We start from the raw sequence: 103,218 nt of genomic DNA, 5'->3' as shown, positions 1-103,218 counted from the left end.
ATGCTTTGATTCTTTCTCATGTTTTTCGAGATGGTCTTTATTTCCAATGAATGCTTTGATTCTTTCTCATGTTTTGCAAGTGTGTGATGGCACAACATCTTTAGCTTTGCCTACAAGTCCAGGGGATATTGGTCATTTACTTGTTGGTCAATAGACATATCATCTACATGAGAACATAATTCCTTAAAAGCATTTTCCAACATATTGTACATCTGAATTTTAGGTACAAAATGATCAAAAGGCTTTGCTACTTGTGACGGAGATTGAGGGGATACATAAGATGGATTCATCTTGGTAGATTTTGTAGTTGAAATTCTAAATTCATCACATGAGTTTGAAGAGCCTTCAATACTATTACTGGGACACTGAACAGAAGAGCTGACATTGTCCTACAGCAACAACTATGTTAACATACTGAAATGGTCATAAATGAGCTAGTACAGATTACAGTAAAACAGAAGGGGGAAAACTGAATTCCAGATCACCTTCATTAAATTTCCTTCTTTAGACACATTAATAATTTCCTGACCTCCTCATTCACAAAAGATCCAACAAACTCGGTCAAAGCATTCTTTGCAAACAACTAGAGCTCGTTTTCTACATATTCTACAATGCAGTTCATGTCTTTATATTTGGGGCTTATCTGTTTAGATGAATTTCCTCCATCAAGATCCAATGAAGAGATAATTGATGGATGTGCATGATCAACTAATTCCTTTGCCATGACTTCAAAACCAGGTGAGCAATCACCATCATAAGCATCAAATTCTTGCCCGGGTAGTAACTGCGTGACCAAATAAAACACTAAGAAACATTAATATAACTTAATTAAATGAAAAAACTAAAACATGCAAAAGACCTACAGCTTCATGAGGTAACTTTTCAATCTTCTCAGCATGTTCACAATAAGGTATCCTCAACACTGGAGAACCATACCAAATTCTCCTCCTCCTCCAAGAAAAGGAGTATTCTGCCACTGAATCATAGAAGACAGCATTACACATGACTTGCATGCAATAATAAAAAAGCATTCTACAAACAACTGTAAGTTCTAAAGATAGTTAAACACTTGGATGGATCTTATTAGACACGTGAGACTATTAGAGATTAACAGTAATTATGTTTGTAAGCTGATAAGGAATATGTATTAAGGTTTATAGCTTAAACAGTCATGATAGAATTACAACTCTTATATAGAATATGAATAATAAGTGATAACAATGATAAGGTTAGATTAATAAGGAGTCACACAATGTGTAGTGTCCTTATTGATTACTGCTGTTGATATTATAAATACTTGGGGTCCCTGCACTCTCTTCTTACGCAAACAACCCTAAAGCTCAGGCCCCATTCACTGAGATAATTGCATACAGCAGAAGAAGAGTCGCAGAAGATCCTTTGTACCCTTCGACATGTCTCCAATAAGTTAATGGTTATATTGGTTATGTGTTTGTATTATTCCGCTGCCATATGTTATACTTGATTATGATTCTTACATTTGGTATCAGAGTCTTCACATACCAATTAACCCTAAAAAGAAAGCATAAGGAATCCTTTACAGTCGCAGGTTATAGACCAATGATATACTATGCTGGAAGAACATATGTGTACACATGATAGCTAAAGCTATCTGTGATCAGCGTGTTTTTCATTCAGTATACAAATTGGTAATGGCACCAGGGCTCAAATCATCTTCACTGATCATCTAAAAAGGTTCAGTTGCCCATGTTTTGATCTCGAGTGGCATGACACTTCATATTTCAAGTGAGAATCCAGCCACTTCTTGCAGTCCACAAATGATTGTAATTATGGCTACAGAAATTCTTGTTTTGAGTATGAGGGTGTTGTGACCATGGAAGAAAATGCCGATAATATCGGCGAAATATCGCCGATATTATCGGTTTTTCGGGTGATGGATATTCTAAGTGGTATCCGAATGGTTTTCGGCCAAATATCGCGATATTTTGGAAATATCGGCGAAATGTTTTTGAGTATGGTGCAATCGGACTCCGAGGCGACGTCGGAGAAGAACGCCGGAGACGGTGTGCCTATTCCCGGGCTGATTTCGTCCCAAAAACCTTGCAAAAACACGAATTTTAACATCAATTTCACATATAAACTTCAGATTTCACGCATGCATAAACGATTCAACATATGTGAAGTCGGTTTAGGGTTTAGGGTTTCAATGGAATCTCAACTGACGAAGACGAAGACGAACCAGATGATTGAACGTGATCCTTGCTCAGCGGCGCACCGCCAGAGACGACTGAGCCAACTCCGACTTCGCCAGAGCCACGATCAACGACGAAGGGAGAAGAGAGATCGAGAGATCTCTGTGTGTATGTGTGTGTTTGGGAGAAGAGAGATCGGAGATCTCTCTTTGTATGTGGGTGTTTGGGAGAAGAGAGATCGGAGAATGGAGAAGAGAGATCGGAGAATGGAGAAGAGAGATCTCCGATCTCTGTGTGTGTGTGTGTGTTTGGGAGAAGAGAGATCTTCGATCTCTGTAGATGGAGGGTGTGTGCGTGTGTGTGTGTGGAATGAGGGAGAAGTGTGTGTGTGTTATCCGAGAGAAAGAAAAAAATACATTGAGGGTGTGTGTGTGTGTTTGTGGCACACGGTTTGACACATGGTTTTGTATAAAACCATGGTTTTGTGTGTGTGTGTGTTCACGTGTATGGTTATGTGTGTGTGTGTGTGTATGGTTATGTGTGTGTGTGTTATCCGAGAGAGTTTTGGCACATGGTTTTGTATAAAACCATGGTTTTGTGTGTGTGTGTGTGTGTGTGTGTATATGGTTATGTGTGTGTGTGTGTTATCCGAGAGAAAAAGAAAAAAACTTTGAGGATGTGTGTGTGTGGCACACGGTTTTGTATGAAAGAATTGGAAGTGACTTTGCTCAGAAGAACCAAATATTCTGTCAGAGAAGAACCAAAAAATCTGCTTACTTTATCTTCTTCTCCACGTGAAGACCAAATTCTGTCAGAGAAGAACCAAAAATGCAATGTATAAAGTGTAAAATATTGTACTAATTCATTATATATAAATGATTATGGTGTGTTTAGACTTCTTTCATTAATTACTACATATTTTCTACACTCACAATATTTGTCAGCTCGCTATATAATCAACTTGATAATGTTAAATCCATCATGCAATGCATTTCCTTCCAATTTTTTGTGATAAACTAATAGATAATTGACTAAATAAACATCCTGCAAAGTTTCAATAAAAATTTCCAAGTTTTTCTTACAATTTCCGTGGTTTCCATGTAATTTTTATCGATGTCGATATTATCCCGATATTTCCATCGATATTTCCGTGTTTTCGGACTACCGATATTTCCGATATTACCGATATTTTCTTCCTTGGTTGTGACTAAAGAAAATTTTCATATAACTCGTTAATCCAAAGATTTTGAGTCTGTGATATAAAGATTAGGGATTAAAGATTAATACTTTCATTATATATGAATACAGCCATGAACCCAAGCTCCATGAACCTCAACACAATTGAACCTCTCACTGGTGTCAACTATAAGAAGTGGAAACAAGATTTGGAGATACTTTTGGGTGTCATGGATATGGATTTAGCGCTGAGAACGGAAGAACCACCAATGCCAAATGAAGGATGCACGTCAAGCCAAAGATCCAAGCATGAAAAATGGGAGAAATCAAACAGAATATGCCTCATGATAATCAAGAGGTCCATGACTGATGTAGTTCGTGGAGGCTTCCCAGATGCAACTAATGCAAAGCAGTTCATGAAATCGATCGAAGAGAAGTACAAAGAATCTGAAAAGACAGAAACTGGGAACTTGATGAACTCACTGACAACCATCAAATACGATGGTGAAGGGAGTGTCCGTGAATACATTCTCAAGGTTATCGAAATTGCTGGGAAGCTTAGAACACTCGAGGTACCCATTTCTGAAACTTTTTTGGTCCATGTCATCATGAATTCCTTGCCTAGTTCTTATACTCAGTTGAAAGTATCCTATAATGCACTGCAAGCAAAGTGGGATGTCAATGAATTAATATCTATATGTGTGGGTGAGGAAGTGAGGATTAAGAAGGAAAAGGCTGAAAAGGAGAAGGGTGAGTCGGTAAATTTTGTTCAGGGTTATGCAAAGAGTGCCAATAACTATAACTCGGATACTGCCAAAAGGAATTTTGCCAGAAACATTCCTCCCTCTAAAAAGACCTTCAAAGTTAATAACTCATCAGTTTTTAAGTGTTATTTTTGCAAAAAGACAGGCCATATGAAGAGAAATTGTCCTAAATACAAGTCATGGCTTGCTAAACAAGAGGCAAAGAAAGGTAAAAATAAAACTTCAAATGTTTTTGCTTGTTTTGAGTCCAATTTGATTGATACACCTAGCAATGCTTGGTGGCTTGATTCCGGCTCTTCTATTCACGTTACAAATTCATTGCAGGACTGCATAACAAAGAGAACACCAAATAAGGATGAAGTCAAGGTCTCAGTTGGCAATGGAAGAAGAGTTGAAGTCAAGGCACTAGGAACTGTTAGATTAAAATTAGATTTTGGTTTTTGCTTGGAGCTAGAAAATGTGGTCTATGTACCTTCCATGAGAAGGAAATTGGTTTCCGTTTCTAAGTTAGTATTATTAGGATTTTATTTTACTTTAAATAATATTGGCTTCAATGTTTTTTATAAATCTTCTCATATTGGCACTGGTTTTCTATGTGACGGTATGTTTAAATTCAAAACCAATTTGATTGAAAGTGTCTTTAATGTTGAAAAGGAAGTCAAAAATTCGAAAAATTCTTCAAATCTTTGGCATAGGAGACTCGGCCACATATCAAAACAAAGAATGGAACTTTTGGTTAAAAATGACATCTTGCCTCCATTGAATTTCAATGATTTTGATTTTTGCATTGAATGTGTTAAGGGAAAAATGGTTAATAAACGTAAAGAGGGTTCAACTAGGAGTAAGCAGCTCCTAGAAATAATCCATACAGACATTTGTGGTCCATTCCCTACACAAACAATCGAAGGAAATAAATATTTTATCACTTTCATTGACGATTATTCTAGATATTGCTACATATATTTGATCCCAGAAAAATCAAAAGCCTTGGAAGTGTTTAAAATTTATAAAACTGAAGTTGAAAACCAATTGGAAAAGAAAATTAAAATCGTAAGGTCTGATAGAGGTGGAGAATATTATGGCAGATATATACAAAATGGTAGGCATCCAGGACCATTTGCCTTGTTTTTACAAGACAATGGAATAGTGGCTCAATACACCACCCTAGGCACACCCGAGCAGAATGGGGTTGCAGAGAGAAGGAATAGAACCCTAATGGATATGGTAAGAAGCATGATTTGTAGGGTTCACTTGCCTAAATATTTATGGGGAGACGCAGTAAAAACTGCAAATTATTTGTTAAATAGAGTTCCTTCAAAAGCAGTAGAAAACACTCCATTTGAATTATGGACTGGAAGAAGACCGAGCTTGAATCATTTACACGTCTGGGGATGTAAAGCAGAAGCCAAAATTTACAACCCCAGTAGTGTTAAACTTGATCCCAAGACAATTAGTTGTTACTTCATTGGTTATGCCGAGAGATCAAAAGGGTTTAGATTCTACTGTTCTAGCAATCAAGGTCCAAAAATTGTTGAGACACAGAAAGCAATATTTATGGAGTATAATCTGGACGATGATTCTGGGACAAATGATAATGATTTTGTGTTTGACGACGAAAGAGACACTGGCATTAGTATAGAACATGCAAAGACTTCTTATCTCGAGGCACCAACAATGGCAAGTGACTTTTCAAGTCACATGCATAATGACACGGATGCAAGTGAATTTTCAAATCACATGCATAATGACACGTATGCAATTGAATTTCCAATGCACATGCATGATGACACAAATGAAGTTGAAGGGAACATGACTTCTGAGCAAGGAAATAATGTGGGAGCCATACCACCGATTGATAATACTAATGGTGTCAATGAGCCTATGGACACCGAAGCATTAGACATGCAAACACAACAAGGGCAAGAGGGTGGCATAGTTGAAAATCAACCAATGGCTCTGAGGAAATCAACTAGGGTAAGGAAATCAACCACCTTAGCTGATTTTGTGTATATGACTGAAGCTTCAGAGAACGATATAGACTTGTCAGAGTTTGATGATCCCAAAACTTTCAAGGAAGCTATCACTAGTTCAAATTCTAAAAAGTGGTTGGAGGCTATGCACAGTGAGTTAACCTCTATGAAAGAAAATGGAGTGTGGGAGTTGGTTGAACAAACTGATGCAATCAAACCAAATGGTTGCAAGTGGGTATTCAAGACTAAGAGAGACTCAAATGGAAATATAGAAAGACACAAAGCTAGACTCATAGCAAAAGGGTTTACTCAAAGAGAAGGGGTTGATTACAAGGAAACTTTTAGCCCTGTGTCAACCAAAGATGCGTTTAGGGTTGTAATGGCAATAGTAGCTCATTTTGATTTAGCTTTACACCAAATGGACGTTAAAACTGCGTTCTTGAATGGCGATTTGGAGGAAGACATATACATGAAGCAACCAGAAGGTTTTGAAGTGAAAGGAAGGGAGAAATTAGTTTACAAGTTGAAGAAATCAATATACGGTCTCAAGCAAGCATCAAGGCAATGGTACCTAAAATTTCAGAAAGTAATGAAGGAACAAGGATTCACTGAAAATCCTTCAGACACCTGTATCTACCTGAAAGTCAGTGGGAGTAGCTTTATTTTGTTGGTTATCTATGTAGATGATATTCTTCTTGCTACAAATGACACAAGTTTATTGGATGAAATCAAGACTCTCTTGCAGCAAAACTTTGAAATGAAAGATCTTAGGGAGGCCTCATATGTTCTTGGCATTGAAATCAAAAGGGACAGAAAGAAGGGTTTGTTGGGGTTGTCACAAAAAGGGTACATAGAAAAGGTACTTAAAAGATTCAATATGTTTTCATGCGGCACTACCAAGATGCCTATCTCAAAGGGTGACAAGTTAAGTAAAGCTCAGTGTCCCAAGAATGATTTAGAAAGAAAAATCATGGAAGAGAAACCGTATGCTTCTCTTGTTGGCAGCCTTATGTATGCTCAAGTCTGTACAAGGCCTGATTTTGCTTTCACAATCAGTGTACTTGGGAGATTTCAGGCAAATGTAGGTGAAGCTCACTGGAATGCAGCCAAACGAGTATTGAGATACCTTCAGAGAACCAAAGAGCATATGTTAATCTATGGGAGGACATATACTCTTGTTTTGGAAGGGTATAGTGATTCAGATTTTGCTGGATGCATTGATGATCTCAAGTCAACTTCAGGTTTTGTTTTTACCATGGCTGGTGGAGCTGTGAGTTGGAGGACTATGAAACAAGCCACAGTTGCAGCTTCAACCATGGTGGCCGAATATCTTTCTTGCTGTGAAGCAGTGGACCAAGCCATTTGGTTAAAGAACTTCATCACAGGACTGAGAGTGGTAGATTCAATTGCAAGACCAATTCAACTTTTCTGTGATAATAATGCTGCTATATTTTTTACCAAGAATAACAAGAGATCATCGGCAACAAGAAACTTGGATATTAAGTACCTCATTGCTAGAGAAAAGGTTATGGCAAGACTGGTTAAGATCGATTATTTGGAGACTGGGTCTATGATTGCTGATCCACTGAATAAAGCAGTTCCAGTTATGGTTTTCAAGAAACATATAGCAAAGATGGGCGTGCTTTCAGGTTTTGATGCTGTTGTATAGTGGGAGCCGAGTATCGATTTAAAATTTTATTTCGTTTTCAGTTATTAGTCATTATTATTACGCTCAGTTATATATTTAAAGTATTGTCGAGAAACTCTTAACTAATAAAGTTCAAAGCTGTGAGGTTGTTTGAGATTCATTCTTTTAAGTGCACAGTTTAGTTATGAAAGAAAGCAAGTATTTGAAATACTTGATGGATTGACAATTTTGTATAATTGTTCTTAAGATATACAACCAAAAGGTTTTCTTATCGAAAACATCAAGATGAATTGTTATTCAATTCAGAGGAGGACCATGTATCAGGTGTGAAAGAAATGGTACATTTACAGATACACCTGATGCAGCAATTCATTTCTTGTTGGAGTTTAATGTGTTGCTCAGCTCTACACGAGTGACTATGGGGATATTATTTAGAATGATAAGTATGTTACCCTTTAGTTCTTTGTAGATGCTGGTTAATGACCTAGACTTGAACCGTGACTATGTTATACTAATCTCATGGCCAATTAAGAATAGTTTTCATTCCAGATAATCAGAACCATTCCAAGTGTAAGCTCTAGTGGGAGAATGTAAGTTCTAAAGAGAGCTAAACACTTGGATGGATCTTATTAGACACGTGAGACTATTAGAGATTAACAGTAACTATGTTTGTAAGCTGATAAGGAATATGTATTAAGGTTTATAGCTTAAACAGTCATGATAGAATTACAACTCTTATATAGAATATGAATAATAAGTGATAACAGTGATAAGGTTAGATTAATAAGGAGTCACACAATGGGTAGTGTCCTTATTGATTACTGCTGTTGATATTATAAATACTTGGGGTCCCTGCACTCTCTTCTTACGCAAACAACCCTAAAGCTCAGGCCCCATTCACTGAGATAATTGCATACAGCAGAAGAAGAGTCGCAGAAGATCCTTTGTACCCTTCGACATGTCTCCAACAGGTTAGTGGTTATATTGGTTATGTGTTTGTATTATTCCGCTGCCATATGTTATACTTGATTATGATTCTTACAACAACTGCATACGACTCCTAAAAGTTTTCAATGCTTCCAACAGATTTCGTTACATTTTTTTCATGAGTTTTTCATTACATTAGGGTCTCAAATCTTACCATCACCGAATCCTGAAGATATCCATATCGATACCACAAATATAGTTCATAAAGAGTAAGCGGCCCGCGTTTCTGCCCTTCACCATCCACATACAACCAACAAGACTCTTCATTTGGCTGCATACATAGAGAGCAAAAAGAAACAATACTAAGACAGCTATCAAAAGAACACATTTGACCCCAAAAAAAATTCAAAATAACACATATGCTCAACTTTTCGACCCGAAAAAAGAAGAACTATAAGTACCATTGACATGGGCTGATTGGAACCATTAGTATTGCTGTAGTTGTTGGCATGTAAAGAGGAATTGATCTGGGAACCAGGACAAACAACAGCAGGTGCAGGTGCATGTGTGCCGCAGATAGCCAAATCGCCGCCAAAGGTACATTGGTGCGAGTAAGTTGCATGCAAGGTTAAAATTATCGATTCTTACGAAAATATCAAAATCTCAATATACAAATATAACGACTGATATAACGACTGATATTTCGAGAAGATAGATACATATATATAAATAATTGGCCTGTTTTAGAACCAAATATAAACCACCTGTTTAGAATTCTTTTGGTTAAAACTTGTTTAGATTTCTTTAATTTGATGAAACCTCTGCATTATTTCCCAGGAATTCGAAATGGTCTTCAAATTTTTTTTTTGTGAATCTTAACAAAACACTATTGATACCGTTCACTTTTAATGTGAAAGACATTTTTACCTTGAAAAATCATTCATGGTACTATTCACTTACACCTTTATTTTGTCATTTTGATTAAAACTAAAGTTTTTAAGGGTTTTTCGTTAGTTTTCCTTATTCTTTTATTCATGTTTTGTGTTTCTGAAAAGAAATATACTAAGGTGGTAGCAGCCATGGCCGCTATCCTTTGACGCCCAACCACAAATCCTCCCTTGTATTCCGAGGAGCCACGGCCAGCACAGCTTGACGGGGCCGCCGCCTTCCACCTGACTGACACGCCACTATAGATGTATTTAATAAGTCTAGTCCAAATAATTTTATTAGTATGTTAAGGTTGCGCATATGAGTGATATTACGTAAAACTTCAGGGGCTGAGTGTGCGTCATTCACTACATGGGAACACATAGTCATAGATATGAAGGCTTTTTAGTTATTGAATTCACAACGAATTTATATAAAAGTTTACCAAATTTTCGGACGTTGCGTTTTTTGCTAAAAGTATTTTTATAAGTAGAGTTTACCACTCAATTGTTTTATTTCACAGCTGTTTATTTTCATATCATAGAAACAATTTTTTTTAAAGCACTACAACACCAAACGAGCCCTTACTCCTCAGTCTCACCACTCATCTCCTCGAGTGATTTTCCATTTGCTTCAGGCACTAACAGTGTAAACAGCATGCCGAAGAAGTTGATGACGCCAAGCATAATAAGAGAATTCTTCATACCAATACCAGGCGGGTACCCTGCGTCTGTCTCGGCCGGGTTCGTGCTTTGTGCAGCGTATAAGAACCCGAAGGCGCCTACTATAGCTCCGGCCTTTCCTGCTGCAGCTGATATTCCATGACAAGTAGACCTCAACCTTGCTGGGAAGATTTCTGCTGGCACAACGAAGGTAGTGGCATTGGGTCCGAAATTGGAGAAGAAAAACGTAAGGGAGTACAATACCACGAACCCTATTCTGTTCGGTTTCAAAGTCCAGTGATGGTAAGGAATTGCAAGGGCAAACATGAACACTGTCATGAAAAAGAAACCCATTAGTTGGATCGGAAACCTTCCAATACGATCGATGAAGGCCACCGTAAACCAGTACCCTGGAACAAGACTGCACAATGCTATTAGTGTTTGTGCCCTTGCAATTTTATAGAGCTCTTCAATGGCGTTCATGGTTTCTGCTGCTGGAAGCCACCCGATTGCGCTGAATACGTCCTTTTGGAAAAGGTTTTGGCTGTAGTACGCAATGTCAAATAAGAACCAAGTAGTGGTGGTACCAAGGAGGTGAAGCCCATGTCGGCGAGCAAACTCCTTCGTGAACAAGCCAAATGCTTTACTATCTGGATCTTCCATGATTTGAACGTCTTCTGATTCGAGATTAACTTGTAGAACCTTGGACATATCCGATGCGGCTTGTTTTGCGTTATTGGCCACAAGGGCAGTGTACCGAGCTGTCTCAGGCATTTTCATTCGCCAGAAATAAGTAAGAGCAGCAGGGACAGCTCCAAACATCAAAACGATACGCCAAACATAATCTGCTTGAGGAACAAGAGAAGCATTTGGATCGACTGAGTAAGGGGGTGCCTTGTATGCGTGATCAAACGCGCTTGAAACAATTATAGAGACAATCCCAGCTGACAGAATCCCAAATCCCTGCATGGCAAACACAGCAGCTATGAAAGCCCCGCGAGTCTTTTTGTTAGCGTATTCGGACATGATCGTAGCTGAAAGGGGATAGTCGCCACCAATGCCGAAACCAAGCCAAAATCTAAAGAAACAAAGCGTTGCCATAACACCTTCCGGCTTAGACCCAAAAGAGAGCCCCGATGCAATACAGCCCAACACCATCAGAATGAGAGTTATACCATAAACTCTTTTTCGGCCTAACTTGTCACCAAGCCAGCCAAAGCAGAGTTGTCCGGCTAAAGTGCCGCATAGGGCGACACCGTTAACAGCTGCGGACACGTTGGGAGGCAGCGTGCCGGGCTTCTCTGCGCCTTGTTTGGTGTAGTAGATACGACCGAGGAGCTTGGTGACGAAGGAGATGGAGAAGAGATCATAGGCATCTGTGAAAAATCCCATTCCAGCTATGATGATTGCTGTGAAATGGTACCACTGCGTCTTGGCAACATCAAGTGCATTAAGCACTGCAGCTTGTTGATCCCTAGCCATGGATAAATCTTCTAACTGTTGCTAATTAATTACAGAAAATGTCCACTACAAAAAAATAAAATAAAAAGTTAGCAAAGCATTTCTTCAGTCATAAATTGATGTCATGGACCAAAAAGCGAAAAAATATCAACAAAATATCTCAAAAAGTAAAACTCGACAAAGTATCAAGTATCAACAAACTACTGATCAAAGAGAGATTTAAACCTTCGTGAATTTGCAGTGGAGGGTGGGATGTAGAGGCTCTCATGACCATGGATGATCAAGAACAATGGCCATTTATATAATAATTAATAAGTGCGATCGTGAGTCAAAACTTTCATTTGCATCACTACCATAAATAAAAAAAACCGGTTTTTTTTTTTTGTCAAAATGATCTATGAGATTGGCATCTCTCCACTTTGGTTTTTGAAAATGGAAATCGGTAGAAGCGGGTCCTAAGTTTGTTCACCATGAATCATTTTGATCATCCATGAAAAATCTGTCAATATCCTTATTAAATTATCACGTGACCACTTTTTTAAGGGTAAATTTATCAAACCAACATCTTCACTTAACAAGTACATTGACAGATTTTTCACGAAATAATCAAAATGATTTACGACGGACAAACTTAAGATCACTTATATCCATTTTCATTGTCATGAACTAAAATGAGAAGTTATATCAATTTTAAAAATCGACTAAAAAACCTTAAATAATTCTCTATTTGCTGTGTGTGGTCAGTTGAAATAACTTCTCTCCTTTTTTTTTGGGGTACGAGAATAAACACTCTACCAATTTTTTGAATAAAAATATAAATTGACTTTCACTTTCATGTGATCCAAGCCACACTATGGTCCACCACATCAGCATAATTTTATTTCATCTAATGACGTGCAATTATAAAATATTGATGGGTTGAATTTGCGTATGTTTGACCAATTGATCTTTAATTGCTTCCTATGTATCAACTAATTACTAATAAAATAAACACTTGTTACTTAGTACTATGATCTAATGGTAATTATGATATTCATTTTCACTTGTAAGTAAAAAGATTTAGTTTCGATTTTCATCAAAATCGAATTCGAACCACATTATTGTTAACCCATTATGAGGCCAAATCTACTCCATTTTTTTTAGTGTAAATAAAATATTTCGTTCAAAAACAAAAATAGAATAAACACTTGATACTTGTAAGGGAGCTCAGCACTCAAGCAGTTTTGAGCATGTATATGTGCACTCGAGGTTGTGTGTGTGAATACGCCTCCCCTCAACATCATATGTATTAGAATAAAAAAATGAAATAATCACTCAAAATTCTGGCAGGTGTAATTTTGTCGTGCAAAAAACGAACACTAGTAGGTGGTTCGAAGCCAATAAAATTTAGTCAATCCACATACAATCAAATGTAGATTTTTTCCTTTTTTAAAAAAAATTAGGAATATGATTGTTCGAACTTAAAGTAGAATCGCAATTGGAAGCCAAATTCTCATAGGTTTGGTATTACTTGTAACGCAAGAAAGTCCATCATGACTAGAATAAGGTACAAAGCGAAGAGATAAAGACACAATCAATCACAATTTATTCAAATTCAAATGCACAAATGAGGATCAAAAGCATGAAACCAACTAGATTTGGTTGATTTGATTCTCACAAGAAAATTTGCGGCCTGTCTATTGATCGAGTTTAGCCTGAATTAGCAGTAGAAGTTGCTCCCGCTCCGGACTTACCTCAAGGAAAGACATGATAGTATCAAAATATATATTCTCATTCTTATTTCATCAAGATATAACGTCAAAGAATACTATCACGATCAATTAGAAATACTTCGCGTATAGTATCAAAGTATATATTCTCTAAACATTGGGACGATTTCCCTTAGACCATAGAACCATACACAATATGCCAGGTGTGTATCTCACTTCGCCAGACTTGACACACATCCTTATGTTGTCAGATTGTCAATTTGCACGATAATATAACCATTTTATGTTGCTTTAAAAATATAATATTGAAGATTTTCATAGAGTATATCGTGATAGATTTTGTCAGCTGATTACCACTGATTCCAAAAGTTTAAGCTGTCAAGGTGTTAACTAAAACCTACATTCCAAACCAGTAATAAGCAAAATCATAGAGTCTAACAATTAGATATAAAATGAATAATCATAAGCATAATTGAAGGATAATATACCAGGGATATACCCTTGTGGGATTACAGGTGTAAGCATGCAACATCATCATTTCTTTAGATATATAGTTTCAAACATTCAAGCAACATAACAGACGGACTAAAGAAACACCCCAAAAAATATAAACAATTCACCAGTGCATAAGGTATAAACTTACAAATATGCCATAAATGTCAATTTCTCATCATTTCATTCTCACACGTTCGGATTCCTGGAAAGCAAGAGTTTGAATATGTAAAAAACAATTGACGATATCAATCCAAGATTTAGAGCAAGTCTACTGGAAAAGGCAAGGGCTAGGGGCTAGAGGCTTTAGTATTGATTTGGTACTGATGTGTTTTTATAAAAAGTGGATATAAAAAAAAACTGAGCTCAAAAAAGTATTTGGTAAACACTTAAAAACAGCTTATTTTCACAGTTTTGGGTGGAAAAAAACTGAAAACGTGAAGCAGCAAAAATGAACTTATTCTCACAACACAGCAGAATCAGTTTTTTTTCAAAGCACAGCAATACCAAACCATCCCTAGATTTGGTCTCTCAAAATGTCATTATTCATGAAATCCAGCCCTCTCAGATTTGTTGTTCTAATGGTATTAGAGGCTAGGGGCTAAAATGTGTTAGGTGACTAGTTTTCATTGGCTACCGGTTTCTTCCTAAGTTGACTCTTCAAGAGCATTGGGCAAGAGCCGAGGCTAAACTGGCCCCTCAAAGAGCCCTGGGCAAGTTTAGCCTAGGCTTCATATGTCGCATTAGAAATTGAATTTTGTCATTTGGAGCTAAATAACACTTTTCGTAGGCTAGTTTGCATGCATTAAATATAAGGAAAACTAATGAAACGGGCTTGAAAACTTCGAGTTTTAATGATAGGGACAAAATAAAGGATAAAATGAATAGTACCAGGTTTGACTTTTTAGTGTAAAAATATGGTTTTTCGTTAAAGTGAACAGTACCGCGAGCTTTTCGTTAAAACTCCCAGTATACTCTTAAAGGCGTGACTGAATGAGATGACTCTAACTAATTCTTTAATGAAATATATAACGACACATATTTGAGAACATACAGTTAAGGTGTTAACCTAGAGAACTGAAATCAACTAAAATATAACCTTCAAACTTGTCTAACTTGAACACCTCCTCCCCTTTAAATTTTATTTTTACTCATATAAAACAAGAAAACATCCAACTCCATGCTGTAGTCAAAAGGAACATCTTCTGAGTGGCTTCCGTTTGGGTGAGAACCGTCCAGGCAGGATGTGGTAGAATATTAAATAACTAGACACATGTTCAGCTGTGGCTTTCGCTTGTTGCTTTCAGATTCCATTTTTCTGAGGTTTTAACGTTCTATAGTTGTTAAGTAGTGAAGATTTTCAATGCTTAAATTAAATATAACTCTTCTGCTTCCTTAATCATCTAATTTGTAATATAAAAATGGTTTTTTGAAACCTTGGACATATGGATCATCTTTCCCTACTTCCACAATTCTAAATAAAGATCTCATTCAACGTGCTATACACAGGCACACAGCTATATATCTACACCTATATATATAAGCGTTTTAATCACGCATTCTTTCTTTTGCTTTTTTCTTGACACTGAAGATCTGGGAACTATTTGCTAAACGTACAATTTTCAAAGGGATGAAAATGAGTTTTGGTCACCGGAATGCAGTTGTAGAACATTGAATTGAGTTGTCGGAACTAGGACTCTAGGAATGCCATCCACCCTTTCAAAAGCTACCCCTGAGACCTTGTTTCCCTAAACCCTTTGCCATCCCCTATCATGAAAATAGTAATTTAAGACTTGAATTCCATGAAAGAGCGTACCAGTTACCAATGGTCAAGGTTCCCTCGTATTCTGTGGCCTAGTTATGCACATGCTACCCTCACCTGCAAGTAGATAGCCTTGTCAATACAGGCTTAGGGCACCACCATACAAAAGCAAACTAATATGCATTATAAGATCATATATCAAGCAAGCAAATCAGTTATCTTTTAACTCAAATGATGTTCACCTTTATTTCTGCTGCTTCTTCAAGACCCTTTGGATATGTTTGGACAACGGATTTGAGCTAAACATAGCTAGAAATGGGCTGCAAAAAGTTATACGGAGAGATTTGAAATGAGTAGATACCATGCATTAAGATGCAAATGGCTACTGGATAGGGTTTTACAAATGTCTTTGCAATGGCCATGTAGTACATTTCATACTTCTCCATCTAATCTTTTGTTGTCCATCTCTAACTATATTTAGCCTATATCCTTAGGTACTGGCAAATCCCTCGCGTAAACACAACCTTTCAGTTCTGACCCAAAAGACACTCAGGTTATTGGCGCTTTCCAGATTAGGCAGGCAACTCAACCCTATAGAGAATTCTTCAAATGCAGTCATGACAAATTTAATACTGCAAGTACCAAAATTTAAATGTAGAAGCTACTGGTACTCGTACCGAACAATGTGATATGTGACAAAGTTAGAAGTAAATAAGAGTAGACGAAGATCCAGTTGAAATTCAAGGCGACGAATTCCATCTGCCAAACTGAATGGCAAAGACAGATATGCAATATGACATGTCAGACAGAATCCACTAATCCATCATCACAGATTCACAATAATGCAAGAAATCAATAAGGAGCTGCTGAAAGTCCACATTCTGAATCACAGAGTAACTGGTATGTAGTTTATGAATAGCTTGGACGTGCTGTACAAACGTATGAATACAATACTTAACATGTATGAGATTCTGCTACGGTAAAGAGTACTGTAGAGAGGCTGGACACCACTGTATGAGGAAAGTGAAAGAAATGACAATGTGGTCATGCAAGGAGAAAAAACAAAGAGATCTTTGCAATGCAAAGTGAACACAAACATTATTCCACCCCATTCCACTTCAGAACCAAACACCATAGTTTTTTCCTCCAAAACAATTAGAGTGAACTGCGTTGTTACTCGCAGCAGAGAAGGTAACCTCATAGCATGAAGAAAACCTTCAATTCCTACAAATCTAGCATCAGGTGCTCCTTAACATAACGAAAGAGCTTAATAAGTGTTTTAATCTTCATATATTGTAAGTACAGCGTACTCTAAGGGTTTACATTAAACCCTGTGAGTGTAATATTGTATAAACTAACTTTTCTTATGAAGCGCACCATTTTTTTTTTCTTGGCGGTCCAGTTTGGACTTCCTTTCACAAGCTTGCACTAACTAATAACAGCAGGAAAATCATATGAGCACTTATTTCTCATGATCTGTAGCTCTTTTCATATTTATGGAAAAATAAATTTAGTTTATTGAACAGGAGCGGTAGGTCTCGGGTTCGAGCCTTGGGAGCAGCCTCTCCATAAATGGGGGTAAGGCTAGCCGACGTTCACCTCTCCCAGACCCTGCGTAAAGCGGGAGCCTTGTGCACTGGGTACGAACAGGAATTAATTAGAGAGTTGAAACAATAAATAAGTACCGTTGTAAGGGCGTACTTCTTTCTTTTGATCAGAAAGTCTTCAAATGTTTTCTAATAGATTCATTCATCCACGAATATAAAAGATGGAAGAAATGCCTCTTCATTACATACTCCATCAACTGTCACAAGGACTGATATGTGTGTGTGCACGTGCTTGCATTTGTTTCTTTTGATTTGAACAATAGACCAAAAAAGAAAAGGTCTGTAGGAATTGTTGGATCGCCGGGCCCGTCCCACTCTAACAACACCGATACTGTCCCCACTTAACCACCTGCACAATCCTCAGGTGTGGGGTTTTATCACAAAAGGCCTCGGCATTAGTTAGAGTGGGGTAATACTATTTAAACTTCTTTAGTTTTCTTCACCCCACCGATGTGGGACAGTTTAACACTCCCCCTCACGTGTAACCTCATTTAGTGGTTCACACGTGGAGATCCACATCAGTAATTGAAACTCAGAGGTCGGCTCACGTTGGGCCCACTTGTTTTCAATTGGAACTCAGCGGTCGTTTCTATATTAAGAGTTTAGACTTGTTTCCTTCCGGGTGGTGACAAGCTCATTGGCTTGCACACAAGCTCGTTGGCTTGCACGGGCCCGCAACCGTGGGCTCTGATACCATGTTGGAATTGTTGGATCGTCGGGCCCGTCCCACTCTAACAACACCGATACTGTCCCCACTTAACCACCTGCACAATCCTCAGGTGTGGGATTTTATCACAAAAGACCTCGGTATTAGTTAGAGTGGGGTAATACTATTTAAACTTCTTTAATTTTCTTCACCCCACCGATGTGGGACAGTTTAACATCCTTTCACTCCTCTGTTGAATATATTAGATTTAACACCAATACAAGCACGGCTTTGTGTATCCTGTCAAAAGCCACACAGCACCATTAACTGCAAATTGGTGGCATCAGGGAGATCAGGCCAACATCAAGCTGGTGTTTAAACCAACGAATTTATATTTCAGCCATTGGCAACCAAGTGAATTTGCTCCAGCAAAATATGAATGGAGATCACACATCCTGGATATCAACATTTCCATGATACACACTCGCAATTTGAGGTACTTGGTGGAGATATCTGGTCACAAAACTCTTCAAGAACTTCTTTTCCACACCCACATAGGTGTGTCTCTCACTTATCTGTGAATTTGCTGTGAATTTGGATTTAATAGAATTTTAATGGACTGTTTAAAGGTCAACTCCAATCTACGGCCTAAAATCTACCAATCCCCTTCTATTCTCCTCCCAATCTATTCTAACTCAAGTTTTAAATTTAACCTAAAATTTAAAACTTAAAAAAAAATAAAAACCCAGATTTAGGCCAAAGATTAGTGGTGGAGTCCCCACCCACATAGGTGTGTCTCTCACTTATCTGCCAATAAAATTGAGCTCAATGGCTTTTTTGGTTGATCAACGACTCACATTCAAATGAACTATTGATTTAGTTGATCCTGCTCCCGTACTCCTAATGGCTGAGGAGTGCGGAGACAGAATCGTTGGGAAAGCATGTTTCATGAGTTTCATGTGTCGATTTAGTTATTTTTTCAATGTTTATTGGAATTTAATATTTTTGGGTTAAAATGTTCATAAAATTAATTTAAGGCCAGAAGGGTTGGAACAGAAAAACTGCTTCTGGGTTAAAACCTAAATTTTATGGGCTAAAAATTTTAGGTTTTAGGCAAAGGATTGGAGATGGTCTAAGTGACACATTTTAAAGAATTTTAACGGACATTATAATTTTGTATGGGTTTTGCAAGATTTATAATTAAATTAAATAATTAACCATTACCGTCAGGTATGATGAATTTCATTCATTTTTCTGTCAAATACTGGACGACTTTAACCTTAAGAGAATCACGTGTGGCCACGTGATTGAAAAAGTAGATAAAATTTTATCGAATATGACGATAAGGGTTAATTGGTGATTTCAAACAGTTCGAATAATATTTCAAGAAATCAAATGACATTTTACTCTTACACTATGTTTGAATGAGAGAAATAAATTTAGAATTTGGATAAAAGTCTGAATTTATAAATTGATATGCACCAATTTTCTTGTCTGAATTCATAAATATAAAAATTTAAAATTTTCACGTGAAAAAAAAAAACTTGAAATTTGAGTAAAAATCAGAATTTATGAAGGAGGGAGAGATTCTTTACCTATAATACCGGCTGGAGGCTGGTGGAAATGTAAACATTTTAAAATAGGGGTACAGCTGCAAAAACGAAGAATCCGATGGCAAAGTCGCCAATTCAGATTTTTATTACTGTTATTAGGGTTTGTAGAGGGTTTAAGGTTCAAAGCGAAGACACCCTCCCTCCTTCCTTTCTCTCTCAGATTACTCATGGCGAAGAACGGCTCCGAATACGAACCCACATTCACAGACGACGACGACGAAGAATCCGAAGAGCTCCAAGAGTGGAACGATTGGAATGCAGAACCAGAAGAAGAAGACGAAGAAGAAGAAGAGGGCTCAGACTTGCTGTGCTTGTTCTGCGACACCAGGTACAGCTCGTGCGACGACCTCTTCGACCACTGCACTTCGACCCACCGTTTCGACTTTCAGGCCGTTCGGAGAGCGCTGGGTCTGAATTTCTACGGCTCCTTCAAGCTCATTAACTTCGTTCGCTCTCAGGTCAGTCATTGGGCTGACAGACAAACAAAGGGAATGATTTTTTTTTTTTTTGTTTTTGAGATAGAATGCAGTAATTGGATTGGATTAGCGTTGTTTGAGTGGTTCTTTCACATTCGGTTTTGATTTGTTTGAGTAAGCGAAACTTGAAGAATTCGCTTTTACCGGGTAGTATCTTCTGCTGCAAATTGCAGGCTGCAATGCTAAGAAGTCGGAAATGGAAGTTTGTTTATTTAATGTGAAATTTTATTTATTGTTTTGGTTGGTTTTAGGATACAAATGATAAATTGGTTAAAAAGAGTAATCCTTGAATCCTTACGCTGGGCATAACACGAAATGCCCAAGTCAAATTGTTGTAGTTGTCTGCATTTGTATTGATGTATGAAATGCATTGTTAGTCCTTTAAAAAGTTTATTCATTTTTCCTTCGTTTGTTGGTATTAGGTGCGTGCTTTTTGTTTTTTCAGTTGTTGGGAATTTGAATGTTGATGTGCAGAGCAAAGTGTTTTCATCATCCTGTAATTTTGGAGTTTTTATTTTTATTTTTATTTTTTGTATTTTCTGCTGATTCCATTTGTTTCCAGGTTGCTGAAAACAGATGTTGGAGTTGCGGGCTGACCTGTCATTCCAACCAAGATCTACAGAATCATTTACATGAAACAGTCAATTTCAAAGACATTACACCTGGATGGGATAGTGACGAGTATCTAAAACCTTTCTTGCAAGATGATTCGGTCTTGTATAGCTTTGGTGAAGATGAAGAAGGTGAAGATGACTATGCTGCAGCAGTTGACAAGGACGAACTTATGAGTGATTTGAGGCAGTTTGAAGAGATCTGCATAGATCATGATATTCATGTGCCAAAGATTGCTATTGATTATGATACCTCTAATGAAAGTGGGAAAAATGTTGCTTCATCATCCAATAGCCACTTGAATAATGTGAATTCTCCTGGAAAGGTGGCCATCAATGGTTTGGATTCAGGAGAACATGTTGGGTCAGCTGATAGAAAGAAAAAAGAACAGCTTTTAAGAGCGTATATTCCAAATCATGGTTCAAAGGATATCAAGAATGTTAACAATGACTACTTTGGCGCTTACAGTTCATTTGGCATTCACAGAGAGATGCTCAGTGATAAGGTATTAAGTTAATCTGTATTACCTGGCAGAAGAAAATTTGAAATGAAAAAGTCTGTTTCTGTTTGTATTTTAGTTTGATTTGGACTCATATATTGTCATTTATGCAGGTAAGAATGGATGCTTATGGACAAGCTATTTTAAAGAACCCCTCTCTCTTGAAGAGTGCAGTGGTGATGGATGTAGGTTGTGGCACAGGTATACTAAGGTGAGATGACATGCTAGTTGCTTTCTTATGGAAGTAACAATTAGTTGGTGGTTTCTGATTCTGTACTTCATAATGGATTTAATCTCGGTCAAAATGCCTGTTTTGTCACAAGGGCTGTTACGTATTATCTCTGTGCTTCTTTGTTCTATCGAGGTGATAATGCTTTCTTGGTTTGACGGCATTACCCAAGAGTCTTGTTAACTACAGGATTGCTTGTTGCATTTTAACACTAGTAATGACTAGAAACTTAGACCTCTGATATGATCAGTTGAAGATGTGCTCTAGGAAAACTTTAACTTGGAATAATAACTACTTGAATCATCTCCTTGGGAAATATTTGAACAGTGAGGAAAAAGAAAAAGGAGAAAAGAAGCGAAAATCTTTGAAAAGTACAAGTTTTACGACTCTGTTAATAACATGTGTGATTGTCTTTGCAGGAAACTGTTTTGTATGGTATGAGTTTACAATAATGAAAATGGGTTGCAAAACCCTGTATTTGTGTTGGCTCTTGTAGCTGATATTGAGATTCTTTAAATCTTCCCAGTGTCCAATCTAAAGTGCGTCTCTAGAGACAAATTCTACGAAATGTTTTTGCATTTTCTCTAGAAATGTTTACAAATACTTTAGTTTCAGTTTAAATATTTAAGGTTGTTGAGTATGTAAAAAGATGCTAGTGACTATATTTTATCTATCAATTCAACATTAATGTGGGCAAGAGATTTACGAGTTTCTTGCATAGAATTCATAACTCGTGCTGAAGAACAATACAACAGTTTCTCAAATAGCCAGTCTCTATATATTAATTTCAGGCAATGAATGTCTGAAGTGTGATCATGTTGATTATTATCAATGTTCCATTACAAACAACTTATTGCTCCTCTAACTTAATCTTGTTTTCCCCTAATAGTCTCTTTGCAGCCCAAGCAGGTGCTTCAAAGGTAATTGCAATTGAAGCCAGTGAGAAAATGGCTTCCGTGGCAACTCGGGTAAATTTTCCCTGTTTTTTAATTGGATTTCTTCATGTCCTGACAGAGTTTGTTGCGAGTACTTAATTGGTTTTTTAATCGCAGATCGCAAAAGATAATGGTCTTTTGTCTAGTAAGAGCCCTGGTGAAAGTACTAACCATGGCACTGGGGTAGTAGAAGTGGTTCAAGGTATGGTTGAGGAGCTTGATAAATCCATACTAATTGAACCTCATAGTGTTGATGTATTACTGAGTGAATGGATGGGGTACTGCCTACTTTATGAGGCAATGCTCAGTTCAGTGCTTTATGCACGGGATCGGTGGTTAAAACCTGGAGGTGCCATGCTTCCTGATACAGCAACTATTGTGAGTTCTTTCTCTAGCCTCTTATCTCTTCAATTCTTCACATACCTCTCCATATGTTGTTCTTAGGGTTACTTTGTTCTTTTGTTTTTTCCATTCAAATTTCCCTTTTTTCTTAGTTTGTTGCAGGATTTGGAAAAGGAGCCACCAGTCTTCCATTTTGGGAAAATGTGTATGGTTTCAACATGTCTTCTGTTGGCAAGGAGCTTGTTGAAGGTGCAGCACAAATCCCTATTGTAGATACGGTGGATGGTCATGGTTTAGTGACCAATGCTGCTGTTCTCCAGGTTGGTGTTATGCAAGTGTTATATTTCTATGTGCATACGCAATGTATCAGGTCTTCAATTGGTCTTTGTTTTACACATGACTTTGTGATGGATCAGTCGCTCTCTGTGTGCTCCTTGATGCTCAATTTTATCTTTCTTGTCTTGTTGTCTATATTCATCTTTCAAAAGTCATGCCTTTTGAATGCGATAAAACATTTTTTTGCTAATGGCATCAAGGTCTCAGTGCCCATCGACTGGTTTGCATTCTTAGTTTTTGTATTAAATTTGTATACATGGTTCAGTAACAAATCAGTTATTATCTCTTGTGACGTCCTTAATAGGTCTATAAATGAAGAAATAGGATGCAGAATATGGCAGTTGCTAGGACCAAAGTGTGATAAACGTAGATCAAAATTTAGGTATACAAGAATTAGGCTCAACATAATAACGTTAAGGGGGGAAAATCATCCTAATAATTTAGTTTAAGTATATAATGTTATAATTTATATATAACATTTATAATAATTATATAATGGTTAGATGCGACTATGAGATAGAGGCTTGCAAAATGGGTAGAGGAAGACCTAGGAAGATGTCTTTGTACTTGTGAATTTTTGGAACATTATATGATGTACCAGGTCCAAAACTGAATAAGCGTACCAGTGACTCTTATTTGGTGGACAATGAATTTCCTTTTATTTTGTTTCGCAGAGCTTTGACTTGGTGACAATGAAGCCTGATGAAGTCGATTTTACTGCAAGTGTTGAGTTGGAACCAAACTTCAGCAGTGCAGCTAGCAGCTTAACTGATTTGGAATCTGAAACAACCTGGTGTTTTGGAGTTGTCTTGTGGTTTGAGACTGGTTTTACCAGCAGGTTCTGCAAAGAAACGCCGGCTGTTTTGTCAACATCCCCATATACTCCCAAAACGCACTGGCAGCAAACAATTTTGACATTTAAGGAACCAATTGCTGTGACATCAGGAAAATCTAACGTGGACGGATCAGCAGCAGTTGGCACTGAAGCTTGTCCGGCTGCAAGGATTCATCTGCGAATAAGCATTGCTCGTGCTTCCCATCATCGTGACATTGACATTTCCTTGGAAACTGCTGGAGTTGATCCTCATGGTCGGAAGCGTAATTGGCCTGTTCAAATTTTTAATCTTGGTTAGGCTAATGATCAAAATTTGGAATCCTGATTGCCCCTACTGCTCAACATCTCAACATTGACATTTTCCGAGAGACTGCTGGAGTTGATCTCGATTGTCCGAACCACAATTTGGCCTGTGTAACTTTAGTCGACATTGGTATAACGATTCAGATCTAAGATCGGCTGATTTAAAGCGGTCTAGTTTTGTACCGTCTGTGTTGTTTCACTTCTATTTGGGTTCTGAAGAATTTTCTAGTTTGTGTTTATTTCCTTGCGGAGTTTATTCCTAAAAAAAAATATTCTTTTTGAATTTCAACAGCCTAAAATCGCAAAAATTGAAACCACGTGGACCAAAATGAAACTCCACCCAAACTGCGTGGACTAAAATCAAATTCTTTAACTAATAAAATTGAGACATTTTTTTATTATTCAGGGTCGAAGTCGAATTTAAGTTTATTTTAATTGCAATTTAGGAAAATGAAACAGAAATAGTTTGGGTCCCACCATTTAACGACCCCCCAGATTCTCAATGAAGTCAAACCGATCCACAGACCCTAAAAAAAGTAAGCTAATCCGACGGCCAGGATCAACTCACCGCAGATTTTCCCTCTACAACGCACTCACGGAAAATATCTGGTGGGCGCGCAATAACACGTGACAGTTTGTAAGGCAGTGCGTTTTGTCACTTACGTGGGGCCCAATCAACTGCCCGATACTTTCCGTCTTCAAAACAGCGCCTAATATATAACAGACCACCGTACTTTTTCACAACTCCACCTCTAATCTAACCAGGTACTTTCTCTCTCGATTTTTTATTTAATTTTTTTGCTTAATTTGCGTTATTTAATTTTGGGTTTAATTTGGATTATATTTGTTGGGTTATTTGGAGTGGTGTAGGTGGGAATTGCAGAGGAAGATCTGATGTACTTGCTGGTGGATCTCAACTATACACAAGATCATGATGGCCCTTGAACAAACAGGTTCCTGTTTTTTTTTTTTTTTTTTTTTTGATGCGAAATTCGTTTAAAGTTTACATTTTTATACTAAATTTGATCTCACAGTTACTGCTTCAATTCTCAGTGTGAACTTTGTGCTTGTCGAATTTTGTTTTCGGTGGCCATTTTTGTTGCAATTAATTGTTTTTGTGGTGGGTTTTAGTTTTTAGTTTTTTGTGTTTGGGAGCAGTTTGTTTGGCGTTGTATGATTTAATCTAGGTTGATATGATGCAATTGGTTAAAGTAGGAGTCTTTTGATGATGTGGTATAATATTCTGGCTCGTTGGGAGTGTTTAGATGATTGTAGCCTCTAAATTTAAAAGGAAACAAATGTCGTAGCGTATTGTCTCTGTGATGATTGTAGTTTTGAGTTGAGATGCCAATGCTGTGATTTTTTTTTTCTTTTTGAAATTCAGAGAACAATGAAACTTTCATCTTGTTCTCTTTTTTGTTGACAAAGTTATATCTAAAAATCTAATTTGCGGAGTGCATGAATCAAACTTGGGTCCAAGAGACAGACTCACTGCCTTGACCGCTGGCCTACCAACATCTTCTTCATCTTATCTAAATATAAAATGACCGAAAGAAGCTTTCAGGCGTAGGTTTCTTCAGTTTTATTGGTAATTGTACAGTTCAGTTGCCTATATCTATATGTAAGTCCAATGTGGGGGAGAATTTTTTGGGATCAAGGTTCCATCGTAGCTGTAATTTCGTAGAGAGAAACCTGCCATTTAGTATTTTGGTACCAACTAGTATTTTGGTATTTTAGTGTATTAGATTCTCTTTTTAAATAATGAGGGTTAGTTTAACCGATGACTCTGCAAAGTGGCGAGGAACTTCGTTGACCCCTCGAAGGTCCTGTACAATGCGTAACCGAACTGATTTCTTGTGCAAATATGTCGAAATTTTTGTGGCAAGATTTCTGATGACTAAATTATGACTACAATCAGTCAGTGGTCATTAGAAAAAGTAGATGATATGCTCCAATGTAAGTTAACCATGGTCCTGTCCTGCATGCTGCAATGAAGAGTAAATATAACCAATGGGCAAACTGGAACTTTACTGTTTTTCCTCTAGGATTAGCAGACAGTGAGGGTTAGATGGAGAAACATACTAAAGCCTATGAAATTGGTGGTAAAAATTCCATGAACAGGAGGGGCTATGTAGAGAATTCTGTTGAAAGCATCTTAATGTTAGTATGTTTCACATTCACAATGATTATTTACTTTGACGTCAGTCCAGTTAGTCAGTTACACTACCTTAAATTATATATAATATTCGAGCACGGAGAAGGTCAACATGGAGAGATATTTTGCTCATAGGAAGATTTTCTCTTTGCCAAACTATCTGGCATGTTATATTTTGAGTGTCAATTTGAACCATTAATCAATTGGAATCTTGTTTAAATGGGCAGCTCAAATTGGCATTCGGGTAACATCTTATGCCGTATATTTGCAAGAGAATATTACTATACATATCATTTCAATCGTGCTACCCTGCCAATAATTACAGGCTAGACATTGTAAGGAGCATTTGTATTCACCTTTAGGATGTGCCACTGCTTTGCTTTTAACCCACTTAGCAGTGACTCAGGCCTGGCCTTAGAAAATTTTGATTCCTGTTTCACATTCTCCCATGTTTGGGCTAGGACTTTCCTCTTAGTCCTTTTCAACCCTGTTTAAGTGAAGGTTTAGTAATCCCAGATACCGTGGAAGTGTATAACGAGATACCCTTTGAGTTAGAGCAAACATTGCTTCTTCTCCTTATTGAACAGCGGTATATTGATCGGCCTATAGATTTATGGGGAGAGGGAAGGTTTAGCTTCAATCATGTCACTGCTTACTATTAATTTAACAAGCAAAAAGGAAATGGATGCAAATTGATCTTTAATATTTTCTTTTGTTTTGAAAAATTCAGGAACTGCGATTTAGGGATTTAGAGAAACCTTGGAATATAGTGCCCCGAGAAGTCCCACTTCCAATATGATCGCTCCAATGGATTGCTTTCTGCCCTGCCCTCAGGTGTGGGTACCCTCCACCATGCAGTACTAATAATTGAAAAAAGAAGACAAACAGAAATGAATTTAGTTGATGCTAAAACTAGTTTTCTTTTTTTTATTTGTTCTTTTTCAATTAAGAGATACTTGGAAAATAGTTGCCTGGGAAGTCCCAATCCCCCTTTTCCCAGTCTCTGTAGCAAAGTAGCTCTTCCCACGACCTAATTCCTTCCGTGGCAGTGTACCTGGCCAGAAAATTCAGTACTGAGTCTAGTTGTAACATAGGAAACAATAAATAACAAAAAAGAAAAGATAGGTATCCTGAGAGATGCACTTTTATTTCTGTTTCCTGCCTCTGTTTTTCTTGTCTGTTTTCCAGACATAGAAAGTTGATGGAGGTTTCACAAAGCCTACTTGTTCTCCTCTGCACTGAACTCATGTAGTTTACTTTCATCCTGTTTGGTAATGATATCAGAAAAAGTTGTTTTCCAGTCTAGCAGCTTCACTCGTTACAGTTTGATCGAAAATTAAAAGGTAGATGAGTTTGAGGCAGTGTGATATAACTGGATCTGTGTTCTAAACTTCTAATTGAATATGTGACCTTTGAAAAGGATTCTGAACTCAGTTGACTAGGTTTCTCCTGATTCTGAAAGATTGGACATTGTGTTCTTGGACATTGATGATGATTGGTGACCGATTAACCGATTGCATCTTAAACACATGAATTTCAGTTTCTCTTTTCCTCGGAGCTGTACATTGTTTCTACTACATAAGTACACTAAAAATGTTGAACACATCTATAAAGTTATCGATGCTTTAATTTCGGTGGAATACTGCATGTTGTTCTGCATACACTTTAAACTCGCCTACTCTTTGTTGTTTGATGTGTTGGTTTTTGCTGGTTATCCAATGACACGATACTTGTGTTTCGTCTCATTTTATTTCTTTCCTGTTGCAGAAGATATGGAAAGGACCTGCGAGGCTTCCTTAAAATGCCTCCACAAGGGATTCCCATACAACCTCCAGTGTAATGGGAGTCCCATTGAAGGATTTCCAAATCTTAAAGATGCAATTAGTAATCATCCAGTTGGGGATGTTCCTGAATCAGACCGTCCATTGGGCAGCGAATTTCTTGAACCTCCAACTGAATGTCACAACAAACCTAACTACCATCATGATTTTGGATACTGGTCAACCTTCCATTATGACTCCCAAAAGGTGCAACAGTGCCAGATGAATGCTTTTGAGAGCCAGTTTTATCCCTTTCCCATGGAAAATCGATTTCATTATGCTCCATTCAATATGTTTGCTCAAAGCTACCCGAATGACTTCCAGTTCCAAGACTTTCAGTATTTTGTGGTAATAGACTTTGAGGCTACCTGCGATAAGGATAGAAATCCCCATCCTCAAGAGATAATCGAGTTTCCATCTGTGATAGTGAGTAGCATGACAGGCCAACTGGAAGCATGTTTTCAGACTTATGTGAGACCAACATGCAACCAAGTCTTAAGTGATTTCTGCAAGGATCTGACAGGAATCCAGCAAATTCAGGTTTGTCCTGAACTTAGCCTGCCTTTATTTATCCATAGGAACAAAATATTGTGAAGACTTCTTAGTGACTGTATTTAGTGACATTATTGTGATTGTCTAACATGATACGGTCTGGTGAAACATCTTATGGGTCCATCGTATGTTTTACGTCAATGTTATGTTTGCAACTGTTAAAGATGGGAATCTTGGATGAGTAATTTGTGGATTTTCATTGGCTCAATTAGTATTGTCAACTATAAAGTTGTCAATAAAAGTTCCACCTATGCTTAGCAGAAATTTTTTGTCCTTAGTATCCACCCACCTCCCTTGGGGAGTTAATTTCATAAGCTATAATCCTGCTCCCGTTCTCTATACATTTTATATGCTATTGGCACAGCATGACTTTGCTATTCAGTGTAGAATCTGTAGATCAATTCTGGAAGAATTTGGATAGTGATAAATTGCTGATTACTTTGAATCCTATGGTCACTATGAAGATAAATTTTATACACAATCACCTTGGGCTGAATTAGGTCATGTACTATATACGTGGTGGACTATATAGTTCATGATAGAATATATGATAGTTCTCATTGTGGTCGCATGGAAGATTTGATGCGACAATGATTGAAAACATGCACCCTAAAGCTGCAGTGTATTGCTCACACGTGTCTATAGATACTCTTAGCAGTGGACTGAAATGGAGTAACTGGCATAGAGAGTAGGTTGAGTTTGCGATTGATGCTATGAGCACTGTTCTACAAAATGAGTTATGAAAGTGAATTTTGTGGAGGAGCTATTTTCCAGTTTTGTTGGTCAAGAAAAAAAATGGTTATGAAAGTGAAGTTGTATGAAACTATGGCCTTGTTTGGTGCAAAGGATTGGTTTGGAATGGATAAGCCACTATTTCAAGGTCTGCTGAAAGAAGAAATGAAAATTTTGTGGCTAACTTGGAGGTAGGAGAAAGTTTACTTTAGAAGAGAAGTTATCCATTCCTATCCTCCCCAAAATGAGAGGATTCGAAGGGAGAAGTTTTCTTCTTGGGTAGTCCTCTTCTAATCCCCTCAAAATGAAAAATCATTATCTTCTACCTTCAAAATACATTGAATTTGGACGGTTATCCATTCCAATCCAATCCTCTATACCAAACGAGGTCTTTATATTTTAATTTGTAGTTGATGTTGTAATGGCATGCTTTGTGCGTACTTCTTAACTTAGAATCATCCAAGTCTCTAGATTCACCACATTCTTTGAGTACTGTATGTTATGTGATGGAATTTGCAACTTTTTGTTGTGATATTGTGTTACCAGTGTTTCTCTTCTTTCTTTACCGTGATCCGCTAAATTCATTGATGATGAATATGGGTATTGGTAGGTGGATAGAGGAGTTACCTTAAGCGAGGCCCTTTTAAGACATGACAAATGGCTTGAGAAGAAGGGAATAAAAAACACCAACTTTGCTGTTGTGACATGGTCAAACTGGGACTGTCGGGTCATGTTGGAATCTGAGTGCCGATTCAAGAAAATTCGAAAGCCTCCGTATTTTAACCGGTAAGAAATGCAGATCAAAGAAACTAGTGTTCATTGGAATTATTTCTGTAGTGAATATAAGAAAACTTTGTCAATAATTTTTTGGTGTTTAATATATACGGAAAAGACATGAGAATATTTCTCATATTTTCATGTTGATTTTCTCTTGATAGATGGATCAACTTAAAGGTCCCTTTCCTTGAGGTTTTCGGTGGTGCTAGGTGCAACCTGAAGGAGGCAGTTCAAATGGCAGGCTTGGCATGGCAGGGCCGTGCTCACTGTGGCCTGGATGATGCCAAAAACACCGCTCGCCTACTTTCGCTTCTCATGTGCAGGGGCTTCAAATTTGCCATTACAAACTCATTGGTGTGGCAGACTGCTGACCGTCCTTTGACAATGAAACAATCCCCAGAGCACATGTCACCACCACATCACCCTCTGAAACTGAAGGAGATGGGTGCTCCAGTATTCCATTATCATCACCCATTCTGTTTCTGCGGGGTGAAGAGCAGCAAAGGTATGGTCCGGAAGCCAGGGCCAAGGCAAGGGAGCTTCTTCTTTGGCTGCGGAAACTGGACCGCCACTAGAGGCGCCCGTTGCCATTACTTCGAGTGGGCTTCTGCATAATCGAAAGTAAGAAAGAACTTCCTGATCTTTCGAGATCGTATCCTAAGCTTATTCAAAATTTCTTCTGTATAAAAAGAACCAAAAAGGGGAAAAAAAGAGAGAGGGCGGAAGTAGGGATTGTCTCCGAGAGGAAGCGAAATACGGCGCTTTTAGCCGGCTGGTGAGGTTTCTGATTCACCTTGAAGAATAGATATAAATAGTTGGCTCAAACTGCTTAAAATTATGTTTCTGCCAAATATTTAAGTACACTCTAAAAAGGGAAGAAGTTCAACCTGTAAAGATGACTTTGATGTTGACAGACAGAACAATTTGGGGAGTGAATTTGGGTAGTGACTTTAGGATGATGATGCTTCTGCATGCATGCCTGAGAGGTCAAAAAGGCATGCCAAATTATCTTTAAATAAACTTGTGAAATAGGGGGAGACTTATGGTTTTCTTAATGCAAATTTCTATGGGCATCTCAGTAGAGTTGATGTGCCCAGTTTGCTTGCTCTTCTTATTTCGTTGCGGTTTTTCGATTGCTGGTTGTGTATTCTGGAAACAAACCATCCCCAGACACTTCGTAACTATTGAAAACGCTTACATGAGTGGAGTATGCGTGTTTTGATCAAAGATAATGGTCCTTTTTTTGCACCCGTCATCTACTTGTGAGACGAGACATTTTTTTCTTGGACAAATTGAAACATTTTTGCCCAGGCAACAAAATAAGTTAATTGAACGGGAGTAGGGTTTTATGAAAGCCCTTCACGAGCATGACAAAGTTATGTGAAAGATTTGTAAAACGCTTTTTAAATAGGGATTTGTGAATCTCTTGCGTATGCCTTTGTAATGGTCGTGGAGGAGATTTTTTAATCCCCCCTATCTAGCATGTCGTCGTACGTTCCTTACTAACTTGGTTTCAACGTCATGAGATTTGAAAGGAATTTTTCTTTTTTAATCCAGTGATTTTTATCTCTACACGTCAACCGGGGAAATGGGTGCATCACCATGGGCGACTCAAGATGTTTTGGTTTATTTCTAAACTATTGAGTTTGAAGCGTTTATTTCTAAATTGAAACTTTTTCAAGGCTAGAAAATTTAGAAATCAACAAAAAGAATACTATAAAGAAGTCCAAATAATTACAAGATGGTACGATAACGTCTCTGCAGTTATAACAGGACTTGTAGTTCTACTGAGAGTCTGAGGCCGAGGGCATTTAACCCTTCACTTGCATATAACTCATTGGGGACGATAAAACAAAGTCATGTTCGAATTCCACAACACCCTCATTACGCCAACTTTGTTTCTGCCTCCTCAAATGAAACGCCCGTGGCCATAGATTGGTGCGGAAGCCTCGTTGCCCTTCTAGCTTTAAGCTCTTTAACATGCACGACATACGGCCTCAGCTCTTCTAAGTTCCTACCGTACCATTGGCCACGCACCTGAAACACATTTCCTATTCCGAGCTCCACTCCATTTGCACCTACCAGCACAACAAAGTCACCTTGCTTGCACTGTGCAAATTCTGCAGGACAACCGGCAACTGCTTCTGGCCACGTTATTCTCAGCTACTGCTGCCATAGCAGTTCTCAACATGTTTTAAGGATCGCTCCTGGCATTTAGTTGGGTGGAAGCATCTCTACCAGGACTATCGGGGGAGATGTTGGACCTTTGCCCCCGCCCACCTTGCTTGTCTGGTGAAGCATTGTCAGCCACTGGTGTTGCACGAACATCCTTAGCTGTGTGGGCTAGCCTGGCTTTTCGATTGTTTAACCTGCGGAGACACAAAACATTGATGTTTTAAGCCATTAGGATACTGAAAGTAGTTTTAAGCAATGCCTAGGAGAAACAAATACAGGAAAAATGGGGATGGTTTACCAATTTTTTAGCTGTGCACATGTAACCTCGGAACCCTGGATAACACAATGGTACATTTCTTAGTGAAAAGAAGTTCGGTATTGTTGTTGAATATAGCGAATAAATTCAACATACGTTATTTACAATGTTTGAAGTTTGAAGAATCAACTTACTTGATAACGTAATTTCTCAGCTCATGATTGTATCGAGGCTGCATTTCGCTGCATATCAGGTTCATCCAATAGGGCTCTCTCAACAAGTTCCACCTGCATATCATTCATTATTGTTCGTTTGCGTTTTCTCCGCTGCTTTTCGTCAGAAGGAAGAGTTTCAACCTTTTCATCCTCTGGGGTTCCCCCATATCCACCTTCTTTTATGTGTGCACTCGACTTTGGTTATTCACTGTTTTCCATCTGATCACCAGCATTTTTTCCTCTTGCTGAGCTTGTGTCTGAACCACTTGTTTCAACATTATGAGCATCTCTTTCGTACACCCTAAAACATCTAGAGATGCATTCCCAGATAAACCTTTGCCCTCCCTGACATCAACTTGGTCCACATCTTGAAAACCAGAATTCTCAGACATTTCCTCTAGGTTAGCACTTCTGTTATTAAGATTAGAACGTTGTTTACTCAATAACGGCGGCGCACATCCTCCAGTACTCTGACCCTCCTACCAGGAATCAAACTTTACTCTCAGGTCACGATGTTGAGAAATAACTACATCACTGTTAGCAAACTCCAATGGCCAATGTATTATCTTAAAATATTGAATTCAGCATGCAACAGTGACTATTTATGTATATTTCAAAGATGCTAATCAGTTTGTCTCCCCATTGCTACGAGTCTCATGTTTAAGTTTATTGTGTTCTTGGAGCTTGTCATACCAAAGTACACATTGACTCCTTGTGTTTCTTTGTCTGCCAGCATCATTATTTGAAAATATTTAAAGACATATTGATGTTGAGTTTATTTTGGCAATACATCAAGTAAATATTGAAATCTTTGGTACACAAGGCATAGAAAAGAACCAAATTGAGGCGGTACCCCGCTCATGGCACAATCACTTGAATAGAAGTCATTTTACACAAAAGACGATAATTTTGGCACGCCGAGTAGGATACTGTGTTTCATGCCAAAGCACTGAAAGAAGGAAAGAAAAAGAGAGAGCAGAGGAATGACATTCACAAACTCTGTATTGCTCCTGGTGAGTACCAGAAAGTTGATCAAGGCTTCTCTAGCCTATCTCATCAACTCAGTAACTCTAAAAGCCCCAATGACAGACCAGGAAATGGCCGTTCCCTTTGAAATATCAAGAGAGTTACAGGCCAAAAATAAGCAAGTGGAAGGCACTTTGTTACCCCTGACCAACTGCCAAGAGTGGCAAGTTCAGAGGTCAAGAGACATTAACCAAGCTCAAGAGGTTGTTGGAGGAGGAGTACGAATGACCAAAAATGGTCCATAGTGCCTCGATAGCTGTAGGAGTAAGGGACATTTGCAACTCAAGTGGCTGGATAGTTGGACAGACTATGTTACATGAATACCGAAAATTACATGACACAATATTCGGAATACAAATAACTTTCAAAAGACTTTAACCACCAGGACAATCCACCACTTGCAATACACTTTGATAGTTAAATGTATTATATATTATAAAAACGACAAGCGGAAATTCAACAAGTAGGTGTTCCTCCCTCTCCCCCCCGGAAAAAAAAAAAAAAAACCCCAACCCCCCAAAACACCCAAAAAAAAAAAAAACCTGGCTTTATCTCCCTGCAACTCCCCTTCTATGTCCTTCTGTTATTTTCATAGCCGTTATCTTTCTTTGCTTCGGCCTTTTTTGAGCTTTTGTCCCACCTTATCCATGTGCTCATCTCAAATTTGGGCTTTTATGCCCCTCTTCTATTCAGATGTCGTTTCATGTTGCAAGTCTTCAACCATCAACCTCTGCTACATGGCCCATCGGGTGTCTCCCCTCGGTGGAGTACTTTCGTGTTGTGCGGCCTTTAAAGTGCTTTTGTATTGTTTGATAGGATTATGGGAGCACTCACAGTGCAGATTTCATTCATCTAGTTGGTTTGTCTTCTTGGATGGTGGCGCAACTGATTCGGTGGAGGTTGTCATCTTTCTCCAAAATTTGGGTTTTTTTTATTGTTATGGGATGGCTCTTTTGGGGCCAATCTATTGTATTTTTGCTAGGCTTGTAGTGGTTTTGAACTACCTTTTGGGCTTTCTTCACTTTGTGTTAGTAAGCAATGTAGTTTGGAATAATTTGGTCATGTGCGTAGAGAAAGTAGTCTACCTAGTAGTTGATAGCTAAATTTTGTGATCTTGATTGTTTTTGACTGTTTGGTGTGAGTTTAAAGAGTAAGGCTACTATTACAATCCGACAATCAAACCTTATGTGTAGCTTCACTCGCCAAAATAGAAAAAAACGATATTAAATACAAAAACATTAAAATACATTCTTTGGCCCTTATGGTCAAAACTCTTGTTCGCATAAGCCTTCCATTCTATTTTTAAGCCCCAGTAGCTCATAGGAGCAAGTTTGCGACTTAGATTAAAAACATTCATCTTTTTCTTCTGTAAGAACTTTTGCAAATAGTAATTACTACATTGACTTCAGGGTGTATCTCCAAAAGTCAAATTTTGCTAAAAAAAAATAAATAAAACTCAAAGAATACAGATTTGAAATATCAGTTACGTGTTCTGGAAGTAACGAGTGAGTATTGGAGCATCCAGTATGGATATATCATATATACAAGTTTCTAAAAGATGCTAGACGCTGGTCAGGTAGCAGGTTGGGGTTGAGTGCCTAGGAGGCTAGGCTGGTGTCTAGACGGATTTAAGTAAATTTATTATATATTTATATAAGAAGATGCGACTACGGGACAAAGGTTTATGGCCTAAGAGGTAGAGGAAGACCTAGAAAAACTTTGGAAGAGACTCTAAGAAAAGACTTTGAGTACTTGAATCTAACGGATGACATGACACAGAACCGAGCGCAATGGCGTTCTATGATTCATATAGCCAACCCCACTTAATGGGAAAAGGCTTTGTTGTTGTATTATATATTCATATAAATAAATGTATTTTTATACTTAAAAAGAACACATAATTGTGTTAGGATATATAAATTACAAAATAAAATGCAATTGATTTTTAAGTTTTAGAACATATTAAAAACAAACATATAATTAGTGTTTATCCAAGTATCTTACAAGTCTATTACATTTTTTTGAAAAACCCAAATACAAAATGAGAGTTTTCGCCAGGGCATGCGCCTAGATGGGTTTAGGTGAGTTAGGTAGGTGCCTAGACAGTCTGCCTAAACAGGTCTCAGCGCATTTTCTTAATTTTCAAACGCCTAGAGACTAATTGTGGTGGTAGTTAGTGCTTAGCGCCTAGACGGAAATTTTTAGAACAATGCATATACATATATGAACGTACTCACGTCCACAAGAATTCACATTCAACAGAAAAATGGCAATACAATTACTTGAAACTAGAAAGGTGAAAGAAGACGAAAGGAAACAAAAATTTTATTAGAATTAGCAACTTTCCTACCTAGCATACATCATCAGCACATGGAAAAGGAAAGGAGCCTGCGGCGGCCATTCTACATAACTCCGGCCGCTCATTCAGAGCCCCGTGTCATAAACGGAAAATTGTATAGAATAACTACGGAGAATCAAGGACTAGATTTACATACAGGAAAACTATACAGCCGTTGGATCAAGAGTCAGGTTGCTCAGTTTTCACTGGAGCACTGGATGAGGTTGCACAACTCCCATTTTGAAGGTACAGGCTGTTGGCCACCATCGAATCGCTGACCAGGCCTACATCAACGCTGTCGAAGTTGAGAGTACCTCTGAGCTTTCGGGTACTGAAAAAGGAAATTAATGCATCAGAGGAACCATTTATTCAGTAACAGTTTTACCTTTGGTTATTTCATCCACAAACTAAAAGCATACCCGTTCAAGCGGTTGTTGATGGCAGTGAGATCTTTCGAAGGGCTCTGATAAGCATGAGTACTCTCCCCAACACAAGCATAATAGCTTTTTGAGCTATGTGAGATCAAAGCATCCATCTGTGAACGGTTCGGAATCAGATTCACAGTTCAGGACGCGGAATCAAGGATTTTCTTTGCAGAAATTTAATTAAACATAATGCAAATGCATAGAGAGAATGTTACTACATTATCATGATCCCAAGAAGAACTTGAAGACTAGCCAAAGGATAGACATGATAGTATCTTCGGCTAACAAAACAACACATATTTGCCTTGAGTTAAACGATTGGCTACCATGTCACATAGAACCATTAGCTCAGTAAAGCAACATGGTCCATGAAGTACGTATATAGTATCCTGGATCTCTTGAAATTAAGTATGTTGACCTTATATTGAATACTTGGAAGATAGACACGCCCTCTAATGAAAACATATATGAGACTACACTTTCACTGAGATGCAGATAGTTGACAACTTGACGTACATCTGATATCTCAACTCAAATTATTTCTTTCACTACTAGGCTCAATTTGTATAAAAATGGTATGACAATGAAAAAATGGAATTAAAAAATATTGACATGATTTCATTTGCATCAATCTCTATATTGCATTCTGAAGTGGAAAAACGAAACTGAACAATCCTTGGTCTTGGCCAAATTGCGAGTCCTAAGACTTAAGCCAGATGCTCATAAAGTGTGATCAAAGTGAGAATTCAGGTATACACTATATAGCAAAATCCTAAGAAACACAGAACACTTTGAGCCAATAACAACATAATAGACTTTCCCCATAATAAATTCATATCATCACTTTGTGTATCTCCTGGACTTATTGTGTTAAGGCCAGGGCTTTGAGGTTTCATAAACGAAAAGAAGCAAGAGACCAACAAATCAAATGTTCACCAAAAAAAGGGCATAATAGAACCGCAAAGTTGACCCATCAAAGACTTGAGATTCAAGATTCCAGTAATATAAAATAGTTATGTTAAATAAGTTGCAGATTAAAACATATTGAAGTTACTGTAACTTTGCGTTGAACATGAAAGATGACCTCTTTTATTCTAAGAGGCGACATCTGTGAAAAAGAAAAATGGAACTGCCACAACTCTGGAAAACCAAACAAGTACCTTAGATGATCGCAATGGAGAGACATAAACATTGTGCGCTGCAGAAACTTTCTTTGGTGACATATCAGGAAGACTTGGAAAAGTAGATACTTTAGGTGATCCAGGGCATGGAGCTAATTGGCCAGTAAAACAAGATGAGCTTATTAGGGAATGCTAAAAATGATTCTCCCCAAAGAAAAAGGAAATACATTTAGGCAGTTACACATACCATCATTATTATTGTTAACTTCAGGAACCATGTTAGCTCTTGTAGTTGTTGTAACAGCAGGTCCAAGCTCAACTAGCAGGGTCTTCACAGAAGGTATGAATATTTCATTGTAAAAAGTTATGATATCCACGTGTTCCTGTGCGGGCCTCTGCAACCAAAATATAAGAAAGGTTAGGATTTATCAAGAAAAACTAGCAGTCAAGAGTAAATATTAGGTGCAGTACCCCATTACGGCGTGCTGAAGGCCATTCAACAAACACGCTTCGAAAAACTTGAGGTTTACATTGTGGTTGCTTTCTGTAGTTGTATATGATTTCCCTAAATGTTAGATTTAGTTGAGAAATCTGCAACCAGAAAACAGTATTGAGTAAGAAAAGAAGAAAAATATTTCACAGCATTGCATAAAACTGCAAAAGTAATATCACACCTTTGAAACTCCATAAAAACAACAAAGGATAATCTGGTCGATATGGCGGTTAAAAAAGAGAGATGTCCGCTGAACAAGTATTTGTTGAAAGAGACGATAAACATTCTCTCTTATCTGCTGAGACAGTTGCATTCTTTCAACCATACCATTGATTCTGACAGCTGCCAGCTTGATTATCTAAATAAAGAAATTTACGGTTAAGCAAAGGATAAATCCTAATAAGGCACAGCTATGAGGTCATGTGGCTAAACATACCAAATAAACAGTTATTAGTATAAACTACAGTCTACAACACAAATCCTCTCCAATCAAAAAGATTTTTCTACGACTATTTACGGGAAAAATATATTGAGAACTAAATTCTTGGACTGCCTCACACCTTGCTAAAGAAAATACTAATTCCAGTTTCTGCACATGTTTCCCCTCCACCTCCTGGGTTTGGTCGAGTTGGACTGCACACATGAATTTCAGAAGTATATTACAATAAGAGAACAAATGAGGCAGTAAGTTGCTACAAGAAATTAGATTTATTAGTTCCTGGGACTGGTGACTGATACCTGGCAAATGCAGATTGTAAAGGAGGCGGTGGCAGCTTTGACTTAAGGTTACTTAACGCCAGAGGACGATCCTTCACAGGAGATGTAAAGGAATTCCGCTCCAGCAATATACTCCTATAATCTGTGCAGGATCTCTTTGGAGACCTGATATCTCCATTCTGGCCTGAAAAACAACAATGAAAAGATCAAATCACCACTTCAGCACATTACTGTATAATCTACCACCAAGTGGATAGAAATCCATTTCCATGTACTTGTAAGACCCACATAAAACTGAAGGACCAAACTACAACTTCATATTCGAGAAGTTATATATATATATATATATATATAGTGTGTGTGTGTGTGTGTGAATAAATACCTGGTGAAGTCTCATGCTTCTGTAAAGAAGGTACTGGAGGCAACCCTCCACAAGGGAAGTTAATATTCATGGCAATTGCATCCAAAGATGGCATGGGCTCTGCTAATAACCCAAGACGATTTATTTCTGCTGAGAGGGCAGGTCTTGCAACAGTTAAAGAATTATACATCGAGGAACCCTTCTCCCATACCATGCTCTCCAAAAGTCGTTCTTCCAATGAATTCAGATGTCTTCTTAATTCTCTTGGGAGAGATTCCTCATGTCTAATGAAACTCTCTATCACCTTGCTAAGATCAAAAGCGGTAATACCCGTCCTCACTAATACTGCTGGAAACAACATTGTGACAGTCTTATGTGTTGCCAGGACTAACTCTCCAGAGCAGGCTAACATGCATCTGTGGAACCTCTCATTGGTTAATAAGGAGGTCAAATTAGTTGCATGCAGTACTTGAGCCTCTGCCCTACACATTGCCTCCAAAACTCTATAATAAAGTTTGAGTGCTTCCAATCTTCGTTGCTCTGACCAGATGTTGTCCATGAGGTTAGCACCTTGCAGGCTGCCACTTACACATCGCTCTCCCAATGCACTACTTGGAAATATGGCCTCCAATATAATTTGTGCCCTACGTATCACATCAGTAGTAACATCCCTATCACACGATGCCAGGAACCCCTCCAGCTCAGCTGAGGGTTGTGACGGAAGCGGAGAAATAAAGGTCCGAAGCCACTTTGCAGTTGTCATTGCAGTACTCACAGGTGTAGCCACCATCGTTGAATTAGCACCACCACTGACATGAGATGCAGGGGAGCGATGGGGAGAGAGTGGACTTGTAATTGTCTTTGTTGGGGAGGCCATGGAATCAAATTTCCTCTTAACACAATAGAATATATGAAACTATCAACCAACTCCTCTACACAAAAATGTAGGCAATGGGGGAAAAATAAAAGAAAAGAATTTAAAATACCACAAGTATGGTCCTGAATAGTGGAATTTATTAAAAACATACCTTCACACCGGCTACACTCATGGATCCTCCTGAAAAGCTCCATGAACCAAGTAAGCTATCGTCCTCATTGATGAAGACTCTCTCATCAACTTCTCCCTTATTCCTAATTGCATCATCGTAATCTTTTTCTAGAATCTCTAAACTGGACAACAAAGATGGTTCCTCCATAAGACCTTCAAAGTACGTCAAACCATCTGCATTCACAGGATCATATCTCAGAATTATGAAAATTTCAAACAAAACATCTTTTGAGTTTTGAATCAAATCATTGTATATAGCAGAAACTTTTCATACAAACCTGGATCCATATTCTCTAGATTTTCCGTTTTATAATCAGACGCCAAAACGGGCTTCTTCTTCAAAATTTCTGCTATTAAACCGTTAGCCATTTCCATTGTTTTTCTCAACTCATCTTCTGAGGTGTTATAAGTGTTGCAGAGGCATGCAAGCAGGTCCACACCCTTGTTGCCTTTCCTTGCTGAATAAGACACTAATCAAATCAGCTCCGATAAAATGCCAAAATGAAAGAAGAAGATAGGGGAAACAAATGGGCGAAATTATCAAAAGCAGACGAAAGTTTCAAAAATTGAATATCCCTCCTTGAAAATGAAAGGGAAATTATTATATGCAAAGTGGTGAAAATATTACCAAAGCGTGTTGAATCATGGATGCTGAACTTTCTGAAGCGAACAGGGACATGAATTATTAAAATTCCCTGTACCAAGGAAACTCAGCAAGTAAGAAAAACAACATGTTCAAGTAGGAAGCCAAAATGGAGATATGTATATGGGTAGGAATGTTACATAATACATATACACAATTTTTTCACACTTCCTCTAGGAACCTATTTCTTGTTTACTGTAAAACGGAAATCCATTCATTTCATATTATGTTGGATATTTCAAGTAACTGATTGCCATCCTAGAATCACAAACTAGCATAAGTAATACAGAAATGCAACTGACCAATATTGCAACCAAGCCGTTTGTGCAAGTCACCAGGTCTTTAAATCGGCTGAATACGTGTACACGAAGGGCCAAAAACAGCAACCATCCAAAACGATGATACTCTGACACATAACCAGTTCCACTGACAACAGTTGACTGCTTGTCGGCAGTTGTATCACTTGTCAAGAATAACTCCCGATATGCACGTTTGTAGTACCTTGTAGCATTAAATTGTTAGAATAGGACTCTACTAGCTTAAAACCTCTCAAATAAATCAATACAATAAAGCATATTTGTTACACATACTATGAAACATCCAGCATAACTTCCACATAAAATGGTGCAGTACCAAATATTGTCCCTTGGAATCCAATGGACTTGATTATGAATCGCATATCATCTCAATGTGATTAATAATCTAGCTAGTCTGAACTAAAATGGTAATCAAACTAAGGAAAGTTTTCAGTCATATAATGTTATTTTTCTACTAAAGGTCAGTGCGAATCATGAAAAAAAAGAAAGAAAAGGATTTCCAGACTGCATAGTTCTACAATGCCCTTGTAACATTTAGATGTGAGAGCAGGGAAAGCCACCCATGTAGGTGCTTAGTGATTTCAGTTCTACAATGCCCTCACACGTTTATACTATACAATCACCAATGGGGTGTTTAATGATGTACAACAGGTTTCAGCCATGTAGTCAACTATCCTAAAGATACATTAGAAACACTGCTTTGGCATATTTTTCTTTAACACAAGTATAGTATTTCACAACATAACATCACCAGGTGTTATTTTAACATAATAAAGAAGAAGGATTTTCAATACATGATAAGGATAAGATACAACAAATTATGGCTATTAAGTAAACCTCTTCTCTTTCTTTTTGTAATCAACGTTATTAATCTATTCCAAGCCATAGCACCCCTGTGACCCAATCCCATTACATTTTCCTACGTCAAGCCACTACCATCAATTTCAAAATCTGGCATCACCAGACATGCACCACTGTTTACTTAGTTTCATCCTAACTATAGATAAGCTCACACATGATAAGGCAACCTTTTAAGTGAAAGAGAAAAAATTCTAAAACCATCAGATGAGATTAATATCAGGCATAATGGCGCAAAAGAAAGAAACTCACTTGCTTAACGAGCTCAAGTACACAAAATTTGCCTGCAGCTCTTTTGCCTGGAAAATTAAGAACTCAAATCATGAGCACCGGATCGAGTAACTCCAAGAAAACAGAACGCTGAAAGACATAAAAACACGGCTAATTTCAAGCATAGACAATCTCTGGAAAATTAATACCTCAAGTTTGTTTTCCCAATCTACACCATAAATATTACTTAAAATTGAACCAGCTTTAACAACAAACTGAGGAAGCTCCTTGAAAAAATCTACAATGCTGTAAAACACCCCCAAAAAGAAGAAAAAAAATTAGATGACAAGAATTCATGAGCAGCTAATTATAAGCTAAAGGAAAGAAAGCAGAATGGGAAACAACGTACTTCAGCTTTGCAGCTCTCAAAATTTGGAAGAGAGAAAATCCATTATCATCAGAACTCTTCTGTGAATTATCCGAATTCTTGTCATTCAATGTTTTTACAGAGTACAAAACAAAGGCAAACCAGAATCGTTCTGCTTCTTCAGGCTGTACATAGAAATGCTTTTAAGTTTAGCCAAATCCAGATTAAAGCAAGTGTTCCAGCAAAAGGATCCTAAAAGATATCACCTCAGACCTTATTTCAACATAACATTATTAATATGACTATAAAATGGAGAAACAATAATACATACTGTTCCGTTGCCAATAGCTGACGCATTTGATATCAACAGATGTTTGGTCTCTTTGAACAGCTTTGCAGCTTCCGCGTAAGAGCTCTCGTCCAATGACAATACATTCTGTAATCAGAACCATGTAAATCCAGAGAAACTAAAATTAAGAAACGGCAACATAAACAAAACAAAAATTCAAAAAGTAAATAGAAGTACAGTTTACAAACTAAACTTTACAAACAAAATAACATTTACAATAAGAAAGAACAAAACGATAAATTCGATCACAGTCCAAATGGAGCAAAAAGTGGCAACCTTGCACAAATCAGTAAATCGATCTTGGACGGGACCAGAATCGCTGCTCTCGGAATTTGAATTGTTGGAAGCTGAAACTTCAGGCTTAGTATCTTCCATCTTCACCATAGCAGGTGGACTCATCTAAACCCTAGCTGAACCAAACCAAATCAAAATTACCAAAATTAACTCCAACCGTTAATTTCTAATAATCATACCTCAAAAGTTTAAATAAAACAAAATCGAAGGGTTTTACATGGATTTGCGAATGCAAGAATTTGAATTTCCAAAAACCCACTACTGCAAAAACCCCAAAATCCAGAGATTTATACCCAAAAAATAACGAAAATTTCCAAAATCCAGAACTCAAATTCTCACTATACGTTTACCAACTGCTATAATTGATCTCCTCAGTTACTCGAGCTAATTTTCGCTCCAAAAATCAATGAATTTACTTCGCAGAACAGTGAATTAAGCTTAAAAAAAATATAATTAGTAAATAATTTTGAAAAACAAATAGTCACCAACCATCGACAAGCACAAAAAGCGTGACAAAAAAGAAAAAGAAAACCCAAAACTTGCAGCTTTAAAGAAAATTAAAGTAAGAAAAAAGCATACGAATTTTCATTTGGAGGCGAAACCCGCAGAGATCTACCTATCTGATCTCTTAGTCGGAGCTCTCGGAGAGCAGCAGATCTGCCAATGTTACCCAAAACGACGGCGTTCTCTGACGCCGAAGCTCTCTCTCTCTCTCTTCTTCTTCTCTCTTTCTGTGATTGTGGAACCCTATCTCTCTCTCTCCTCCTCCTCTTCCCTTCTCTCTCTAAATTTGTTTGGTTTGAGGCCTCTTTTTGGGCGCGCGGGAAAAAAAACATAGCATCCATCGTGACTCCCATACATACATACATCCGTGGCCAATGGCAATGGGACACGCCATCAGGTTAGGTGTTTTTTACCGCCAAAATTTCTCGCCGTTACGACTGACGAGATTCGCTGGGCGAAATGTCATGATTCGCTTTTCGGCCGTTACGGCCTGAGTGACGGAAGGGTAGTACTGTTTGGGGGTATTTTAGTCCCGTCGTCCATCTCGGTAAATGCGAAGCGGCCCACGGCCCAAATGTGGGGACTGCGGGGCCCACTTTGTTTATGTCTTTGTTTTCGACCTCTGAATGTCGTTTCCTGCTCTTTTGGGCCCACACAACAGCCGCATTGGCCTTTTTTTACTTTTGCTCGCCCCTGCCGCCACCGTCTAACTTTTTTCCTTTTAGTTTAGGACACATCCGTTTTATTTCTCAGATATTTTTTTTAAATTTGTTAAATTAAATGAATTCAAAAAATATTATTAACAAAAAATAACAATAATGTATAAGATATAATAAATTAGTACATCTTTAGAGCATTTTTCAATTGGCTATAGAGTGAAAACCTACCCTATGAACTTGAAAACTTAGACGGAAGCTATAAATTTTAAATTGATATTATTTAATTTCTTCTTGATTTAGAAAGATAGAAACTTAGGAACTTAGAAATTCTGTGTGAAAAAAAAAAAATTATTTGAAGGTTATTGCGAATAGAGTTATTTTCTTTCTCGGTGGTCTCCGCCACTGCCAAATTGGATTAAGATTAACGTCGATGCTTTCTTTTGTTCAAATTCAAAGTGTGGGGGTATCAGTGTGGTTTTTCGTGATGAAGCCGGTAGCTATGCTAGAGGTTTCGTTTGCAAAAAATTCCTCATGCGATCGACCCCTATAGTGTGGAGATTCTAGCAGCTCGTGCAGGCTTGCACCAGGCTGCACAACGATATTGGAGGCTATTCGTTCTGGAGAGCGATGCCTTACAAGTGGTCTAAGCACTGCAAAGTCCCCATTGTGGCATTTCTGCTACTGGTTTATTAATTAGGGATGCTTTACACAAAGGTGTAAAGTGTCATTTTAACTACGATATCTTCATTTTCTCTTTATTTTAATTTTTTTTCGTCTGAACTTTTGGCATTTTTTTTACTGTATGTCTAGACAACGTGCTGAGACTGACTTATTTATCGACTCAACTGGTGCAGGTGGCTAACTGTAGACTATGAAGTAAGATTTCAGAGAGATACTGTTATGATGAGCTTACGTTAGTAATTCGTAGTCATTGAATGGTACTCCGGAATGAGTTTGTATGTTGCTCCTCTACGACTATGAGAGTGGTAACCCCTTCTGAACTTGTTCCTAATACTTAAGTGGTTTGTATATGATCTTCTTTCAACGCTACTGTCATCTTGAAATTAAGGTAGATAGTGCTAATAAGAGAGTGAGGATTCGAACTTGGACCTCTTTCAACCTTGGAAGAGAAGTACTACTTGACCGAGAGCTAGTTGATATTATTCAGATGTACAAAAGATGGTGCTTTCATTTTTAACATTTGACAGCTGAGAAACGAATATACGTGCAATAGTGGTATACTCTTCATTATATCTCCTTAATGTAGTTTTCATATCAATTTTGGTCCCTTTTGGCTGCAATTTGATGCCTAGAATTGGTTTGAATTGAATAACGCAGTAGATTCAAGGCATGTTGCATGTAGGAACGTAGGTCAGCTTCCAAATTCTTTCCGAGTTGAAAGCAAAAGATGCATTAATAAAATTCGGGAGCTGGGTGTTATTTCTTATTTCAACATATCTTGAATCTAGTGAGTAGTTAGCCAATATCAATCCCAAGCACCAGAGTGACACACCAGTTGAGTTAATTCTAAGAAGCTAAAATAATAGGGTTTGATGAACCTTATTAGAATCAGTTTTCTTAATGTCTTAGATCACTCATCAGTTTTCTTAATGTCATGGATCAGTCTTTCAAACATTGTACTAAAAACATTTCGAGCATTGCTCTAAAAATTTCCACCTAGGCGCTAGGTGGCTGACAACCACTTCGATTAATTATTAAAAGTTTGAAAATTAAGAAAAGACGTATAGACATAGGCACCTGCCTAACCCACCTAGATATGAAAAACGAAAAGCATGCCAGTTGGCATCCATTGAATTGCTGTGAGAAAAAGGAGGCTTTAAAGATTTGATATGGAACAGAATTGTGAGAAAACACGTGAAGGTAAAGCTTGGAGCATTCTTTTCTGTGCCTCTTTACTTCTGAAGGACTCTAAACACTGCCTTTTCGTAATTGAAACCAGATTTACATTTCTTTCTTGTTCTATGGCAGGTATAAATGTTGGAGGACCTCTAAACCATGCTAAGCCTATTGATTTTACACTTAGATGCTGCAAGTTTCTGCAACCTGGATATTTGCAACTCTTCGGATGACCGTCCTTCATCGCTAGATGTCAGCTGAACACTGTATCGCTTGCTTTGTTTTATGAAGAACCCAGATTTTCACAATTTCATGTGGAACAGAAACTTGAGAAAGAAAACAGAAAACGAAGGGCACGGGAGGGTGACACTACAAGATTCTCCAATCCGATCAGTCGTTAGAGTGAAGTTTTGTAGAGGAATGCAGAACGGTCATCCCATTGAACTACCTGTGTAAGAATGCATAGTCCGGTCCAGGTTCTGCCTGTTACAGTGGAGGTTATACTCTCATAAAACTGCGACACTTTTTACCAGCTCGATCAAAGGCTTGGGCTCGTTTGGTGCTTAGGATTCAAGCTCGATTGGTGCTTAAGATTCAAACGAATTGGACGACTCATAAAACAAACTTCACCCTTTTAATCCTACCAATTTGAACGGGGATCGAAGGGGATATGTTTCTTTAACGAGGGAGAGAGGCAGGGCGGGATTCTATATTGCCAAACTCAAACTCGGTAGTCTAGGAACGAAAATTCTTTAGTGCACCAGTTGTATGTAAGAATCCAGAGAATTAATCGAGTAGATCTGAGCCACTTAAAAGACAAGAAGAGATCATTTTCACTATATTTTTCTAGCATTTTGAATTAATCAAATGCGGGAGGAGTGCAGAAGGAGAAATTGAAAGCGTGAAAATCGCTATCCGTTGCACAAATCTCATGCAGAAAAAAAATTAAAATTATTCACTTTCAGTCTCTTGTAGTTTTGGGACGTTTGAATATAATACCAGAACCATGGCAATCTGAAAGAGACGAGGAATGTGAACAAACCTGTAAAGTCCCAAACCTTTGCATTATATTCCCATTCCGAAGAGTATATATATGAACACTTACGCGATAATGATAAACATGGACAGGCAGGATCCTTCCAGAAAAGCCACACACAAAACCCACTGCCCAGTTGCATAAACCCAAGGGTCCCAACCCGGTTGCAGAGTTGAGAACTAAATGGTCGCAAAATTTGGGAAGAAAGCCAACTCTTTTTACCAACAAAAATTTTGATGACCTAAATCATCGTGCTTCTTCTAACTAAAGAGTTTTTGAGTTCCTTTCCGCCACACACCTTTGACAGGCAATCCTCCAGCCGAGTTACTGCTTCCATTTAATCCTTCATCACCGGCATCTGGCTGAGAATCAGAATTTCCGAGATCTAAAAGTGCTGCAGCATCACCCAAGCGGACTCTATGAAATTTGGAAGTTTTCTTCCGCTGCTTACTCCCTCCACCGCCATCCACTAAATTCGGATTAGATTCACTAGCAGCTGGCAGGGAATCCTTTTGGCCCCTCAGTTGTACTAGAGGTTGACTGCGAGAATTTAACTCCTCCTGGTGCTCATTTGCAAACTGCTTTGATTTTCCTTTGGCACCACGGTATCCGTCCTTTGTCAACACCTCCACAGCTTCTTCCATAGGCCTGTAGTCTGATTGAAGTTCCCGTACAGAACTAATAATGCTATCCGATAGCGTGTTCTTAGAATTACTGTTTTCAGCCTCTGATATCTTCCCCTTCCCTTTCTTAGAATTATTACCATCTTTCAATTTAGCACTGTCCTGAGACCATCCGTTGCGGGTACCGGTATTGTAGGCATCAATCAGCTCTTTCTGCTTCTGCGAATCAGGGCAGAGTCTAGCCAAATCAAGGACCAGATGAAGCAAGCCAAACTGCCGCACAAAATCTAGATAAATTCCCGTGTCAACCAAACCCTGACGATACTGTCCAGATATATCTTTAAAAATAGTGTATTTTTCCTCATCAAATTCAAGACCAGCTCGAATCTTTTCCACCAAGGACTTGTTAGCAGTTTGAACATCCTCCACTTTCAATAAAGGCTGGGTAGTTGAGGGCAACTTACGCACTTGTACTGCAGAAACTGGAGGAAAATCAGAATTGGAATGATGAACAGATCCATTTTCGACCAAATTAGGAGCTGACGTAGAGTGGCTGATCCTACCAGGCTTGGGGTTGCTTGAATCCCTCGAAGCACCATATGATAATAATCCAGGTACCGTTGCCTGTCTAGTCTCGACATGAGCTGCAGAACTTGCATAACTCGACGGTCTCACACCATTACCAAAGGCATTCTGTCTAGTCTCAACTTGAGCCTGAGAGGCATAACTAGATGGTCTGGGTCCATTACCAAAGCCCATATTGTTCTGACCAGAAACAAGAGTTGACACGGATGAAACATTTGTTGCAGGCCAAGCCTGAGCTGAATGAGTAGGCTGTACTACAGGCCCACGCGTTGCTGCTGGCCAATCCTGTTCAGAACTACTAACAGCCACAGGCCCACGCGTTGCTGCTGGCCAAGCCTTTCCAGAGCTATTAACAGCCACCTTATGGTTTTGCCGGCGGAGATGCGATGCCATGGTGTTGCTAGGCAAACCATCTGAATCTTGTTTGGGGTTTGAACTGTTGCCAGGTGCCGTTGAGAGGGGAGGAAAGAAAGATTCTTCCAAACGCCCATTCCTAGAAATGGGCCCCACAGCTTGACGGTACCTTGAAGATGTTTCAGCATCTGTTGTACTTAATGATTCAAATGAATCAGTGATTGGATCAATATCGCCAGTATCCCCAATATCTGGAGGCACTTGCACACTGGAGGATGAAGGGTCATCGTATGTTCTATCAGCATGAGCAGTCTCCAAACTTGCTTGAATAGCCATAGAAAGTTGATTTTCAGAAGAATCAGGACGAAATGTCCGACCTCTTCCACCTCTTCCGCCTCTTCCACGTCGATGATCTTGTTCACTACTCCGTTGATATCTGAAGCTGGTTGGTATCTGTTACAGATATACGAGGAAAATTAATTCTATTGCATAAAACTGAATTACAACAAAAATGAGAGGAGAAGAACCCAACCTCGATGCACAAAGGAAATTGCAGAGAACAAAAAAAAATAGTACACTTACCTGCAGAGCAGCATTACGCTTAGAACGAGACATGCGACCTCCATGTTCAAGTGTATTATGCCTCTGAAAAATAAAAAGAAAGGGAAGTCAAGAATTAAATACTACAAGGGCAGGAACACAGAAATTTCTCACATTTTATTAAAGTCACCTTCATTTCCGCCTCAGATTGGAAGACAACAAACTTTTTGCTGAGGCACGACTCATCTTCACATAGGAAATGACCTTGGCGGAAGTGCATCTGTGACATACAATGAAATAGCATTCAAAACACATAAAAGACAACAGGAAGAAAGAGAATACAAAATAAATACAACACTAATAACTCACCTCCAGGTCATCATAATTCTTATAATATTCATATTGCCCAGGATTCTGCCTGCATTGAACAGCACAAAATCTCATATGAGCATAAACATTTTAAAATTACAATCAAAACAAAGCACTCTTGAAGTGAAAGACGGTCGGTTACCTTTGGCATATATGACAAGTATAGTGATCAGTAGTCATGTGGGAGTACAGCTCATTATCCCCATAAAATGGGGTTCTGCAAAATTCACACATAGGATGTCCCATGAAGCCACCTCTTTCACTCTCACTTCCATCCACTTCAGAATCACCTGTATTTATATGCCGATTCAATTGTGCTCTCGTATATAGCTTTTGTTCACATATGAACACCTGCATAACATTAATAGATAAATAAAATAAAAAATCAAATAAAAATGATAGTACCTAAGAAGACAAAGAAGATAATAGAGAGAAAGCGCTGCTTGAAATGTACATATACGATAAATATCAAGTCTCAGTATAATGGATTTTACCTTCCTCCCTTCCAAACATAAAGAGCACATCCACAACCTATGTTGGTGGTATAAATGATTCTTCAGATGATCAAGATTCCGAATCCTCCCGCGACGCTTGGGGCCATCGTTTGATTGCTCGTCCATCTTGTCACATTCGCTGCATGAAAGCTTGCACATTGCCTTGATCATCTTGTAGTGGTCCAAATCATCAAAAAATGCTTGAGTGTCCTCGTGGTACCAATACGATCCCACGCGACCCTCCCTTACATCATTTGGCAAGACTGAGAAATCATTAATCATCCTTGTATAATCTCCTAAAGCCTGAAAAGATAGAAAAAGGCACACCACATAAGGAAACCAGAAGCAGAAAAGAATCAAGAAAGTGTGAAAACGTTAATGGATCCAAGTTATAATAAATTACAACGGAGCAGGCACTGAATAATGTATCTGCTGAATTATATAAAGCTAGAATCTTTTCACAATAAACAGATACATGGACAATTGAACAAAAAATTCAAAAAGCGTCCAAGGGCGAATGCATGCCACTTAAACTTACGTGAAAAACACTCATAGAATAAAACACTTATAATGCAGTCGAGAAGCTCACTACATTGAAAGGCAAGAGAACCCAATATAGACCACAACGATAAGTCACTAGATACCATGAGAATTCAACCCGAACAAGCGAATCGAATGCAACAGCCCAGAAAAACATAACATTCAATCTCTTACAAGAAAGGACGCATCTTCCCAGCTGCTAAGCTTATCAAAGATTCCTTCTCAAAGAAAATTCACTTATCAAAACGACGTAAACACACAATTATGATTGGAAGTTTCAGCACAAAATCCTAAGCTAAAAGCAATAATCTTTTAACTCAAGATAAAAGGAAAATCCAGTACCTTGGTGATAAAAACGACGTCCGACTCGGTCTTGCAGATGCAGCATCGGCGATCGTTGCAGATGAAGCGGAGACGAACGACGCAGGTGGAGCAGACTTCGCGATGTCCACAGGCACCGTATGCGACCCATTCGAGAGGATCGGCACACACCGCACAGCTATCGTCCATGGCTATCGTTCAAGCTCTGGTCGTACCTCTGGGATCGGGGAGCAGAAACCCTAATTCGGAGGTTGGTTGAAGGCGGAGGAGGGTTAGGGGATCTAGGGTTTTTAGACAATTGATTGGAATTGGAATTTGGGAATGTTGTGAAATTGAAGGGGGAAGGAAGAATTGAGTCGGTGGAGGATGAATTTGTACTGGGATGACAGAAAGGAAGAGAATTTGCAAAGGTTTTTGTTGAAGGCGGATGTTTATCCAACTCCACGAGAAGATGAGAAGTCCAGCGGCAGCCTCCTCAAAAAGAACGGGGGCAAATCCGTAATAAAGTAGGAATTCTCTACGACATAGTAAAAATAATTGTTTCAATTTCTTTCCCACTTTTATTCAGAGACTCGGACAGAAGCATCTAAAAGACGCGATACTACGCGCTGGTCTAATACTTCAAAAAGAACCGGAATGGTGGGTTAAAACTTAAATTACTTTTCAAAATTTTCTCTCAAACCCAACCCAAGGAGAAATTTTGAACTAAATGCTAAATGTTAAACTAAGGTCAAATTCCTCCCAAAATTTAGCCAAGAAATCGGAATTTAAAATTTTTAATATTTATCGGAATTTAACTTTTTAAAGACTAAAATGTTCATAAAATTAATTTACGATAGCCTACATATTTTTTTTTTAATTTAATTAAAAAATAGCCTAAGTTCATTATTTAATAATCACAAGCTAAAATTTTAAGTCAGAACGGTTTGAGCATAAAAGCTGTTTTTGGGTTAAAAGCTAAATTTTCCAGGCTAAAATATTTAACTTTTAGCCTAACCATTGGAGATGGTCTAAGCAACTAAGCACGATGTAAGCATGAATTTAGGTAAATTTATTATATATTGTATAAATAAGTGTATGTTTATATTTAAAAAATACGTAATTGTATTGGGATACATAAATTGAAAACTAGAACGACATACAGATTAGAAAGTACTAGAACATAATAAAAACATGGGGAACCAGAATATAATGGGTGTTCATCCAAATATTCAACAAGTCTCTTCTAATTTATCAAAAAAATATAATTTACAAAATAAGAGTGATCTCTTTTTTGTCTGAGTGAGAGTATGCAACCTAAGTGGTTGCTAAGACGAGTGCTTAAGTAAATACAGGCGCTCTTCTTTAATTTTCAAATGCCTATAATTAACCGTTGTGGCCAATCGCCTATAGTCAGAATTTTTAGATATGAGTGATCATTCATAACGAATAAATGTAAATACATTCAGAAAAATGTATTTGGTGACTTCAAAACTAATTTTGTTACCTCATTTTACTTTTAATGTACTATTATATCAGAAATGAGCAAAAAAGTGTGCTTTCACTTTAAAATTTGTAGTTGTGGATGTAAATTTCTGTGATGTAGAACTGATAAAAAATTTCAAAAAAAAAAAAAATTAAAGATCCATTGACTATGCTGCATTTGCTAGACGGCATTTTGATGCCTAAGTCAGACACACATTAAGGGGGGTGTATTCAATTAGGATTCTTAGAGAGTTTCAGGGAATTTAAATCTATAGAATTTGAGAAAGTTTGAGAGAAAACAAAAATGAATTCCTAGAGATTTTGAGTGAATTAATTATAACTTCCAGAGAATTCACATGAATTGTGAGAGAATTCTTTACATGAATTGTGAGAGAATTTTTTACATGGGGTTAGAGAATTGAAGAGAATTTGATCAACAATTTCCTTCTCTTTAGAAGCCAAATTTTCATCCTACTAATACCAAATTGCAATACCAAGTTCATATGCAATGTTTTCAACTAGCTATCAAAATGAAAGAGGAACCGATCGATTAGTGTCAAAATAAACTAGTTATCAAAGTTTTTTAAAAAAACCCAACAATTTTATATAAACATAACTACTCAAAGCAAAAAGATTTATCTAGCGTTCAACCATGTTTGAATACTCTCCAGGTTATATTGCTGCTCTCCAGGTGTTTGCATACTCCAATCTGTAAAAACAATTAATTCTCTATTTCTCATCTTTGAATGCTATCATTCACAGCATCTGTCCACATATTTGTAGCTATGCCAGCTCTCCATGCATTAGAAATCTGTCGTTGTTGCTCTTGAGTTTGATTACCTAGTTCATCATCATTATCTTCATCTTCAGATTCATCATCTTCTGGTTCGATTGGAAATTCATCAGAACAACACTCCTTGCGAAGAAAGTTGTGCAACCCTGCACAAGCTAACACTAACTCTGCTTGTGTTTTAATTGGAAATGGAGGTGCAAACTTAAAAATTGTGAAACGAGATTTAAATACACCAAATATCCTCTCCACTACGTTTCTCAAGAAAGCATGTCGAAGATTAAATAATTCATTCGCATTTACGGGGTCACGACCGTTACCAACAAAATCTTGGAGATGATATCAAATACCTCGAAATAGAGCTAAAAAGGACTATAAAAGCATAACATGATAATAGAGATTACAAGTATAAATGACTATAAAAAGGATTGGGACAACAGATTGACATATTATTAATAGTGATTATGCAACAAGTATAATGACTATAACAACAAACGAGCAGGTCGTTTTTTCCCTTTGTTTCTTCGCTTCAATTAGGGTTTTAAACCTGCTTGGTTTCTGTAGTTAGATTTTTGTTTTATTAACCCTAACATAGAAAGACTTGGCACTGGAAGACTTGGCAGTGGACTAACTATATTATATAAATTTCCACTAATCTAGAAAGAACAACATAAAAATATTCAATTTTCCTTAGCATGACATGGATGATAAAATATTCAGGGTAAATTTTCCTCATGCCTAACCAAAAAATAACCAAAAAAAAATAAAAAAATTGGAGACTGGACAAGTAAGCTTTGAATTTATATTTGTCTGTTGGTTCGGTTTCTGCATATCCCAGATTTGTAAGATATCTAAGGCATATGGGAATTTTCATTGGCCGTAGTTGTTTGGTAAAAGAAACAAATTCGCAGCCTTCACAACAAGGACAAATGGAAGCAGACGAATAATGGGAAGAAGTTGCAGAGATTGTACCTTCGCTCGAACGGAGACTAGAGAGGAGAGAGCAGCACACTCAAAATCTCTCAAAGTTTCTAGGGTTGAGGTGAGATTTGCCAAGCTCTTTGGTATTTATACATATCACCTTGAAATCCTCCAAAATCCACCAAATCACAAATCCGTTAAAATCCAATTCCTTTTTCAATACACCTAAACTTTTAGAGACTTTCAAAAAGTTATGATTGAATACACCTAAATTTATAGGGAATTGTAAGAAGTCTTTAAGAATCTCAATTGAATACACCAAGATTTTTATAAAATCTTTTAAATTCTTAATTGAATACCCCGAAATTATTAATTCCCTGAAACTCTATGAGGATCCTAATTGAATACACCCCCTAAGAGAAATTGAGTCCACAGCTACTGCACACGTAACCGTGCGAACAACAATATCTGCAAGACTGCAAGTCAATGCAATCGAAGTCACTAGAATCTCAACATATTTGCAAAAAATGGCTGCAGCTTTGGTCGCCGGAGAGGCTTCTCTCTCTGCTTCCATCCAGGAGCTCTGCAAATGGATTGATTCGCGCGAAATCAGGGACATGTTTGGGCCAAAGAAGCTTGACAAGTCACTCCCGAAGAAATTCAAGCTGACGTTGTTAACCCTTGATGCAGTGCTCGATGATGCACACCAGAAGGAGTTTGAGATCCCCTCCGTCGGAAATTGGCTTGATGAATTGAGAGAAGCGGTCTATGATGTGGGGGTCCTACTGTATGAGGTCGATGCTGAAGCTTTCCGGCTAAAGATGGCAGCAGAAGATCAGTCCGTTGTAACTCAGGTGTGGAACTTCCTCTCTTTGCCTTTCAGTCGTTTTTACCAACGCATGAATGATCAGATAAAGGAGTTATATCATAGATTAAAATTCCTTGCAAACGAAAAGGATGTTCTTGGTCTCCGAAAGGGTGTTCGGAAGGTTTCACAAAGGCCAACAACTTGTTTGGTGAAATCTTCTTTAGTTGGTAGAGATGGTGATAAAGAAGAGTTGACAAGACTGTTGATCTCTGATGCTGAGAGCAGGAATAATGTTTCTGTCATTACTATAGTAGGAATGGCCGGGATTGGTAAGACAACACTTGCTAAACTCGTTTACAACGATGAAAGAGTGAAAGAGCATTTTGATATTCAAGCTTGGGTTGGCGTTTCTGAAGATTGTGATGCTGTTAGGGTCACTAAAACCCTGCTCGAGTCAATCACTTCGACTGTTTGTGACATTAACGATCTAAATTTTGTTAAGGTCCAACTATTGGAAATTTTTGTTCAGGTCCAACTAAAACACCAAGTGAGGGGAAAGAGATTCTTATTTGTGTTGGACGACCTCTGGAATGTGAACTATCATAATTGGAATCTCCTGCAAGTTCCTTTTCTCCACGCGGCAGGGGGAAGTAAGGTCATGATAACAACGCGGAGTGAAACAGTTGCTTAAATCGTGCGCAATGTACCTACACACTATTTAGAGCCGCTGTCCGATGAAGATTGTTGGTCGTTGATTTTAAAACATGCTTTGGGAGACAGTAACATCGTTGAACATTCAAACATTCGAGAAACTGATAGGGAAACTGCAATACGTAAGTGCAATGGGTTGCCTTTAATTGCACGAGCATTAGGGGGTCTCTTACGAGGCACAACTTCTGGTTCTGAGGAATGGCATCACATATTACATACCAATATTTGGGAGCTACCCTCCATTGCTCGCATTCTCCCAGTTTGTTTACTACAACAATTAAGGCAGAAGGGGAGAGAATCACATCAAAAACGCCACTCTGCTAGGACAGAGGTACTCCAACTACATAAGCGCCCTTCATCACATATAGTCAATGTTTTAAAAGACGCGCCCCGAGGCGCCCCTAGACGGCTTTGGAGGCGGGGCGGGAGTGATAACGCCTCTGCCCAGTGGGAGTGGGAGAAAACTCGCCGAGGCGTGGTCGAGGCGAGACTAGGCGGCTGAGGCGCGCCTAAAGGCGGTTGGAGGGCGTTCCCAGATCCATCCCCGACCCAAAATCGAAGTCGAATGCTCTGTTTTCAAGCTCTGCCATCTGGGTTTAGGGTTGCAGGTGTGCGGCGTCTTCACGAGGAAGACGACCGCGGAGAAGGAGGGTTTTTTTTTTGTTTTTTAAAGACTTGGTCCAAAACGACGTCGTTTTGGCCAAGTCTTTAATTTTTTTTAAATGACTTGGCCCAAAATGACGTCGTTTTGGCCAAGTCTGTTACTCTTATATCTAAAACCCTGCTGTTTCCTCTGTTTTTCTCACCTCTTTCCTCTGTTTTTCTCAGCAATTCCCTATTATTTAAAGTCCCGTAAGGCTTCGCCTCACGCCTAGGCTGGGCTATCCCTCGGACGCCTCGCCCATGCCTCACGCTTTTAATACATTGCATATAGTTAACCAATACTTTTGTTTTGCTACATGCTACAGTTTTCGCTCTTTCAATTTGAACCATGTTTCAGTTTCTGAACAACAGTTTCTACTTTAGCACTCAAAGCAATACCTATACGGTTGTTGAGTAACGATTACGATTGAGTCCAAAACCGCATTTCCTTCAAATTTAGGCGTTGATCAAGTGGAACCACATGTTAGTCATTCTGCTAGCGGTTTTAGAATTTTCTTCAGTTAACCTTTGATGTAACCAACATGCGATGTTTCCGTCAAACTATGTGGAGAAAATCCGATTTTGGTTGCAATTTCATCAATTAACAATATAGTATTCAATTTGACGGATAAAAATACAGTTTAGCCTTTTCGTTTGCATTATTGGTAAGTCTCTGAAGTTTTAATTGAACTCATTACTAATTTGTTATGCAGGCAAATTCAGCAGAGTGAATCTTTTTAGTCACTAGCCTTTGCATGGAGATTTTATCAGCTGCTTTTGATCAGGCTTCGTCCCCAAGAAGGCCGGGGTATGCGCTGTTTGGAATGCTATTGGCTATTGCAGCTCTACTCACTTGCATATGTGAGCTGATTTACAAGGGTAGGAAAAATAATGTGGTTTGGAGGAAGAGGGGATGTTACATGCTTTTTGGTTCTGTCATTGAACCTTTTGGTTTAGTCGGAGGCATCACTCTGTGTGTTTGCTCGATAGTTCAATACGTTTGTTACATCCGGCGCACTGATAATCCTATCAAACTGTCCCTTTTGCCTACCATCTTTCTCATATGTTTGATTGCTACAAGATTAAGTAGGAAAGCAATGCAGACCACAGATGAGACCGGTGAACATACAGCTTAGACAAAGACTGATTGGTAAAGACATGCTACCTAGAATTAAGCCGAAGTATGAATGACGATTATCTGTAAATATATAGAGGTCTCATCAGGTGATGTCTCTGCAAATGTCTCTAATCTCAGTACTTGCTTCAAATAAAACAAGACACATTTAAGTGACAAAGATGGAGTATTATTCGCAGAGTTCTGCAAATATTGCACTAAGTCTTTGTCTGATTTTTTGATAGCTAAAGCTGCAGATGACTACATGACAGAGAGACGTACTTAAAATGTTACAACCTTCGGTAAATCTGGTGAAGCTGACCATCAAATTTTATGGTGGAACCAGCTTTCCAGATTGGTTGGGAGACTCTTCCTTCTCCAATATACAAGTCATGCATCTCAGCGATTGCAGTACTTGTTTGTCGTTGCCACCAGTTGGGCGGCTTCCTGCCCTCAAAGAGCTCTACATAGAAAGGATGAAATCTATCATGAGTATTGGTGTTGAGTTCTACAGGGGTAATGGAGCTTCTTTAATTCAGCCATTTCAATCTCTCAAGAAGCTAGAGTTCAATAGATGCCGGAGTTGGAGGAATGGCTACCTTGTCCAGGTAAAGGTCATTCTCTAGACTTAATCCGTAATAAAGTAGGAATTCTCTACCACATATTAAAAAGAATTGTTTCAATTTCTTTCCCACTTCTATTCAGACAAAAGTATCTAAAAGACACGCTATGAACTAGTTGAGCGGCAGATGGGGTTTAATGCCTAGGCGGCTAAGCTGAGCGTAAGCATGGATTTAAGTAAACTTATTACATATTGTATAAATAAGTACATGTTTATACTTAAAAAATACATAATTGTGTTGGATGCATAAATTGAAAAATAGAATGACATAAATTAGAAAGTATTAGAACATAATGAAAATATGGGGAAACAGAATATAATGGTTGTTCATCCAAATATTCAACAAGTCTCTTACAAAAAAAAAAAAAATTTACAAAATAAAAGTGATCTCTTTTCTTTTGAGTGAGAGTATGCGACCTAAGTGGCTGCCAAGACAGGTGCCTAAGCAAATCTAGGCGCCCTTCCTTAATTTTCAAATGCTTACCGTTAACCGTTGTGGCCAGTTGTCTATAGTCCGAATTTTTAGATCAGAGTGATCATACATAACGAATAAATGTAAATATATTCAGAAAAATGTATTTGGTGACTTCAAAACTAATTTTGTTACCTCATTTTACTTTTAATGTATTATTATATTAGAAATGAGTAAAAAATTGTGCTTTCACTTTAAAATTATTTCTATGAGGTAGAACTGACAAAAAATTCCAAAATAAAAAAATATTGAAAGATCAATTGACCAATCCTAATGCGGCATTTGCTAGACGGCATTTTGATGCCTAAGTCAGACACACTTTAAGAGAAATTGAGTCCATAGTCCACCGCACACGTAACCGTGCGAACAATAATATCTCCAAGTCAATGCAATCGAAGACGCTAGAATCTCAACTTATTTGCCAAAAATGGCTGCAGCTTTGGTCGCCGGAGAGGCTTCTCTCTCAGCTTCCATCCAGCAGCTCTGCAAACGGATTGATTCGCGCGAAATCAGGGACATGTTTGGGCCAAAGAAGCTTGAAAAGTCACTCCTGAAGAAGAAATTCAAGCTGACGTTGTTAACCCTTGATGCAGTGCTCGATGACGCACACCAGAAGGAGTTTGAGATCCCTTCCATCGGAAACTGGCTTGATGAATTGAGAGAAGCGGTCTATGATGCGGGGGTCCTTCTGGATGAGATCGAAGCTGAAGCTTTGGGGCTTAAGATGGCAGCAGAAGATCAGTCCGTTGTAACTCAGGTGTGGAACTTCCTCTCTGTGCCTTTCAGTCGTTTTGACCAACGCTTGAATGATAGGAGGATAAAGGAGTTATATCATAGATTAAAATTCCTTGCAAACGAAAAGGACATTCTTGGTCTTCAAAAAGGTGTTCGGAAGGTTTCACAAATGCCAACAACTTGTTTGGTTGATAAATCTTTTGTAGTTGGTAGAGATGATGATAAAGAAGAGTTGATAAGACTGTTGATCTCTGATGCCGAAGGCAGGAATAATGTTTCTGTCATTACTATAGTAGGAATGGCCGGGATTGGTAAGACAACACTTGCTCAACTCGTTTACAACGATGAAAGAGTGAAAGAGCATTTTGATATTCAAGCTTGGGTTTGCGTTTCCGAAGATTTTGATGCTGTTAGGGTCACTAAAACCCTGCTCGAGTCAATTACTTCGACTGTTTGTGACATTACCGATCTAAATTATGTTCAGGTCCAGCTAAAACACCAAGTGAGGGGAAAGAGATTCTTATTTGTGTTGGACGACCTCTGGAATGAGAACTATCATGATTGGAATCTCCTGCAAGTTCCTTTTCTCTATGCGGCAGGGGGAAGTAAGGTCGTGATAACAACGCGGAGTGAAACAGTTGCTTCAATCGTGCGCAATGTACCTACTCACTACTTAGAGCCGCTGTCCGATGAAGATTGTTGGTCGTTGATTTTAAAACATGCTTTGGGAGACAGTAACCCCACTGAACATTCAAACATTCGAGAAACTGATAGGGAAACTGCAATTCGCAAGTGCAATGGTTTGCCTTTAATTGCACGAGCACTAGGGGGTCTCTTACGAAGCACAACTTCTGGTTCTGAGGAATGGCATCACATATTACATACCAATATTTGGGAGCTACCCTCCATTGCTGGCATTCTCCCAATTTGTTTACTACAACAATTAAGGCAGAAGGGGAGAGAATCACATCAAAAACGCCGCTCCGCTAGGACAGAGGTACTCCAACTGCATAAGCCTTCATCACATATAGTAAACCAACATTTTTGTTTTGCTAAATGCTACAGTTTTCGCTCTTTCAATTTGAACCATGTTTCAATTTCGTAACTACAGTTTCTACTTTAGCACTTAAAGCAATACCTATACGGCTGTTGAGTAACGATTACGATTGAGTCCAAAACCGCATTTCCTTCAAATTTAGGCATTGATCAAGTGGAACCACATGTTTGTCATTCTGCCAGCGGTTTTAGAATTTTCTTCAGTTTATAACCTTTGATGCAACCACCATGCAATGTTTCCGTCAAACCATGTGGAGAAAATCTGATTTTGGGCACAATTTCATCAGTTAACAACATGGTATTCAGTTTGACGGACAAAAATATAGTTTAGCCTTTCGTTTGCTTAATTATTTGTAGATCTTTTAATTGAACTCATTACTAATTTAATATGCAGGCAAATTCAGCAGAGTGGATATTTTTAGTCACCAGCCTTTGCATGGAGATTTTATCAGCTGCTTTTGATCAGGCTTCGTCCCCAAGAAGGCCGGGGTATGCCCTGTTCGGAATGCTCTTCGCTATTGCAGCTCTACTCACTTGCATATGGGAGCTGATTTACAAAGGCAGGAAACATAACGTGGTGCGGAGGAAGATGGGATGTTACATGCTTTTTGGTTCTGCCAATGAAATTTTTGGGTTACTCGGAGGCATCGCTCAGTGTGTTTGCTCGATAGTTCAATACTTTATTACATTCGGCGCGCTGATAATCCTATCAAACTGTCCCTTTTGCCTGCCATCTTTCTCATATGTTTGATTGCTACAAGATTAAGTAGGAAACGAATGCAGACCACAGATGAGACCGGTGAACATACAGCTTAGACAAAGACTGATTGGTAAAGATGGGCTCGTTTGTTTGTAGCCTAATCAGGTTCCAAAAGATGATAAAAGTTTAAGGATTTTACGTGCAACCTAGAATTATGCCGAAGTATGAACGATAATATATTCATAGTTCTAGATTGGAAGGAAAAGATACGAGCATAAATATATATATAGGTCTTATCAAGTTTTGTCTATGCAAATTTCTCTATCTTTTCACAAGACATTTGTGTTTAATGTGTACAAATATTAGAGTAATAATCTCAGTACTTACGACAAATTAAACAATACGCATTTAAGTAACAAAGATGGAGGATTATTTCATAGTGTGTTCTGCAAATATTGCACAAAATATGTATCAGATTTTTGGACAGCTAAAGTTGCAGGTGACTGTCACAAGAAGCTTTAAGTGAGGTGGCATAAATGTTTCTTTAGTCTTTTTCTTTTGGTGGCAATATGCCCCAGCAGCATAAGTTGAAGTTAATTTCAATAGATAAATACCATAGCATGAATCAACCGACTTGTAATTTAAGTGATTAAGAACATCTGCTGATCTAATTCCTATGACTAATTTAGTATATTAATACTTATAGCGTTCACTCTTTAATTAATTAGTTATTGGAAGATCGGATTAGATAAAAGATAAAATAGTCTTTTTAAATTCAGAATTAGTGTATTAAAGTCCACTTAACCACTCTTAACAGTCAGTCAACATTGCAATTGTAAAAGGCTTTCATACTTACTTTCCTGTTTATCAACAAAAATGTTATTTTTACTATCTATTTATACCATCCATTATTCCATCTCTCTTACTAAGAAGAGACCTACTGTGTTGGTGGGTTCTACATTTATTCTAAAGGTGGTACAAATAGATAATAAGTGTAGCACTATTCATTTATCAAAGTTGAGAGCTATTGCAAGGTGGAGAAGACTTGTTGGACTCTAGGCTATTGGTCCTATTACATTTCTAATGGGCTGTTAGGCATGATTATTATGGGCTGGGTTTCCTTTTGGGCCAATTCTCATTGGGTCATTTAGAGTTTCATTTGGTTCAGTTTATTGTCAAAATTGAAACCGAATCAAAACTTTGATTCGGTTCGATTTTCTTTCGGTTTTTTTTTTCGGTTTGGTTTTGTTTGGTTCGGTTTCGATACGGGTTTTATTTATTTATTTTATAAAACTTGATCTTTTTTTAATATGGAATTTAGAAAAGAGACTTTGTATTAGTAGACAAATAATAAGAAAATGGGAAAAGTGGGAAGGTAGTTGTACATATATAAGATCATATAAATCAATCATATTCTATCAACAACCTCAATTGCAAATAAAATGATCACCATATCTATTAAAAAACCAAACCAATATAGAAGCTCTTTTAAGTTCCAAAACTTTCCTTTATAACCAATGGAATATCCACCCTAATTGAACGAAGTATGCTCCTTGAAAACACCCTAGGCTTAGTTTCAAACTTGGCAACAAAGTTTCACAAAAGAATCATTATGGGCATACATCCATAAGGTGTAAAGGGATTCGGTTCGGTTTGGTTTGGTTTTTCTTTTTTCGGTTTTTTTTTCGGTTTTGGTTCGGTGTTTGGTCCCCCTTTTTTTTCGGTTTTTGGTTTTTTGAACCCACTCTAAGTTCTTGCTATATATGTATTAAGAATTTATAACCATGCCCCTAAAAGTCAATTTTGATCCCATTTTTCTTTTTTAAAAATATGTTTCTATTTAAAAACGGATACTTAACATTGTGAATCCCCAAAGTTCGAATTCTGAATTCGCCACTATGTACGAGCTATTTGATTTACACAAACAATAAAAGTTCCCACTTTGATATTTAGCCAATATCTCATTGAGATACCACTTGGAAGACAAAGTCAACAAGAAGTTCATGTATACACAATTAGAATAGTGAAAGATATGTAAAAGATACCCAATATATTTACATACATATTAGTATAGTTTGGTGGTTGGTGCCCTGTCTGTTGTCTACATCGATCTACGCTGCTTGCCTTCCTCACTACTAAGCCAACGTTGGTAATATGGTTTGGTCTTTGGTGACCAAGAATAGTACAATTAGCACTATTTATTTATTTTGAGGACTGACTACAAAACATACATTTATGTAATATAATTATTATCTTAACGGTCGGATATAGTCTTCTTGTTTCTATAATTAGGTCAATCATACAACTTTTTCTTCGTTATCATTGTGCATCGTTTTTATTTGGAGTTTAATTATATGAACTCTAGCCGACCTCCAACAAATTCAAACTTTGGGAAGAGAATAACAATAAACCAAAAATTAATCGGTTAAATTAGATGATCCATTATTACATCAAAATTCAAATACGAAATCACTCTTTTTTTGTTTTTTTGTTTTTTGACAAGAAACGATAGAGTGATATTTCATTGAACTGCACAAACAATTACAGAGTAGTTAATCGGGTATATTAGCTTCAGCGACCAAGAAATTGATCTGGAGTAATTTTGCATAAACAAACAATTGTAAACCCTTATACAACTACCGCAAGCAGTGACCTACACCACAAAACGTCATCAATACAAATTCGTCAAAAAAAAAAAAAAAAAAAACGATAGACACAACAAACTTATATCGACGACCACATAGATCATTACAGAAGTGCGAAGCCAACTTTACTCGACCTATTGATGGGAGGTCCTTGTTTGGCTTTTATTTTGGAAAACCTTATGTCGTGTCTCTAGCATTAATTTTTTTCTTCCATGTTTTTTATTTTTTTGATTTAGTGGGAAAGGAGAGAAACTTCAAGTGGGCTGTGAAGTTGGTCAATAAATAGACGATTTCCACACAGAATATAATAAATATTAAACATATATTCAGACTTTCGTGATGGTCTCTTTCTGCTTGCACTTATAACTATACTATTGCATTTGGCTACGCACAAATGGGTTCTTTCTCTTTGTTTCGAATCTTTAACTAACATGCTTGATGACATGATAACATAAAAAACGGAAGTTTCCAATCTTAATCTTAATTAATTAGGTGATTAATTTAACTAATCATGTGTTGTATCTGCCCGTCTAAAAGTAAATCCCAACGCAACTTTTAACATAAACAAGATAATAGAGATGTTCTGGTTAATTACCATCCATAGGCACATAAAAGTTAATTATAAATTTTGAGCTCAGTCGAGAAGTTATTTAAAAGACATTATAAGTTGAGTATACGATTCGAGCTGAGTTGTTTGTTTTAGTTCACGGAAACACCTGACATGATTAACTGTTTCATGCACACACACTCACAAAGAAGATAATTCAAAGTCTCATATATTAATGTCCTCAAAGGACGCCGATTGAAAGTCACCAAACCCACACTTTGTCACTCTCACACCAACCAACTATTAGGAAATTGTCACTTAAATTATAGGAAATGTAACTCTATGATTGACGTGTGGGTCCAGGGAATTATTGACCACCTGCTAGGAAATTATCAGTTAAATTATAGGGAATTAGGACTATGATTAAGGTGTGGGGTCCATTGAATTATTGACCGAAAATTATATCAAGTCATCTCTTTCCGAAATAATAAATCCTAAAAGTCTCTCATTCTTCGTCACCTCCAACAATTCTTCGAAGAAAAAAGAAAAACACAAAGAGATGGCAGGAGCTTTGATTGGAGAGGCTTTTCTCTCTGCTTCCGTCCAGGTGATGTGCGATAAGATTGGTTCCGGCGAGTTCTTGGATCTGTTTCGGGGGAAAAAGCTTGATCGTTCGCTCATGGAGAAGCTGAAGTTGACATTGTTGACCCTTCATGCAGTGCTCAATGATGCAGAGGAGAAGCAGATTGTCAACCCTGCTGTGGGAAGCTGGCTCGACGAGCTCAAACATGCTGTCTTTGATGCGGAGGATCTACTCGATGAGATCGATGCTGAAGCTTTGCGCTCCAAGGTGGAAGCTGAATATCAAACTAAGAAAACCCAGGTGTGGAACTTCCTATCTACCTTTCTTAATCCTTTTTATCAAAGCATGAATGGTAGGATACAAGAGTTATTCCAAAGGTTAGAACACCTCGCAAAACAAATTAATCTTCTTGGTCTTATAGGAGGTGTTAAGGGGAAAATTTCTCAAAGAACTCCCACAACATTCTTGGTTGAGCATGAATTTTGTCCTTATGGTAGGGACGAAGATAAAGACAAGTTGAAAACAACGTTGCTATCTGATTATGCGAGTAGCAGCCATGTATCAGTAATCCCCATAGTGGGAATGGGCGGGGTTGGTAAGACAACCCTTGCTCAGGTCCTTTACAACGATGAAAAAATAAAAGAGCATTTTGATGTTACTGCTTGGGCATGTGTTTCCGAAGATTTTGATGCTATGAGGGTAACTAAAACCCTTATTGAATCAATTAGCTCAAAACCTTGCAGTCTTCAAGATAGCTTGCTTCAAGTTGAACTAAGGGAACAAGTGACGGGGAAAAAGTTCCTATTTGTGTTGGACGACCTTTGGAATGACAACTATAGTGATTGGGATCTTGTACGAGCTTCTTTTACTTATGGGGCGAGGGGAAGTAAGGTCATTGTAACAACGAGAAACAGAAGTGTTGCATCCTTAGTGCACACCGTGCCTATTCACTACTTGAAACATTTGTCGGATGAAGATTGTTGGTTGTTACTCGCAAAACATGCATTTAGAAATGAAAATCCTAGTGCGCATCCAGACTTGGACAAAATTGGTAAGCAAATTGCACGCAAGTGCAATGGTCTTCCTTTAGCTGCAAAAGCACTTGGGGGTCTCTTAGGTTGTAATGTGGATTACGAGGAATGGAGCCACATATTGAACAACAATCTTTGGGAGATATTGCATGATAAAGGTGTTCTTCCATCTTTAAGATTGAGTTACCATTATCTCCCTACTTATTTGAAACAATGCTTTGCTTATTTCTCAATTTTCCCAAAGGACTATGAATTTGAAAAGGAAAATATAATTCAACTTTGGATGGCATTGGGTTTAATTCCACAAGCTGAGAGTGGTAAAGGATTGGAAGAGGTCGGCAAGAGATACTTTGATGAACTATTGTCACGATCACTACTTCAAAGTTCATTAATTGGGAAATCAAGTTTCACAATGCATGATCTCATTAACGACTTGGCTATGTCTGTGTCTGGAGAATTTTGTTTTAGGTTGCATGAGGGAGAGCCACATGATCCTAAACGAGTTCGGCATTTGTCATATATGAGAGGAAGTTTTGATACTGCTGCAAAGTTTAAGCCATTGGACGAAATTAAGTGTCTGCGCACCCTATTTCCCATGTCTTTAAGACCATACAGGGAGTGGGATGAGAACTATGTAAGCATTAAGGTTCTAGAGGACTTGTTACCAGCACTAAAATGTTTAAGGGTGTTGTCACTGTCAAGATATAAAAATATCACTCAAATACCTGATAGCATTAGTACACACTTGCACTTGCGCTACATTGATTTCTCTTACACTGCAATTAAAAGGCTACCAGATATGGTGTGTACTCTGTACAATTTGCAAACTCTATTGTTGTTCGGTTGTTCCTCACTTGTTGAACTGCCTGCAGACATGAGAAAATTGATAAATTTGCGTCATCTTGATATTGGTGGAACTTGTGTAAAAGAGATGCCGGTGCAAATGGGTAGACTAAAAAGTTTGAGAACATTGACTGCTTTTGTGTTGGGGAAATCTACTGGGTCAGGTGGCATTGGAGAATTGGGGCAATTGTCGCACCTTCGAGGAAAATTATCTATCTTGAATTTGCAAAATGTAGTCAATTCTATGGATGCCTTGGGGGCCAATTTGAAGGATAAGAAACATCTCAGCGAAGTAGAGTTGGCATGGGGTCATGAGGATACATATGATTCCATCAAAGAGAGACATGTACTGGAAAGCCTAGAACCTTCCGTAAATTTGGCGAAGCTGACCATCAGATTTTATGGTGGAACCAGGTTTCCGGATTGGTTGGGAGACTCTTCTTTCTCCAACATACAAGTCATGCGTCTCACTGATTGTAGTACTTGTTTGTGGTTGCCACCAGTTGGACGGTTACCCGCTCTCAAAGAGCTCTATATAGAAAGGATGAAATCTGTCATGAGTATTGGTGTTGAGTTCTACAGAGGTAATGAAGCTTCTTCAAGTCAGCCATTTCAATCTCTCAAGAAGCTAGAGTTCAAAGAGATGCCGGAGTGGGAGGAATGGCTGTCAAGTCTAGGTAGTGGTCAATCTCCAGACTTTCTTCGTCTTGAGGAGCTGAATTTAGAGAAATGTCCGAAGCTGAGGGGAAACTTGCCCGATCATCTTCCTTGCTTGAGAAAACTTTCTGTGTCCGACTGCGAGGTTCTACATGAAAGGGCTACCAGAACGAGATGGATACCGTGGTCTCTCATCGTTAACACGGAGTCCTTCCGACAATCTCTTGAAGAACTGAAGATACTTAGATGCCCTGGTCTCTCGTCGTTACTGGAGACGGAGTCGCTTTCCTCGCTTGCCAAACTTAAGATTCAATTTTTTAGTCGCGGAGAATGCTTGCGGCTGCACTTGAGCAATTGTCTTCTAAGATTAAGTCTCGTTAACTGCGCATCACTCTTGTCGTTCCCTAGAAATGGTCTACCCACTTCGTTGACACTTCTTGAAATAGAAGAGTGCCGGAGATTAGAATTCCTATCTCATGAGATGATGGCCAAACTGACATCCCTTCAAGAGTTGAGATTGAGGGAGAGCTGTGATTCACTGAGGTCCTTCCCGCTGGGTGTTTTCCCCAAACTTTCATTTCTTATTATCAGCGCAATTAAAAATCTAGAATCCCTTTCCATTAGTGAAGGAGCTGAAGATGAAAATCTCACTCGTCTCTATATCTATGGGTGTCCAAATCTGGTATCTTTTCCCCACGGGGGATTGCCCACTCCCAACCTGGCTCATTTTTCAGTCTGGGGGAATGAGAATTTGAAGTTATTGCCCGACCGAATACACACCCTCACAGCCCTTCGATATTTGCATATAGGCGAACTTCCAAATGTTGAGTCATTTGCAGAAGGGGGTTTGCCTCCCAACCTACAATCATTTGATATCAAGAGCAGCGAAGATGTGTTGGAGGCGTTGCTCAAGGAACAGCTGCTCCCCATCACTCTTCACAGACTCAAAATCTCTAAAATGAAAAGTCTGAAATATTTGGAGGGAAAGGGACTTCAACACCTCACTTGTCTTCAGGAGCTCCGAATTCACGACTGTGATAGTCTCGAATTCCTGCCAAAAGAGGGTCTTCCGGCATCGCTCTCTTTCCTGAGCATCAAAAAGTGTTCTTCTCTGGAGAAGAGGTGTCAGGAGAAGACGGGAGAAGAGTGGGTGAAGATAGCTCACATTCCTTGCATACAGATAGACGACCAAGTCATCATTTGAGATCTCAAGTCAAAGTGAGGTACGCACATGGCACCATTTTCATTCCATAGCCAAGATTCAGACTTTCTCTTCAGTTGTTTTCTGTGTGTTTAAGTAATCAATCAATCACTTTTTAATCGTTTAATTCAACTAAATTTCAGGACAATATCATCTACGGCTAAACCCCGTGAAGGTAAAACTCCACGCAATCTTTTCTTTGCCTCTAATTCTTGTGAAGGACTTTGATATCTTTTTTTATTTCCTGTTTTCATTGCAAATAAAATTTGAATCTCTCTACAGAAGTTGTTTACTCAATATTTTAGGAATAAGCAATTCAGGAGTACTGATTCCAGAGTTTTCTTATTATTTTGCATCTTGGCACACCTCAAGTGACTACTACTCTGCTCCCACTAAAACTTTCACATTGCTATCTTTCCTTGTCAAATCATGTCTAAATTTTGTTCCCACGTTTGGAGTTTGATTGCGATGATAAAACTGGAAACGTAGGGGAAAATGTGAAGGCATTATTCCTAAGGCTTTTCTAAATATGTTACATCTATCTGTAGAATTATCTTTGATCATTTAGGCTTATATATTAGTTAAATGTTAACAGTGAAAGTCAACTATGCTTTCAGGGCAAAGTTATGTCACTGCCGTGTTGGTCGGCTTTGCTGATGCAGATAGCAAACTGTGGAACTGAAGAGATTGGATCTTCTAAGGCCAATGATTTAAGTGTCCATCAATTAGTTGTTCATGAATGGTTCCCCTGCAGTGCGGCATGAATATGATTCTCCTTCAATTGGATAGGTAACCCCTGGAATGATGTTTTACTCATATACTGCTTTATTTTCAATACAAGCTGCATGCCTTTCTCATCTTCTCTTCACGTTGCTGCCATCTTCAAGTGGGTGCAGATATGCCCTCAAGTTTTGAAAGGAAACCGGTGTTGGTTTGCCAAGAAAACACTTGTATGCATCTCCACAATCTGTTGAGCTGGAAACTAAGAAAATAAAGCAGGAGGAGTTGATGGAAAATTGTAATGGCAGCAGAGATGGTGCTGCTGCTATGAGCAATAACGATGCCAATGCCAAGGCAGTCAGAAAGCATTGTAAAGTCAAGGAATGGCCTGGGAATATTGAGACTCAAGAGGTTGATTTTGGCAGCAGAGATGGAGGTTCTGTTGGTTATAGTATTTTCTTTGTAAATGCATATTGATACTGTGTTGGTTTGTTTTTAAGTTCTGTTTAAGAGGGCTTATGGTCTCAAGTTTTGGCAGGCAATGTGTGTTGATTCAACTAGCAAACGAGGGAAGGAGAACACCCTTGATCAGAGCGAAGATGTGATGTACTTGGATGCAGCAAAGCAGGACAAGTTGATAGAAACTTGTAATGCAGCAGAGGTGATGGTGGTGCTGTGAATGAGAATGATGCCAAGGGCAAGGGCAAGGCTGCAAGAGGGTGTCGCAGGGTCAAGGAACGCCGCTTTGAGAGCAGAGAGGTTGATCTTGAGCTTCCCCTACCTCAGGGCACCGTTAGCTGCTGAGGATGTGAGAAATGGTCTCCAATTTTTGTTAAGTTCTGTGAAACACTTAGCGAGGTAATTCTTACTTTCGTTCTATTATATATTTGTTTGAAATGTTGCTCTAAACTTGTTTTAATTGATTTTGTGCACCCTTTTTTTTGGGTGCTAAAACATTCCTGAACTTCCAATTCACTTGAAATCCCATTTTCTTTTCTTGTTTCTTTTTACCCTAGATTTTTAAAATTGAAAAGTCCCAAGCTGAATCTGTTCTTCGAGAACTATCGTGTGGAGGAAGTGGACGGCCTGAACAGTTTTCCATTGTTCAATTTCATAGCTATATGCTTTTCTTCGTACAGGAGTAAGAACTCTACCTTGTGTATTATAGTTATGTGTAAAGTACTTTTGGTAAGCTTTAATGGTGAAAATAATTTATGTGGTTTACGCCAACTTTATTTTCTGTTAGGTCTCTAGCGCAAGCAAGCACCAACTGCTCATGGTTCCAAGATTTGGAGAACCTGATATCCAGGGTCTCTAAGGTTGACCCCGTTATGAAGGAGCTGCCCGCAGAGTGTTTTAGTGGATGCGGGGATGGATATCATGCCTTAAGCTTCTCCTAAAAGCTTAGGCTTTTGAATTTCCTTTGTGAGGCTCTTAACACTAAAGTAAGTAGAAGATACATATTATGCAGATTATAACTTTGTACTTGTCCTGTTTACTGCGTTATGAGTGACAAGATCTTTTCAGTCTTTTGTCCAGGATGCCGATGAATTGAGGAGCAAAATAAAAGATCTGTCCAATGTGAAAGGTTTGCTCTACCAAAGAATAAGGTCATATGGCAATCTTTGAGGCAAGCATCTTTTGGAGCCAACATGGAGTTCTGTTTTTAACTAAATCAATCATATATGTGCAGGATAGAGATCCCCAAGCTAAGAGAACCATCTTCATGTCGCTGCCATCTTCGAGTGGGTGCAGATATGTTCTTGTTGTACATACACAGCTGTTGAAGTGAGAACGGGTGACGACGACCACAAAATAAAAATAAAAATGAGAGAGGTTTATTTGTAGCACTGCCCTCATGCCTGCGCTTGTTGGAAGTCAGTACATTATGTTACTAGAACAGGTGGGTGGTTATTGCACACATTTCACAGGAACGATATTTCTTATATTGAACACTGCAGTGCAGATAACAAAAATTGAGTTCCATATCACTTTCGTTTCTTCAGAATTGCTTCTGAAAAGTTGAAATAAACAACTTTTCTAAGATCAATCAAATAAGGTTTTAGTGACACTTAAGCAGGTTTGTGCCCTTGAGTTTTGATAGGAAACCGGTGTTGGTTCACCAAGAAAACGAGGGAAGGAGAAATCTTTTGGTGGAAGCAAAGATTTGAACTTGGATGCATCTCCAAAATCTGATGACATTGTTGTTGATATTGGTCAAAGCTTCTTCCCCAATACTGCTACTTGCATCTCTGCTCAGTGGATCATTACGCCTTCACTGCTGCTCCTTTTCATCTTATTCTGCACTGGTGCTACTTTCCCATCAAATACAAACACTCGGGAAGCATTTGTTATATAAATGTGTAGAAAAATCATGTAATATCTGTTATAGACGGTTCATTTCATGGCACGAAAGCATTCATTCTTGTCAAGAACACAGCAGTTTGACAATTGAAAATTGGTAATACATCTTTAGATGAATACTGCAGATGAACTGTTATGAACATATTGTTCTTTTCATCTTCATTATTTATTTCTGAAAAATTGAAGGGTTCTCTCTTCTGTTATATTGTTCTCACTTTATTAAGAGGGAGTGTGCAGAAAGTGAAAAATTGTGCAGAAATTGCCTTTGGCATTGGCAAAAGAGTTTAGGTGCAAGGTGTAAAGCGACAGAGTGAAATCTAAGAGGTGAACTAAGATTTAGGGAGAAAAACAAAACCGCGAGGCGAAACAATATTTGACGTTCTTTAACAAAATAAGTTCGGAAAAGGGACCAGAATTAAACAAATTAAGCACATTCAGAACTTCGGGACCTCACTCGTACTTCTGTAGTGTCACTAAGAATAATTGCAAATAAGGGCGGGGCGGGGCGGGGCGGGGCGGCGGAGGAGAAGAGAGACGGGAAGAAACAGAGCAAATGAAACAAGCAAACATTACAGTTAGTTCTGCTTCATGATTATATTTGATTGGATCCACACAAATTACTCTCTACATAAAATATGCTCTGTTACAACCAAGGTATTAAATATCGGTAATATCGGAAATATCGGTAGTCTGAAAACACGGAAATATCGATGGAAATATCGGTAAAATATCGATATCGATAAAAATTACATGGAAACCACGGAAATTGTAAGAAAAACTTGGAAATTTTAATTGAAACTTTGCAAGATGTTTATTTAGTCAATTATCTATTAGTTTATCACAAAAAATTGGAAGGAAATGCATTGCATGATGGATTTAACTGATTTAAATTGATTATATAGCGAGCTGGCAAACATTGTGAGTGTAAAAAATATGTAGTAATTAATGAAAAAAGTTTAAAGACACCACAATCATTATATATAATGAATTAGTACAATATTTTACACTTTATATATTGCATTTTTTTTTCTCTCAGATAACACACACAGACTGACACATAGCCTGGATATTTTGAAAGCAGGTTTGGATTTTTTTTTTCTTCTCTCGGATAACACACACACACACCCCACTTCTACACACACACACACTTCAAAGTGCACCCCACTTCTACACACACGCACAGACACACTGTAACAACCCAACCCCAAATTTTTATATATTTTCGTGGTTCCCCAAATAATTATGAAATTATCGTTTTAGTCCCCTATCTTAACCAAATCTGGACCATTCATCTTGATTTCCAAATTCTCTCAAGCTACCACATGGCAGCACCCTAGCACCCTCACGTATCTCTCTCTCTCCCCACCCCGTGACCTCTTTCTCCTTCTTTCTTCTCTGCACTCACTCTCCCTCTCTCGAAGACCCTCACTCTTTCACCCTTTGACCCACACCCGAGAGCACCCACGCACACCCTTCGTGGTACTCCGTCGACGGCATCGTCATCACCTTCTACACGCCGTCGTCTCTCTCTCTCTCTTTCTCTCTCTCCCGTCTGCGCAACTCGACGAAACCCCAAGAACCTCCGGCGAGTTCTTCATGGGTTATGGTTAGGTAAGCCTCGAACCTCTCTTTCCGTGTTGGTTTGTTGCTTGGATGTGATTATTGAGGTTATTCTGTCCTTTTTACCAAGGATTTAGCACGGAATCAGCCCGGGAATAGGCGCACCCATCTCCGGCGAGACCGTGGGTGTCGAGAGGTTTTCCGACCACCACGGGTCGTTTCATGGCAAATGGAAGGTATAAACACACTCCTCTCGTCTCGTGCTTTTGTTTGATACCTAGATCGGGGTCTAGAACCCTTGTTTGTGGTCGGCCGGAGCTGTAGAAGCTCCGGCGTTCTTCTCCGAGTAGCACGGTTAAAAAAATATCGCGATATTTTGCCGAAAACCATTTGGATACCTATTTAAACATCCATTACCTGAAAAACCGATAATATCGGCGATATTTCGCCGATATTATCGATATTTTCTTCCATGGTTACAACTTAGTTGTTTCTTTCTTGTTTTCGAAAAGCCACACTAGCACAAATTACAATCTGAAAAAATCTCAAAATCCAGCTCCAATGCGTTCGATCCCTCCTTTGTTGCATCATATCATGCTTTCTGTGCAGCACAAACATTATAGTCAATGAGTGGACATCAAACGACAAGGTACAGAAGCATGATTACGAGCATTAGAATACTAGATCAATCTAAATTACCTGCATTGGGAGGTACAACTTAAACTCGGGAGGAAGTTCCTCTTCGGAGTACAAGCGGTCAGAGAAATATATCCTCCTCAGACGGCAATTTGCATGAACCTGAACTCGCAACGTCTCCACATGGTTTGTTCAATAGGCTCTCCTGGTAAAATCAGTTAGATTAAACTGGATTTGATTCCAGCCATCATCCATCCTCAGCGGCATAGTGCAGATATATGGCTTCACTCGAGTTACAGCCTACAAAACAAAAATAAATACATAACCTCTTGTATCTTTTATCACTTTGACATTTCTAGAGCAGTACGATCACTCACAATGCGGAGCATTATCAGTCACCGTGTTATAAATTCAAATCAGAATTCTTCGGCAGTCGAGCTAATAGCACTTCAATAATAAAGAACGACAACGATAGATGTTCAGTATAACATAAGAAGCATAAACGCTTAGAATAGTTTGCGACGACGACAGATGTTCATTAAAACAACGATATGACCGATTTAATGCCTAATGAATCTTAAAAGACAACCATAAACGCTTAGACTTGTTTGTGATATATATATATATATATATATATATATATATATATATATATTTGAGAAAAACATAAGAAGCCTTGTCATTAGCAGAATATTCCCTGAACTACCAAATGGAAAAGAAAAGACGAAAACAGAGAACAGCAAGATCAACCCATTACGCGGTTGATAAACATCAATAAACATGGGCAAACTTACACACTTGAAAATCGGAAGCTCGAAAACGTCGCCTGACATTCTTGCCATCCAGAATTTGAATCTCAAACGTGAAATATTTCTTCAGATTCTTAACCACCATAACCAGGAATGGAAGTTTTATGCTCAGTGTAGCTGATGGGTCTGCTGGGCAAGTAATGCATGTGGACTGGATGTTGGACCCAACTATTTCAACAACATTGGATTGTATGTCTTCATCCTGTGGTCTTTTTATATGCCCGTCAACAACTGCTCAACAAAACAAACACATCCGTATATAGTTGTTGATTAACGATCACAATTGAGTCCGAAATCACATTTCTTTCAAATTTAGGCATTGATCAAGTGGAGCTACATGTTAGTCATTTTGCTTTAGGGGTTTTATAATTTTATTCAATTAATAACTTTTGATGTAACCAACATGCGATGCGATGTTTCAGGCAAATTTAGTAGAGTAGATCTTTTTGGTCACTAGCCTCTGTTGAAATATCCAGAGGGAGTTGTTGGAAAGCAGGCCCGTACCACCACATGGTGGGTGTGTCCCCTTGGCCTCATGCGATTATAGTGGGTCCCTTGGCCCCGCATGTAGGGTGAGTCTCATTAGTTCTGTGTGTTTGCTCGATGATTCAATACGTATACTACATTCGACATGCTGATACTCCTATCAAATTGTCCCTTTTGCACAAATGAGACTTGTGAACATACAACTTAGACAAAGGCTGATTGGTAAAATGTGCTTGTTTGTTTGTAACCTAATCAAGTTTTAGAAGCTAATAAAAGCTTAAGGTGTGCTACCTAGAATTATGCCGAAAGTATGAATGACGATGTATCTGTAAACATTCGTATTTCTAGATTGGAACGAAAAAAATACGAATAGAAAAGTATATCTAAGTCCCATCAGGCAGTTTCTGTGCAAATTTCTCTATCTCTTTTCAAAAGACATTTGTGTTACAGTAATACAAATATTAGACTAATAATCTCTGTACTTACTTCAAATTAAACAATACACATTTAAGTGACAACACAAAGAACACAACATTACAACACAAAGAAACTAAAATCTGGAGCAATTGTTCATAAAATGCAGTACTGGATTGGTTTCTCCGTAGGAGAGCAAGGCAGGACATCTGAACGAAGGACGATGACCAGAGACCGGTACGTTGAAATGTTGTTGACGGCAAAAGAAGTTTGATGGGGTAATGCAGAGATTAAATTTGTAGATAAAATTTGCGAACTAAATGATGTGTCACCAATAAGAATGAACACGTTTATCAATGCTTAAGTAACAATCAAATCATCAACTTTCATGTCATTTAGTTTACAAAATTTTATCTGCCAATTTAATCTCCCTAGCATTACTAAACTTCAACTCGAAGTTTTTCTTCGTATAAACCAAATGCTAATAGAAGTCCAGATTCCAGTTGGCGGAGGAAAAGTAGGTGGGAACATAGGAAGTTATTGATTAGGTCAAAATTGACGCACCCCATAAAACGCGTTGCATTTTTCAACTTTAAGTTTTTGGCATCTAAACAAAAGTCACTGAAACATCCCATTCGAACAAAAGTTAACAAAAGTCACTATAAGAAACTCTTAATAGCAAAGCTAAACTATTTCTTCCTTTTTATCTTTAGAGAAATTTTAATTGAACTCATATAACTTCTTTTTACACCCAACTTAAACTTTAAATGTGAATTGTCTCTTTTACACCCAACAATAAAACTAAAATTTTTCAATAAACCCACACTGAATAATCAAACATACCATCACGCAATCTTTATCCTATGTTAATTATGGCTAAAACTCTAAGAGCTCTCATAGAGGAAAAACAAGCTCTTTTATCAATGGATGGTAATTTAAAGTTTTAAATCCTCAAACTAAGGTATGAATCGATTTATGCAAGTCTTTTTCACTTGATTTTAATTTTTTTTTTTTAAGTTTAGGAACAAGAATTCGGTGATTGTGGAGTTTCTTATATTTATGTGCCCTATGAATGTTCCTTTGTATTACATCTTTACTTCTAAACTAAATTCGTTTTAGGCAGTAGAGAAATTCTTTGGTCCTATCTTGATTAGCTTGTGCAAAACATTAATCTGCCTTGAATTTTGGTGGTCGATTTTGAGGAAGTAGAGTTCAATCTTCAAGCTTGACAAAAGAAGAATTCCAATAGATGCCAAAATCCTTGGATCCAACTCCAATACAAAGAACATTGATGAATCTAAAATAACTATAACTACCTAAAAAATAATGGGAACTAGAGGCCAGCAAGATGACTGACGCTTTTCATGACCCGTCTGAAGCACTAGCCGACAATTTAGCAAAGGTGTGGAATTTCATCTCTAATTCTCCCATTCAAATTCATAAGGCATGATTTGTTTTGCTACATACTAGAGTATTAGTTATTTCATAAAAAAGGGGAAAGTGGCAATCGACCCCAGCCGGAGCTAGAGTCGATGCCAAAGATCTAGATCAAGGTTGAAACCCTCACCAAAAAGGGGAAGAACTCTCACGGAAGGAGAGAAATTATCTCACGGAAAAAGAGAGAAAAAGTCTTTATTAGACATTTTCTTTGAAAATTGTCTAAAATTATGATTCACAGGTGCGGTCCACTCAATTATTGACCAAAAATTACGTTAGTTGTCTCTAATTACCAGTCGCCTTCCTCGAAGACTCAGGTTCAAGAAAATTGAGTAGTACAGCTGCCTCACCTGCATTTCCTAGTTAGCGATTTTGGAACCCGATCAAGTCCCATATAAAGATGCGGGACAAATCACGCCTGTCGGAAGCGAATATCCCGCCGGTGACCCTTGATGCAGCGCCTAACGATGCGGAGGAGGAGCAAGTTCCCTACGCCGCCGCGAGAGAGTCCGAAGCACCCGCCGACAATATAGCACCAGTCGACAATTCAGCCGACAATTTAGCAAAGGTGTGGAATTTCATCTCTAATTCTCCCATTCAATTTCATCAAGGCATGATTTGTTTTGCTACATTTAGTTCTTTCAATTTGAACCGTGTTTCACTTTCGTAACTAGAGTTTCTACTTTAGCAATCAGATATGGATCGGATCAAGCGTCCATGGAGCCCCGAGGAGGACGACTCCCTGCAGAAGCTGGTGCAGAAGATCGGCCCAAGGAACTGGTCGCTGATCAGCAAGTCCATTCCCGGTCGGTCTGGGAAATCATGCCGGCTGCGGTGGATTAACCACCTGTCGCCGCAGGTGGAGCACGGGGCTTTCACGCCTGAGGAGGATGATTTGATCATCCGTGCCCACGCTCGGTTTGGGAACAAGTGGGCTACCATCGCCCGCCTCCTCAACGGCCGGACCGACAACGCTATCAAGAACCACTGGAACTCCACCCTCAAATTAAAACTACCAGCCGACAATTTAGCGAAGGTGTGGAATTTCATCTCTAATTCTCCCATTCAATTTCACCAAGGCATGATTTGTTTTGCTACATACTGAGTTTTAGTTCTTTCAATTTGAACCTCGTTTCGCTTTCGTAACTAGAGTTTCTACTTTAGCAATCACTAGGTACATTGCCCGTGTGCTGCTGCGGATTCTGATTTCGTACTGCATTTTCAATGACACTAATCTAGAAAATGCACATCTTAGTTCAACCAACTCCAAAAAAATACAGGCGAACACAGATAATTCAACTTGAAATCAGTAAGCTGGCCCATCAACATCAAATAACCATATCAGTAAGCTGACACTTATTGTTTTTTTTTTTTTTTTTTTTTGAACTATCGATATTATATTATCTACACTAAGGGGAGGGGTGGGCTTAGCCTCACAATGGACTAGCAATAAATTGGTGCAAATTCGCCTTTGGCGAGATTTGAACCTAAGACCTCTCACTTATCAGTGAAGAAGAATACCACTAGACCGTAGTACTAGTGGCATCAGCTTGGATGGATTAGAGAAACAACAAATATATAAGCAAAGTCATTGTATGAGAAACTGTGCAAGAATCAGAAAATTCCTAGCACCTCCGGCCCAGGTTGGCATTTCAGGCTTTTAGCAGCACCTACACATTTAAGAAATTAGAACCACTTCTCGTATAAAAGCAATAAATTAAAATTTTTAGTTAGAGAAATTACCTTCTCAAACTGCTTAGCCCTTTCAAAATCAACTGCAATTTCCTTCATCAAACTGAAAGCCTTCCCAATATCCTAAATGCGTAGAGGCGCGCAGAGAAGAGCGAGAGGGAAGAGAGCCAAAACGGAGGGAGATGAAATGGAATGGGTGAAGAACTGCCCACACATCCAATGGCAGAAAAGCCTCTCCCCTACCCTATACTTCTCCCATCTCTCTCTGCAACGGACAAAATCCCAGAAAACCCTCAACGCCACCCATACTTCTCCCACCCCTCTCTCTGCAAGGGACAGAAATCCCAGAAAACCCTCAACGATATCGAAGCCACTAAAACGCCCCTCATACTGTCCGTTGGATTTGGATCGAAGGGGCAAAGAGACACTTCGACTCTCTGTGCCCAAACCAGCCCATCACGCCTGTTATTTGAACCCTGGGCCCAAACTCAACGGCCCAACCCGGGTTCTTTGGGTGAAAAAAGGGCCCACACACAATGGCACAATTTGTTATTAATTCAAAATTGAAGTCCTCTTTCATAGGCAAGATGAATATTGCAATTGCAACCTCTACTCTAGACTATAGTAATAGCAATGCCTATACGGTTGTTGATTAACGTTTACAATTGAGTCCAATATCGCATTTCCTTTAAATTTAGGCATTGATCAAGTGGAACTACATATGTTAGTCGTTTTGCTTTAAGGGTTTTAGAATTTTCTTCAGTTTATAACCTTTGACGTAACCAACATGCGATGTTTCCGTCAAACTATGCGGAGAAATGTGATTACGGACACAATTTCATTAGTTAACAACATGGTAAACAATTTGAGGGACAAAAATACAGTTTAGCCTTTTCGTTTGCATAATTATTTGTAGATCTCTGAAGTTGTAATTGAAACATTACTAATTTATTATGCAGCCAAATTCGGAAGAGAATATACCGCTGGTGACCCTTGATGTAGCACCTAACGATGTGGAGGAGGAGCAAGTTCCCTACGCCGGGGCGAGAGAGTCCGAAGCACCAGCCGACAATTTAGCAAAGGTGTGGAGTTTCATCTCTAATTCTCCCACTCAATTTCATCAAGGCATGATTCGTTTTGCTACAAGTTTTACTTCTTTCAATTTGAACGGTGTTTCACTTTCGTAACTAGAGTTTCTACTTTAGCAATCACTAGGAACATTGCCCGTGCCCCGCTGTGGATTCTGATTCCGTTTAGCCTTTTGTTTGCATAATTATTTGTATATCTCTGAAGTTGTAATTGAACTCATTACTAATTTATTATGTAGCCAAATTCAGAAGAGTCGATCTTTTTAGTCACTAGCCTTTGCATGGAGATTTTATCAGCTGCTTGTGATCAAGCTTCATCCCCAAGTAGGCCTCGGTATGCGCTGTTCGGAATGCTCTTGGCTATTGCAGCTCTACTCACTTGCATATGTGAGCTGATTTACAAAGGTAGGAAAAATAAAGTGGTTTGGAGGAAGATGGGATGTTGCATGCTTTTTGGTTCTGTCATTGAACTTTATGGTCTAGTCGGAGGCATCACTCAGTGTGTTTGCTCAATAATCCAATACGTTTACTACATTCGGCGTGATGATAATCCTATCAAACTGTCCCTTTTGCCTGCCATCTTTCTCATATGTTTAATTGCTACGAGATTAAGTAGGAAACAAATGCAGACCACATCTGAGACCGGTGAACATACAGCTTAGACAAAGACTGATTGGTAAGATGTGCTCATTTGTTTGTAGCCTAATCAGGTTTCAGAAGCTGATAAAAGCTTAAGGATTCTACGTGCTACCTAGAATTATGCCGAAAGTATGAACGACGATATATGTGTAAACGTTCGTATTTCTAGGAAGTAAAAGATACAAGCAGAAAAGTATGTATAGGTCCCATCATGTGGTGTCTGTGCAAATTTCTCTATCTTTTCACAATACATTTGTGTTACGTTTGTACAAATATTAGAGTAATGATCTGGGTACTTACTACAAATTAAAGAAGTTCTGCAAATATTGCACAAAGTCCTTATCTGATTTTTTGGCAGCTAAAGTTGCAGGTGACAGCCACAAGAAGCTTTTAATTGAGGGGGGCATATATGTTGCTTCAATCTTTTTCTTTTGGTGGCAATTGCCCCTGCAGTAAAACTTGGGGTTAATTATAATAGATAAATACCATAGGCTGCATGAACATAATTATAATTTAAGTGATTAAAAACATCTACTTATCTAATTCATCTGGCTAATTTAGCATAATAATATTACTACATCGTTTAGTCTTTAGTTAATTTAGTATATTAATTCTTATGGTTAATTTAAAAAAGATTTGAAGTACTTTGAGCTAAATGAAGACTTCAAGCAAAATTGAGTACAGTGACGTTCTAGGATTCATAAAGCCGACTCCACCTAGTCCCTGAAACTCAAAATTTGCTCAAAATTGCTTTGTATTAGTCAATTTCGTTCAAAAACTATCATATATGCTAACGTGGATTAAAAATGCATATGTAAAACAAAACTAATTTTATGAAAATAAGGCCAAATTGTTTATCAAATCAATTAGTAACAACAAACCGAAATATTATCCAATTCAAGAATATAAAATTCCATTGATTTCGTAGAATTTAAAGCCGTATAAGCAAATTTAATGGATGTTAATGAATTTAAGGGAAACATGGCAATGTGAAGGGAGTTTTGAGTTTTAGGAGTAAATGGCAACACTTGAGTTTTAGAGAGAAAAATGAGATCATAATCGAGTTCCAGAAGACATAGCTAAAAATAAGCCTATGTTTAGACATTGTTGGTAGATGGTGTGAATGAAATGATTAAATTTACTTTAATTTCCTTTAATTTTCTGCATTTTTCTTTCCCGTATTTTTCTAAGGAAAACTAATGAAAAGGGCTTGAAAACTTTGAGTTTTAATGATAAAGACAAAATAAAGGGTAAAGTGAATAGTACCAGGATTGACTTTTTAGTGTAAAAATGTGGTTTTTCGTTAAAGTGAACAGTACCGGGAGCTTTTCGTTAAAGTTCCCATTTTTCTATTCCACATTGTTGTTAGATGGTTGGTATGTATGAATGAAATGAGAAAATTGATAAGAAACAACTATAATTAAAACATGAATATGACTCACATTTTTTTTTAGTATTTATCAATAGTAGCCAAAATTTAACACTCAATTTCATAAATGTTACATTTTATAAAAGCTTTAAATACAGCAAAAAAAAAAAAACTCATGTGAATAGACCTAAATACCCATGAAATCCAAAATACTTGAATAGATCTGCTCTACACCGTTGTACATAGTGCGAGGCGACGAGAGGAGTTGGTAAATGTCGTGGAGCAATTGCGAGTGTTGTTCAACAGTCAACTAATTGAGTATAGACTTGAAAATTTGCCGCTCATGTCTAAAACTCAATCTTTACCGTTGATACAATATCGTCCCTGTAGAATATGCTTTGTACAATCATCTTAGCAAACATGATATTAGTTGAGGTTTCTAACTCATTGAAATCAAATTTCAATTTAATTATGCTTACGAAATTCTCTTAAATTTGTTGGAGAACAGAGATTTAAAACAATAACAGTTTTCACAAAAAGGATCGTTCTAATTTAATTCTTTCTTCTATTACCCGCAAATCTAATTAATCTGTAATTCCTATTAGCAAGTTCTGAATTACACCAAACCTCACAAACCAATCAGAACTAAACAATAGGGTGAGTGTGCGCGAAAATGCTCCTCTCAACAATGGGGGTGAGGGTTTTGCCACTTATATTTATTTGGTTTTCATTTTGAGGATATTTACGTCTATTTAAATAAGTTTTTGATATATTTGAAATTTTTTATAAAAAATGACATTTAAGAAATTGGGTGTTAAATTTTGGCTATTATTGATAAATACTTCTTTTTTTACTGTATATAAAGAGGATTAGATTTCCAACATTTCTTCTCCAACAACCCAATGAATTGAATTTGAATGAATTATGTTTTAAATTTTAAATTTGTATTGCTATATGTTTTTTTTTATTTGCCATATTCATAGCGTATCATAACTTAATATTTAGATATTTACCTATCTCTGTGTCCTGTCATATCTTATCGTTGTATCCATATCCGTGCTTCATAGTAGCAAACTCTTGCCAAGTATGGAGGCGAAACATATAGGCCAATATGGTAGGAGTGCATGGATACAGATATGGCTACGGTATGACTTGTAATATATCATTTTGTTTGAAGTTGCTTTACCGCTTTCGTATATGACTTCTAATAAAGAGTTATTATTTGCACTTCTAAAAATTAATTATGCCAAAGTAATAAAGGAAAACTAATGAAAATGGCTTGAAAACTTTGAGTTTTAATGATAAGGACAAAATAAAGAGTAAAGTGAATAGTACCAGGATTGACTTTTTAGTGTAAAAATGTGGTTTTTCGTTAAAGTGAACAGTACTAGGTGCTTTTCATTAAAGTTCCCAAATAATAAAGTAGAAGGGCATGATGACGATTTTGGAGTTATTTATGTTCTCTCTTGAGGATAGGGGCTGAAAGTATACAAAGAATGAATGAGGATCCTCTTCGGATTCTCTTTGTGAGGATCCTAAGGATTCTCAAATCGTGTCCGTTCATCGTACATTGTGCGGTCAGAAATTAGTTTAAATAATTTTATTTTAAACTAAATATGAATAGTATATGATGAAAACTGACCGCAGGATATACAATGAACGGTCACTATTTGAGGATCCCCATGATCCTCATAAAAAGAATCTGAAGAGGTTGCGGTTACTCCTAATTTGCGGGTTAGTGCTCTTATTAGCCCTGCTGCCCGTGCATGGGATCTTGGCTTTCTTCTGCCGTTTCTTTCGGTGCAGGATCTTGCGGCTATTCGGGATACACCACTTGGTGATCCGACTCTGAAAGATCGGTTAGTCTAGGCAGCTAGCAGGAATGGTCAGTACTCGGTAAAGTCCTCGTTGGCTTCAATTGCGATCACTTGGTTTGAGGGATCAACGACGATTAGGTGCTCGTTCGGTTCCGAATGCATTATGGCGAGTTGTGTGGCGGTTGCATGTGTTGGTATTCAAAGTTTACTAACTCAATACCAAAAATATGTGGGTGATAAGTTTTCTAACTTTATCACACCTCTCACTATCATTCTCAATAAAATTGAACAAATGAAAGAAATGAAGTAAATGAAGAAGCAAGCTTCTGTATTTCACAAAACTGCACGACAAACAAGCAAACACTTTGATATATCTAAAACAGTTTACAAACTGATGGAATAAGAAAGCTTACAAGCTTATTAAAATGGAAGTGGGATTCGGATGGTCTATTTATACAAAACAGAAATGAATAAACAATACAATAACACATGCAATCAATGATGGTGTTTAATCTTTACACCCTTTCACACATGCACCACCTTTTGATGCACACACACATGCAGCTTTTCTAAAAGAAGTTTCACCACTTTCTGAAAAGTGTTCCACTACTTTCGGCTACTGTATTTGATTTGAACTTCCAACAGCATGGGCCTGCAAAAATTTGTCATTTCTTTTGGTTATCCCTGCACAGTGGCCTTACCACTAGGGCGGTGCTTTTTCAAAGGCGATCATTTCCTTCCCCTATCTGTCCCATTTATATGTGTCAAGATGAAACTATTGAGCATCTCTTCCTCATTTGTCTGTGGCTAGAAGCTCTTTGGTTTGGTGGTGCTCTTAACTACGGGGTTAATAAATCTGTTATTCATTCGTGGGTGAGTTGGTTGGGGGCTGTTTTGTCCGAAAACCTTGGATCCACGGCTGATTCGGTGTGGGTTCAGTCTTATGTTGCATTTACCTGTTGGTTTATTTGGAAAGTGCGTTGTGATTTTGTGTTTAACCAGGTACCAATAAAACCCACCAAAGTGCTGTTGGCGTTATCAACCGTTGTAGGGTCTTACTAGGATGCTGTGAGGATTTCGGGGCTTAGGGGGTCTGTCGGCTCTGCTCGACAGATTCAGGTTCCTTTGTGGCTTCCTCTTACCTCTCTGTTTTTAAAGATTAATTTTGATGCTAGCTGGTCCAAGGTGTCTCATTTGAGTTTTGTTGGGATGGTTGTGAGGGCGGAGGGTGGTCGGTTTTTTGCTGCAGCTAGGTATTCAATTAAGGCTCCAAGTGTTGCCTCAGCGGAAGCTATGACATTGCTACGAGGCTATGAGTTGGGTACCTCTTTGGGTCTTACATCAGTCATACTTGAATCGGACTCTCGTGAGTCTATTTCTTATATTTCTGGTTCTCTTGATTCTGGCAGTTGGGAGGCTTTCCCTATCTTGGCATGCGTCAAGCAGATAAGTGGGGCTTTTCAGCACTGTCGCTGGTCTTGGGTGTCTCGATCATCCAATATGACGGCGAATTTTCTTGCGTCGCGTCATTTTACGGAGATGTGTGATTGTGTTTGGGTCGATAGGCCCCCATTTTCGTTGGTTCACGTTTTGAACATGGATGGTTGTCTTTGTGCCTTTCTTGGTGTTTGCCTGTTGCTAGGCATTCTTGTAACGGTTGGCTTCTCAACCTTGGAATGAAGTTCCTAGTTTCCAAAAAAAAAAAAAAAGCACATAATAATTTTCGTGTTTAATTTAAAATTACTTTACATTATTGACCTTCAAAAGAAACTTAGAATTTCGTACATAAGCACACTATCTACAAGTAGAGGTAGATCGACACTGAGATCGAGGTGGTCCTAACACTGAGATCAAGGTGGTCTTAGGATTACCCGGAGTTCAAAGAATATGCATTCGAAGGTTTTTCGAGGACCATTTGAAAGTTTGGTATGAGTTCTTTTTGTGCCTACTAAGTGTTCGATGTAATATCTTCTATACATATCTCGATAGGTTGCGTCGACAACAATCAACAAATTCTCTCTATATTACTCATTAGATTGCTTTGACATATGATGCGATGAGTGTCAATTACCAAAAACAACTCAACCACTAACCTAGTCCTGCGGGTAACATATGCTCGAAGATGGATTCGATATCTGTTGCATGTGCACAACATGATTTGGTTGACGACAACAAGCCCAATAAGTATTAGACGAATGCCTATGTGAATAAAATCATTTTTTTTGCACGCTTGGCGCTCTGTTTCCATCTAAAAATTTGTATTTAACATTGGAGAACCCCAAAGTTCGAATCCTGAATCCGCCGCTGTTTACAAGCTATTTGATTTGCACAAACAATAGAAAATTCCTGTGGATACAAATTTTCGTCTTCTTCTTCTTGGACAAAAATGCACCTGCAAAATAATTAACACCTTAGGTCAAGGCCAAGAGCCTCACGCGCTCACGATGAATGGGAGGCTTTAGCCGAGGAACCTCCGATGCCAAAGTTAGAATTTTGAGGGAAAAATGTTTAGAGAAATTTGGAGAATTTTAAAAGAGAATTGGACTTAGGTTTTTGGAGAAATGAGGGAATATATATAGGGGTGTGGCCGACCCCCTTTGGAGAGATGGGAACCAGCCACATATGGTGATTTTTGGCTCTAATTGCAAGATATTATGCCAAAATAATATCTTGCAATCAATTAGGGGTTTAATTAGAAAATTAATCAATTAATTAGAAATTAATCAATTAATTAGAAATTAATCAATTAATTAGAAATTAATCAATTAATTTTGGTAATTAATCATAATTTGAAAAGAATAATTGGAGGTTACCTTGTGGGGAGGATTGATGAAATAGGTTTTGAATAAATACCATTTTGATCACCTTTGATCTTGATTGAGCCGTTATTGTCCGCTGCTTGCTCGTGGGAATCCTGGTGTGCCTCGAGGGTAATTTTATCTTTTTCACCAAAAAGTCCACGTGTCGCCTTTATAATTTTCTTCATTATTTTTGGCTCCACGATTCCCACTTTCATATTTAGCCAATATCACATGGAAGACAAAATCAACAACAAGTTCATACATGCAAATTATACACAATTAGACTACTGAAAGATATGTAAAAGATGCACAATATATTTACATATTTAATAGTATGGTTTGGTCTTTGGTGCCCTGTCTACATCGATCTACACTGCTTGCCTTCCTCACTATTAGCCAACGTTAATAGTATGGTTTGGTCTTTGGTGATCAATAATAATACAATTAGCACTTTTATTTATTTTGAGGACTAACGACAAAACTTTTCCTCACTATTAAGCCAACATTTATATTATGGTTTGGCCTTAGGTGACGAAGAATAATACAATTAGCAATATTTATTTATTTTGAGAACTAACTACAAAACTTACATTTATTTAATACAATTATTATCTTAACTTTCGAAATGTCGGATATATATATATCAGTGTTCTAAAAATCGCTCTAGATGGTCGCTAGGCGGCGCCTAGGCGCTTGCAGTGGAGGCCCGATGCAATTTGAGGAAAATCGTTTACAGAAATCGGGAGGGAGCTAGGCGGCCATCTAGGCGCTCCCTAGGCGGTTTAGGCGCTCTAAGCTGTGCTAGGCAGCATGTCAAGGCGGATTGAATCTCGTCTTCCTCCGTCGCTGGTTCTGCAACTTTCGTTTCAAACTCTCTTCTTCGGCTCTACGCATAGTTCTTGTCATCGTCTTTTGCACTGCTCTAAATCATGCTATCTGGTTTAAGTAGCTTGCATCTGCAACTCAAGCTCTCACGAAGCCAGACTCGAAGAAGAACGAAATTTACAGAGGAAAGAGGAGGAAGACAAAATAGAAAAATAACCAAATAGGAAAGAAGATGTGAGAGAGGAGGAAGAGGAAATGAAATAAAAAACTCAAAATGGCTTTCCTTTTTCCAAAGTGTCAAAAAGGTATTGTAATGTGCACTACTTTTCTTTAATTACTGCCATTGCCCACTACTAACCTTATCATTAAATATTATAATTGATTTTTTAAAATATTTTTGGCAGTATTAAATCTTTGATATGGGATTGAGACCTTGGGAATGTGAGAGAGGTAGAGTGAATCTTTTGATCTGAGTTTCACCGATTGGAGTGATGTGGGAGAGGTGGAGGTCTCGTGGTTTGTATTTTTAATTTTTTTTAATTTTTTATGTTGTATTATTTTTTTTAAACACCAAACCATATTATATACTAAAAATCTTAAGTTACAAAATTACATATATATATATATTATTCTTTTAAAAAAATAACATATCTCAATATTTAGTTATATATTTATATCAAATTTACTAAATCCGCCTAGTCCGCCTAGGCATCTATCTAAGTCCCGCCTAGCCGTCTAGGCACTAGGTCTCAATCCGCCGCCCGACTAGTGCTAGCGTTTTATAGAACCATGATATATATAGTCTTCTTATTTATATAATTAGGTCAATTTTTTCTTCATTATCATTGAGCATTGTTTTTATTTGGAGTTTAATTATATGAAATCTAGCCTACATCCAACAAATTCGAACTTGGAATCTGTTCAAACTTTGGGAAGAGAATAACAATAAACCAAAAATTAATCGGCTAAATTAGATGATCCACTATTTGATGGATTACATCAAATTTCAAAAACGCAAATAACTTTTTTTTTTTTTTTTTACAAGAAACGATAGAGTGGTACAGGAAAAATAGGAGGTCTCGTACTAGAGGAGTCTCAAAGAATAGGAAGTTCTTAGACAAAGATTAGTGTGTATTTTGTCATGAAAAAGGACACTGGAAGAATGACTGCTCTAAAATCAAAGAAAAGATAGAAAAGTTGAAGGAGCAAATGAGAAAGGAGTTCGAAATGAAGGATCTCGGTGAAGCCAAGGAAGTATTGGGAATGAAGATCACAAGGGATAGACAAAAAGGTTTGGTGTGTTTGCCTCAGAAGCAATATCTTGAGAAGTTGTTATAAAAGTTTGGAGTAACAAAAGACACTAAGCCTGTAGGAACTCCATTAGGTGCTCACTTCAAGTTGAGCAGTCAATAATGTCCCAAAACTGATGAAGAAAAGATGAAGCTGGATGGTATTCTATATGCTAATTTGGTTGGAGGATTAATGTATGTTATGGTGTGTACTCGTCTAGATATAGCACACGCAACTAGAATTATTAGTAGATTCATGCATAATCCTGGAAGAGAGCATTGAAATGTTGTTAAGTGGATACTAAGGTATTTACATGGAACAAGGGACAAAGTTATTTGTTTTGAAAGATGTGATGAAGGAATTGATAAGTTTTCAGTTGGATATGTGAACTCAGACTTTGCTGGAGACTTAGACAAGAGAAGATCGACCAATGCATATGTGTTTACTATGGCAAAGGGTCCTATATGCTGGAGGTCTATATTACAACCAATGGTGGCACTATCAACCACAAAAGCAGAATACATGCACGATCGTTGAAGTTATCAAATAAGCAATGTGGACTCTGGGGTTGTTAGGAGATTTAGGTGTAGAACAATACAAGTTGGATGTATATTGTGACAGCCAAAATGCCATTTATTTGGCCATATATCAGGTACATCATGCTAGGACTAAGCATATTGATGTACACTATCATTTTGTGAGAGAAGTGGTAGCTGAAGGTGAGATTCGTCTGAAAAGGTTGCTACAGAATATAATCCAGCTGGCATGTTGACAAAGGTGGTTAATATAGCTAAGTTCATGCACTGCTTGGATTTGGTGTAGTTGAAGCAAGTTTGATCTTGCGATATGGTGGAGCAACAGAAGTTGTTTGATGCCTCGTTATGGATTTCATGCCAAGGTGGAGATTGTTGGATTTGGCATTAAATATACATGCCTAAACTAAAACAAGAATCAAACAAGGATTAGGATATCTTGGACTCAATTGTTGGATTTGGCATTAAATCAACATACCTAAACTAAAACAAGAATTAAACAAGGATTAGGATATCTTGGACGCAAGATATTTGGATTTGTGTTTCCTAGTTGGTTTGGGATTTGGTTTCCTATATTCTAGGGACTTTGTGTAAACATATGACATCTATTAATATAAATAGATGGATGTGGGATAGAGTTTTGTATGTGAGAGTTTGTGAGAGGCAAAGTTTGTATACTTAAGAACACTTTGTGTTTGTAAGTTCTCTTGCATTTGTTAGTAATCAATAAAGCTTCCGTTGTTAGAGAGGTACTCCTATATTGGAGGAATTCTAAAATCGTTGTGTTTTATTTATTGCTTGATTGGTTTTTGGTTTAGTTGATAACAAGTGGTATCAGAGCCCAGGTTTTGGCTTGGGCTTTGCTTGCCAGTCACTATGAAGCCTTTTGTGTCGTCGGTGAAAGTTGATATCGAAACGTTTGACGACAACAATTTTGGTATTTGGCAATTGAAGATGCGTGCTTTGTTAATTTAACAAGGGCTTTTGAAAACACTAAAGGGTTTTAAGGCTTTGCCAAATTCGTGGACTGATGAGGAAAATGAAGACGTTATGGAGCGAGCACTTGGAGCAATCATGTTGACTTTATCTAATGAAGTCTTGCGTGAAGTTGATGAAGTCTTGCGTGAAGTTGGTAACGTCAAATCTGCACCAGAGTTGTGGCTCAAATTGGAGAGCTTGTATATCACCAAATCCCTTGCTAAACGGTTGTACTTGAAGAAAAGATTGCATACTCTTCGTATGGATGAAGGTATGTCAATTCATAAGCATGTTGATGAATTCAATAAACTTATGATGGATTTGAAAAGTGTGGACGACCAAATTAGTGATGAAGATTATGCGATAACTTTGTTGTGTTCTTTATCTTCTTTGTACGAACACCTTGTTGATATAGAGAAAGTCTTAGTTTGGAAGATGTTAAAGCCACTTTGAATTCTAAAGAGCTAAAGAATGAAGTTTCTGACACACAAGATGGAGCTTTGGTAGTTCAAGAAAGGAATAAGGAAAGGGGCAAACTTGGAAAGAATACTTGTAGCTATTGTTATAAGGAAGGGCATTGGAAAGTAGATTGCCCTAAACTCAAGGGCAAAAAGAAGCCATTTGATAAGTCTTTTGCTAGCGTTGAGGCAAACATTGTAGAAGATCGTTGTTCTGAACTCCACTAAAGGTTATGTGAAGAGGTGGAGCTTGGTACTCAAGCTATTTGGGTGGAGTGCAATTCGCACTTTTTGTTTGTATGTTCAAGCTTTTGCTTGGATTTTGTTTCGTATTTGTTAGTTTTTGTAATGGAATTTGTTGGAGAAGGCGTTGGAGGAAATTTCAAGTGTGAAGACTTGGATTTTTTGAGTTTAGGTGAAGATCGGTTTCGAAAGAATTTGGTGCACGTTTGTGTTTGTATTTTGGTATCCCAAATTTGAAGTTTGCTAATTTCTTGCCGAGGTGGAGATTGTTGGGTTTTTACGGCTCAAAATTAGGATGATGTAAAAAATTAAGTTTGTGTTACCTATTTGGTTTTGGTGTCCTATTTGAGTTTGGATTTTGACTTCTTAGTTGGTTTCCTTGGTGGAGAGATTTTGTTAATTACCGATTTGATTAGGATTTGGATTTACTTCCTATTAGGATTCTTATTGTAACCTAAGTCATATGCACTATAAATAGGACCTTAGGGTTAGTGTATTTTGTGTGGCTCATTCGTGTGACAATTTGGTGATAGTCAATTTGTGAGTTTGTGAGTTAGAGAGTAATTTGGGAGAATCTTCTCCATTAGTTTTGGGTTTTCTGCTTGTTTGGTTTAGGGGTTGTTATATGTGGGATTTGGGCCAGGAGGATCCTTGCCGGATCCTCTTTGCGAAGATTTTAGGGATCCTCCAATCATATCCGTTCATCGTACATTGTGCGGTCATAAATCATTGTAAATATTTAAAATTGAATATAAACAGTACCTAACAAAAACTGGTAGCACGATGTATGATGAACATATGTAATCTCCGTTTGTTTAGTGAAATTCCTCGCCGTTCTTTGCCCGTGGACGTGGCTTTACATCGAACCAAGTAAATCTCTTGTGTTAGTTTGAGATTGTTTGTTTTAGTTTTCGCCTACGGTGATGTTATTTTGTTAGAAATAGCTTCCGTTTGCGCATAAAAGTACAACCCCCACTTCGTTAACACGTGTTAGTATAAAAAATTGTTGGAGATTAGAATTCCTATCTCATGAGATGATGGCCAAATTGACATCCCTTTGAGATTTGGAATTGAGGGATAACCGTGATTCACTGAGGTCCTTCCCGCTGGGGGTTTTCCCCAAACTTTCATATCTTGAGATCTGGGGCATTAAAAATCTAGAATCCCTTTCCATTGGTGAAGGGGTTGAGGATGAAAATCTCATTCTTCTCCAAATCTATGATTGTCCAAATCTGGTCTCTTTTCCCCATGGGGGACTGCCCACTGCCAACCTGGCTTCCTTTACAGTCATTGGATGCGAGAATTTGAAGTTATTGCCCGACCGAATAGACACCCTCACAGCCCTTGGATATTTGGGTATAAACGAACTTCCAAATGTTGAGTCATTTGCAGAAGGGGGTTTGCCTCCCAACCTAGAATTATTTCAAATCTATGATTGTGAGAAACTGAAGTCCTCAGTGGAGTACTGGGGTTTGCAACGAATTGTCTCCCTGCGAACGTTATGGATCTGGTTCAGCCAAAAGAGGGTCTTCCGGAATCTCTCTCTCTTTTCTGAGCATTAAGAAGTGTTTTTCCCAGGCGAAGAAGTGTCAGGAGAAGACGAGACAAGAGTGGATGAATGATAAGGATCAAGTTCTGGATCCTTATCTCAACCTGCAAGCAACTCAAATAAGAGGAGGAAAACAATGGCGGGAGAAGGTAGAGAGAGGAGAGGGAAGCTAAGCCCCAATATTTTGCAATTGATAAGTTTTTGATTGAAATCACAATTTTTCGCACAAGCTTCATGTGAGCCTTTAATACAACTTTCAACTCAACTAATGCCACCTGGCACTACTTAACTAATCACCCATTTAAAGACTAACCCTGATATTACTTCTACTAAGTGATTTAACCTATCACTTATTACATTCATATCATTACCCTTCCCTTGGAGAACAACTTTGTCCTCAAGGTTTAAAAACAAAGTCAGGAAATCTGGCAGTGAATTCATCATAGTCCTCCCAGGTAGCTTCCTTGGCTGACAATCCCTCCCATAACACCAAAACTTAGACTCCCGCAGCATTACCCTTCTTATACATACGCTTCTGCAACACCTCATGTGGTTTCTTCACTTCCAAGCCATCTGTGACTTGCTCTGGTAAGGCAGCCATAGGAGTAATCTGAGAACCCACCCTTTTTTTCAAACAACTGACATGAAATACAGGATGTATTTTGGTGCCCTCAGGAAGCTTGAGTTTGTAAGCTACCTTACCAATTCTTTCCACCATTTCAAATGGGCTATAGAACTTAGGGTGTAACTTGTGGAAAGTATGTGAGTTTAATGACTGCAACTGATAAGGTATCAACCTTAAGAACACCTAATCTCCCACCATAAACTCCCTCTCAGTGCGATGTTTATCAGCCTGATTCTTCATTCGAGTTTGAGCCCACACCAGATTGGATTTCAACAATTCAAGCATATGATCTCGCTCCAATAGAGCTTGCTCCACAACTTCCAGTTTAGCCGTGCCCCTTTCATAGGTGATAACAAGCGGAGGAGGAATACCATACACAATCTCAAATGGAGTGAGTTTGGCAGATGTGTGGTATGAGGTATTATAACTCCACTCAGCCTACGGAAGCCAATTCACCCACTTCTTTGGTTGATATCCCACAAAACACCTCAAGTATGTTTCTAAACACCTATTCATGACTTCGGTTTACCCATCACTTTGGGGATGATACCCAGAACTCATGCTCAATTTAGAGCCCTGTAACTTGAAGAATTCTTGCCAAAATTGACTGAGGAACACTGAGTCTCGATCGCTGACTATATTAGAGGGCATGCCATGAAGCTTAAACACATGTTCCACAAATAGGTGGGCTACACTAGCTGCTGTGTATGGATGGGAGAGTGCAATAAAGTGAGCAAACTTAGACAACCTGTCTACCACAACCATTATTACTGTCTTGCCCTTGTAGTTCGGTAGTCCGACAATGAAATCCATGCTTATGCTAGTCCAGATTTTCTCTAGAATGGGAAGAGGTTGAAGTAAACCCGGTGGAGTTATTGTTTCGTATTTATTCTGCTGGCAAACAGCACACTCGGAGACAAACTTCTTAATATCTTGCTTCATGCCATGCCAATAAAAACACCTTTTGAGCCTCTGGTAAGTTTTAAGCACCTCTTGATGTCCAGCAGTGGGCGTGCAATGATGTTCCTCTAGTACTTTGGACTTCCAACTTGAAGTAGGACTAAGAACAATTCGTCCCTTGTACTTTAGGAATCCATTATCCAAGTGAAAGTGGCTGAACTTAGAATTGGCACCCTTCAAAGGGTTTGCAATGAAGTGAGCCACTTCTTGTGATTTATTCTTAATCCACGGATCAAGCTCCAACTCCCTTTTCAACTCATCCAGCCATCCAAAATAGGGGTATGTGATAGCCCTACATTCCAACATATTAATCGACACTTTGACAAGTACTTCCGAGCTCTCCGTGGGTGTGGGAATCCTTGATAATGCATCAGCCACCACATTGTCCTTACCATGCTTATACTGAATTTCATAATCATACCCAAGCAACTTTGAGACCCATTTTTGTTGGAAAGCAGTGTTAGCCCGATGATTCAAAAAATATTTGAGACTGTTGTGATCAGTTCTAATGATGAAATGTCTTCCTTGCAGATAGTTCTGCCATTTTTTTATTGTATGCACTATCGCGATGAGTTCCCTTTCGTAAGTCGAAAGAGCCTGATTCTTTGGCCCCAAAGCTTGACTAATGAAAGCCATGGGTCTACCTTCTTGTTGTAACACAGCGCCTATTCCGTTGCCTGAAGCATCACACTCTAGCTCAAAGGGTTTCGAAAAATCAGGAAGAGTCAGGACCTGTGGGGATGCCATGACCTTCTTTACGTGTTCAAAGGCTTCATTAGCCGAGGGAGACCAAACAAAACTATCCTTCTTAGTGAGCTGATATAACGGCTGACAAATCTTTCCATATCCAGGCACAAACATTTGATAGAAGCCAGTTAACCCTAAAAACCCACACAATTATTTTACAGTAGTTGGAGCTGGCCATTCGAGTATAGCCTGAAGCTTTGTAGGGTCGGCATACACTCCTTCTCTTGAGACCCTGTGACCCAAATACTCCAAAGTGCATTGACCAAAGGCACATTTCCGTTTTTTCACATAAAGTTGATTCTTGTGCAAAATAGCAAAGGCTTCTTGCAAGTGAAGCAAGTGATCCTCCCATGTCTTGCTATAGATTAGGATATCATCGAAGAATACCAAAATAAACTTCCTGAGGAACGGTCTAAAGAGATCATTCATAAGATTTTGGAAGTTAGCAGGGGCATTGGTCAGGCCAAAGGGCATAACCAAAAATTCATAGTGGTCGGCATGTGTGCGAAAAGCAGTTTTTTTGACATCGGAGGGATGCATGCGAATTTGATGATAGCCAGACCTTAAATCTAGCTTAGTAAAGTACCTAGCGCTAAATAATTCTTCCAGTAAGTCATCAATGAGTGGAATGGGATAGCTGTCTTTGGAGAATTGTCCGAAGCTGAGGGGAAAGTTGCCTGATCATCTTCCTTGCTTGGAAAAACTTTCTATGTCCAACTGCGGGGTTCTACATGAAAGGGCTATCAGAACGAGATGGATGCCGTGGTCTCTCATCGTTAGCATGGAATCCTTGCGACAATCTCTTCAAGAACTGAAGATAGTTAGATGTCCTGGTCTCTCGTTGTTACTTGAGAAGGAGTCGCTTTCCTCGCTTACCGAACTTGAGATTCAATTTTTTAGTCGCAGAGAGTGCTTGCGGCCGCACTTCAGCAATTGTCTTCAAGAATTGACTCTGTATAACTGCGCATCACTCTTGTCGTTCCCTAGAAAATTGCAGGAGATTAGAATTCCTATCTCATGGGATGATGACCAAATTGACATCCCTTCAACGTTTGGATATGAGGGACAGCTGTGATTCACTGAGGTGTTGGATGCACGTAAGGTGTTTGATAGAATGCTCGAGAGGAATTCGGTTTCTTGGGAGACTATGATTTCTGGGTATGCAATGCAACGGATGGCCGGAGAGGAGATGGCGGTTTTCGGGTTTATGCGTGGGGATGTGGAGAAGGAAGAAGATAACGAATTTGTTTTGACGAGTGTTCTTAGTGCCTTGGCGCTTCCTGAGTTTGTTGATACCGGTAAGCAAATTCATTGTCTTTCGGTGAAAAACGGGTTGATAGGTTTCGTTTCTGTTGAGAATGCGCTTGTAACCGTGTATGGGAAATGTGGGAGCTTAGATGCACTTAAAACTTTCAAGTTGTGTGGTGATAAGAATTCTATCACATGGTCAGCAACCATAAACGGTTAGACTTGTTTGCGAAATATATATATATTCCCTGAAATACCAAATAGAAAAGAAAAGAAGAAAACAGAGAACAAGAAGATCAACCCATTAGGCAGTTGATAAACGTCAATAAACACGGGCAAACTTACACACTTGAAAATTGGAAGCTTGAAAACGTCGCCCGACATTCTTGTCATCCAGAATTTGAATCTCAAATGTGAAATATTTCTTCAGATTCTTTTCAATCATAACCAGGAACGGAAGTTTTATACTCAGTGTAGCGGATGGGTCTGCTGGGCAAGTAATGTATGTGGACTGGATGTTCGACCCAACTATTTCAAGAACATTGGATTGTATGTCTTCATCCTGTGGTCTTTTTATATGCCCATCAACTACTGCTCAACAAAACAAACACATAATATCAAACCACCAGGCACAATTTACTCTATCTTCATGTCGATACCTCAAAGGCATGCGCCTAAATAATGACATGTCTGTAAACATTCGTAGTTCTAGATTGGAAGGAAAAGATACGAGCAGAAAAATATATACATATAGGTCTCTTCAGGTATTATCTCTGCAAATTTCTCTATCTTTTCACAAGACATTTGTGTTACATGTGTACAAATATTAGAGCAATAATCTCAGAGTTCTGCAAATATTGCACGATGTCTTTGATTTTTTGATAGCTAAAGCTGCAGATGACAGCCACAAGAAGTTTTTAATTGAGGGGGCATCTACATGCTGCTTCAATCTTTTTCTTTTGGCGTCAATTTGCCCTGCAGAAAAAGTTGAGGTAATTTTATAAGGAAAATTAATGAAAATGGCTTTAAAATTTTGAATCTTAATAAAAAATCAGATAATAAATTTATTTAATGGTTAGAGCAAAACCCAACATCAAACCAGCCCAGTAAGATTAGCCCAAGAAATGAGTTTCCAATTTTACCCCTAACAGCAAATCCTTTCCCGTTGATCCTCTCTCCATTTCTCAGTCTTTCCACGTAATCCCTATTTCTCGATCTCCCTTCTCAATCTCTCTGCCTAATCTTGATCTCTCCTCTGCACATAAACATTTCATCCATTTTTGTAATCGGATTGATCTCTCCACATCTCAGTTTTCATTTTCCATTCCATTCGAATTCCACCATTTTTTCGAATCACCATATTAGGAGCCTTTGAGGATGAAGGAAGAGAGAAAAAAGCAAGCGAGAGAGACGGAGATAGCCGGAGAGGAAGAGACCAACGAGTTCTACCTGAGGTACTACGTCGGCCACAAGGGCAAGTTCGGCCACGAGTTCCTAGAGTTCGAGTTTCGACCCGACGACGTAGCTCCGCTACACCAACAATTCCAACTACAAGAATGGCACCATCATTTGCAAGGAGGTCTACGATATGGAAGCAAACTTGGTTGATCTTGAAGTTAAAGATGAGCCCAGTTATCAAGCGGGGAAGCACATCTTTTAATTATTATAAAATACAAATATGAAATTGTAAAGAGGCTGCTCATAGAGGAAGCTAGCTTTCTACTTATCATAAACCACATCTTTTTAATATTATAAAGCACATCTTTTTAACCAAAACCCATATGGAGATGGTCCACATTTGAAACTAATTATCATTTAGTCTTTTGAGAAAGACAAGTTGAAAAGTACGAGTTTATTTTGGTGAGTGCTATGACAACTTATAAACAAGGTTTTGCTGATGCTATTATAATTAGCAATTAATTATATATAGAGTCTATCCAAGCCATCTTGGAAGTATGTGGAAAATTGTATTCGAATCCTACCTAGGTGTCTGATCATGTCTTTGTTAGTTTTGGAAATAGCATAGTATTCATATTCAGTTTTAGAAGTTAGCGTTCAGTTTAAAAAATAGTGATAATACCAGCATTCATTTTTATAAATAGCGTAACACCAATGTTCAGTTTCAGAAATAGTGTGGTGCCCATGTTCAATTTCCGAAATAGTCAATGTTCGATTTAAGAAATAGTGATATTACCAATGTTTAGTTTCATAAATAGTGTAGTATATGTGTACAGTTTCATAAAGTGTAATACTGTGTTCAATTTCATAAATGGTGTAGTATTCGTGTTCAGTTTCATAAATAGTATAGTACCCGTGTTCAGTTTCATAAATAATGTAGTACCCACACTGTTTCTTGAATTATAGCAAAATAACTCATACTCTTTTTGAAACTGAATAAAAATAACGCACATTATTTTTGGAAGGGAACAAAATAAACATTATTTTTTAAACTACAGTAAAATAACTAACACTATTTCTGGAAGTAAACCAAAATAACTCATACTATTTCTGGAACTACAACAAAATAACCACACTATTTCTGAAACTGAACAAAAATAATTCACACTATTTCTAAAACTACAGTAAAATAATCACAGTATTTCTAAAATTGAACCAAAATAATTCACACTATTTTTGGAACTACACCAAAATAATCACACAATTTTTTAAACTGGCCCAAAATAATCCACATTATTGCTGAAACTACAGCAAATAACTCATATTATTTCTGAAACTAAACGAAAATAACTCACACTATTTCTGGAACTACAACAAAATAACTCACATTATTTCTAAAATTAGACTAAAATAACCCACACTATTTCTAAAAGGTAACAAAATAAACATTATCTATTCTAAAGTAGGGGGAGGGCAGGCACTATTCACGTTTGTTTTGATTTTGCTTTATTTACAACAATGCCAGCCGAATGTGGCTGGGTTGGGGGGTAATTCTCAAAAATTCAGAGGGTGATTTTGTCTTTTGAGGTCAATTCCTCCCCCCTCGATTTTGCTTTATTTACAACAAAACCGTGGGATTTGGGGCTGGGTTGGAACGTAGTTATTAAAAGTTAGGAGGGTAATTTTGTCCTGTGCATTTGAGACGGATTGGGGTGGGTTTGGGTTTGCTGTCATTCAGTGCAGGTTTCGGGGATGGCAGGCCATGCTTCCTCTGAGAGATGGATAGAGACAGACGGAGCGAGAGAGAGAGGGAGAGGAAGGAGTGGGGATCTCAGCACCATTGCTGCAGATCCTCGATTTCATGAGTGGGAGTGATGTTTAGAGATTTTTTTCCCACTTTTTGAGGGACGGATGGACAAGGAGAGAGATAGGGCAGAGAGCATGCTGTGTGTTTTTTGGGGTTAACGGGTTACCCCACGGGGTTGGTGAGCAGAGGATGTCTGAGGGAGGTATGGGAGAGGAGAGGGTTTTCGGTTTTGTCCTCTGATTCAACAGGTAAAACACTGTTCAGAAATTATTGTTCATTGTTTGTTTCTCATTTGCTTTGTTAAAACTGTGATTGACATTTTTTTGTTTCAATAAAATTGTAATGGATGTTTATAGCCTGTTTAGTTGGGTGTTAGGAGGATAGGTCTGTTTAGTGCACTGTTTTGTACACTGTTAGAGTCAGGTTTGTGTCTTTTAAACTTAGGTGTTGCACTATGCTCATTTCTGTTTTCTTCGTGCTTTGCTGCTGTTTCCTTCTCAACAAGTCGAATTCAGGTTCCTTTTCTGCTTTTCATCCTTTGAATATCCCTCTGTTGCTGGGTTGTTTCTCCATGTTTTGTTGCTTCTCTATTTATGATAAGAGTGTTAGAAGGCTGTTTCATTTATTGTTTTGCTCTTCTGTTGCTAGGTAGTATAATTTTGAAACAAGGTTCTTCTCTGTGTTCAAATGCATCATTGTTTTTTGTTCTTCAGTTTCTTTTTCATCATTAGCTATCTTATGATGGTTGATGGTTTAATACCACTTGGGAATTCACATGCCACAACAATATTAATTTCCAAGGTCCCCTGTTTGCAGCTTTAGCACGGTAAAACTTTAGTCTGATTTAGTATTGTGCTTTAGAGTGAACTTTGAGTGTTGACATAGGTGCAGGCAAGTAGTCAAACCACGTACAAAGTTTGGTGTTCACGTTCTTTGATTGTATTCCTAAATTTGTGTTGGATATGCAATTATATGTTTGAATATATGTAATCTTAGTGGTTAAGACGGGTTAACATGTAAATGTGAATGAGTAATAGCTTCTGCTCTTATGATCCAATCATGCAATTTATAGAGGATGTTTGTCATAGAATAGATCAAATTGAATAGGTTTGGCAGTGAAGGCAGATATAGGTGCTGAAGGAAGATGTTACTGATTCATCAGTGTGTGTTAAGCTCACCACAAACAGGAGTGAGAGGAATGCTCATAGCTTTGGACTTATTGAATTGTTTTCCTTTACGTTTGAAAAGAGATGTAGTTGATGTGCTAATTTCTGTGTTTATTCTTGCTTTGCTGCTGTTTTCTTCTCAACAAGTCAAATTGAGGTTGCACTGTGCTCATTTCTGTGTTTCTTCATGCTTTGCTACTGTTTCTAATATGATTTAGCTAATGCAAAACCTTTATATTGATTCCCATTGACCTTTATTTCATATTGTTTCCCCCTTTAATTTTAGGTCAATGCAGCAAGAAGGGCAGGAGCTCATGGTGTAATTGTTGGACGCGCTTCGTGTAATACGTATGTGATATGATAATTTGGATTTTCTTTTTCCTTTTGGTAAATTGCTGCAAGAACTTTCAAATTTGGTTATACTGTACATAGTTCAGGTCTCTATCTTATGACCCTTATATTTTTGTTTCATTTTTGTGTATACGTGTGCATGTAATTCTAGCCCTTCGAGTAAAACTAGAACTCATTCAGTGGAGTTTTAGTTTCTTATCAAAGAATCAAATGAAATCTTCATGTGAAAACAAGTGATTAAATAGAAGATGAAAACGTGAAAGAATAAAATTAGGGGTACCTGATTTCTGTGAAATTTGAGCAGAGTGTTTGCAGGTGGGAAGAATGAAACCACTTAGGTTGAGCTTTTCTGGTCTAAGAGTCTTATCCAAGAAAAGAACACATTTTCCCTCCACTGTTATTTAGCTTACAACATCTCGCATCATGTAAGTCTATCTGCTGCCCTTGAACCAAATGCGTCTTGCATTGCCAAGTAAGAAATTTACTGGAAAGTGAAAAATCAAGACTTGAATGAAGACTAACTACTAGCTTTAATGATTCCACCGTATTAAATTATCCCCAACATGTTGGGTTTTAAGATTCATGTTAACTTTAGTTTGGGTTCTTATATATATATATATATGGAATTCTAATAGTCCTCTCTAGCAGTGTTAATTTGTGACTCCATAGTTGACTGACAACGGCTGTACATTTTTCAATAGACCATGGCATGCTTTGGGACATGTTGATTCTGTAGTTTATGGAGCACGAGTACATTTTGTCTGGCCGGATCCAATGTGGTTGGCGCAGATCTCCCTCCCTATTGTAGAAAATCCGTACTTAACAATGTCATTTTACCTTGAGTTAAAATAAAATTGTAGATTTGGATAATCACGTGGTAGAGATGGAAAAGGAATAAGGCATCGGAAAGTAGACACATCAAAACATGCAGAACTTTAAACAAATTACTGTATATTAAAAACTATTGTCACTCCAATCGTGATACAACAACTAAAGGATCAGAGTGACGTCCAGAACTTTTAACATCCTGCATTGCAAGATAAAGATGTGTACCTAACCTATGGTAGTTAAAACCGAATCAAGTAAATAATGTACAGGTAAAACAATGAAGCATAAAGGGGTAATTTTGTGAGTACCAGATGTTGCTCAGGATTATGCTGAATACGTACAGTGGGTAGAACCAAATTACCTGCAGAGCAAAAATAAATAAATGAAAATAAGCAAAAATGATATGTTCTGTGAATTCAGAAAATAATTGAATCCCTTCAGTAATTGGGGCATCTACAATGATATGTTCTGCTTTACATCCTTTGAATATCCCTTTATTGGTAGATTGTTTCTCCATGCTTTATTGCTTTTGTATTTGCGTGAGAAGGGTGTTAGAAGGCTTTTTTACTTATTGTTTTGCTCCTTTGTTGATGGATTGTTTTTGCAATTCTTGCTTCCTTATGTATTTGTCTGATAAATTTTTAATTTTTTTTCTTGACATGTATGTAGATCAAACACAAGTCTTGACAATTGGTTGTAGGAAGCTCTCTGTACTCAAGGTAAACAATTTCAACTTTTTACTTCTAAACCGTAGCTCTTAGGGTTTATTCACCCATGTAGTTTCAGTCAAATGAAATAATTGGCACTGCAAGCTTTTAAGTATGGAGGGATGTTTGATTATATGATGCAATGTGATGAACAATTTTGTTGTTTGAGCTTATATTGGAACTGAGTTTTTTTCTATTTAGTGTGCATATCAATATTTGTCCATTTATGTCAGGGTTGAGATAACTAATCATCCATTTGGTCATTTTACCTTAGAATGGAACTAGGCTTCTTTTTATTTTGTGCACGTGTCGGTATCTCTCTATTTATGCAAAGCTTGAGACAACTTAGCATGTATTTGTAACAAACCCCGTTCCAATTGAATGGTTGGTGTATTTGTTCCAAACGCCATACGAATTGGATGATTGGTTTATTTGTTCTAAACCCCATTAGAATTGTATTTGCTTGGCTGGGCTATTAGTATAGGGATAGTTAGATTAGGGATTTTGTTTTGCCATTTTGTGATTGAGATCTAATTACAGGTTTTGTGTTGCAATTCTCCATGTTTTGCTGTCTGTCCTGTCTGTGTAGTTAGTTTGGATTGTTTTTAGATTCTTAAATAGTGCTGCTTAATATTGTTTGTAAGGTTATTTTCTTTATCAAACATTTTCCAAAAAAAAAAACTCTCCCAAATGACAAACTACAGGCTATTTATAGCACAATAAATACATGCCTTTGTCTCTATTAAACATTTTTATCGGCTTCAGGTGATTAAAGCCATGTAGAAAGCAAATTTATAGGAAGCATCTCCATTGATTAGATTTAAATAAAATCATATGCATCTCCCTCAATCAAATGACACTTATAAAAGACCATGCTTAGAAAAGAAAGCAGCCAAAT

At 38.1% G+C, this 103,218-nt stretch overlaps 9 protein-coding genes and 2 long non-coding RNA genes across 24 annotated transcripts; 6 read left to right on the top strand and 5 right to left on the bottom strand.

Annotated features, from left to right (window-relative positions):
- Nucleotides 1-10,091: 10,091 nt before the first annotated feature.
- LOC126629649 (low affinity inorganic phosphate transporter 1-like) lies at nt 10,092-11,971 on the bottom strand. Its single transcript, XM_050299749.1, has 2 exons — nt 11,932-11,971; nt 10,092-11,772 (listed from the first exon to the last, which is right to left on the bottom strand). Exon 2 carries the CDS (start codon nt 11,725-11,727, stop codon nt 10,168-10,170), a length of 1,560 nt encoding a protein of 519 aa, XP_050155706.1. The 5' UTR covers nt 11,728-11,772; nt 11,932-11,971; the 3' UTR covers nt 10,092-10,167.
- Nucleotides 11,972-19,630: 7,659 nt separating this feature from the next.
- On the top strand, nt 19,631-24,341 carry LOC126629646 (probable protein arginine N-methyltransferase 3). Its single transcript, XM_050299747.1, has 7 exons — nt 19,631-19,993; nt 20,574-21,128; nt 21,236-21,333; nt 22,241-22,319; nt 22,404-22,664; nt 22,781-22,948; nt 23,639-24,341. The coding sequence occupies exons 1-7, from the start codon at nt 19,703-19,705 to the stop codon at nt 24,095-24,097; spliced, it is 1,911 nt and encodes a 636-aa protein (XP_050155704.1). The 5' UTR covers nt 19,631-19,702; the 3' UTR covers nt 24,098-24,341.
- Nucleotides 24,342-24,792: 451 nt separating this feature from the next.
- Nucleotides 24,793-31,250, top strand: LOC126629650 (uncharacterized). Of its 2 annotated transcripts, XM_050299750.1 has the most exons (5): nt 24,793-24,867; nt 24,973-25,055; nt 28,025-28,617; nt 29,972-30,147; nt 30,300-31,250. In XM_050299750.1, the coding sequence occupies exons 2-5, from the start codon at nt 25,034-25,036 to the stop codon at nt 30,751-30,753; spliced, it is 1,245 nt and encodes a 414-aa protein (XP_050155707.1). In that variant the 5' UTR covers nt 24,793-24,867; nt 24,973-25,033; the 3' UTR covers nt 30,754-31,250. The 2 variants fall into 2 exon arrangements, with proteins under 2 accessions (XP_050155707.1, XP_050155708.1); XM_050299751.1 differs by lacking the exon at nt 24,793-24,867 and having other exon boundaries at nt 28,028-28,617.
- A 305-nt stretch (nt 31,251-31,555) lies between these two features.
- LOC126629653 (uncharacterized) lies at nt 31,556-32,948 on the bottom strand. The gene is made up of 4 exons (XR_007625818.1): nt 32,764-32,948; nt 32,612-32,646; nt 32,419-32,507; nt 31,556-31,636 (listed from the first exon to the last, which is right to left on the bottom strand). It is a non-coding gene; the product is annotated as an uncharacterized LOC126629653 (long non-coding RNA).
- Nucleotides 32,949-36,119: 3,171 nt separating this feature from the next.
- LOC126629644 (retinoblastoma-related protein-like) lies at nt 36,120-44,188 on the bottom strand. Of its 4 annotated transcripts, none has more exons than XM_050299743.1 (19): nt 43,931-44,188; nt 43,334-43,467; nt 43,040-43,144; nt 42,751-42,893; nt 42,551-42,647; nt 42,384-42,430; nt 41,259-41,457; nt 40,942-41,008; nt 40,592-40,771; nt 40,294-40,487; nt 39,287-40,157; nt 38,926-39,088; nt 38,748-38,820; nt 38,369-38,545; nt 38,166-38,285; nt 37,942-38,089; nt 37,734-37,846; nt 36,568-36,683; nt 36,120-36,479 (listed from the first exon to the last, which is right to left on the bottom strand). In XM_050299743.1, exons 2-19 carry the CDS (start codon nt 43,454-43,456, stop codon nt 36,329-36,331), a joined length of 3,087 nt encoding a protein of 1,028 aa, XP_050155700.1. In that variant the 5' UTR covers nt 43,457-43,467; nt 43,931-44,188; the 3' UTR covers nt 36,120-36,328. The 4 variants fall into 4 exon arrangements, with proteins under 4 accessions (XP_050155700.1, XP_050155702.1, XP_050155699.1 ...); XM_050299745.1 differs by having other exon boundaries at nt 43,334-43,463; XM_050299742.1 differs by having other exon boundaries at nt 43,968-44,188.
- A 3,216-nt stretch (nt 44,189-47,404) lies between these two features.
- LOC126629645 (uncharacterized) lies at nt 47,405-51,755 on the bottom strand. Its single transcript, XM_050299746.1, has 7 exons — nt 51,255-51,755; nt 50,373-50,675; nt 50,021-50,229; nt 49,879-49,927; nt 49,700-49,789; nt 49,552-49,614; nt 47,405-49,422 (listed from the first exon to the last, which is right to left on the bottom strand). Exons 1-7 carry the CDS (start codon nt 51,420-51,422, stop codon nt 47,668-47,670), a joined length of 2,637 nt encoding a protein of 878 aa, XP_050155703.1. The 5' UTR covers nt 51,423-51,755; the 3' UTR covers nt 47,405-47,667.
- A 1,467-nt stretch (nt 51,756-53,222) lies between these two features.
- On the bottom strand, nt 53,223-54,717 carry LOC126629656 (uncharacterized). The gene is made up of 2 exons (XR_007625820.1): nt 54,460-54,717; nt 53,223-53,645 (listed from the first exon to the last, which is right to left on the bottom strand). It is a non-coding gene; the product is annotated as an uncharacterized LOC126629656 (long non-coding RNA).
- Nucleotides 54,718-57,423: 2,706 nt separating this feature from the next.
- LOC126629647 (putative disease resistance RPP13-like protein 1) lies at nt 57,424-80,944 on the top strand. 3 transcript variants are annotated; one of them, XR_007625816.1, is made up of 4 exons: nt 57,424-58,291; nt 59,215-60,509; nt 60,963-61,433; nt 80,692-80,944. XR_007625816.1 is itself a non-coding variant. In XM_050299748.1 (3 exons), the coding sequence occupies exons 1-3, from the start codon at nt 58,258-58,260 to the stop codon at nt 61,317-61,319; spliced, it is 1,686 nt and encodes a 561-aa protein (XP_050155705.1). In that variant the 5' UTR covers nt 57,424-58,257; the 3' UTR covers nt 61,320-61,705. The 3 variants fall into 3 exon arrangements, 1 of the variants encoding a protein (XP_050155705.1); XR_007625815.1 differs by having other exon boundaries at nt 60,963-61,558; nt 80,824-80,944; XM_050299748.1 differs by lacking the exon at nt 80,692-80,944 and having other exon boundaries at nt 60,963-61,705.
- Nucleotides 64,859-72,021, top strand: LOC126629642 (putative disease resistance RPP13-like protein 1). 7 transcript variants are annotated; one of them, XM_050299739.1, is made up of 11 exons: nt 64,859-68,797; nt 68,919-68,950; nt 69,393-69,564; nt 69,663-69,931; nt 70,034-70,216; nt 70,255-70,353; nt 70,512-70,636; nt 70,742-70,940; nt 71,023-71,105; nt 71,189-71,398; nt 71,576-72,021. In XM_050299739.1, the coding sequence occupies exon 1, from the start codon at nt 65,020-65,022 to the stop codon at nt 68,776-68,778; it is 3,759 nt and encodes a 1,252-aa protein (XP_050155696.1). In that variant the 5' UTR covers nt 64,859-65,019; the 3' UTR covers nt 68,779-68,797; nt 68,919-68,950; nt 69,393-69,564; nt 69,663-69,931; nt 70,034-70,216; nt 70,255-70,353; nt 70,512-70,636; nt 70,742-70,940; nt 71,023-71,105; nt 71,189-71,398; nt 71,576-72,021. The 7 variants fall into 7 exon arrangements, with proteins under 7 accessions (XP_050155696.1, XP_050155693.1, XP_050155692.1 ...); XM_050299736.1 differs by having other exon boundaries at nt 69,672-69,931; nt 70,034-70,353; XM_050299735.1 differs by having other exon boundaries at nt 69,663-69,906; nt 70,034-70,353.
- Nucleotides 76,885-80,944, top strand: LOC126629651 (transcription factor MYB25-like). 2 transcript variants are annotated; one of them, XM_050299753.1, is made up of 4 exons: nt 76,885-77,166; nt 77,890-78,237; nt 79,853-79,975; nt 80,221-80,944. In XM_050299753.1, the coding sequence occupies exons 1-4, from the start codon at nt 77,113-77,115 to the stop codon at nt 80,641-80,643; spliced, it is 948 nt and encodes a 315-aa protein (XP_050155710.1). In that variant the 5' UTR covers nt 76,885-77,112; the 3' UTR covers nt 80,644-80,944. The 2 variants fall into 2 exon arrangements, with proteins under 2 accessions (XP_050155710.1, XP_050155709.1); XM_050299752.1 differs by lacking the exon at nt 76,885-77,166 and adding an exon at nt 77,199-77,769.
- Nucleotides 80,945-83,125: 2,181 nt separating this feature from the next.
- On the top strand, nt 83,126-85,486 carry LOC126629021 (uncharacterized). Its single transcript, XM_050298915.1, has 3 exons — nt 83,126-83,134; nt 83,796-83,848; nt 84,982-85,486. The coding sequence occupies exons 1-3, from the start codon at nt 83,126-83,128 to the stop codon at nt 85,484-85,486; spliced, it is 567 nt and encodes a 188-aa protein (XP_050154872.1).
- The last annotated feature ends 17,732 nt before the right edge of the window (nt 85,487-103,218 follow it).

Source organism: Malus sylvestris, chromosome 7, assembly GCF_916048215.2.
Source record: "Malus sylvestris chromosome 7, drMalSylv7.2, whole genome shotgun sequence".
Lineage (NCBI taxonomy): Eukaryota > Viridiplantae > Streptophyta > Magnoliopsida > Rosales > Rosaceae > Malus > Malus sylvestris.
Note: the sequence above shows the minus strand (reverse complement) of the source record. Positions and strands in the feature narration are given on the sequence as shown.

Coding starts and splice junctions, on each gene's coding strand:
- LOC126629649 (XM_050299749.1), bottom strand. CDS start 11,727: ATGGCTAGGGATCAACAAGCTGCAGTGCTTAATGCACTTGATGTTGCC.
- LOC126629646 (XM_050299747.1), top strand. CDS start 19,703: ATGGCGAAGAACGGCTCCGAATACGAACCCACATTCACAGACGACGAC. Junction 19,994..20,573: donor TTAACTTCGTTCGCTCTCAG/GTCAGTCATTGG, acceptor ATTTGTTTCCAG/GTTGCTGAAAACAGATGTTG. Junction 22,665..22,780: donor TTCCTGATACAGCAACTATT/GTGAGTTCTTTC, acceptor CTTTTTTCTTAG/TTTGTTGCAGGATTTGGAAA.
- LOC126629650 (XM_050299750.1), top strand. CDS start 25,034: ATGATGGCCCTTGAACAAACAG. Junction 25,056..28,024: donor GATGGCCCTTGAACAAACAG/GTTCCTGTTTTT, acceptor TTCCTGTTGCAG/AAGATATGGAAAGGACCTGC. Junction 30,148..30,299: donor AAGCCTCCGTATTTTAACCG/GTAAGAAATGCA, acceptor TTCTCTTGATAG/ATGGATCAACTTAAAGGTCC.
- LOC126629644 (XM_050299743.1), bottom strand. CDS start 43,456: ATGAGTCCACCTGCTATGGTGAAGATGGAAGATACTAAGCCTGAAGTT. Junction 43,145..43,333: donor GATTTACTGATTTGTGCAAG/GTTGCCACTTTT, acceptor TTCTGATTACAG/AATGTATTGTCATTGGACGA. Junction 36,684..37,733: donor CTCCATTGCGATCATCTAAG/GTACTTGTTTGG, acceptor AACCGTTCACAG/ATGGATGCTTTGATCTCACA.
- LOC126629645 (XM_050299746.1), bottom strand. CDS start 51,422: ATGGACGATAGCTGTGCGGTGTGTGCCGATCCTCTCGAATGGGTCGCA. Junction 50,230..50,372: donor TATGTTTGGAAGGGAGGAAG/GTAAAATCCATT, acceptor AATGTTATGCAG/GTGTTCATATGTGAACAAAA. Junction 49,423..49,551: donor AGCGTAATGCTGCTCTGCAG/GTAAGTGTACTA, acceptor TATCTGTAACAG/ATACCAACCAGCTTCAGATA.
- LOC126629647 (XM_050299748.1), top strand. CDS start 58,258: ATGCCGGAGTTGGAGGAATGGCTACCTTGTCCAG. Junction 58,292..59,214: donor GGAATGGCTACCTTGTCCAG/GTAAAGGTCATT, acceptor AAATGGCTGCAG/CTTTGGTCGCCGGAGAGGCT. Junction 60,510..60,962: donor GCCGCTCCGCTAGGACAGAG/GTACTCCAACTG, acceptor TTTAATATGCAG/GCAAATTCAGCAGAGTGGAT.
- LOC126629642 (XM_050299741.1), top strand. CDS start 65,020: ATGGCAGGAGCTTTGATTGGAGAGGCTTTTCTCTCTGCTTCCGTCCAG.
- LOC126629651 (XM_050299752.1), top strand. CDS start 77,602: ATGCGGGACAAATCACGCCTGTCGGAAGCGAATATCCCGCCGGTGACC. Junction 78,238..79,852: donor CAGCCGACAATTTAGCGAAG/GTGTGGAATTTC, acceptor TTTATTATGCAG/CCAAATTCGGAAGAGAATAT. Junction 79,976..80,220: donor CAGCCGACAATTTAGCAAAG/GTGTGGAGTTTC, acceptor TTTATTATGTAG/CCAAATTCAGAAGAGTCGAT.
- LOC126629021 (XM_050298915.1), top strand. Junction 83,849..84,981: donor GATCCGACTCTGAAAGATCG/GTTAGTCTAGGC, acceptor TTTTGATGCTAG/CTGGTCCAAGGTGTCTCATT.